This window comes from Salvelinus namaycush, chromosome 23, assembly GCF_016432855.1.
Source record: "Salvelinus namaycush isolate Seneca chromosome 23, SaNama_1.0, whole genome shotgun sequence".
NCBI classification, from domain to species: domain Eukaryota; kingdom Metazoa; phylum Chordata; class Actinopteri; order Salmoniformes; family Salmonidae; genus Salvelinus; species Salvelinus namaycush.
The window spans coordinates 23,643,083-23,776,812 of record NC_052329.1 but is presented as its reverse complement, the minus strand read 5'-3'; the positions used below and the strand labels follow the sequence as shown (position 1 = coordinate 23,776,812).

At 41.6% G+C, this 133,730-nt stretch overlaps 3 protein-coding genes and 1 long non-coding RNA gene across 4 annotated transcripts; 2 read left to right on the top strand and 2 right to left on the bottom strand.

Moving 5' to 3' along the window:
- Positions 1 to 12,759: 12,759 nt before the first annotated feature.
- Positions 12,760 to 19,425, bottom strand: LOC120018864. The gene is made up of 3 exons (XR_005472269.1): positions 19,407 to 19,425; positions 13,059 to 13,177; positions 12,760 to 12,965 (listed from the first exon to the last, which is right to left on the bottom strand). It is a non-coding gene; the product is annotated as an uncharacterized LOC120018864 (long non-coding RNA).
- A 13,896-nt stretch (positions 19,426 to 33,321) lies between these two features.
- flot2b (flotillin 2b) lies at positions 33,322 to 69,158 on the top strand. Its single transcript, XM_038961281.1, has 11 exons — positions 33,322 to 33,528; positions 39,168 to 39,249; positions 42,340 to 42,430; positions 45,845 to 45,968; positions 59,267 to 59,385; positions 59,900 to 60,013; positions 60,545 to 60,664; positions 61,000 to 61,214; positions 61,875 to 62,058; positions 67,500 to 67,649; positions 67,959 to 69,158. The coding sequence occupies exons 1-11, from the start codon at positions 33,480 to 33,482 to the stop codon at positions 67,995 to 67,997; spliced, it is 1,287 nt and encodes a 428-aa protein (XP_038817209.1). The 5' UTR covers positions 33,322 to 33,479; the 3' UTR covers positions 67,998 to 69,158.
- A 1,596-nt stretch (positions 69,159 to 70,754) lies between these two features.
- Positions 70,755 to 75,641, top strand: LOC120018209 (protein FAM222B-like). The gene is made up of 3 exons (XM_038961280.1): positions 70,755 to 70,798; positions 72,884 to 73,014; positions 73,191 to 75,641. The coding sequence occupies exons 2-3, from the start codon at positions 72,930 to 72,932 to the stop codon at positions 75,365 to 75,367; spliced, it is 2,262 nt and encodes a 753-aa protein (XP_038817208.1). The 5' UTR covers positions 70,755 to 70,798; positions 72,884 to 72,929; the 3' UTR covers positions 75,368 to 75,641.
- Positions 75,642 to 105,940: 30,299 nt separating this feature from the next.
- On the bottom strand, positions 105,941 to 117,106 carry LOC120018760 (P2X purinoceptor 5-like). The gene is made up of 13 exons (XM_038961965.1): positions 117,046 to 117,106; positions 116,633 to 116,796; positions 116,235 to 116,385; positions 114,201 to 114,272; positions 114,002 to 114,077; positions 113,800 to 113,896; positions 110,070 to 110,165; positions 109,733 to 109,874; positions 109,398 to 109,528; positions 109,089 to 109,182; positions 108,916 to 108,981; positions 106,305 to 106,390; positions 105,941 to 106,191 (listed from the first exon to the last, which is right to left on the bottom strand). The coding sequence occupies exons 2-13, from the start codon at positions 116,779 to 116,781 to the stop codon at positions 106,083 to 106,085; spliced, it is 1,269 nt and encodes a 422-aa protein (XP_038817893.1). The 5' UTR covers positions 116,782 to 116,796; positions 117,046 to 117,106; the 3' UTR covers positions 105,941 to 106,082.
- Positions 117,107 to 133,730: the final 16,624 nt, after the last annotated feature.

Sequence of the window (133,730 nt, the reverse complement as noted above, 5' to 3'; positions counted from 1 at the left end):
GAGCTATTCTCGTCCTCTAGACTGTGGATGGTTGAGTTACTGTTGAAATATGCTTTACTTAATATCACAGCATTAAAATCCATGAGTATAAGCAGAAGTAGGTCACCCAGATAGCTGGGAGGAATCAAGGAGTCTCGTAACTGAGCAGCTAACTGAGAGACACACCATCTCTGATCTATGTAGGCGCTCAGAGAAGAGGGAGCGAGAGGGCGAAAGGGAGAGAGAAGGAGGGGGGTAGAGCAGGAGGGAGACAGAGAGTGGGAGAGAGACTGGGGGAGATGGGGGAGGGAGAGAGGGAGAGAGGGAGGGGGAAGAGAGTCTGAGGGACAGTGACAGAAGAATGGGAGAATGGAAAGAAAGAGAGGATAGAAATTCAAAAAGGGCAGAGAGAGAGATAAGAGAGGAGGTGCAGATAGAAGGATCTGAGAGGAGAGAGAGAGAGAGAGAGAGAGCGAGAGAGAGAGAGAGAGAGAGAGAGAGAGAGAGAGAGAGAGAGAGAGAGAGAGAGAGAGAGAGAGGAGGTACAGATAGAAGGGTCAGAGATAGAGAGAGAGAGAGAGAGAGAGAGGGAGAGAGAGAGAGATAGAGAGAGGTGCAGATAGAAGGGTCTGAGAGAGAGAGAGAGAGAGAGAGAGAGAGAGAGAGAGAGAGAGAGAGAGGAGGTACAGATAGAAGGGTCTGAGAGAGACAGAGAGAGAGAGATAGGAGGTACAGATAGAAGGGTCTGAGAGAGAGAGAGAGAGAGAGAGAGAGAGAGAGAGAGAGAGAGAGAGAGAGAGAGAGAGGAGAGAGGAGGTACAGATAGAAGGGTCTGAGAGAGAGAGAGAGAGAGAGAGAGAGAGAGAGAGAGAGAGAGAGAGAGAGAGAGAGAGAGAGAGAGAGAGAGAGAGAGAGAGAGAGAGAGAGAGAGAGAGAGAGGAGGTACAGATAGAAGGGTCTGAGAGAGAGAGAGAGAGGGAGAGAGAGAGAGAGAGATGGTACAGATAGAAGGGTCTGAGAGAGAGAGAGAGAGAGAGGAGGTACAGATAGAAGGGTCTGAGAGAGAGAGAGAGAGAGAGAGAGAGAGAGAGAGAGAGAGAGAGAGATAGAGAGAGAGAGAGAGAGAGAGAGAGAGAGAGAGAGAGAGAGAGAGAGAGAGAGAGAGGGGAGGTACAGATAGAAGGGTCTGAGAGAGAGAGAGAGAGAGAGAGAGAGAGAGAGAGAGAGAGAGAGAGAGAGAGAGAGAGAGAGAGAGAGAAGGTACAGATAGAAGGGTCTGAGAGAGAGAGAGAGAGAGAGAGAGAGAGAGAGAGAGAGAGAGAGAGAGAGAGAGAGAGAGAGAGAGAGAGAGAGAGAGAGAGAGAGAGAGAGAGAGAGAGAGAGAGAGAGAGAGAGGAGGTACAGATAGAAGGGTCTGAGAGAGAGGGGAGAAAGAGAGAGAGATCCTGAAGGATACATAAGAACCCAACAGAAAGAAGGGGGCAGCATAGATTGAGGAACAAAGGGGGATTTAGAGAGACTACTCAATATTTATTGAGTGGGTTGATGAAAACAATCTCAAGCACTCTTGTCACCCCCGTCAATCCAAGATACTGGATAATAATTTATCGTCTGACTTTAAAAAGACAGAAGGAACTAAGGCTAAATGTCATTTTGAGCAATGACATCATCATATGCCTCGTAAAACCCACTTGAATTTTAGTAATTCTACATGAATGGACTGATATTCTTTTACAACTACAGTAGGCCTACTTTAATCCAAGTGGGTTTTAAGATCACAATGACTTGTTCATCTTAAAGGCATCTTATTCTCTTATCCTCTAGATACAATCTATTTTTTCTGTGTTCTTCCTGATTTCAGGCCCTTTGCTGGTCATTACAGTTCAGGCTGAGGTTGATGAATCAAAGCCCCTTGATAATCTATTCTACAGCATCTTTCAGCAAGAGATAATGTTTTGTCTGTTGTTAGAAATCTAAAGGCACTATGTATCCTCTGATGACAGATTTGTTGACTATTATAGAACATCCACTAAAAGGTTCTTGATGCAAAATCCAAACAGAGTCAATGTTGTATAAAAACATACAGAGGGTTGTGTACAGTAAATATGTCTAAAAGTATAGGTATACATGTACATATTTACACACTAAATATTATTTTATTTTCACTCCATTCATTAGCAGCGACGTTTCAGCCTGAAGCCTTTGTTAAAGGTAGAAAATGCCAACTGGTTTACTTTAGTTTAAATGCAAAAAAATCTGACCATGTATATAATACACAATGATCTTAGAGACGGGACATGAGAACAGGATGATTTTGCTATCACCAACGCCCAAAAGCCAAACAACGCTACAAGCTCTCACAGTCTCACGTCAGAATTAGACATTCTACCATGTTTCTCAAACTTCGAACTTCAAAGTTGTTCCAAACGTCAAATTTAGTGGTGTTTAAGGGTACGTTTAGGCATTAACTCCACAGTTTTAATGTTAGGCTTAAGTTTAGGCATTAACTCAGAATTCTTAAGGTTAGGCATTAACTCTGAATGGTTAAGGTAAAGGCAAAGGTTAAGGTTAACTCCTTAGCAAAACTGCCCCTAGTGGCCGGTTTCCACATCATCACCCGACGTCCTCAGACATGGATGGATGTCGAATACTGACTTGTATCACGGGTGACCTGCCTGAACAACAAGCATCTAAATGATAAAACAGGAAGTGCCATTGTTGGGCAGGGAACTGAAACGCATTGAAAATGGATTACGCATACACATACACAAGCGCTCAGGGAACTGTGGTGAAAGTGAAGTACAAAGTCTTGGAGATAATCAGAAGTGTGAGGAGGGGGCTGGAGGGAGGCTAGCTCCATTGCTGGGAGGGATTGCATGAGATTATCCTATAATTAGTGTAGAAATCTGAAACTTTGTTGACTCATCGTCACACAAGTCTACAAGTCTGATGTGGTAACACTTCAGTATTGTAGAGTTGGTCCTCAACATACTCTATTCTCCCCAATTCGCAGAATGTTCAGAGTATGATGCCATACTGTCTCTGGGTGGATCTCACTGGATCATCTCAGTGAGTGAATGGGTTGGATTTGTAGTCACTGCATAAGAATAAAAGGCGCAACTCTTCATGTTAAACATACACTGGAAACACGTAATGACGTTTTGGTCAACCATAACCTTAATTGGAATTGGAAGGGGATCTGTGTATTCTACAGTAGAGGTCTAACCAAAAAGCCCAGTTCCATCTCGTACCAATCGCCTGCTCATTTATGCAATGATAAATGTATCAGTCCCATGGGAGGGTATGTCTCTAAGCACGGATCCAAACACACAATTCAGTGAGGTTTAGTTGGCTTTGGCGGATACAGAGACAAATTGACCTTCACGTTGGATTGAGCTAAATCTTTTCCCCAGTGAATGGGGCCTCGGAGGACCTCAGTACTTCTCCGTGGAGCTCAGAGTGTCACGTTCTGACCTTAGTTCCTTTGTTTTGTCTTTTGTTTTAGTTGGTCAGAGCGTGAGTTGGGTGGGTAATCTATGTTTTCTATTTCTGTGTTGGTTTTCTGTGTTTGGCCTGATATGGTTCTCAATCAGAGGCAGCTGTCAATCGTTGTCCCTGATTGGGAACCATATTTAGGTAGCCTGTTTTCTGTTGGGTTTTGTGGGTGGTTGTCTTCAGTCTTTGTGTGTCTGCACCAGATAGAACTGTTTCGGTTTTCACTTTTGTTGTTTTGTATTTTGAAGTGTTCTGTTTTTTGAATTTTATTAAATTAAGATGAACACTAACCACGCTGCGCTTTGGTCCTCTCCTTCCACCGACGAAAGCCGTTACACAGAGCCAGAAACACTATGCAGTTTTGTTTGGCCGTCTAGAGAAGCATTCAATACTCAGCCTCCTTCCTCTGCCTCCCAGTCATGGTTAATTCATTCCTTACATAGTTCACAGAAGACAGATTCAGGTAATTAAATTGAATGATTTTGTAAAGAGGGTCATTACTGTACGATCTCATTCTCCCACCAAAATACACACACAAGCACACCAGTCTGCAGCTCAATGCAGCACAGCATCTGCTGTTAAATTGTGCGTCAGCCAGTCATGTCCCCATCCTGTCACTGTCACTCTGAGCAGACGCTAAGCCACCCTCTTCCCCATTCATGTGCTGCCAGGGCCTGGAGTGTGTATGTGTGTACAACTCTGCTCCCATGCTTCCATTGGCTGGCTGGGTTGAAACTCTGCAAGCTGTCAACTCCAACTGATGTCAGTACAGTCACATGCTGTACACAAACCATCACAGACATACACTCTTGCTATCTAGAACTTAAAACATCTCTTCAGCTGTCCCCATAGGAGAACCCTTTGAAGAGCCCTTTTAGGTTGGCACAGCGGTCTAAGGCACTGCATCTCAGTGCTAGAGGTGTCACTACAGACCCTGGTTCAATTCCAGGCTGTATCACAATCTGTCGTGATTGGGATTTCCATAGGGCGTTGCACAATTGGCCCAGCGTTGTCCGGGTTAGGGTTTGGCCGTGGTATGCCATCATTGTAAATAAAAATGTGTTCTTAACTGACTTGCCTAGTTAAATAAAGGTTAATATAACATGTAAAAAAGTTCCAGGTAGAAACCTTAACACAGAAGGTTCTACATGGAACCCAAAATAGTTCTACCTGGAACCAAAAACGGTTGTACCTGGAACCAAAAAGGGTTCTCCTATGGGGAGACAGCTGAAGATCCCTTCTGGAACCTTTTTTCTAAGACTGTACAGTGGGGCAAAAAAGTATTTAGTCAGCCACCAATTGTGCAAGTTCTCCCACTTAAAAAGATGAGAGAGGCCTGTAATTTTCATCATAGGTACACTTCAACTATGACAGACAAAATGAGAAAAAAAATCAAGAAAATCACGTTGTAGAATTTTTTATGAATTTATTTGCAAATTATGGTGGAAAATAAGTATTTGGTCACCTACAAACAAGCAAGATTTCTGGCTCTCACAGACCTGTAACTTCTTCTTTAAGAGGCTCCTCTGTCCTCCACTCGTTACCTGTATTAATGGCACCTCTTTGAACTTGTTATCAGTATAAAAGACACCTGTCCACAACCTCAAACAGTCACACTCCAAACTCCACTATGGCCAAGACCAAAGAGCTGTCAAAGGACACCAGAAACAAAATTGTAGACCTGCACCAGGCTGGGAAGACTGAATCTGCAATAGGTAAGCAGCTTGGTTTGAAGAAATCAACTGTGGGAGCAATTATTAGGAAATGGAAGACATACAAGACCACTGATAATCTCCCTCGATCTGGGTCTCCACGCAAGATCTCACCCCGTGGGGTCAAAATGATCACAAGAACGGTGAGCAAAAATCCCAGAACCACACGGGGGGACCTAGTGAATGACCTGCAGAGAGCTGGGACCAAAGTAACAAAGCCTACCATCAGTAACACACTACGCCGCCAGGGACTCAAATCCTGCAGTGCCAGACGTGTCCCCCTGCTTAAGCCAGTACATGTCCAGGCCCGTCTGAAGTTTGCTAGAGAGCATTTGGATGATCCAGAAGAAGATTGGGAGAATGTCATATGGTCAGATGAAACCAAAATAGAACTTTTTTGGTAAAAACTCAACTCGTCGTGTTTGGAGGACAAAGAATGCTGAGTTGCATCCAAAGAACACCATACCTACTGTGAAGCATGGGGGTGGAAACATCATGCTTTGGGGCTGTTTTTCTGCAAAGGGACCAGGACGACTGATCCGTGTAAAGGAAAGAATGAATGGGGCCATGTATCGTGAGATTTTGAGTGAAAACCTCCTTCCATCAGCAAGGGTATTGAAGATGAAACGTGGCTGGGTCTTTCAGCATGACAATGATCCCAAACACACCGCCCAGGCAACGAAGGAGTGGCTTCGTAAGAAGCATTTCAAGGTCCTGGAGTGGCCTAGCCAGTCTCCAGATCTCAACCCCATAGAAAATCTTTGGAGGGAGTTGAAAGTCCGTGTTGCCCAGCAACAGCCCCAAAACATCACTGCTCTAGAGGAGATCTGCATGGAGGAATGGGCCAAAATACCAGCAACAGTGTGTGAAAACCTTGTGAAGACTTACAGAAAACGTTTGACCTCTGTCATTGCCAACAAAGGGTATATAACAAAGTATTGAGATAAACTTTTGTTATTGACCAAATACTTATTTTCCACCATCATTTGCAAATAAATTCATTACAAATCCTACAATGTGATTTTCTGGATTTTTTTTTCTCATTTTGTCTGTCATAGTTGAAGTGTACCTATGATGAAAATTACAGGCCTCTCTCATCTTTTTAAGTGGGAGAACTTGCACAATTGGTGGCTGACTAAATACTTTTTTGCCCCACTGTATAGTGGCAGTGGTCCACTAATTTCTGTGTCCTTTCATATGATATTCTATGTATTTTAACAGTTGAGCGGGCAGAGATCTTGTTCAGATAGACTTTCAAAGACAAATGGGGGAAACAGCAGGGGGTTCTGTTGGGCCTGTGTGTGTGGGGCTACGGATGTACTTTCTTCACTCATATAGCCTGCCCTAGTTACTGCCATGCCTGAAGGCTTCAACGTAATGAGAGCCAATGATGCTCTTAGAAGTCTGTTCCCATGCAGCAGTCTGGAGTAGCCTGAGTATTAGAGAGGAAAGATATCTATGGGCCATGCTGGGGTACTATTTTACTAGATGCATTAGTCTGTGAGTGGACTATAAACTGCAGCATTGAGGACAACAGACAGGACATTTACTGTGGTTGTATGGATGGTAACTGTAAAATGTGTGTGGTGTGTTTTAGATTGTGTGTTTCACCATTTTTTCACTTCAGAACATATCAGTTTGAATTACAAGCTAGGACATTCAAACAGTGGGAACGAGTTAGAAGTTGCATCAACACAACTATTTCAGTATCTCTAAATGTGCTGATTTACAACGCAAATCCCATGAATCGATCCCACAGCTCTCAGACTGTGCACTGCAAATAAATAAATAATGACATCTCTAAAAGGTAATTTTCCACAGCGACAGACACGCCATTCTCCCTCCCTCCAGGAAATACATGCAAGTGCCTGTGTAATCCTGATGATGGCGGACAGGCCCATAATTGCAGTGTTGCACTTGATAATTGCTGCCATTGCACAACTGGTCGTTAATGCAACATTGGCTTCCATCTCTCTCTCTCGCCCTCTCTCTCTCAGTAGTTGTGAGTGAAAGTAATTACGGTGAATCTTTATCCAAGAGCTCCTGCTCCTCTCTCTGTCTCTGTGAGAGACGGCAGGCAAGGCAACCAAACCAACTGTGAATGCCGCACATTAGACGAGTCGCAGACACAAGGTTGTGGGCTTTAACAAACAGGAGAAAAAAGCCAGATCAGACTCTGCTTCTTCTCTCCTCTCTCCAGAGCGCTGGGATTCTTTTAACGACTCGCCTGGAGGACATATGTTCAAAGGGAGAGGAGAAGTTTGGGATTAATGTGGAGCAGACAGGCAGGCTGTCGCTGGTGCCATGCATATTCTGATCTACCAATTCCACTGACTGGCAGATTAACTATTGAGTTGGATTAGGTAGGAAAAATGACAAGCATTTAGACTTAATTAGCCAGAATATTTCACATTATTTTCACACTATCTGGGACTACTGTCGCTAACTGTAGACTAGGAGCAACAAATTCAGCATTTTGACGTGCATCCTCTGACTTCTAGTCCCAGAGATGCATTTTGCATCATATGATGTCAAATACATCATACAGGCTATATTTCTGTATTTTGAAAGTTATACATTTTAAACTTTCTTGCTGACATGCAAAAGATTTTGGGACAATATCAACAATGGACTAATGAAACAAATGCCAAAAACATACTACTACTACTACCAGAAAGTATAAAATGAGCTCATTGGAATTATCCATTAGTTGCAAGAATGATGATGATGCTGATGATAATGATGATGGCCTACACCTGTCTATGAAAAACTATGTGGTACAGTATTCCATGAAACACTGTCAATAGCAAGCTGTTATAGATTTGGACCACAGGGTGGCACACAAAAAATATGATATGGCATGGCACTCAGCAGACTCAGCTCAACTTCAGTAGGCCTAGAGCTGACATTTTACATGAATAATAATTAGGCACCCAAAAGCCCCATTATCAGAGCAGGATGTGTTTGAAAATGTCTATTATACGGTACTGCCGATTCCCTAAATAAAGGTCACTGGCACCGGTTGAGAGCAGTTCACATAGAATTGCCTTTCCAGACGTAGATCTTTAGTTGGGTGAACTATTTATTGCAGAATGTAAGATAATTTAGTTTACAATTAAAATAAGTGTCTTCAAAATGGAAGGCAGTTAGCCTGGGTACCAGTCTCTTTAACTAATCCACTCCCTGTACTCCATGTCATGTGCCAAAGACTCTTTGGCAATGAGAAGGAGTGGCAAGGAGTGAAATATTAGCTAAAGAGACTGGTACTCCGACGAGAAGGCTGTCGGGAGTAGGCAAGATCAGGTGGGACCATTCTAGCCAATGAGAGGGGAGATACGCATTTGAACAACAAGCACAACTCAGATATATATATTTTTTAATTAAGCGTATTAAATAACACTGATTGGCCAGAAGGTGGCGCTATAACAAGAGATTGAAAATGCTAACTTTGAAATGTCACAACCCTCACCGCGTTTGACCAAAAATCACGAAATTCTGTATGTAGGTCCCTCTCCTTACAAAGAACAAATTTTCTTCAGTGACCCATAAGGTCTGCCATGATGGATTTTCCACCATTTAGAATTTTGTGAAAAACACTTACAACGCTACTCTTCTGGAACCAAATGACCCATCTGCACAAAACTTGATATGTGGCATTTATGGACAAAGCCTCTCAACGCTATATTTTCCAGACTAGTACCTAAAACAATATGGCCGCTATTGACCAATAAACATTCACGTGGGCGTGGTCTGGCAGATAAACGCATATAAATCATTCAAGGATATCCGTATTGTCAGTGGTGTAAATTAAGTAAAAATACTTTGAAGTACTACTTAAGTTGTTTTTTGGGGTATCTGTGCTTTACTTTACAATTTATATTTTTGACTACTTTTACTTTTACTCCACTACATTCCTAAAGAAAATAATGTACTTATTACTCCTTACATTTTCCCTGACACAAAAGTACTCGTTACATTTAGAATGTTCAAGCAGGGCAGAATTATGGCACCTATAAATATAACGCTTTGTCATCCATACTGCCTCTGATCTGGCGGACTCACAAAACACAACTACGGTGTTTGTAAATTATGTCTGAGTGTTGGAGTGTGCCCCTTTCTGTCCGTAATGAAAAATAATATGAAAATAGTGCCGTCCAGTTTCCTTAATATAAGGAATTTGATGTATAGCATTTACTTTTACTTCATACTTTTACTCAAGTATGACAATTTAGTACTTTTTATACCACTACATTTAAAACCAGATACTTTTAGACTTTTACTGAAGTAGTATTTTACTGGGTAACTTTCACTTTTACTTGAGTCATTTTCTGTTAATGGTATCTTTACTTTTACTCAAGTATGACAATTGAGTACTTTTTCCACCACTGCGTATTGTAACAACATATACTGTCAAGACTTAACATATGCAAGAACATTCATATCGACCTCAAGGTGGCGCTATAATGGGCACATGTTTATATCTCTTGATCTGTTTGACTTAGAGTGATGGAATTTGGCATAGATGCTCCGGGATATTTTGTATTTATTAAGGATCCCTAACTAACCCACACGATATCTAGACACCACTAGCCCGATTTTGTCGAAACTTGGGTGAATGATGAATCTTGCCATAGAGATCCGGCATTTACAAAATTAGTAGTCAACTGTACATACGTTAGTCACACGTGATATCTCAGTCACCATTTTGATACACTGATTGGCCCAAGAGGGCCAGCGTAGGCCGTCATTGTAAATAATCATTTGTTATTAACTGACTTGGCCTAGTTAAATAAAGGTTAAATAAAAATATCCATGCAGCATCACAGCACCATGCACATTCAGAAAAGCACCCCTCAGCCTCAGACGATGCCCTTCTGGAGGCATGCAGTCATAGAATCATTATACCCTAATGTAGGACTATTTGCCTACTAGCCAAATAAAGTGCAGAGCATGCATGATCCGTGCAACTCGTCATTCCAACATATTTGGAACATTTAATTCATCCTTCATTCAGTTCAGTCAGTCAGTATGTCATCCATTCAGGCATTTGTCTGAGTTGCAATAGGAACTAAATCAAAGAGAATAAAAATGTCATATCCATTTGTTTAATGAATTCAAAATTATCTAAATTCTCCAAAGTTCTTAAGCCTATCACTTTAATAATTCAATGCTTAATTTAGGCCTATCCAAATAATAAATAGGCCTTCAACTTGTAGGCATTGCAATTTAGGCTATAATCTTGGGTACTGGTGTCTTGCGGAACAATTTTAGAACTCTATTTGTATTTTATAACCGTTTTTATTATAGGGCTCCCCTTAAAAGAGACCCTAGCTAACAGGTCTCTAAATATAGCCTCTAAATACATTTTTAACAAAATAATTGAAGAAGCACTGGCTGATAGGGAAAACAGATCTGGTAATAAGAAAAGGCTATAGATAGTCTTGACCCTTTGGGACCCCTTGGCTATTTCGCTCAGGGACAGGTTATAGCCAAGACTTATTCAATATTTTGTTGTCTCATTAATTGATATGGATATAGCCTCTGCGTGATGGGGTTGTGCAACGCAAATGGCTATAACAAGTCTACATACAGAGCGGAATTCACTAATACAACCGTCAAAATGCCTAATATAAGGCCTTCCCAAATTCTGGAAAAAGTGTGATTTATTAGGTTACATGATCACAACAGTAGCCCCACGCGTCTATAAAAATAAAATATGCAATTATGTGGCCATTAAATAACACACAACAGAATGGCATATTTAGATAGCGGAATAGGCATAGCCTAAATCATATTTACTTTACCGAGGTAAAGACAGTTTCAGGTTGGATATTCGACGGATATTCGCCTGTAGTTTTCCTTACGTCGACCAACAGCAGTTAGGGACCGTCAACATAGTGACAAATCAAATTTTTCAAATTTCAATAGCTCTTTAACCATTACTCCAAACACTTTCAAAACTGGTTGTAGTGAACCCGATGGCATAGACGCACATTGCACACCCTTGAGTTTGTCCATTTTTATCTTACATGGTTTTACATTAATTCTTCAAAATGTTGCATTTTAATAGCTCCTTGGTCATGTGACCTAGTGACTTCAAACAAGGTTCAGAATGTCCACTCAGTGGCCCTACACATTGACACCCTTTAGTTTGTCCATTTTCATCTCACAAGATTCTAAAATAATTTTTCAAAATGTAGAATTTCAATAGCTCCAAGGTCATGTGATCTGGTGACTTCAAACAAGGTTCAGAATGTCCACTCAGTGGGCACACCCTTTAGTTTGTCCATTTTCATCTCACATGGTTTTCCATAAATTTTTCTAAATGTAGAATTTCAATAGCTCCACTCAGTGGCCCTACACATTGCACACCCTTTAGTTTGTCCATTTTCATCTCACAAGATTCTAAAATAATTTTTCAAAATGTAGAATTTCAATAGCTCCAAGATCATGTGATCTGGTGACTTCAAACAAGTTTCAGAATGTCCACTCAGTGGGCACACCCTTTAGTTTGTCCATTTTCATCTCATATGGTTTTCCATTAATTTTTCAAAATGTAGAATTTCAATAGCTCCTTGGTCATGTGACTTAGTGACTTCAAACAAGGTTCAGAATGTCCACTGACTACCCTTCTATATTGCACACCCTTTAGTTTGTCCATTTTCATCTCACATGGTTTTACACAAATTTTTCAAAATGTAGAATTTCAATAGCTTCTTGGTCATGTGACCTAATGTCCGCTGACTACCCTTCTATATTGCACACTCTTGTTTGTGTACTGTAAAATCATGCGGTGTAACGTACATTTTTCATAGTTTCAAATTTGCAATAGCTCCTTGGTCATGTCAATTACACACCTAAGAAGCATACAGTGGATATACACCCATATTGCATAACCTCTAGTCATGTATCTTCTATATTGTTGCACATTAATATTAGTTTGACAATTAGGGGGTTCACTCCAGTGTTGTGTTTACTCTTTTCTTTAATATTTATCTACAATAATTGGTAGTTCTAAGTACTTATTTCCCCTGTTTTTTATTTTTCCACAGTATTTAACAGTGGCACACAATAGGAGAGAGACAGATAATATCTACTTTCGTCGTTAATATCAACTATAAAGGAAAAGGGCAAAGTACGAGAGTCATGCTATTAATTGTCCAAAGCAGGGATGGAGTGAGCTGGTGAGGTAGGCTGCAGTGGGTTTGCTGGTCAATACATATACTGAACATGTAACCACAGTAATGGTGGCCAGTAAATCAATGAATACAAATGTAATATTGACAAATTAAAAAGAAATTGTAGACCTTTAATCTTTTCCAACATGTCAACAGACACTTAACTTCAATTAAGTATGAAACATTTCACAGTGTTAACTTTCTCTTTATCCCTGGTGTATGTACATTTCAGAGCCTCTTCAGTGTGGATAGGTTATAGCATACATTTTCAACAACAGACTGCACTTCCAGTTTGTGTTCTTTACTCAGTTGAACTCTTGTCTTCATTCCTAGGCACAGCACATGGAACCTCAGTTGGCATGCAAAACATTCAATCAAAACAAAGCGTAACATGTTATAAATAATATCAAATATCAATGCAGTATGATGAATGACAAATTAGCCATCCATTGTGTTATATCATAAATTGTCTTACATGCCGTCACTGTTGTCAAAAGATTATAAACATGTTAAATAAAGTTACTAACCCAGTCAGTCTTTGGGCCACATCCAGGTTCTTTATCAGTGGCACACATGAAGCAGTTGTTGGCTTTGTTGAACTCTGAAATCATAGGCATGAACTGAACATATGGCTGTCCCACACAACTACAATAAAATAAAGAATTTACGTTTACTTTGAGGTAAATGTCATTACCAGACATTTTTAGTATGTCCTCAGCCATTTCTTTTCGCAGTTGCTCCATGTGTTTTTGAAATTTCCATATCAATTTGGGAGGGGATGTTGGGGAAGTTCTGTGCAACTTCCTTGGCCATCTACACCAAAAAATAAAATAGTTTTTGACCTAATTGTCACATAACAGCTAACCATTCATTATTGAAAATATAACTATCAAGCCTGCATTATAAAGACCCCACAGCTGAAGGTGTCCTGCTGCATGGTGTGAGTTATTTCCCCTCCTTTACACTTTATGTCCGCCCAGTCGTCTTTTCCATGGCAGGATCTTCTCATTTTGCAGTATTCTCTTTATGTAAAAATAATGGAATTATGATTAGTTATAGGCAAATGAATACACAAGCCAAATTTGTATGCTGTTTTCCTTATCACTATAATCTAGTAGTAATTTATTAGTAGAGTTAATTTCCTTTATGCCCCATTCTACACACAGCCTAAATTATAGGCACTGAACCATTTACAGGACAATAAAAGTAGCATATAGGATCCAACCCTATCACAGAATGAATAAATGTACAGTCGTGGCTAAAAGTTTTGAGAATGACACAAATATTAATTTTCACAAAGTCTGCTGCCTCAGTTTGTATGATGGCAATTTGCATATACTCCAGAATGTTATGAAGAGTGATCAGATGAATTGCAATTAATTGCAAAGTCCCTCTTTGCCATGCAAATGAACTGAATCCCCCAAAAACATTTCCATGGCATTTCAGCCCTGCCACAAAAGGACCAGCTGACATGTCAGTGATTCTCTCGTTAACACAGGTGTGAGTGTTGACGAGGACAAGGCTGGAGATCACTCTGTCATGCTGATTGAGTTCGAATAACAGACTGGAAGCTTCAAAAGGAGGGTGGTGCGTGGAATCATTGTTCTTCCTCTGTCAATCATGGTTACCTGCAAGGAAACACGTGCCATCATCATTGCTTTGCACAAAAAGGGCTTCACAGGCAAGGATATTGCTGCCAGTAAGATTGCACCTAAATCAACCATTTATCGTATCATCAAGAACTTCAAGGAGAGCGGTTCAATTGTTGTGAAGAAGGCTTCAGGGCGCCAAAGAAAGTCCAGCAAGCGCCAGGGCCGTCTCCTAAAGTTGATTCAGCTGTGGGATCGGGGCACCACCAGTACAGAGCTTGCTCAGGAATGGCAGCAGGCAGGTGTGAGTGCATCTGCACGCACAGTGAGGCAAAGACTTTTGGAGGATGGCCTGGTGTCAAGAAAGGCAGCAAAGAAGCCACTTCTCTCCAGGAAGAACATCAGGGACAGACTGATATTCTGCAAAAGGTACAGGGATTGGACTGCTGAGGACCAGGGTAAAGTCATTTTCTCTGATGAATCCCCTTTCCGATTGTTTGGGGCATCCGGAAAAAAGCTTGTCCGGAGAAGACAAGGTGAGTGCTACCATTAGTCCTGTGTCATGCCAACAGTAAAGCATCCTGAGACCAGTCATGTGTGGGGTTGCTTCTCAGCCAAGGGAGTGGGCTCGCTCACAATTTTGCCTAAGAACACAGCCATGAATAAAGAATGGTACCAACATATCCTCCGAGAGCAACTTCTCCCAACCATCCAGGAACAGTTTGGTGATGAACAATGTCTTTTCCAGCATGATGGAGCACCTTGCCATAAGGCAAAAGTGATAACTAAGTGGCTCGGGGAACAAAACATCAATATTTTGGGGCCATGGCCAGGAAACTCCCCAGACCTTAATCCCATTGAGAATTTGTGGTCAATCCTCAAGAGGCTGGTGGACAAACAAAAACCCACAAATTCTGACAAACTCCAAGCATTGATTATGCAAGAATGGGCTGCCATCAGTCAGGATGTGGCCCAGAAGTTAATTGACAGCATGCCAGGGCGGATTGCAGAGGTCTTGAAAAAGAAGGGTCAACACTGCAAATATTGACTCTTTGCATCAACTTCATGTAATTGTCAATAAAAGCCTTTGACACTTATGAAATGCTTGTAATTATACTTCAGTATTCCACAGTAACATCTGACAAAAATATCTAATGACACTGAAGCAGCAAACTTTGTGGAAATTAATATTTGTGTCATTCTCAAAACGTTTGGCCACGACTGTAGAGCGTTTGTAGACTTTAAGAAAAAAATATTAAGTGACAGTTTCATCAGTACGTGCTTAAAGAAAGTCATAAGACAAAGATCACAGATGACAGTGCCCACAAAATCTATGACAATAGATAACGAATTGTAAGCACCAAAGTGTGTTTGTCAAAATAATATCTGAAAATGTCAGTTTGTTAATGGGATTTGTCTGTTAATTGAATGATTAGAATATTCCACCCTGAAACATATAATTGTATGGAATTGATTAGAATGTATAAAATCATAATCAATAAATGTGTAGTCCTGGTCATAATTAGTGTAAAACAATATAGCTAATGTTTATGTCTTTATGGTATTTCAAACACAGACTGTCTGAGCAAAATTCGACGCCGACCTGACTAGAGATTTGGGAGAGAACGGGGAGTACGTCTCAGGGTTTCCCTAATCTCTGTCGGCTGGGTAGTGAGACAGTATGTGCGTAGGATACCTTCTGTTAGTGTGAATGTGTGTGCGTAGCAGGACATTGTGTGCTAATGTTAGTGTGAATGTGTGTCGGAACAATTAATTGTTTTGTATTCTTGACTTTAGAACGTTCCCGTGAATAAACCTTATTGACTATTTTAGCTGGGCCTCTGTCTGCTTCATTTCAATCAGTATCTTACAAATCCTGATCTAGCAGACTGAGTAGTAACATTGAGAACATAATTCTCTTAACACAGTTGTTGAACATAATACTTCAATTTGCAAAAGCAATTTATGATATATACAGTTGAGGAATATTCCATGTACCAACACTACATGTAGGACGGACATTAGACATTCCCACATACAGTATTTTTGTATTTTTGTATTTCACCTTTATTCAACCAGGTAAGCCAGTTGAGAACAAGTTCTCATTTACAACTGCGACCTGGCCAAGATAAAGCAAAGCAGTGTGACACAAACAACAACACAGAGTTACACATGGAATAAACAAATGTACAGTCAATAACACAATACAAAAGTCTATATACAGTGTGTGCAAATTAAGTAAGATTAGGTAGGTAAGGCAATAAATAGGCCGTAGTGGCGAAATAATTACAATTTCGCAAATAAACACAGTTTGGGTATAGAGTGTCTCCCCCTTTGAAGAGGGAGATGACCGCGGCAGCTTTCCAATCTTTGGGGATCTCAGACAATATGAAAGAGAGGTTGAACAGGCTAGTAATAGGGGTTGCAACAATTGCGGCGGATGATTTAAAAAGAGAGGGCCCAGATTGTCTAGCCCAGCTGATTTGTAGGGGTCCAGATTTGCAGCTCTTTCAGAACATCAGCTATTTGGATTTGGGTGAAGGAGAAATGGGGGAGGTTTGGGCAAGTTGCTGTGGGGGTTGCAGAGCTGTTGACCGGGGTAGGGGTAGCCAGGTGGAAACCAAGCCCAGCCTTAGAAAAATGCTTATTGAAATTCTCGATAATCGTAGATTTATCAACGGTGACAGTGTTTCCTAGCCTCAGTGCAGTGGGCAGCTGGGAGGAGGTGCTCTTATTATCCATGGACTTTACAGTGTCCCAGAACTGTTTGGAGTTTGTGCTACAGGATGCAAATTTCTGTTTGAAAAAGCTAGCCTTTGCTTTCCTTACTGCCTGTGTATATTGGTTCCTAACTTTCCTGAAAAGTTGCATATCGCGGGGGCTATTCGATGCTAATGCAGTACTCCACAGGATGTTTTTGTGCTGGTCAAGGGCAGTCAGGTCTGGAGTGAACCAAGGGCTATATCTGTTCCTGGTTCTACATTTTTTGAATGGGGCATGCTTATTTAAGATGGTGAGGAAAGCACTTTTAAAGAATAACCAGGCATCCTCTACTGACGGAATGAGGTCAATATCTCTCCAGGATACCCGTGCCAGGTTGATTAGAAAGGCCTGCTCGCTGAAGTGTTTTAGGGAGCGTTTGACTGTGATGAGGGGTGGTCGTTTGACCGCGGACCCATTACTGACGCAGGCAATGAGGCAGTGATCGCTGAGATCCTGGTTGAAGACAGCAGAGGTGTATTTAGAGGACAGGTTGGTCAGGATGATATCTATGAGGGTGCCCGAGTTTACGGATTTGGGGTTGTACCTGGTAGGTTCCATGATAATTTGGGTGAGATTGAGGGCATCTAGCTTAGATTGTAGTACGGCCGAGGTGTTAAGCATGTCCCAGTTTAGGTCACCTAACATTACAAACTCTGAAGATAAATGGGGGGCAATTAATTCACATATGGTGTCCAGGGTGCAGCTGGGGGCTGAGGGGGGTCTGTAACAAGCGGCAACAGTGAGAGACTTATTTCTGGAAAGGTGGATTTTTAAAAGTAGAAGCTCGAACTGTTTGGGCACAGACCTGGATAGCATGACAGAACTCTGCAGGCTGTCTCTGCAGTAGATTGCAACTCCACCCCCTTTGGCAGTTCCGTCTTGGCGGAAAATGTATACACATACAGAGGCATTTTTCAGCTATGATTTTACCACTCAGAATCCAGAATGGATATGACAATGGGGCCAGCACAGGATGTAATACACGCTTACAACAATCTACTTTTTGTTCTTCTTGACTTCTTATCTGGTAAACTGCTACTATGTGTCAAGAAAAGAGCCCCAATTAGGGGTTAGTGTACTCCAGTAAAAAAGGGCTGGATTAGATTAAAAACTATTTCCCTGTGTCCCCGTTCATAGGGGCATGAGAGACTAGTCAGTGGTAGAATTGAGTTGGCACTTTATTGGCCCAAACACCCATAGACCCACAAGGTTGAGGATACTAATGGACAGTAATTAGTCATATTTTGTTTGTTGTTACATTGATGCATTTTGTCTTCTAACTGTCCAAGAATAGGATCCAAAGTGTTAGGAAATATTTGTTCCCATAAATACAAAGGAGGATGTCTCTCCTCATACCTCTGGCACTTTAGTCAGACTGCCAGACTGTGCACCACAGAGCTAATCAGGAGAGAAAACATACAGGTCAAAGGTGCCAATTGAAACTCTCTCTTTACAGAGAACCCCTGTGGTTCAAGTCTGCTCTGCGCATGTCTGAAAGTGACAGAGCCAGCATCCAAGAGAGTTTTTCACAGTATGTCATAAAAAACTATTACACTTAAGGGCCTCCCGGGTGGCGCAGTGGTCTAGGGCACTGCATCGCAGTGCTAACTGCGCCACCAGAGTCTCTGGGTTCGCGCCCAGGCTCTGTCGCAGCCGGCCGCGACCGGGAGGTCCGTGGGGCGACGCACAATTGGCATAGCGTCGTCCGGGTTAGGGAGGGTTTGGCCGGTAGGGATATCCTTGTCTCATCGCGCTCCAGCGACTCCTGTGGCGGGCCGGGCGCAGTGCGTGCTAACCAAGGGGGCCAGGTACACGGTGTTTCCTCCGACACATTGGTGCGGCTGGCTTCCGGGTTGGAGGCGCGCTGTGTTAAGAAGCAGTGCGGCTTGGTTGGGTTGTGCTTCGGAGGACGCATGGCTTTCGACCTTCGTCTCTCCCGAGCCCGTACTGGAGTTGTAGCGATGAGACAAGATAGTAATTACTAGCGATTGGATACCACGAAAATTGGGGAGAAAATGGGATAAAAATTATTTTAAAAAAATAAAATAAAAAAATAAAATAAAAACTATTACACTTATGAATGTATGTAAAATGCTAATATGTATTAGATCCAGTACAATGGAATAACTAAGACCTGAATTTGAATGCAGCGTGTTCCGATTCCTCCTTCTCTTTCTGTCAAGCAGGGTCAACCAAAAACACTTGGCCTGATGGTTCATGCAGATACTGGGGAAGCAATATAGAAATGTATTGACCCCTTAAATTATTTTACTATTAAATTACCCATATCACAACCCTCATACCTCTTCACAAAAATGTACCTAAATCAATTTTGGAAAAATAATTTTACTCAAAAAGACGTAGGAATTTATTTTCCCAGTTAGAAATAGTAGGCCATGCATCAAATAACTATTTTCATCAGAAAAACGAACCCTCAAATGCACTATTGCATTTTGTAAGTTGTCTGCAGGTGGCTTGTTGTGAATGCACTCAAATATCAAGTCATTATCAGGTTATGTAAACTGCGTTCTAATACTCAACGTAGAAGGATTTGTCTTAATGTACAGTGTATGAAAGTGATGCTATAAAAAGGATTCTTTCACGTTATCAAGCTCACTGTGACTGACAAATCACTGCCTATTACTGTGATTAAAAAGAGCATATGAAACCCTGTTTTTCATGAGGCCTACCTGTGCGCCTTCCTTTAAGAACCTCTGTTTGAACACCTCCCCTGTCCTTGATCCATTCCACATACAGCCATTTGCGGATCATTTCAGTGTCCATGTGAAAGATAGTTATTGCGAGGATGGAACATTTGTTGACTTAAAAGTTTTTTTAAACACCCATGTAAAATGAAAGGCCTGCAAAGCTTACAGGTTTAAGTCTAATAGCATGAGATGAAAGTATACAAACATCAGTGTGTGTAACGCTCGTCAAAAGAAGTGGACCAAGGTGCAGCGTGGTACGTGTTCATGATACTTTATTTACTCAGAACACCCAAACAAAACAAGAAAAGAATAACGAACGTCACGTTCTGAAGGCTTCTCAGAGCTAACAAAAAAACAACATCCCACAACCTAAGGTGGCAAAACAGGCTGCCTAAGTATGATTCCCAATAAGAGACAACGATAAACAGCTGTCCCTGATTGAGAACCATACCCGGCCAAAACATAGAAACACAAAAAATAGAATGCTCACCCCACATCACACCCTGACCTAACCAAATAGAGAAATAAAACGGCTCTCTAAGGTCAGGGCGTGACAGTGTGCAATGTGTAGGCCCACTGAGTAGACATTCTGAACCTTGTTTGAAGTCATTAGGTCACATGTCCAAGGAGCTATTGAAATTCTAAATTTTGAAAAATTCATGGAAAACCATGTGGAATAGAAATGGACAGACTAAAGGGTGTGCAATGTGTAGGCCCACTGAGTGGATATTCTGAACCTTGTTTGAAGTAACTAGGTCACATGACCAAGGAGCTATTGAAATTTTAAATTTTGAAAAATTTATGGAAAACCATGTGATGGAAATGGACAAACTAAAGGGTGTACAATGTGTAGGCCTACTGAGTGGACATGCTGAACCTTGTTTGAAGTCACTAGGTCACATGACCAAGGAGCTATTGAAATTCTACATTTTGAAAAATTCATGTAAGACCATGTGAGATGGAAATGGACAAACTACAGGGTGTGCAATATAGAAGGGTAGTCAGTGGACATTCTGAACCTTGTTTGAAGTCACTAAGTCACATGACCAAGGAGCTATTGAAATTCTAAATGTTGAAAAATTTATGGAAAACCATGTGAGATGAAAATGGACAAACTAAAGGGTGTGCAATGTGTAGGCCCACTGAGTGGACATTCTGAACCTTGTTTGAAGTCACTAGGTCACATGACCAAGGAGCTATTGAAATTCTAAATTTAGACAAATTAATGTAAGACCATGTGAGATGGAAATGGACAAACTAAAGGGGGTGCAATATAGAAGGGTAGTCAGTGGACATACTGAACCTTGTTTTAAGTCATTAGGTCACATGACCAAGGAGCTATTGAAATTCTACATTTTGAAAAATGTATGGAAAACCATGTGAGATGAAAATGGACAAACTAAAGGGTGTGCAATGTGTAGGCCTACTGAGTGGAAATTCTGAACCTTGTTTGAAGTCACTAGATCACATGACCAAGGAGCTATTGACATTTTACATTTTGAAAAATTTATGGAAAACCATGTGATGAAAATGGACAAACTAAAGGGTGTACAATGTGTAGGCCTACTGAGTGGACATTCTGAACCTTGTTTGAAGTCACTAGGTCACATGACCAAGGAGCTATTGAAATTCTACATTTTGAAAAATTCATGTAAAACCATGTGAGATGAAAATGGAAAAACTAAAGGGTGTGCAATATAGAAGGGTAGTCAGTGGACATTCTGAACCTTGTTTGAAGTCATTAGGTCACATTACCAAGGAGCTATTGAAATTCTACATTTTGATACATTTATGGAAAACCATATGAGATGAAAATGGACAGACTAAAGGGTGTGCAATGTCTAGGCCCACTGAGTGGACATTCTGAACCTTGTTTGAAGTCACTAGATCACATGACCAAGGAGCTATTGACATTTTACATTTTGAAAAATGTATGGAAAACCATGTGATGAAAATGGACAAACTAAAGGGTGTACAATGTGTAGGCCTACTGAGTGGACATTCTGAACCTTGTTTGAAGTCATTAGGTCACATGACCAAGGAGCTATTGAAATTCTAATTTTTGAAAACTTCATGGAAAACCATGTGAAATAAAAATGGACAAACTAAAGGGTGTTCAATGTGTATGCCCACTGAGTGGACATTCTGAACCTTGTTTGAAGTCACTAAGTCACATGACCAAGGAGCTATTGAAATTCTAAATTTTGAAAAATGTATGGAAAACCATGTGAGATGAAAATGGACAAACTAAAGGGTGTGAAATGTGTAGGCCTACTGAGTGGACATTTTGAACCTTGTTTGAAGTCACTAGGTCACATTACCAAGGAGCTATAGAAATTCTACATTTTGAAAAATTCATGTAAAACCATGTGAGATAAAAATGGACAAACTAAAGGGTGTTCAATGTGTAGGCCCACTGAGTGGACATTCTGAACCTTGTTTGAAGTCACTAAGTCACATGACCAAGGAGCTATTGAAATTCTACATTTTGAAAAATTAATGGAAAACCATATGAGATGAAAATGGACAAACTAAAGGGTGTGAAATGTGTAGGCCTACTGAGTGGACATTTTGAACCTTGTTTGAAGTCACTAGGTCACATTACCAAGGAGCTATTGAAATTCTACATTTTGAAAAATTCATGTAAAACCATGTGAGATGAAAATGGACAAACTACAGGGTGTGCAATATAGAAGGGTAGTCAGTGGACATTCTGAACCTTATTTGAAGTCATTAGGTCACATGACCAAGGAGCTATTGAAATTCTAAATTTTGAAAACTTCATGGAAAACCATGTGAAATAAAAATGGACAAACTAAAGGGTGTTCAATGTGTATGCCCACTGAGTGGACATTCTGAACCTTGTTTGAAGTCACTAAGTAACATGAACAAGGAGCTATTGAAATTCTACATTTTGAAAAATTCATGTAAAACCATGTGAGATGAAAATGGACAAACTAAAGGGTGTGCAATGTGTAGGCCTACTGAGTGGACATTTTTAACCTTGTTTGAAGTCACTAGGTCACATTACCAAGGAGCTATAGAAATTCTACATTTTGAAAAATTCATGTAAAACCATGTGAGATAAAAATGGACAAACTAAAGGGTGTTCAATGTGTAGGCCCACTGAGTGGACATTCTGAACCTTGTTTGAAGTCACATGACCAAGGAGCTATTGAAATTCTACATTTTAAAAAATTAATGGAAAACCATATGAGATGAAAATGGACAAACTAAAGGGTGTGAAATGTGTAGGCCTACTGAGTGGACATTTTGAACCTTGTTTGAAGTCACTAGGTCACATTACCAAGGAGCTATTGAAATTCTACATTTTGAAAAATTCATGTAAAACCATGTGAGATGAAAATGGACAAACTACAGGGTGTGCAATATAGAAGGGTAGTCAGTGGACATTCTGAACCTTATTTGAAGTCATTAGGTCACATGACCAAGGAGCTATTGAAATTCTAAATTTTGAAAACTTCATGGAAAACCATGTGAAATAAAAATGGACAAACCTAAAGGGTGTTCAATGTGTATGCCCACTGAGTGGACATTCTGAACCTTGTTTGAAGTCACTAAGTAACATGACCAAGGAGCTATTGAAATTCTAAATTTTGAAAAATTTATGGAAAACCATGTGAGATGAAAATGGACAAACTAAAGGGTGTGAAATGTGTAGGCCTACTGAGTGGACATTTTGAACCTTGTTTGAAGTCACTAGGTCACATTACCAAGGAGCTATTGAAATTCTACATTTTGAAAAATTCATGTAAAACCATGTGAGATGAAAATGGACAAACTAAAGGGTGTGCAATGTGTAGGCCTACTGAGTGGACATTTTTAACCTTGTTTGAAGTCACTAGGTCACATTACCAAGGAGCTATTGAAATTCTACATTTTGAAAAATTCATGTAAAACCATGTGAGATGAAAATGGACAAACTAAAGGGTGTGCAATGTGTAGGCCCACTGAGTGGACATTCTGAACCTTGTTTGAAGTCACTAGGTCACATGACCAAGGAGCTATTGAAATTCTAAATTTAGACAAATTAATGTAAGACCATGTGAGATGAAAATGGACAAACTAAAGGGTGTGCAATATAGAAGGGTAGTCAGTGGACATTCTGAACCTTGTTTGAAGTCACTAGGTCACATGACCAAGGAGCTATTGAAATTCTACATTTTGAAAAATTCATGGAAAACCATGTGAGATAGAAATGGACAGACTAAAGGGTGTGCAATGTCTAGGCCCACTGAGTGGACATTCTGAACCTTGTTTGAAGTCACTAGGTCACATGACCAAGGAGCTATTGAAATTCTACATTTTGAAAAATTTATGGAAAACCATATGAGATAAAAATGGACAAACTAAAGGGTGTTCAATGTGTATGCCCACTGAGTGGACATTCTGAACCTTGTTTGAAGTCACTAAGTCACATGACCAAGGAGCTATTGAAATTCTAAATTTTGAAAAATGTATGGAAAACCATGTGATGAAAATGGACAAACTAAAGGGTGTACAATGTGTAGGCCTACTGAGTGGACATTCTGAACCTTGTTTGACATCACTAGGTCACATGACCAAGGAGCTATTGAAATTCTACATTTTGAAAAATTCATGTAAAACCATGTGAGATGAAAATGGACAAACTACAGGGTGTGCAATATAGAAGGGTAGTCAGTGGACATTCTGAACCTTGTTTGAAGTCATTAGGTCACATGACCAAGGAGCTATTGAAATTCTAAATTTTGAAAACTTCATGGAAAACCATGTGAAATAAAAATGGACAAACTAAAGGGTGTTCAATGTGTATGCCCACTGAGTGGACATTCTGAACCTTGTTTGAAGTCACTAAGTCACATTACCAAGGAGCTATTGAAATTCTACATTTTGAAAAATTCATGTAAAACCATGTGAGATGAAAATGGACAAACTAAAGGGTGTGCAATGTGTAGGCCCACTGAGTGGACATTCTGAACCTTGTTTGAAGTCATTAGGTCACATGACCAAGGAGCTATTGAAATTTTACATTTTGAAAAATTAATGGAAAACCATATGAGATAAAAATTGACAAACTAAAGGGTGTTCAATGTGTATGCCCACTGAGTGGACATTCTGAACCTTGTTTGAAGTCACTAGGTCACATGACCAAGGAGCTATTGAAATTCTACATTTCTAAAAATGTATGGAAAACCATGTGAGATAGAAATGGACAGACTAAAGGGTGTGCAATGTCTAGGCCCACTGAGTGGACATTCTGAACCTTGTTTGAAGTCACTAAGTAACATGAACAAGGAGCTATTGAAATTCTAAATTTTGAAAAATTTATGGAAAACCATGTGAGATGAAAATGGACAAACTAAAGGGTGTGAAATGTGTAGGCCTACTGAGTGGACATTTTGAACCTTGTTTGAAGTCACTAGGTCACATTACCAAGGAGCTATTGAAATTCTACATTTTGAAAAATTCATGTAAAACCATGTGAGATGAAAATGGACAAACTAAAGGGTGTGCAATGTGTAGGCCTACTGAGTGGACATTTTTAACCTTGTTTGAAGTCACTAGGTCACATTACCAAGGAGCTATTGAAATTCTACATTTTGAAAAATTCATGTAAAACCATGTGAGATGAAAATGGACAAACTAAAGGGTGTGCAATGTGTAGGCCCACTGAGTGGACATTCTGAACCTTGTTTGAAGTCACTAGGTCACATGACCAAGGAGCTATTGAAATTCTAAATTTAGACAAATTAATGTAAGACCATGTGAGATGAAAATGGACAAACTAAAGGGTGTGCAATATAGAAGGGTAGTCAGTGGACATTCTGAACCTTGTTTGAAGTCACTAGGTCACATGACCAAGGAGCTATTGAAATTCTACATTTTGAAAAATTCATGGAAAACCATGTGAGATAGAAATGGACAGACTAAAGGGTGTGCAATGTCTAGGCCCACTGAGTGGACATTCTGAACCTTGTTTGAAGTCACTAGGTCACATGACCAAGGAGCTATTGAAATTCTACATTTTGAAAAATGTATGGAAAACCATGTGATGAAAATGGACAAACTAAAGGGTGTACAATGTGTAGGCCTACTGAGTGGACATTCTGAACCTTGTTTGACATCACTAGGTCACATGACCAAGGAGCTATTGAAATTCTACATTTTGAAAAATTCATGTAAAACCATGTGAGATGAAAATGGACAAACTACAGGGTGTGCAATATAGAAGGGTAGTCAGTGGACATTCTGAACCTTGTTTGAAGTCATTAGGTCACATGACCAAGGAGCTATTGAAATTTTACATTTTGAAAAATTAATGGAAAACCATATGAGATAAAAAATGGACAAGCTAAAGGGTGTTCAATGTGTATGCCCACTGAGTGGACATTCTGAACCTTGTTTGAAGTCACTAAGTCACATGACCAAGGAGCTATTGAAATTCTACATTTTGAAAAATTCATGTAAAACCATGTGAGATGAAAATGGACAAACTAAAGGGTGTGCAATATAGAAGGGTAGTCAGTGGACATACTGAACCTTGTTTGAAGTCACTAGGTCACATGACCAAGGAGCTATTGAAATTCTACATTTTGAAAAATTCATGTAAAACCATGTGAGATGAAAATGGACAAACTACAGGGTGTGCAATATAGAAGGGTAGTCAGTGGACATTCTGAACCTTGTTTGAAGTCATTAGGTCACATGACCAAGGAGCTATTGAAATTCTACATTTCTAAAAATGTATGGAAAACCATGTGAGATAGAAATGGACAGACTAAAGGGTGTGCAATGTCTAGGCCCACTGAGTGGACATTCTGAACCTTGTTTGAAGTCACTAGGTCACATGACCAAGGAGCTATTGAAATTCTACATTTTGAAAAATTCATGTAAAACCATGTGAGATGAAAATGGACAAACTACAGGGTGTGCAATATAGAAGGGTAGTCAGTGGACATTCTGAACCTTGTTTGAAGTCATTAGGTCACATGACCAAGGAGCTATTGAAATTCTACATTTTGAAAAATTAATGGAAAACCATGTGAGATAAAAATGGACAAACTAAAGGCTGTTCAATGTGTATGCCCACTGAGTGGACTTTCTGAACCTTGTTTGAAGTCACCAAGTCACATTAACAAAGAGCTATTGAAATTCTACATTTTGAAAAATTCATGTAAAACCATGTGAGATGAAAATGGACAAACTAAAGGGTGTGCAATGTGTAGGCCCACTGAGTGGACATTCTGAACCTTGTTTGAAGTCACTAGGTCACATGACCAAGGAGCTATTGAAATTCTACATTTTGAAAAATTCATGTAAAACCATGTGAGATGAAAATGGACAAACTAAAGGGTGTGCAATATAGAAGGGTAGTCAGTGGACATACTGAACCTTGTTTGAAGTCACTAGGTCACATGACCAAGGAGCTATTGAAATTCTACATTTTGAAAAATTCATGTAAAACCATGTGAGATGAAAATGGACAAACTACAGGGTGTGCAATATAGAAGGGTAGTCAGTGGACATTCTGAACCTTGTTTGAAGTCATTAGGTCACATGACCAAGGAGCTATTGAAATTCTAAATTTTGAAAACTTCATGGAAAACCATGTGAAATAAAAATGGACAAACTAAAGGGTGTTCAATGTGTATGCCCACTGAGTGGACATTCTGAACCTTGTTTGAAGTCACTAAGTCACATGACCAAGGAGCTATTGAAATTCTAAATTTTGAAAAATTAATGGAAAACCATGTGAGATGAAAATGGACAAACTAAAGGGTGTGAAATGTGTAGGCCTACTGAGTGGACATTTTGAACCTTGTTTGAAGTCACTAGGTCACATTACCAAGGAGCTATTGAAATTCTACATTTTGAAAAATTCATGTAAAACCATGTGAGATGAAAATGGACAAACTAAAGGGTGTGCAATGTGTAGGCCCACTGAGTGGACATTCTGAAACTTGTTTGAAGTCATTAGGTCACATGACCAAGGAGCTATTGAAATTCTACATTTTGAAAAATTAATGGAAAACCATGTGAGATAAAAATGGACAAACTAAAGGCTGTTCAATGTGTATGCCCACTGAGTGGACTTTCTGAACCTTGTTTGAAGTCACCAAGTCACATTAACAAAGAGCTATTGAAATTCTACATTTTGAAAAATTCATGTAAAACCATGTGAGATGAAAATGGACAAACTAAAGGGTGTGCAATATAGAAGAGTAGTCAGTGGACATTCTGAACCTTGTTTGAAGTAAGAATGTTACATGACCAAGGAGCTATTGAAATTTGAAGGTATAAAAAGTTTGTACTTTGTTCACACTCCCTAACTAATTCAACTATGAATACAAGACGCTGCAGACATGTTTATTAGCTATGGAAAGCAAATGAATGTCTAAATCATGAAAATAATGTCCTGTGCAATGTTGTGCGCAATTATTCCAACATCAGTATTTGGAGTATGTGGCTCAAGTGGTTTGAAAGCTATTGAGGTTTGAAAGCGCGAATATCCATCGAATATCGAACTTGAAACTGTCTTTACCTCTGTATTTACTTTCTATTTGGCAGCTCAGGCGGTTATTCTAGACAAGGCTCTTCTGTGTCTTTATCCTTCTCACACAAGTAATTTGCTGAAGCCTTCAGGGCTCTCGAGTGGCGCAGCGGTCTAAGGCACTGCATCCCAGTGCTAGTAGGCATCTAAAAACACCCTGGTTCAAATCCAGGGTGTATCACAACCGGCCATGATTGGGAGTCCCATAGGGCGGTGCACAATTAGCCCAGGTTTGGTCGGTGTAGGCCGTCGTTGTAAATAAGAATTTGTTCTTAACTGACTTGCCTAGTTAAAAAATGTTGTTTAAAAAAAATATACTACAGTACATCATCTACTGGTATAATGTTGTTGTTGAATGCTGTTCTAAAACAAGCTCTAGACTTTTATTTTGGAAATGAAACCGGAAGCTGCCAAGCAACTTTAACATCTGGGCTAACTTCGACTAGCTCCATCCGGTTCATATATTTAGCAGATTCCACATTATTGACAAAAGTTTGCACACATTAAAAAATATCTATAACCGAGTAAAGTGAGACGTAAAGTTAGAATTTAACGTGTAAATGTTCATTCATAGTCGTAACATAGGGTTTACAGATCTATTTTAACATTTACGTTTCATTTTATGTTTCACTGTATTGGATCACTCCAATATATTGGTATCACTCCACGGCAGAAGGATACATCCGAGGTGAGGATTTACAGATTTACTCACGTGTACACCTGTGTCACGGCTGGGGTCCGCCCCTATATTTAGACCCCATGGCCGCGACACAAGTTGTCTTCATTTTCTCGCGGACGTCTGTATGGTTTGTGGTACAAACTTATGAAAGTTCGCTTTGTAAGTCACTGGTAAGTGTAATATCTTGCGTGGAAGTATACTCACTGACTGTTTGTAGCCTGGAGCAGCTGGCCACATGGCCAGCCCCTCCTCTTGAGTGCTCCACTCGCTGCACAGGGTTGATCTGTATCTTCCTCCTGTGGTTTTTCGTACTTGAGTTTTGTTAGCGTTACACTACGACTCTGTGTGCATCCATTAGTATGGTGGCTCTTGCTGCCACAAACTGTAATTTACCTTACACAACTTGCCAACTGGCTTGTTCCATGTGTGTGTTGTGAATTGCTTTAACCGCACCTTAGGTGCGGGTTTTCTGCTAATTAACCTGCAGGTATTTTTTCTTGTTCTTTCCCCTGCAGAGTGAAATAATATTGTGGTGGGCTTTCCACTACGTTGAGACATTAACTTTGGAGTTCCTTAACTGAATTACTCCATCATATGGTGCTGTTTTACTGCTTGGATATTAAACCGGCTAGGTAACATAGCAGTTGGCGTAACCAAAAAACAGATAAAACAAATCCATTACCTGGTTGCTGTTTTTTTGTCTGCCTGCTTTTCCCACACGGGTCTTCCATGTTTTTTGCAGAGGTACTGGGTAATTTATCTCTCACCGGGTTCCTATTCCTCCAAGCAGGTCACGACATAAGCTCTCCCAGGGCGTCGGACCCCTGCTCCGTTGCCTTGTTGGCTTGGCTGAGCTTATGGATTCACTTTGTGAGAGGTGATGGTGGCATCCCCCTGGGGATCCGCATACCTTGTGTATGCACTGCCTGGGTTTGAGCCACGCGGAGAGGGTGGTAGAGCGCCCTACCGGATGCCTGTTCTGTGTGGTGTTCTCAGAACGCCTGCGCCTGGCGCGATTGAAGGCTATGCGCAAGTGGGTTGGCCAGGCTCTGGCTCAGGCTGGGGACGAGCTCCCTCCCTCAGGAGTGGTGCGCCCGCGAGCTATTAGTCCCTCTACTGGCCCCAGTACCCCTCCCAGGAAGCTTGGCCGGAGCCACCGCCGGCAGAGCCCATCTGCTGCTAGTCCTGGACGGGGACAGGAGTCGGACAGCTGGGACCACCTTGAACGGAGGGCACATGCCCTGCGTCAGGAGGTTGATAGCTTTGATGGCGACGACAGCTGTTCCCTGTTGGCCAGTGATAGGCAGTTCCTGGGGGACGATGCTGGCACTGTTCACCACCGTGAGCGGGGCTACCAGACTGACATGCCATCAGAAGCCGGCAGCAGGGCTTCATCGCCCCCAGTTCCCCTGGGTGTTGTCCATAATGCTTGAAAGGGCTACCAACTCCAATTCCACGGTGGCTGACCCCCTGAAGAAAACCCTGCGGCTGGAAATCTCCTAACTCCTGGACAATGGTGTCATCCGCAGGATCGAAACATCAGAACGGCTAGGTGGGTTCTACTTATTTTGTGGTTCCAAAAAGAGACAGAGGGTTTCGATGGTTCTGGACCTCCGCAACCTCAATGAGTACTTGAAGGTACTGAGGTTCCACATACTGTCCCCAGCCCACATTTTACAGGCCGTGTCCAGGGACCCTGTGGTTTGTGACGCTGGACCTGAGGGATGTGTACTTCCATGTTCCTGTTCACCCAGCTCATTGGCAGTACCTCCGATTCACTTTCGAAGCGACGGCTTACGAATTCATGGTTCTTCCCTTCGGCCTCTCCTTGGCACCCCGCACTTTCACAAAGTGCATGGACACTGTCCTGGCACCTCTCACGTCCTGAGGATTGTTGATCCTCAATTACCTGGACGATTGGCTGATTTGTGCCCCGACAGACAGACAGAAACATGCTCCTGACCCACATCGGCGGGCTGAGCATTATTGTAAACAACAAGAAGAGTTGTCTGATGCCCACCCAGAGGGTGGCCTTCATTGGCATGGAACTGGAATCAGTCCTCATGAGAGCACGCCTGCCCACCAGAAGGGTTCAGGCGATCTTATCTTGCCTTGACCACCTTCGGCAGGGGTGGGTGGTATCTGCCCTGACAATGCATGTTGGGCTTGCTGACCACGGCCTCGTTGCTGATTCCCCTGGGCCTGCTCCATCTCCGGCCTCTTCAACAGTGGTTCAACTCCCACCGGCTGCACCCAAAGCGCCACCGTCACCGCCAGCTGTGGGTGATCGCACAGTGCCTCAGGGCATTGTTGAGGTGGCGCTGTCGCTCCTTTCTCTCAGGGGATGGAGGAGATGCTGAGGATGTGCCGCCGGGAGCTGGTCAGCACAGACGCCTTCCAGATCGGCTGGGGGGATGTGACCAAGGGCAGGTTGGCCAGAGGCTGTTTGCTACCTCCTTGGAGCGGCAGGCACATCAATACATTAGAGCTCCGAGCTGTACTGCTATCCCTGCGGTCATTCCTTCCACATCCGAAGGGAAGATATGTCCTGGTGAGAACGGTAGTGGGTTACATCAACCATCAGGGTGGACTGAGGTCCCACCACCTCCATCTTATGGCACAGGAGCTTCTTCTCTGGGCTCAGGGACGTCTAGAGTCTCTACGCGCAGCGCACGTACCTGGCATCCTGAATGTGGCAGCGAATATGCTCTTGAGGGAGGGACCACCACCTTGGGACTGGAGCCTACATCCCCAGGGGGTGCAGCACCTGTAGGCCAAGTTTGGGAGGGCGCAGGTGGACCTGTTTGCAATGCACACTGGACATCTGGGCTTGGATGCTCTGGCTCACCATTGGCCAGGGCTGGAGCTTTACACATTCCTCCCTTTTCCCCTGATCCAGGCTGTGCTGGACAGGACCAGGATGCTGGTATCCCCATACTGGCCCAGACGACCCTGGTTCAGCCTTCTCCTGTCCCTGTTGTCTGGGACACCTTGGCAACTGCACCTGAGACCCGCCCTGCTGTCTCAGACCGGGGTAACTCTGTGGCATCCGAGACCACACCGCCTCAGTCTGTGGGCTTGGCCGCTGAACGGCACCAATGGTCCATGTTAGGACTACAGGAGGGCATAATGAACACCATGCAGAGCGCAAAGGTACTGGCTACAGTTGCACTGGCGGTTGTTCGGCTCTTGGTGCACTGGTATTGAGGTTGTGCACGAGTCATGCGGGGTGCAGTATGTCCTTCAATACCTGCAGTCTCGCTTGGATGAGGGCTTGGCAGCCTCTACACCGAGAAGGTATTTGGCGGCTATATCGGCCTGCCATGTGGGGTGGATGGACAGGCCAGTGGGGCATCATCCCTTGGTCTCCAGGTTTATGAAGGGGGTTTGTCGCCTAGGACCCGCTCAATGACAAGCTGGGATCTGGATGTGGTCTTGGCAGCTTGGGCAAAGCCGCCTTTCGAACCGCTGGAGTCTGCCTCCCTGAAACACCTCTCTATGAAGGTGGCTTTTTTGGTATAATTTACTTCCATGAAGAGGGTGGGTGAGCTCCATGCTCTTTTGGTAAGTTCTGAGTGCTACCGGATGGACCCTGGTGGGAGGAGTATATCTCTCCGTCCCAACCGTTCATTCCTCCCGATGGTTCTGTCAGACAGGCATGTGAACATCTCTTTTATCCTGTCTGTTTACAACCCCCGGCAGTGGCGGGGGAGTCTGGGACTCCCTCCGACATGCTGTGCCCTGTGCGGGCACTGGCTGCCTATGAGGAGCGGACACGGTCAGTGAGAACAACAGACCAGCTCTTTGTCTGCTATGGTAAGAGAGTCCTGGGGGATGGGCCATCAAAGCAAAGGCTCTCTCGCTGGATCGTGGAAACGATTATGACAGCATACCGCTTGGCTGGCAGGCCAGTGCTGGGATCTGTGGTGGCACATTCAACACGAGGTGTGGCTGCTTCCTGGGCTCTACTGAGAGGAGTGCCCCTCACTGATAAATGTGGAACCTCCCTCTGCGGTTGGTTCAGCGGTCCTGGACGTTGCCTCCCTTTCCGGGGACTGTGCCGAGACCCCCCCTTCCACATGGAAGGTTACATATGTAACCACGGTTATGTGAGCTATATGGATCACTCCAATCCTCTACGGTACTAGAGGCGCTTCAAAAATGATGTAGAGAACGTGTGTCGCGGCCATTGGGTCTATATATAGGGGCAGACCCCATCCATGACACAGGTGTACACGGGAGTAAATCTGTAAATCCTCACCTCGGATGTATCCCTCCAGCGCAGATTGATACCAATATATTTGACTGATCCATATAGCTCATATAACCGTGATTACATACGTAACCTTCATTTCACGCATGGCTTTTCTTACGATCCTAATAATTTACGTATGGATTTTGTTACAATCCTAACGATATGTATGTTCAACCTTTTGGCAAGTATCTGGCTCCATATGTGTGCATCGTTGATACAGACAGGCAGGGAGAAACGTTAGTCAGATAGACAGTAGATGCTCGCTACTACCATTGGTTATTACCGAAGACAGTACAGTTTAGAAAATGCTACTACCTAGCGGCTACGAGTACACACTGCATGGGAAGGGAGGGAGCCCCTGAAGTGGGCAGGGCAAACGTTAGCTGCTAGCTAGGCTACGTCACAGTCTTGACTTGAGGCGAGGGCTTGCAGGAGATTGAATAGGAAGGTGGCAGAGACGCTGTGAATATTTACTTTTTTTAAAAATCGATTTAACCACACGACCAAAGTATATTACAATACAGAAGGGTTTCACGCATATTTGTGAGGATATATCGCCGGAACAAGATGGGTAGCTGCCTTACAGTTGGACCAAATGAAGCCGTGGTTGTTTCTGGTAGGTGTCCTCCCTGCATGCTAGCTAGCCAACTAAATGCGTAATTGTTATTAATGTATGATTATTTTGTTAACCTGTTCGTTTACCAAGTGTTTTCCGTTCATGTATAGCTAACTTTAGCTAGTTAATGAAACGGTAATTGCGTTGCTTTTGCTCGATGGATAAACATAAATCATGTCGCTTCACTAACGTTAGCTAGTTGTTACTAGCCCTTGATAATGTCTCTAAGTTATATTACATTACACATGAAGATACATTGGACGAAGGCGTCTTCTGTGGGGGAGTTTTATCTGTAGGGACAAGTTTTATTGTCTGGGTAGTTTTGTTTGGAGCACCGCTGTCTGAACATTAACACACATTGCTTGCAGTATGATTTGTGAAGCATAAGGACCTTATCTTTCATATCAGAGAAACCATCCTCAAAAAAACAAAATGTTACATTGATACACACCTTTTTATAGGGTTAGTCTTCCCACACAGCTATATTTCCGTGTTTACTGTTTACTGAAGACAGAGGGACCACCTGTACTAATTAGCTATCTAGCATGCGCCGAACACCTGTGTGTAACCGAAGAAGGCCACCATAAACGTGTTGCCGGCTGCAACATACAACTGTAATAAAGTCTGCAACTGTAATAAAGCCAGTTAAAACAGTATACGTTAATTGTGTATTATGTTTCTAGAACCGTATCACAATTGAGAATCGATAGATGGAGTGTTTGGCTGCCAGGGCCAGTCTACCTCTGAAAATAACATACTCAGCAAAAATAATAACGTCTCACTGTCAACTGCGTTTATTTTCCAGCAAACTTAAAATGTGTAAATATTTGTATGAACATGACAAGATTCAACAACTGAGACATAAACTGAACAAGTTCCACAGACATGTGACGAACAGAAATGGAAAAATGTGTCCCTGAACAAAAGTAAGTCAGTATCTGGTGTGGCCAACAGCTGCATTAATTACTGCAGTGCATCTCCTCCTCATGGCCTGCACCAGATTTGCCAGTTCTTGCTGTGAGATGTTACCCCACTCTTCCACCAAGGCACCTGCAAGTTCCCGGACATTTCTGGTGGGAATGGCCCTAGCCCTCACCCTCCGATCCAACAGGTCCCAGACGTGCTCAATGGGATTGAGATCCGGGCTCTTTGCTGGCCATGGCAGAACACTGACATTCCTTGTCTTGCAGGAAATCACGCACAGAACGAGCAGTATGGCTGGTGGCATTGTCATGCTGGAGGGTCATGTCAGGATGAGCCTACAGGAAAGGTACCACATGAGGGAGGATGTTTTCCTTGTAACATATAGTGTTGAGATTGCCTACCATGACAGACCCTCCATCTCCAAATCGATCTCACTCCAGAGTACAGGCTTCAGTGTAATGCTCATTCCTTTGACGATAAACGCAAATCCGACCATCACCCCTGGTGAGACACAACCGGGACTCGTCAGTGAAGAGCACTTATTGCCAGTCCTGTCTGGTCCAGCGACGGTGTGTTTATGCCCATAGGCGACATTGTTGCCGGTGATGTCTGGTGAGGACCTGCCTTACAACAGGCCTACAAGCTCTGTCCAGCCTCTCTCAGCCTATTGCGGACAGTCTGAGCACTAATGGAGGGATTGTGCATTCCTGGTGTAACTCGGGCAGTTGTTGTTGCCATCCTGTACCTGTCCCGCATGTGTGATTTTCGGATGTACCGATCCTGTGCAGGTGGTGTTACACGTGGTCTGCCACTGCAATGACAATCAGCTGTCTGTCCTGTCTCCCTGTAGCGCTGTCTTAGTCGTCTCACAGTACGGACATTGCAATTTATTGCCCTGGCCACATCTGCAGTCCTCATACCTCCTTGCAGCATGCCTAAGGCATGTTCACGCAGATGAGCAGGGACCCTGGGCATCTTTCTTTTGGTGTTTTTCAGAGTCAGTAGAAATTCCTCTTTTAGTGTCCTAAGTTTTCAGAACTGTGACCTTAATTGCCTACCGTCTGTAAGCTGTTAGTGTCTTAACGACCATTCCACAGGTGCATGTTCATTAATTGTTTATGGTTCATTGAACAAGCATGGGAAACAGTGTTTGTTGAACCCCTTACAATGAAGATCTGTGAAGTTATTTGGATTTTTGTGAATTATCTTTGAAAGACAGGATCCTGAAAAAGGGATGTTTCTTTTTTTGCAGAGTTTATAAGGCCCTTGGACCTTAAGAAGTAACAGTAAAGTTAGGCTCCTTAAGAGTACATCTTGGGCTATGTTGTTACCAGCTGGTTAACCAACCTGGTGTCAGAGCATTTCGTATTGTTCTGTACGTAAATATGAGATACCATTTAGTATGATATGTTTCGTATGGTAAAGTGGAGACTCCTCATGGGAGGAAGGGGAGGACCATCCTCAGTGAATTTCATAAAAACAAAAATATTGAAACATTTAAAGTTGTCCTTTTTTAGATAAAACTTTTGCAAATAATTGATTAAAACACACTGTTTTGCAATGAAGGTCTAAAGTAGCCTCAGCAGCACTCTCTAGGGTCACACCAAGCTGTAGCTGGAGGACAGCTAGCCTCTGTCCTCTGGGCGCATTGACTTCAATAAAAAATCCAGCAGGCTCTTGGTTCTCACCCCCTTCCATAGACTCACACAGTAATTATGACAACTTCTGGAGGACGTCCTCCAGAAGTTATCAGAGCTCTTGCAGCATGAACTGACATGTTGTCCACCCAATCAAAGGATCTGAGAATTAATCTAGTACTGAAAGTATAAACTAAAGCTAGCTAGCACAGCATAAAATGTGGTGAGTAGTTGACTCGGAGAGAAAGACAATTGTTAAACAGTTTTGAACATGTATTTCTTCCAAAATTTAAGGAGACGCAAGAGCGCTAGCTATATTTGGTTGATTTTTTTTTAAATGTTCATTTAGCTAGCTGAATGCCATCAGCTAGTTTAGCCTATTCAAACACCTGGCTCAAACAGAGAGGGATGTTATGTTAGCTAGCTGGCTATGGCTATCCAAAATTGGAACTCTTAACAAGTCAAGGTAAGCTTTTGGTTTAATAAATGTATTGCCCCCGGGGCCTGCCGTTGTAACTGTTAAACTGCGTTCTGACTGTACACTACTGCATGATTGTAGCGGGTTTACTAACCCATTAGTTCCAGTAGCTATGTTGACTGTGAGGTGACAATGATATAGGCTCTGCGTAGTGGTTAGCAGTCATGATATGGTTTGGCTTGAAAGGTTTTTTCGCCCGGTCACAGACAGCTTATCTGTGGTGCACTTAAGTCCACAAGCGAAGGGAAAAGGTGAGAGGAGGAGAGCGAGTATATGGTTGCGAGATGGAATGATATATATAAAGGAGCAAAGTGATCATGCTCTTTTTATATGGCTGCTATGAAAGTGAACTGTGTTTGCGTGTGATCAGGGGTGTATTCATTCCAATTCTGTTGAAAAATGCTTCTTAAACGAAAGCAAAAGGAATGGGGATAAACATACTTGAATTTGTCCAATGAACTAAGTTGCCAATTTTGGACTAGTGATTACACCGTAGATCAGCTAGATGCAGGCAAGAATGTGCAAGGAGGTATTGAATGTGTCACTGTCTGTCACCTTGATTACTCAATTCTCTCGACCTGTGCACCTAGATTGTAGGTTGTAGCAACCTCATGGTGGGTACAGGGGAAATTTTAGTATCATGCAGTAGCCTAAACCTATCAATGTTACATTGAGCTGGGTGAATGGAATACGAATGAGTCATCCAATATGCTGTAATAGAAATGTCCATGCTCATAAAAAAATAAATAATAATCATCCTCATCTTAAGCGGCACCGACCGCCACTGGTATGGTATGTATTAATTTGTGGATGTCCATCACCCAATTCATGATATGTTACGAATTACAATTTGTATTATATGTTACGAATTTGCAAAATATATTGTTATACAATACATTATGATTTTGAAAAACGTACAATATGTTAATAATTCTAGCTAGGTGGCTAACTTTAGCTCGGCTATGGGTTAGCTCGGCTAGCTCGGCTGAGCAGCTAACCGATCGCTGCAGCTGTACATAGTCCATCTGTAAACAGCCCACTCAATTTACCTACCTCATCCCCTTACTGTTTTTATTTATTTACTTTTCTGCTCTTTTGCACACCAGTATCTCTACTTGCACATGATCATCTGATGATTTATCACTCCAGTGTTAATCTGCTAAATTGTAATTATTCGCTCCTATGGCCTATTTATTGCCTACCTCCTCATGCCTTTTGCACACAATGTATATAGACTTTTAGACTTTTCCTACTGTGTTATTGACTTGTTTATTGTTTACTCCATGTGTAACTCTGTGTTGTCTGTTCACACTGCTATGCTTTATCTTGGCCAGGTCGCAGTTGTAAATGAGAACTTGTTCTCAACTAGCCTACCTGGTTAAATAAAGGTGAAAAAAATAAATAAATAAAAGGGTTAAGATTAGTAGTTAGGTTAAAGGGTCAGGGTTAACTAAAAGGGTTAATGTTAGGGTTAGCTAACATGCTAAGAGGTTGCAAAGTAGCTAAATGTATTAAGTAGTTAAAGTTGCTAATTAGCTAACATGCTCATGTTGTCAGTGATGAGATTTGAACTCGCAACAATAAATCGCAAACAATTCACACAATGAAGTTATGAAACAATGAATGTGCACAAGTTGGCTGGAGAGTGCGCATTCTGGAGAGAAGTGCGTTGTGCATTGTCAATCTGACGTCTGCATTGGCCATGCAGCATTTACGGTGATATGGCCTCAGCATAAGTCAGGGTATTCATACTTCTTGCACTTCACATAGCAGTGCAGAGCTGTTGTCAAGTAAGTGAATGTGTGTTTATACAAGATCTACCGCCCCCACCTACCAATAACCAATCATGTCAATGTGGAGCTATACAGAGCCCTCCGCATTGTTACAACATTTGGGAGGAGCATTGCAATACTGTACAGAGCTCGAGTTGGACTCTGCATTCCTCTGGAGAATCCGCAATTGTGTCAGACCCTCGATATGGAGCCTCCGCCCACATTTTCGGATCAAGCGTAAATTGGCTTTTAGTCTAGGCCCCCGCAATGGATTAGTTCACTGAGATCGGCACACAAATATGTGTTTTAGTCAAGCAGTAACACACAATCTCGGTCGAACAAACAGCCTAACGACCAAACACTCGACCAGTCGACTAATTGGGGTCAGCCCTAAGCTAAATGATACCGACACTTGTATATTTTGATTGGTTTTGTTACTACATCCTTAGCTATATACACTGTAATAGGATCCTCACTTAGCTTCCAAGGCCAAGGGAAAAAACGAATACATTCTAAAAGCTTTAACAAGAGCAAGGTATTGCGTATTTCTGAGCTTGCAGGGAAATTATACACAAGGCTAGGTAATCATGTAGGCTACCCTTATAGAAGTTTATGAGTAGCCTATACCTAAACATTTTACCTTTGGCCCTGTAGTAACATAGCTAGTGCAGGGCAGCGAGACAAAGGACTTGTTGTGCTAACAACCTAAGAAGGTCTCGGACAAGTGTGTCAACTGAGTATCAATAATGAATGCTGATGAATGATGAATTCTTTCCCCAATGGAAATCTTGTGCCACTGACTCACGCCTTGTCTGTTTCATTTTTCAGGTGCCTGTTGTGGCTCAGATGAGAAGACCTACATGGTGGGGGGCTGGGCCTGGGCCTGGTGGCTCATCACTGACATTCAAAGGTGAGACCATTGATGATGGCATAGACTGATAGATGAAGACAATTCTATCAGCAGTTATGGGTTGTTTTGCTAATGGTCTGGAGGAGGCTTGTTTTATTTCTTCAATGGCTAAATAATCCTACACGTTTCCATACAAATACTAAACTGGATAAAAGGGCTTCCTGAGGTTTAGAAACCCACTATTATTTATGAACACGGCTCCAACAGGTTATCCAACATTTTAGATTTCCACAATGATAGCCTATAATTCACTAATCACACCCATCTGCGGCCTGACAATCAGCCAGGAGGCGTGCGTGAAAGACTATTTTATTCTGTGCCACACTTTACTTACTGACCTACATTGTGTTAATGAGTTCTGGATGTTTCAAATGGAAACACTGCAAAGGACACTTAGCCTCACCTTCTTAAACTACAGTACACATTAGAGGTCGACCGATTATGATTTTTCAACGCCGATACCGATTTATTGGAGGACAAAAAAAGCCGATACAGATTAATCTGGCGATTTAAAAAAAAAAAAAAAAAAAAAAAAAAAAAGAGAGAAAATATATATATATATCTCTCATACACACACACATTTTTGTAATAATGACAATTGCAACAATACTGAATAAACAATGAACACTTTTATTTCAACTTAATATAATACATAAATAAAATCAATTTAGTCTCAAATAACATGAGAACATATGTTAAAACGAACCACCAGCTTTCATGGGTCTTCAATATTCCCAGTTAAGAAGTTTTGGGTTGTAGTGCAGAAAGCAGAGCTTGTCTGCATGGTCCCCTGTCAGTCTGCTCCTCCGCGAAACACAGACCTTATTTGAAGTAGATCAAGACATTCTCTATGGAAGACATGAACGGTAAAATAACGAAGGAACCCCTTTCAAGTTCAGCCGCAAGTTATTACAGGAATTATAACGCGTCGACTATTTCTCTCTAAACCATATACCTTTGGCTAATCCGGAAACTATCACCTCGAAAACAAAACGTTTATTCCGTTCTGTATTTTATCTAACGGGTAGCATCCATGAGTCTAAATATTCCTGTTACATTGCACAACCTTCAATGTTATGTCATAATTACGTAAAATTCGGGCAAATTAGTTCGCAAAGAGCCAGGCGGCCCAAACTGTTGCATATACCCTGACTCTGCGTGCAATGAACGCAAGAGAAATGACACATTGGTTCACCTGGTTAATATTGCCTGCTAACCTGGATTTTTTTTAGCTAAATATGCAGGTTTAAAAATATATACTTGTGTATTGATTTTAAGAAAGGCATTGATGTTTATGGTTAAGTACACATTGGAGCAATGACAGTCATTGATTGATTGTTTTTTATAAGATAAGTTTAATGCTAGCTAGCAATTTACCTTAGCTTACTGCATTCGCGTAACAGGCCGGCTCCTCTTGGAGTGCAATGTAATCAGGTGTTAGAGCATTGGACTAGTTAACTGTAAGGTTGCAAGATTGGATCCCCCGAGCTGACAAGGTTAAAAATCTGTCGTTCTGCCCCTGAACGATGCAGAACGTTCCTAGGCCGTCATTGAAAATAAGAATGTGTTCTTAACTGACTTGCCTAGTTAAAGGTGTAAAAAAAAAAAAATTGGCAAATCGGCCCCCGAAAATACCGATTTCCGATTGTTATGAAAACTTGAAATCGGCCCTGATCGACCTCTAGTGCACATTCACTCTTCTGCCTTCTTTCCCGTGTGTCACTTGGCACAATTCTTACCCTTTTTCACTGTAGGTTAGCTGCTGTCCTCTGTTTATTAACTTCTTACGTCTGAAATCCCGAAAACGGGATCGATATGACAACAGCCAGTGAAAGTGCAGGGCGCCAAATTCAAACAGAAATCTCATAATTAAAATTCCTCAAACATACAAGTATTTTACACCATTTTAAAGATAAACTTGTTGTTAATCCCACCACAGTGTTCGATTTCAAAAAGGCTTTACGACGAAAGCACACAACGATTATGTTCTAGTCATACATCAAACGATGTATAGAATCAATCTTTAGGATGTTAACATAAATCTTCAATAATGTTTCAACCAGAGAATTCCTTTGTCTTTAGAAATGTAATGGAACGCAGCTAACTCTCACGGGCGCACGCGAGACTGAGCTCATGGCACTCTGCCAGATCTCTGGTTGAAACAGCTCTCATTCTCTCCCCCTTCACAGTAGAAGCCTCAAACAAGGTTCTAAAGACTGTTGACATCTAGTGTAAGCCTTAGGAAGTGCAATCGGACCAAATTTACACTATCTTGGATAGGCAAAGAGTTGAAAAACGACAAACCTCAGATTTCCCACTTCCTGGTTGGATTTTCTTCTCAGGTTTTTGCCTGCCATATGAGTTCTGTTATACTCAGACATCATTCAAACCGCTTTAGAAGCTTCAGAGTGTTTTCTATCCAAATCTACTAATAATATGCATATCTTAGCTTCTGGGCCTGAGTAGCAGGCAGTTTACTCTGGGCACCTTATTCATCCAAGCTACTCAATACTGCCCCCCAGCCATAAGAAGTTAACTGACTGTAAGGCATTATCCCCTGGGTTTACATGAAAGCATGCAATGTTTAGGTTCTCTTCAGGTTACATTTGTCAGGTTTGCTCAATAGCCAGTAACTAGTCTCTAGTCGTTTTGGCCGTGTGTCAAGGAAGTGTGTGGCAATAGAGGTAATAAATCTCCAGAAACAATAAACGTTCCACTATAGAAATATTCCATGGCTGAAATGTCGCCGTTGTGAAACTACTCATGTGACTTCCCAATAATATTTATTCAATGATGAGATAAGATATTTCAGCTGAGCCTCAATTATCCCATTACTTCTGCTACAGATGTTTTGTCAGTGACAACATTGTCCCATAATACTGATACAGAGCTTTTTTTCTCCTCTGCCTGTTAACTTCAGGATTGGTGGGTCCTTGCATCCATAGCTCTATGAATTTGAGTGGTTGCATTTCTACAGCCCCATCGCATACCTTTTTACCCAAACAGTGGGAAGAGAACGTGTTATTCTTTGAACTGCAGATTACCCCTTTAAGGTCTGCATTACTTAAAATACTGTTTTTCCTCAAACAGGATTACACTGGAGATTATGACACTCCAACCTAAGTGTGAGGATGTTGAGACTGCTGAAGGGGTCGCCATCACTGTCACTGGGGTGGCACAGGTAAATAATACAATGCTGGAAAGAGACCAGTTACCACCATGACATGCCTCCGTCGTTTGTCTCACAAAATGCGTTGTCAGTGAAAACAGTGACAACGTATAATTTTGTCAATTGTATCGAATTGACAACATTGAATTGGAAAATACCGTTGAAGTCGGATGTTTACATACACTTAGGTTGGAGTCATTGAAACTCGTTTTTCAACCACCCCACAAATTTCTTGTTAACAAACTATAGTTTTGGCAAGTCGGTTAGGACATCTACTTTGTGCATGACACAAGTAATTTTTCCAACAATTGTTTACAGACAGATTATTTCACTTATAATTCACTGTATCAAATTCCAGTGGGTCAGAAGTTTACATACACTAAGTTGACTGTGCCTTTAAACAGCTTGGAAAATTCCAGAAAATGATGTCATGGCTTTAGAAGCTTCTGACAGGCTAATTGACATAATTTGAGTCAATTGGAGGTGTACCTTTGGATGTATTTCAAGGTCAAACTCGGTGCCTCTTTGCTTGACATCATGGGAAAATCTAAAGAAATCAGCCAAGACCTCAGAAAAAAAATTGTAGACCTCCACAAGTCTGGTTCATCCTTGGGAACAATTTCCAAACACCTGAAGGTACCACGTTCATCTGTACAAACAATAGTACGCAAGTATAAACACTATGGGACCACACAGCCGTCATACCGCTCAGGATGGAGACGTATTCTGTCTCCTAGAGATGAACGTGCTTTGGTGCGAAAAGTGCAAATCAATCCCAGAACAACAGCAAAGGACCTTGTGAAGATGCTGGAGGAAATGGGTACAAAAGTATCCACAGTAAAACGAGTACTATATCGACATAACTTGAAAGGCCGCTCAGCAAGGAAGAAGCCACTGCTCCAAAACCGCCATAAAAAAGCGAGACTACGGTTTGCAACTGCACATGGGGACAAAGATCGTACTTTTTGGAGAAATGTTCTCTGGTCTGATGAAACAAAAATAGAGCTGTTTGGCCATAACGACCATCGTTATGTTTAGAGGAAAAAGGCGGAGGCTTGCAAGCCGAAGAACACCATCCCAACCGTGAAGCACGGGGGTGGCAGCATCATGTTGTAGGGGTGCTTTGCTGCAGGAGGGACTGGTGCACTTCACAAAATAAATGGCGTCATGAGGGAGGGAAAGTATGTGGATATATTGAAGCAACATCTCAAGACATCATTCAGGAAGTTAAAGCTTGGTCGCAAATGGGTCTTCCAAATGGACAATGACCCCAAGCATACTTCCAAAGTTGTGACAAAATGGCTTAAGGACAACAAAGTCAAGGTATTGGAGTGGCCATCACAAAGCCCTGACCTCAATCCTATAGAAAAAGTGTGTGCGAGCAAGGAGGCCTACAAACCTGACTCAGTTACACCATCTCTGTCAGGAGGAATGGGCCAAAATTCACCCAACTTATTGTGGGAAGCTTGTGGAAGGCTACCCGTAACGTTTGACCCAAGTTAAACAATTTAAAGGCAATGCTACCAAATACTAATTGAGTGTGTGTAAACTTCTGACCCACGGGGAATGTGATGAAAGAAATAAAAGCTGAAATAAATCATTCTCTCTACTATTATTCTGACATTTCACATTCTTAAAATAAAGTTTTGATCCTAACTGACCTAAGACAAGACATTTTTACCAGGTTTAAATTTCAGGAATTGTGAAAAAACGAGTTTAAATGTGTTAGGCTAAGGTGTATGTAAACTTACGACTTCAACTGTTTGTCTTATTAAATCAATAACAGTTAAAGTTATAAATATCTCATTGTGGCATACCAGTTTACAACTGCTGCAGTAGCTACTCCATGTACTGTAAGCTCTTTTCATGTAAACCAAGGACTAAATCCTTGTGTAAACTAACTTATAGCCATAGATCAAGTTAAAACCTGTTTGGGCTGCAGCCCGACACCGGTACACTTATGACAACATCCAGCTCAAGTGCAGGGCGCGAAATTCAAAATATATATTTTTTAAATATTTAACTTTCACACATTAACAAGTCCAAGACACCAGATGAAAGGTGCACATCTTGTGAATCAAGCCAACATGTCCGATTTTTAAAATGTTTTACAGGGAAGACACTATGTAAATCTATTAGCTAACCACGTTAGCAAAAGACACCACTATTCTTACTCCATCAGTTTTTGACTCCATCAGTAGCTATCACAAATTCGGCCAAATAAAGATATAAATAGCCACTAACCAAGAAACAACCTCATCAGATGACAGTCTGATAACATATTTATTGTATAGCATATGTTTTGTTCGAAAAATTTGCATATTTCAGGTATAAATCATAGTTTACATTTCAGCTACAATCAGAAATTGCACCGAAAGCAGCCATAATATTTACAGACACCAACGTCAAATACCTAATTACTCATCATAAAACATTTCTGAAAAATACATAGTGTACAGTAAATGAAAGACAGGCATCTTGTGATGCCAGACAATATTTCCGATTTATTAAGTGTTTTACAGCGAAAACAAAATGTAGCGTTATATTAGCTTAGCTTAGCACAATAGAAACACTTGGGCGCCGGCGACTACGACAGATATATGAAATAACATCATAAATTGGGTCTTACTTTTGCTGATCTTTCATCAGAATGTTGAACAAGGTGTCCTTTGTCCAGATGAGTCGTTGTTTGGATTCAGAATGGCAACTTTCTCTCTCCATTTAGCAAGCGCGCCAGCCGGGTTGCACGGATCTCTCCATGTAAACAAACGGAAGAGAACGGAACACGGTAAAACTCCCGAAAAAATTTCAATAATCTGATGAAACTATATTGAAAAAACATACGTTACGATGATATGGTGACATGTATCAAATAAAATCAAAGCCGGAAATAATATTCGCCTATAACGTCAGCAAAACAAAAGGCAACCCCACTGTCCAAATTGCGTCCTTCAGAGTACCGGAAATTGGGTGCACGTCATTCCAAGAGGGTTTATTCCATCCCAGATCGAGATAATCACCTCCTTTCTTCTCTCACAGCCTTCTTGACACCCAGAGGAAGGTGTATGAAGTGTACGTAGACTCTTACGTTCATTGCCCATTTATAGGCAGGAAGAGGAAGAGAGCCTCGGTTTCAGACTTTGAACTTCCGGGTCAGGAAAAGTGCTGCAGAATGAGTTCTGTTTCACTCAGAGAAATAATTCAAACGGTTTTAGAAACTAGAGAGTGTTTTCTATCCAATAGTAATAATAATATGCATATTGTACGAGCAAGAATTGAGTACGACGCCGTTTGAAATGGACACATTTTATCAGGCTACTCAATTCTGCCCCTTGCAGCCATAACAGGTTAAAGCACAGTGATTCATATTTGCGCATGCAACCAGGCCACAGTCTGTCTTTCTAACCCTCTCCATCTTTTCTCCAGATCAAAGTGATGACAGATCATGATCTTTTGGCAATTGCTTGCGAGCAGTTTTTGGGCAAATCCGTCCCCGAAATCAAAGGAGTGGTTTTGCAAACCTTGGAGGGACATTTACGCTCAATTCTAGGTAAGGAGAATCTTTCCAAAGTGAAAATGATCTTTGTCTGTTATGGTCATCTGTTGATTTCAGCTTTGTTCTCTGTTAGCTGATGTAAATCAGTGGCTAAACCTCATAATACAATAGGTGGGTCTAATCCTGGATGTTGATTGGTTAAAACTGCATTCTAGCCTGTGTTTATTCCACAAGTGACCACCGGCTAAATGTATGACGTTGAAATGCCTATTTACTCTGTTCCATCTCACATCAGCCCAGCCAGGCAATTTATACATTTGATATCCACTATAAAAAGCATCTAGACATTATCTCCAATTTCTTTTAGACTAGCATATATTCTCAACAGTGGAGATTTGTATAAACCTTGCTGTCTGTCTCCGACATTTGCAACATTGTTTCAATATTGAAATTCGTTCTCCAGCTGTTCCATAGTAATGAAGGTGTTGGGACGAGAATAATGGGCAGGCAGCTTTTCTCAGCCAGTCGAAATCATGAATCAACTGCCATCATTTTTATTGATATACAGGTATACAAAGAAATGTCAATAGAAAACGGGGGGAAAAGTTTAGCTAGTTTGCTGTCTTTCCAGCTTCAGTTTAAAGTAATTGTGTTAGCTGTGGTGTTGGCTAGCTTCTTTGAACAGCAGTGTCCTGGCGAGAGAGCACATTTTGTATGCCAGGCGAAATCGAACATCATTAGCTCATTGTTATGGATGCATCCAAATAAATGTCACTAGAAAACAGCTTCGACAAACGCAAATGCAGCTACTTTGCTGTTATTCTGGCTGAACTGTTTGACGTGACTAAGTTAGCCGTAGTTGGCTAGCTAGCAAGCAAGGTATAAGAATGTTGCCAGCCAGTATGGCATTGGAACATTTAGAACGAACGACTGGGTTGCGTCTATAGATACAGAACAAAAGTACTTGACTGGGTCACGTCTCTGGCAACCAAACCGACAAACGACCAGCCGGCTTGGGTAGCAACCTTAGATATCTGTCGGGACTGTATCTTGTGGAAGGATGAAACACTGGCTTCTCAGGCATTATCACTTAAGCGTTCCACACACGTTAACTTCTCTAGGATAGGGGGCAGCATTTTCACATTTGGATGAAAAGCATACCCAAATTCAACTGCCAGCTACTCATCCCCAGAAGATAAGATATGCATATTATTAGTAGATTTGGATAGAAAACACTCTGAAGTTTATAAAACTGTTTGAATCATGTCTGTGAGTATAACAGAACTTATTTAGCGAAACCCTGCTAAATAAGGTAAAGGTAAAGAATCCTTAACTGGAATAGTGCCAAAAGCAAGTCTTATGGCTATAGGTTTTGAGGAGCTGGCTGCTAAAGAACTCCCAAAAGGTTCACCGATATGCGCCTCATACTCACTCAGATTGCTGCTAACAGTGATCCGCCAGAAAAAAATGGAAACTTCCTTCCATAGACATCAATTCTGCCTTTTTGCAGGGAACAGCGCCGTCAAGGGACACATCCGACCTCGCCTGAAGCTAAGCGCGAAGGAACACTGTGGAAATTTAAAAAGTGTGTGTATTGCTTGGCAGATGCATCGCTCTACTGCTACAACAAATTCAAGACAATGCTAAGTACAGGTGGAAAAATGTCACCAGTGGATCCAGCACTCTTCTATTGGCTTGATCAAGACTGCAATGTGACTGGAGTACTTGCCTGTCATGTTGATGACTTCATCTGGGGTGGCTCACAGACCTTTGCTACAACTGTGATTCCATACCTCAAAGCTGTTATCCAGGTCGGCCACAAAGGAGCAGCTGCTGACTGTCTGACTAAAAAGGGAGCATCCGGTCTTGTGCTCCTAAAGGCAATCAGTAATGGAAAGTGGCAGCTTGAGTAATACAATTAAAAACTTTGTCACACAACCCATTTGTAATGGGTAACTTAAATAATACTTGGTACATTTAATTTTGTTGTTGATGTTTTGTCTTTAAAGAAAATTGGGAGATTGTTAAGTTCATGTTTTAAGTATCCCTATATTTCTGTTATTACAGTGCTATCATTATTAGTGTGCCTGCGCAGGAGTCTCATTGTTGATGAACCTGGCCTGAGGGGAATGGAAACCATGTATTGTGCTAATACGGTTGAGTAAATGTTGTTAAACTGGAACCTTGTCATTTTGAGTTAGCGTCCCACATATCCCAGAGAATTTAACGTCCCACTTGGCCAAAAGCCAGTAAAAATGCAGAGCGCCAAATAAAAAAAAATAAAAAACTATAAAAATCAAACTTTCATTAAATCACACATGAAAGACACCAAATTAAAGCTACACTTGTGAATCCAGCCAACATGTCTGATTTCCGACTTAGCTCATGGCGTTCTGCCAGACCCCTGACTCAAACAGCTCTTATTCGCTCCCCCTTCACAGTAGAAGCCTGAAACAAGGTTCTAAAGACTGTTGACATCTAGTGGAAGCCGTAGGAAGTGCAATCGGACCAAATTTGACACTGTATATTGGATAGGCAAAGACTTGAAAACCTACAAACCTCAGATTTCCCACTTCCTGGTTGGAATTTTTTCTCTTTTTTTCCTGCCATATGAGGTCTGTTATACTCACAGACTTCATTCAAACAGTTTTAGAAGCTTCAGAGTGTTTTCTATCCAAATCTACTAATAATATGCATATCTTAGCTTCTGGACCTGAGTAGCAGGCAGTTTACTCTGGGCACCTTATTCACCCAAGCTACTCAATACTGCCCCCCAGCCATAAAAAGTTAACAATACTTTGTTTTTCCTTTGTGTTCATGTTCTCTGTGAGTGTCAGAATCTCCTAGCGCTTTGTGTTCGTCAGAATCTCATTTTTACATGCACTCTGACTTCTTTGTCTAAAATGTTTACACAATCGTGGCCTGAGGTAGTAAGTTCAAGGGTCACTGGTTGTTTAAACATCACTGCCGTGTCATTTTTTATGTCTAGTACAGCCTCTGCCTTCTTGAGGGAAGCTTTGCTTAATAGTAAGGGGATATCTGTAGTGACCACCTCTGTTTCAATATGACACTTAATCTGACCAATTGTTCCTGGTATCTTAACTGTCGGTAGAATGGACGATTCTCCCATCTCCAAATTTGAAAGCTCTGTTGCTTGGTGTGTCAATCATATTGTTTTCTTCTTTTATATTTAGTTCACTGACATAGCTATCAAGCCATTTTGCACCACACACTGTGCATGTACATGCAGTATCAATCACAGCAGATCCTATGGATTCAACTATAAAGATCTCAGTATCCGAAGCAGATTGGTTTGAAAACAGTGTAATGTTACACTGCTCTATCTCTGTTTACTTTTTCCTCTGTTAGTGTAACTTGTTAATTTTTATGACAGTCATTAACCCAATGGTAAGTGCTTTGACAAATAGCACATTTGGATCTCCTTCCATCTGTCCAGTGGATTTGTGCCGAGCAATGGCGCCCTCGTCAGGTTGTCTTGAGAACGTGACTTTTTGGCGCCTTTTCTCTGCTGACCAGTGTAATATGCTGCTTCACTCACTTGCATTCCGTCTGTTATTAGCGCCACAGACGTCTTTCCACCCAAAATTATTTTTAGTGCCGACTTCATTGACGCAAAAGTCAGCACAGTACAAGCAGTCAAAGCCAACTGTTTCTCCCTACCATCCAGACAGGCAGTATCTAGCAACTTGAAAACTAACACTCCATCTGGGAGAACCATCTCCCGGAGGGGGGAGGCCAAGATGGCGGCTTGAACAGACGCTTTTTTTTACCGAGCTCCGCACCAATGTTCAGAAAGATTGTGAAAAAACAAGTTTACAGTCATTACTATTACTGTTTTTATTTGTTCAAGATATAAGAACTTTCCTGTGACTGGAATAAGAATTTGATAATTTATTTCGGCATGTCCATGTGAAATCGTGACAAAAAAAGAAAGAAGCTAACTGTTCTATTGCTAATCAACAAGAGAGAAACGTGCTTATAGACAACTGCCATAACTACGCTTGCCCTATGGATACTATCATGCTTTCGAATGCTGTTGAAGATGACAAATTCCCCTCTTTACCTGTTACTCCGTGCAAAACTCCAACCTCCAAAAAAAACAGACTCTGACATCGTGGCTACCCACTCCTTACTCATCAACTCCAGGTCTGACGCCATTGAGAAAATGGTAGGCGCGAACACCGTGGTTATCGAAGGCTTGAAAATGACTGGAGTTTGCATGTGGTGAAAATGAGTGGCAAAAGTTGAAAAAAGTGTGGAAAAGAATAACAATGTATACCATACTGCCCTCCCAAGCAAAAAGGCAGTAACTGCTCATTTGGTCAAATGAGTTAATGTCATTTTTGTTACATTAAATGCATGCTTAATCATGTGGACAAGTATCCTGCCTCTCTTGTTTTGTGTTTTGGAGAAAATGGGGGTCGTATTAGCAGTAACTGCAAAAAGTTAATGTGAAACCAAGGTAAATGGCAGTAACTGAACTTACTGCCTTTTAGCTTGGTTTCAACCTGCCCTTGGCTGCAGTTACTGCGTTTTACCTTGGTATCATATCATTATATTCTGATAGTTATGCAATCGAACCTGTATGACACTGACAGCTACAAACACATACATTGCTAATCTAGGGATACAACACCATGGCACAGCATTCCCGGGGGAAAATGATGGTTGAACTTGCTCTGAAACACCGACATCCAGACACTGGTAAGAACTAGCTAGCTAAGTAGATCTGAGATCAAAATTAATTAGCTAGCTAGCAAGCTAAACTAGCTAGCGAGCATAGATTAACAATGCTACCTGTTCTCATAAGAGGAGATCTGCAATTGATACAAACTTAAATCTATTAGCCGTATAATGAATTATATTCTGAAATTTAATCTGATGGTTTCTTTGAATCAGTACACCATATACACTATTTCTAGCCAGTGACAGCCACCTAGCTAAAACTGACACGCCCCTACCAAAACGTCAAAACCAACCTAGCTAGCATTAGCATGAAGCAATAGATTTGTGCTACATGTTCCCATAAGAGACGATCAGCAGTTTATACTAGCTTCAATCTATTATACCTAGAATTAATATAATCCCTAGTTGTATTGTGACATTCCATGGGTTATTTGAATCCGTAACGTTACACCACACACACGATCTCTAGCCAGCTGACAATCAGTTGGACGTGCACCCCATACTGAATTGTCAAAAGCCATGCACACTCGTTTCTGGTTTTCTTTTACATTCCAGTATTGCGTGACTGTACCGGTAAGGAAAGTTAAAATCCCAAATTGTATCCATCACCTTTGTTGGTGGCATATGTAATTAGTACAACAAGCTTTGACATGCCAAATGTGTGCTCAATGTGTCTGCTTCAGTGCCATCATTACATGAATGCAGAAAAAACAGTTTTGCATGACTTCCACCAATCCCTGTTGTCTAGATAATAAGTATCTATGCGGATCAAAGTTGCCACGTAAGGGTGCATTAGGACAGTATAACCACGTCAATACTAGGTTTTATTCCTGTCAATGTCCATCCATGCAATTTTTTTGTATTTGTAAATCAAAATAAATTTAAGAGCCTTTTTGGGAGTTATGACAGTGAAAATTATGTTTACACAAGATAAAATCAACATTGATTCTATCCTATATTATAGAATAACTGAAAAGGATTATGATCAAATGTTTGCACACCACAAAATGTCAGTATTAATTATTATCATGACAGAATAGAATCATTTGGATGCATGTCCCTGATTTATTTGCTCTATTTATTTCAGTTGAGTTTGAGGGCCACATTCCAACAAAGATTCCTGATCTACCCCCTTTAACTGAAGTCAGTGTCAACACTATTTGAAGAAATAGAGAACCAGTGGGTGGTCTATGACTCCTTCGACATCAGTCTATCAGATGAGACATCAATTGCCGATGATGAAGATTATCATCCACCTTCAGCCTATCAAACAAGAAATCCAAGATTCCACCAATGGGTAAGCCATGTGGTCCCAAATGCAATTGGCAATGTACTCAAAATATTTCAGAGGGTAGGCGAAAGGAAATATGGGGAAAGTATTGGGGAGATGAAGTATAAGGAGAAGAGGACATTGCTGTTCCACCATGTGGGAGATCCATCTAAGAAAAATATCACTGTTGGTGCTGACAGTCGACGCAGCAGGTCGTTTCTGTACCATCTTCCAAACCAGAGCGGTTCTGCACAACAGGTGTGCAAAGTGTTTTTTTTCTGACAACATTGGGCTACCACCCCAAAAATGACAGGCTGATTGTCATGATGATGGGCAAGTCAGTCACCACCAAACTGATTCCAGGGGAAAGAAAGGATCAGAGAGGAAAGAAAGCTTCAGTGAGCAAATTGAACATGAATCCATTCCTGCAGCACATTGAGCCCTTCCATCCCCAAATCAGCCACTACATTCGCCACCATTGGAAAGAAGTCTCAAAGGAAGAAGAAAACAATCTCAGTGGTATGGCATGAAGGAACAGATGGTCGGAAGGCAGAGGAGATTGTCATCTTACGTAACAGCACTGGAGAGGGAGAGATGTCAAGCATGCGGTGGATAACTGTACTTCTCAAAACAAAAACTGGTGCCTCCTATCATCACTGGTGAGTGTTGTCAATGCTGACTCAACTTTGATGGAGGACATCACCCTCAAGTTCTTCGAGCCAGGACCACCTTCATGAGTGCAGACAGTTTCCAACATGGCGTGGAACAGGAAATGAAAGCTCGACCTGGAGGTGTTGTGTACGACTTCGGGGACTTCCTCTATGTGGTCGCTACTTCCAATGCAGGCAAGGTGGAGGTGGTCGAAATGAAAAAGGAAAACATCCTGGCATGGAAAGCTGGTAATTCCATCGTCAAGCTGAAGAAGGCAGCAGCACCAAAGCTGGCAGATATGTCTGAGATCCAGTTGAGGCGTGGATCCAGGAGCCTCTTCTACAAAGTCTCCCATGAAGAAAAGGACTTCAGAGCTTGACTTCATCATGAAGAAAGTCACTCTAGAGACACCCTCGTCACTACGTACACAGAGTCCAAGAAGATGGACATAATCACCAAGCTGTGTCCTCTGATGCCTGCAAATCGAAGGCAGTTCTGGAATGCCTTGGCTGTGAACAGCATTGCTGAGGATGAGGAGTGATATGGAAGAGCACTGAAGAAGTTTTACTTACATTTCATTTTTAAGTAACGTTTAATTTAACTATTCAGCATTTTATCAATTGAAGCTAAATGTCATTTGGGTCCTCTTATGAATATGAACATGTAAATATGTTTACAATGTCGTCTTAAAGCTGTTATTTATTCATTCAAGTGTCATTTGAAAAAATACATTTATTTTTTATTAGCAAACTCATGGTCCTTTTTTAAATAATTTGTATTACCCTACATCATACTTCTATCATGTTCCATCATTATATATTTAAAGACAGGTAATCATTTCATGTAATTCAAACAATTGCAGTGCTGCTTTTCACATTTATTCTTATACCAAGACATGGGATACTTGTCAAACACAGTATGTAATGTGACTGATGCAGAACCTACATCTCTATGTAAATGCAACGGGTATCTTAGTGGAAGACACACAAAGGATGCCGTTTCAACTCTGTTACACTGTCAGTAATTACACTGCTCTTGTATTAATAGTATAAATTAATACAAGAGCAGTGTAATTACTGACAGTGTAGAAGTACAAGTATAGTAAACTAACAAATGAAAATGGCAGATACTGCTCTTTGCTTTGGTATTACCCTGCAATTTATAACGTATCATGTCACGGAAGAAGGCAGTAACTGCCGTTTAAGGGTCAGAGGTCAGGGTCAACATTAATAAAACATTTACTCATAGTAATGCAACAGATCATTACATCTCCAATAATCACCCTATAATTCATTTGGCTGGACAATTTAAAAAGACTTTGAAGCCATTTTTCTCAGTTCCATTCTATGAGCAGTTACTGCCTTTTTGCTTGGGAGGGCAGCATAGATGTCTCACTGATCTGGAACAATACACAAGAAGATGGAACCTGAGACTCTGAGGTGGAGAATGAGGATGTGCGAGGAGAGGCCATCCGCATCTGCCAAGAAGTTATGCCTGCAGGGAAGAATAAAGTTGGTGATACCATCGACGTTGTCCATCGCCTCGGCAAGAAACAACAGCAAAACGATTCAAGACCAAGGGGTATCATCCTCTTCACTGCCAGATTCTACAGGGATGCTGTCTGGAAAGCTGCTAGGAAGAATGCCTTCCTTCAGAACCATGGTATGCTTTTTGCCGAAAAACTCAGCCCGGAGGACATAGAAAGAAGGAACAAATTGTGGCCAACGATCAAGAAAGCACGAAATGAGGGAAATGCTGCTTACTTCGTCGGAGGACGAGGCTTCATCAACGGTTCAGAAATCCATATTCCTCCCTAAAATCTCGCCAGAAGGAACAGATTGATGGTTTTGACCAAGGTATTCTCATTTTCCTTGTATTGTTTAACTTTACCTAACAAGCATCAGGTGACTATTTTTTGGAATACTCAGGTACTTCAATTTATTAGTTTGTTCTTGTATGACCAGAAGGCCTATTTTGTTTACAAACTTACAAAGACTGAAAGTTGTATTTATTTTTTATGGATACAGTAACTAAGATACTGTTTTAAAGGGCGTACAGGTCTGCTCTGACTTTACAGTTATTGTTCTATTTAGTTATTAATACTTATTTCCAAGTGAAAAAGGTCTTAGGAACATGTATATGTAAAACATTTTTTATTAAATTGTTTTATGATCAGTTTTCATATGCACTTAAAATACACTGCTCAAAAAAATAAAGGGAACACTTAAACAACACAATGTAACTCCAAGTCAATCACACTTCTGTGAAATCAAACTGTCCACTTAGGAAGCAACACTGATTGACAATAAATTTCACATGCTGTTGTACAAATGGAATAGACAACAGGTGGAAATTATAGGCAATTAGCAAGACACCCCCAATAAAGGAGTGGTTCTGCAGGTGGTGACCACAGACCACTTCTCAGTTCCTATGCTTCCTGGCTGATGTTTTGGTCACTTTTGAATGCTGGCGGTGCTTTCACTCTAGTGGTAGCATGAGACGGAGTCTACAACCCACACAAGTGGCTCAGGTAGTGCAGCTCATCCAGGATGGCACATCAATGCGAGCTGTGGCAAGAAGGTTTGCTGTGTCTGTCAGCGTAGTGTCCAGAGCATGGAGGCGCTACCAGGAGACAGGCCAGTACATCAGGAGACGTGAAGGAGGCCGTAGGAGGGCAACAACCCAGCAGCAGGACCGCTACCTCCGCCTTTGTGCAAGGAGGAGCAGGAGGAGCACTGCCAGAGCCCTGCAAAATGACCTCCAGCAGGCCACAAATGTGCATGTGTCTGCTCAAACGGTCAGAAACAGACTCCATGAGGGTGGTAATGAGGGCCCGACGTCCACAGGTGGGGGTTGTGCTTACAGCCCAACACCGTGCAGGACGTTTGGCATTTGCCAGAGAACACCAAGATTGGCAAATTCGACACTGGCGCCCTGTGCTCTTCACAGATGAAAGCAGGTTCACACTGAGCACGTGACAGAGTCTGGAGACGCCGTGGAGAACGTTCTGCTGCCTGCAACATCCTCCAGCATGACCGGTTTGGCGGTAGGTCAGTCATGGTGTGGGGTGGCATTTCTTTGGGGGGACGCACAGCCCTCCATGTGCTCGCCAGAGGTAGCCTGACTGCCATTAGGTACCGAGATGAGATCCTCAGACCCCTTGTGAGACCATATGCTGGTGCGGTTGGCCCTGGGTTCCTCCTAATGCAAGACAATGCTAGACCTCATGTGGCTGGAGTGTGTCAGCAGTTCCTGCAAGAGGAAGGCATTGATGCTATGGACTGGCCCCCCCGTTCCCCAGACCTGAATCCAATTGAGCACATCTGGGACATCATGTCTCGCTCCATCCACCAACGCCACGTTGCACCACAGACTGTCCAGGAGTTGGCGGATGCTTTAGTCCAGGTCTGGGAGGAGATCCCTCAGGAGACCATCCGCCACCTCATCAGGAGCATGCCCAGGCGTTGTAGGGAGGTCATACAGGCACGTGGAGGCCACACACACTACTGAGCCTCATTTTGACTTGTTTTAAGGACATTACATCAAAGTTGGATCAGCCTGTAGTGTGGTTTTCCACTTTAATTTTGAGTGTGACTCCAAATCCAGACCTCCATGGGTTGATAAATTTGATTTCCATTGATTTCCATTCCATTTGATTTCCATTACTTAAAAATCATACAATGTGATGTTCTGGATTTTTGTTTTAGATTCCGTCTCTCACAGTTGAAGTGTACCTATGATAAAAAATTACAGACCTCTACATGCTTTGTAAGTAGGAAAACCTGCAAAATCGGCAGTGTATCAAATACTTGTTCTCCCCACTGTAAGTTCCCATACCGTCATCCTCCTTCAAATCCTCAACGGATATTTCCAGTGTATCTCTCGCTCTTCCTTCGAGCGATAATGCCACCGCAAGTGCTTGCTTTTTCTTGTCCAGATTAGTAACCCGTGTCCAGATTCCTAGTTCATTTTTCCAACTTTCAATCGACCTCAACGGATATTACAACGCGAGGTGGCACGTTGTCGTTATTAGTCATCCTCTGCTACCAATGTTAACACACAAAATAGCACAATACATGTTTGCCATTGCACTCAGGCTAGGTTAATCAACAATGAGACTCCTGCGTAGGCACACTAATAACAGAGTGATAGCACCGTAATAACAGAGATATAGGGATACTTAAAACACGAACTTAACAACACACACATGGTTTTTGCTAATGGGTAGTTTTTCAACAACAAATTGCTGATAGGTAGCTTTTCAAAGAGTCTGTTCAAGCTTTGTACTAAATATAGCCTGTCCAAATTCAAATAATTTTTCCAAATGTAAATGTAATGAGAGCCTGAATGTTTGAAAGGGTAAAGTACTTAAGTAAAAATACTTTAAAGTACTACTTAAGTCCTTTTTTGGGGGGTATCTGTACTTTTACTTCACTACATTCCTTAAGAAAATATTTCACTTTTTACTCCATTTTCCTTGACACCCAAAAGTACATTACATTCGTTACATTTTGAATGCTTAGCAGGACAGGAAAATAGTCTAATTGGGAGCCGGCACGCATATCAGAAGAGCCGAATCTATTTATAGAAATATATAAAAAATTAAGATATGAATAATCAAAAGATTTAAATGAATAGAATTAAGTAATTCAAAGAACGAAAAAATAATATAGGCCTAAATGCTCAAGCGCACATACATTCGTTCTGACTGTCTGGTCCGACTAACAGCCTCACCTGTTGTTCCTGTCAATCAGACACGCAGTGTCAACCAATGAACCAAAGATGCGTGAGGGAGGGCCAAACCAACTCACTCAGTCACATACTTAGCAGTCGAGGAGAGAAAACAACAGCTGGAAAATGAGTCGGAAGCACAGTAGCATTTAGATACATTTTAATAATGTAGACAATTTTAGAGCACAGTGTAGAATTTGCCAAAACAAAATCTCATAAAGCCGGTTCTACGCACAACCTACACCGGCATATGCGAACTGTGCACCTGATTTCCAGCCATTTTCGATGGTGGAGGACAGAGGTTTTAGAAATTATAGCAGTAGTCTAAATCCAATGTACACAATTCCAAGCAGGAAAATTTGTTCAAAATCACTTATTCCACAACTGTACGAGAGCACACAGGCTTCAGTGCAGGAAAGAGTCCAAAAAGCTACTGCACTGACTGCTGGACGTCAAGGGTAACCACTTCTTACATGTCGTTTACTTGCACTTCATTGAATATTTTTTGTCTTCTGGACTGCTTTGAGTTCAGCGACAGACACACCTCAGAGAACTTGGCAGAGGAACTGTTGAGAGTGGCCAGAGAATGGCAAGTAGATGGAAAAGTGGTCTGTTTTGTTAGCGACAATGCAGCTAACATATCCAAAGCCGTTAAAATGGACCCATCATCCATGTCTTGCCCACACAATCAACCTGATTGTAAGAGATGCTCTGAAGGTGATGAAGCCCACTGTGGACAAAGTGAAAGCAACTGCGGACTACTTCCACAGAAGCACAGTAGGTGCTGAAAAACTAAAGTCTACACAATTCCAGATGGGGAGGCCTGATTTGAGGCCTAAACAAGACTGCACTACATGGTGGAATTCAACATTTTATATGTTGAAGCGGTTTCTTGAGTCAAAGGATGCCATCATCTGGCCATTGTCAATGCACCTGTTTGTTACATTTATATGCACTTTGTTTATATACATTAAAAAAGTTATCTCAAATGCACATGTGTAATAGCATCCTTCTTTTTTACATTTTAAATTTGTGGGATGCTGCAGTTTTGCAAATTGTTATTTATTTTTCTTTGATATGGTGGAATTTTCTATTATACTATTCAGATTGTGTTCATTTTGAATGGTTAGAATTATATGCACTTTGTTTATATACATTAAAAATGTATACTTTAAATGCAAATGTTTAATAGCATTATTTTCCATAACAAACCAATGCATTTTTAAATACATTGTGGTTAAGGTAGAGTATGATTTAATTTAATTAGACTTGTTTTAACACCAATCATAGTCATAGTATCTCAAACTGTTTGACTTGAAAAAATACAAAACATATATTTTTTTAAAGAGCCATTTGGGAGCCAAAAGAGCCAGCTCTTTTTGGTGAGCTGAGCCGAGCCGAACGAGCCGGCTCACTGAAAAGAGCCGGAATGCCCATCACTAGTAAATGATGTCTGAATGTTGGAGTGTGCCCTTGGCTTTCTGTAAATAAAAAAAAATAAAAAAATGGTGCCACCCAGTTTGCTTAATTTAAGCAATTTTTAATTATTTATACTTTTACTTTTGATATTTAAGTATATTTTAAACCAAATACTTAGACTTTTACTCAAGTAGAATTTTACTGGGTGACTTTTACTGAGTCATTTTCGATTAAGGTATCTTTACTTTTACTCAAGTATGGCAGTTGGGTACTTTTTCCACCACTGGTAACTTCTAAAACATGAAATCCAAGAATATATAGACTGCACTATTGAAAAGTAAACATTATATGTTCTGTATTATGAGATTTTTATCATGTTTTACTATATGATGATGATGACTTTATAGATCTGTGCTTTTAACAATGCATTTTGTCTTTGTAAATACCCATGAATTTCAGTGATTATTTGACTACCATGTGGGATAGCTTTAATAAAGTTGTCAGTAAGTGAAGTGGGTCTATATTCAGTGTTGTAGAGACACTGACGGGCTCTGCTGCTCTCCCCTCTCCACAGGCACACTGACAGTGGAGCAAATCTACCAGGACAGGGACAAGTTTGCCCAGCTGGTGAGGGAGGTGGCAGCTCCCGACGTGGGCAGGATGGGCATCGAGATCCTCAGCTTCACTATCAAGGTGAGTCTGTTGGGGGTGCCATGAAGAGTGGAGGATAAAGGCAGTTAAACACACCTTTTTTTATATTTCAAATGTTGTTTTTTTGCTTTTGCTGTGTTTATCGTGTGACTTTTTAAAATTTTAATTATTTTGCATTCCATGTGTATTGGTGCTTGTTTTCCTATGGAATTTAATGGATGATGTTGATTGGGAGGCGACTCCAATTAACTAGTCTTCACCGTTGTTGATTATGATTAATTGTGGACTGGTAGTAGTTCTAATAGCTGTGAATTAGCCTAGACTGTCACAGTCCCCATCAGTGAGATCCACTTTGAATTATCAGCTCCTCACTGCAAGGGCTACAATCAATTAGATGTTATCACATGTTGTTGGACATTTTATTGACGTTTTTGTTCCCTCAAGTGTCTCAGGTTGTGTGTTGTAATGTGTGTGTGTGTGTGTGTGTGTGTGTGTGTGTGTGTGTGTGTGTGTGTGTGTGTGTGTGTGTGTGTGTGTGTGTGTGTGTGTGTTGTAGGATGTCTATGATAAACTGGACTACCTGAGCTCCCTGGGGAAAACTCAGACAGCAGCAGTTCAGAGGGATGCAGACATCGGTGTGGCAGAGGCAGAAAGGGATGCTGGGATAAGAGTAAGATTCAATGAACTTGATTAATTCCAGAGGGCAGTGTAATGAGTGCGTGCTGGTGGCAGGGAAGTCAGGCGCAGGAGAGTGAACTTGGTTTAAACGGAGCAGTTTAATAAATGCTAAAAAACACTGAAAACCAATATATAAAACCAATATATACAAAAATAATATAAAAAGGGTACAAAACCCGCCGCACACCAGAACATGACTTGCACAAACAAAACAACAAACAATCAGGGTTAAATACACAACATGTAATTGATGGGATTGAAACCAGGTGTGATGGAAGACAAGACAAAACCAATGAAAAATGGATCAGTGATGGCTAGAAGGTCGGTGACGTCGACCGCCGAACACCGCCCGAACAAGGAGAGGGACCAACTTCGGCAGAAGTTGTGACAGGCTGGGGGCCTGTTTGTCTGTATTAATATACATTCTTTTAATTTGAGAGGTTTGTAAGCTCATTTTATTAATTTCCCCTTTTCCTCTCACCCTCTCTCTCATGTATATTATTCTCTCTCACTCTCTCGCCAGGAAGCGGAGTGCAAGAAAGAGATGATGGATGTCAAGTTCCTGGCCGACACCAAGATGGCCGACTCCAAACGAGAACTTGAACTGCAGAAGGCTGCTTTCAACCAAGAAGTCAACACCAAGGTCTGCATGAACTCCATGCTCCACTCTTGAATGCCAGTTAAATAAGTACAGTGTGGTAGAAATTCCAGTCTACTAAATGATTCTATGATGTTGGTCCATCCGAGTCTAAATTATCATTAGGCGTTAGTAATTTAGTAAATGCGACATCTTACGTGATCAGAGAGCCTGGAATGAACATTGAATATAGCCCTAAGCAGCCAAATGCTCCATCCAGCCAACCTTAACATTAAAACTCCTCTTTCAACATAGACGGCCAAGTCAATATCCTGTCTCTCTGTCTATGTGCTTCAACATGGACGTCATGGTCATGTAACTCTCTGTCCCTGTGTCTCCAGAAAGCGGAAGCTCAGCTGGCCTATGAGCTGCAGGCAGCTAAAGAACAGCAGAAGATCAGGCGGGAGGAGATAGAGATTGAGGTGGTTCAGAGGAAGAAGCAGATCACCATTGAGGAGAAGGAGATTGTCCGCACAGAGATGGAGCTCATCGCCATGGTGAAGAGGCCTGCCGAGGCAGAGGCATACAAGATGCAGCAGCTGGCTGAGGGACAGAAGTAGGAACACCTTTTATATTATATCAGAACATATTTTTTTACATTTTAGTCATTTAGCAGACGCTCTTATCCAGAGCGACTTACAGTAGAGTGCATACATTTTATTACATTTTACATACTGAGACAAGGATATCCCTACCGGCCAAACCCTCCCTAACCCGGACGACGCTATGCCAATTGTGCGTCGCCCCACGGACCTCCCGGTTGCGGCCGGCTGCGACAGAGCCTGGGCGCGAACCCAGCCCAGCCTGGGCGCGAACCCAGAGACTCTGGTGGCGCAGCTAGCACTGCGATGCAGTGCCCTAGACCACTGCGCCACCCGGGAGATATCCACAGTCCACAGTCTATTTCCACAGTATATTTCCCATTATACGTTTACCTAGCTGTAACATACAAACTATGTCCTTCACTAGGGATTCACTCAACTTTTGTGCATTGTCTTCTAATCGCAAAAACATTTTCTCATCAGTCTGGAATGCTTCAACACATATAGATTGGTAGCACTTCATTTAACAGTGCAAAAATGTCCCGGTATTTACAAAGTGATCAGGTTAAATGGTAATTACACAATAATAGCATATGAATTACATACAAATTGTTTGTTTCAGAAATCAATCTTGTTTCCAATTTGTTCTGATACGAGTGTGTTGTGTTTTTCAGGATGAAGAAGGTTCTGACGGCCCAGGCGGAGGCAGAGAAGATCCGGAGGATAGGCGAGGCAGAGGCCTGCTCCATAGAGGCTATAGGGAAGGCTGAGGCTGAGAAGATGAGGCTGAAGGCTGAGGCCTACCAGCAGTATGGAGAGGCAGCCAAGACTGCTCTGGTCCTGGAGGCCCTTCCCAAGGTAACACACTATGGAATTAAGTCACATAAGTCATATTGTTTTTAAATGCAGTGTATCTACACGTGTGTTTGAATTGTTTCGATTTAATCAGATTAAATCACTACTGCCTTGACGAGACCTTCATACAGATGTATTCATATTGAGGTAGTAATATGTAGATTTACTGTAGACACCAGTGTTGTAGTACTCAAGACCAGTCTCAAAACCATATATTGAGTATCTCTGTCTTGTCTTGGTGTCAGATCGGTCTTGACTCGGTCTCGGACAGTGAGTGTCTGTTTGCATCATAAACATGGATGGGCCTGGGTGAACAGAGGCCCACCCACTGGGGAGCCAGGCCCTGACAGGCCCACCCAATAAGCTTGATGTGGTTTAAGCATTGTTGTGGACTGTCTTTTTTTCTATTTAAAAAAAAAAGGTGTGATTTTGAGAGTGAAATTCTGAAAAATCTATAGCAAAACTCATTAAAAAACACAGGATTTTTCACATAGCGTGCCTTTCCTTCACTGGGCGGGCCGTTTGGGAACTTTTTTGGCAAAATTAGAGTATACCCACTTCTCCAGGCACTACTACACCACTGCATAGGGCTGATGGAAAGACAGCAGTCACACACAGCATGATGTTAAAGGATAAGCAGTTCATAAACTCAGACATAAGCCAGCAGGTCCCAATCATAAGAATACAAAAACAATGCCATTAAGTATTTCCCAATCGAAATGTGTAACTATTACTTCCCATTGCATAATACATTTCACATTTAGCACACAAAGTAACCAGTGACATAAAGTTTAAAGTGGAACTGAGTGTTTTAACTACTTTGCAGATATAAAACAGACAATCATGATATTAGTCCAAAATATCAAATTCTCAGTTTTATGCTACAAAACCAACTACATACGAGGTTTTAAAAATGCTATATTTGACTCAACTTCCCATGACGTACACTAAGGCATTGTTGGCAGAATAGATGGATGCAGTTCAATGCATGATTAATATAATTCACCAATACATGTCTTGTTAGTACAAAAAATATTGTTATCTGGTTGTAAATCACAGCTGGCCTGGTACATTGTTTGCTGCCTCCATTCGGACAAATGTAACTAAGGCTAGGAATGTCAATACAATCAAACTAGCAAGGGCAATGATCAAAAGTGAGTCATAATGTGGCTAATAGGCTAGCATATCTATTTATGTAGCAAGCTAAAAGCACAGAGCCTAATGTTAGCTAGCTAGCGGCTAGGAGGATGTTATGCCATTGGAGTGGGAGTGACTGACTTTTTCCCCTCATAATTTTTCAGTGGCTATACACAGCTAGAGATGCAGGTGTCATTTGGTTAGCTAGCAAAAACTTGAACGACTGTTATCCAGTTAGTATATCTCTTGATTTGGCAAATTCACTCTGGTTGTTTACTCCGATTTCAGAGCACTCTGGTCTGAGTGTGCCAGAGCACAGAACAACTGATATGACTGATATTTTACTGATATGTCAGTAAAAGTAGGCAAAAAAGTAATAGTTAGTCAAGAACACTCAATAGGACTGTACAGTTCCCAGATGTAAGAGGACTCCTGTGGTGTTTACGTATTTGCAGAAATCCATTCAGATGTATTTTGGCTTTTGGTGAATGCTTTCTAATGATCTAAAGTCGCGCTGTTGCAACTGCCTGTAAACACACAGTCCAGTTCAAAGTGAATGAAGACAGGCCCTTGTGATGGCTTGTTTGTATGAAGGCCTACAGTAGCTCTGATTGGCTATAGCGCACTGGTCTGTGTAGACTCCGGTTCTGGACAAGACAGATGTTTTTATTCAGTTTTATCTACTGCAGTGTCTATTAATAGTCCAAACGCAAGTCCTCTTTCCCACTCTATAATACTATAGAATTTTCACAACTGCCTTAGTATACGTAATTCCCAAACATTCTAAGAATTCATGAAAACGTGAAAATGATCATATCTAAGTGGTCGCTTGTCATAAAAATAAAAAAAAGTTTAATTCTTTCTGGGGGTGTATATGAACAAATTTTCATAAGATTTCATGTTGCTAAAATGCTTTCAGTTCCACTTTAAATGCAACACGGTTTCACACATGTTATTTTCAAAGGGATGGCTAACCGCAAGTGCGCTGCAATAAAAAACACAGTTCGAATCACCAGATGATGATGATTTGAAACGTAACTTCTTCTTGAAGTTCTTGAAGAACTTCTTCTTCTATTATTGAAAAGGGAGAAGCTAACAAATTAGCAACATCCTTTTTGATAACACCTGCTGCAGCCGCTGCAAACTAGCCGACTTTTGAAATGGCGCCGGAGGGGATGGCTGCTGTTTTACGTGCTCCTAACCAACCGTGCTATTTTGTTCGTTTTTTGTAACTTTAAAAAAACAACGTATTGTCTACATAGTGTTGCTGCTACCGTCTCTTATGACCGAAAATAACTTCTGGACATCAGAACAGCGATTACTCACCTCGAACTGGATAAAGATTTGAGCGAGTCCGACGCAAAGATATACTGATTTCTCGGGAACGGGCACAAATCCCCGTCATTTGCGTGAAGAAAAGACGGAAAAAAAGGGGGTGGAGATCGGGCTGCCTTCTGAGAATTCATAGGCGAGTGAGTTGCCATCTGTTTTATTGGCCAACGTGCAATCATTGAAAAACAAAATGGATCTACGATCAAGATTATCCTACCAACAGGACATTAAAACTGTAATATCTTATGTTTCACTGAGTTGTGGCTGAACGACGACATGGATAAAGCTGGCGGGATTTTCCATGCATCGGCAGGACAGAGAAGCTACGCTTGGTAAGACTAGGGGCGGGGGTGTGTGTCTATTTGTCAAAAACAACTGGTGTGCGATGTCTAATATTTAAAAAGTCTCAAGGTATTGCTCACCTGAGGTAGAGTACCTTATGATAAGCTGTAGACCACACTATCTACCAAGAGAGTTCTCATCTGTATTATTCGTTGCCGTCTATTTACCACCACAAACCGATGCTGGCACTAAGACCGCACTCAACGAGCTGTATAAGGCCATAAGCAAACAAGAAAATGCTTATCCAGAAATGGCGCTCCTAGTGGCCGGTAACCTTAATGCAGGCAAACTTAAATCTGTTTTACCTCATTTTTACCAGCATGTGCAATGTCTAATATGCAACCAGACGGGAAAAAAACTCTACGCCACCTTTACTCCACACACTCATACAAAGCTCTCCCTCAATTTGGCGAATTTGACCATAATTCTATCCTCCTGATTCCAGCTTACAAGCAAAAACTAAAGCAGGGAGTACCAGTGACTCGCTTTAAAAAGGTCAACATTCACAAAGCCGCGGGACCAGACGAAATACCAGGACGTGTACTCAAAGCAGGGCCAAGCTTCCTGCCATCCAGGACCTATATACTAGGTGGTATCAGAGGAAAGACCCAAAAATTGTTGTCAAAGTCTCCAGTCACCCAAGTCATAGACTGTTCTCTCTGCTACCGCACGGTAAGCAGTACCGGAGCACCAAGTCTAAGACCAAAAGGCTCCTTAACAGCTTCTACCCCCAAGCCATAGACTGCAATAATCAACAATTAATCAAATGGCCACCCGGACTGTTTCTTCCCTAAATAGTTATTGCATAGTTTGGAGCTGTGTTTTGGGTCATTATCCTGTTGTAGGAGGAAATTGGCTCCATTTAAGCGCTGTCCACAGGGTATGGCATGGCGTTGCAAAATGTAGTGATAGCCTTCCTTCTTCAAGATCCCTTTTACCCTTTGCAAATCTCCCACTTTACCACCACCAAAGCACCCCCAGAACATCACATTGTCTCCACCGTGCTTGGCAGATGGCGTCAAGCGCTCCTCCAGCATCTTTTCTGCGTCTCACGAATGTTCTTCTTTGTGATCTGAACACCTCAAACTCAGATTAATCTGTCCATAACACTTTTTGGTTACTGGCCCAACGCTCTAACCACTAGGCTACCTGCCGCCATATCTGATCAATTTGATGTTATTTTAATGGACAAAAAAAATGCTCTCTTTTCAAAAACGGACATTTCTAAGTGACCCCAAACTTTAGAACTGTAGTGTACATGTACAAATTACCTTGACTAACCTGTACCCCCACACATTGACTTGGTACCAGGGTACCCCCTGTATATAACCTCGTTATTGTAACTTTGTTTATTATTTTTTTACTTTCGTTTATTTGGTAAATATTTTCTTAACTCTTTCTTGAACTGCACTGTTGGTTAAGGGCTTGTAAGTAAGCTTTTCACAGTAAGGTCTACACCTGTTGTATTCTGCGCATGTGACAAATAGCTTTTGTTCAAATCAAACTTCATCTAGCTAGACCGTGGGAAAACTACTGCTCACTATTGAGCAGTGACCAGTTGGCCTGCAAGGCAGAAGTTTCCATATGATTTTGTAAAAACAGTCCTACCCATTAAGTCAAAATGTTATTGGTTGATTCCACTGTCACTCCAAAATGTTGTCCTAATACAGTTGAATCCCAGACACCTTTATTTAGCTTATGATGGCCTATCCAATGGCTGATTTTTAGCTAGCTAGATTTAGCTCCCTAGAGATCAGCGAAGTTAAATCCTGATTGGATCTTTTTTTCCCTTCAGTGTTAACCCTTTCCAACAAAAACTGAAGAGATTCAATCAGAACATCATTGAAGATAGTAATATAATTATCATTATTGTATTATAATCATTATTTTATAAATCCTTAGCCCTTCTCTGAAGGCGTAGAAGGCTCATTGTTCCCCACTGTGTTTGGGTTAGTAATAATTTGTAGAGTCGCTATATTTTCCATCAGCATGCATTTTTTCACTATTCTGAATGTCTAAAGAATCCATATTTTCTGAAATATGAACACAGAAATACTGGATATTTTTAACTCTTATTATGGTGGTGATTTGACAAAATTAAAATCATGGTTTTGAATTGGACATTTTTCTGGTCTCAGTCTTGACTCGGTCTCGGACCCCTTGTCCCTCTCCCGGTCTCGGTCTTGACTCTGACTCGATTTGCTCCGGTCTTGGTCTTGAATCAGTCTCGCTTTAGGTGGTCTTGAACACAACATTGGTAGACACACTCATTAACATGCCCCCAGATAAACCTAGTCACATTTGATACTAATACAGCAGTAATAAACAGTTAATCTCGTCACTGTAATAATGACAAGCCAGTGTTTGACTTTTATTCGTTTGTTTCTTTATGACTGGACAAAGTACAGTAGTATCAGTCATAACCAACCAGTAGTTATCTACAGTAGCTTTGTCAGCCAGTGTTAGAGGTGGTAGTACAAGTGGCAGATTACACCATTTTAAAGTGACTCACAAGTGATTTGTTCAACCGGCGGTTTACATCAGTTGATGTAATATGGCATCATATACCTTAAACGTGTCTTGTGATGTGAACACAATAAAAAAAACATCTCAATGTGCCCGTGTCCTCCTAGATTGCAGCCAAGGTGGCGGCACCGCTGGCCAGGACCAATGAGATAGTCATCCTGAGCGGGGAGGGCAACCGTGTGACTGGGGAAGTGAATCGCCTCCTGGCTGAACTTCCAGTGTCCGTCAACGCCCTCACTGGAATTGACCTATCAAAGGTAATTAGGGTGTGGTCTATGGTAAAAATTGTAGAAGAAACATATATTAGTGTGTCTATAGAAATAGAATTACACTCATTATTGCTGCCAGATGGTCCACCTATCATGGAACGTTGACTTGAATAGAGTGTTAATGTCTGTTCTAGTAATTCTAATTCTATGAATTAGCTAATATGTTGCATAGGATCCTATTGGTGCTGTTGGATTTTCCAGCCTACATGTAATTTTTCAGAAATATGTAAATTAAACCTTAGAATACGATATCTTTTTCTAGCCTAAATTGAATAGTTTTTGTTTTCTATTCAACAGATCCCACTACTGCAGAAGATGACCTATGCTCAGGCCTGAAAACAATCTCTCTCTTCTACTCCGATATCTGTTTTATGCACTCCCATAGACTGCCTTCAATACACTTGAAATTATTATATATATATATATATATATATATATATATATATATATATATATATATATATATATATATATATATATATATATAAAAAAAAAATTATGAAGTGGATTTTTTTTAACCTCTGGTGCCTTAATTTCTACAGGACCAGAATATCTGCATGTACTGCTGCTCCTTTATATACTCTATGTATCTTTGAGTTCACTACTTTTTCAATCATGGAAGCCTTTTACAATAAGTAGATCACATGGGATGCATTGTTATCATTTAGCATGAACTGAGCCTTTTTTTGTTTAACTCATATACCTCTCTAGTCTCTACCTTACCATGTAATTTCAGTGAACAGTTAGCTGTTAAGAAGAGCAACCTCAGTGATTTTCTTCCAAAGGTGTACTCACCTTGCCAATTATACACTTCATGATTACTGAGTCATTATCCATTCTTGCTATCACGTGATTATTGTATAGGTTATGGAAGTTACTGTACTCTAATGTATATAACTTTTCATTTAACTGATTTAATTTGTATCCTTTATGATGAGTTATGGGTTTTCGCAATCAGGTGATAAGTTGTATGAAGTGCTACATAAAATAAGGTGCTCACTGCTTACTATCCTCAAATTTATTTAGGCTTCTACTTAGTCAAAGCTCTGAGTAACTGGGAATTCTTCCCACTCAATAAGCAATCATGTGTTTTCATTTAGTTGTATGTTGTAAACAATACGTGTAGTACATTATTCCTAACACACTTTCATTTATAGCAACAATAATGGCCTTTTTTACTAATCACAGAAACCTGATTGCCAGACCTTTATTTCTTTGGCTACGATGCATCTTTCTGAATTGGCTCAAAGTAAGTTGAAGTACTGAATTGACTTCAAGTTTGAGGGAGAGATTATGAACTTTATGAATGCTATGATCCAGGGTAATTTATTGAGAGAACTCCGACCTGGAGAAGGTTCAGTATGTGAAATATTGAAGGGTTTTTGAGTCCAAGAAGAAGTAAAATGGCGTTACTCATAGCCAAATACTAGTCATTGCACCTTATCATTTTTTATTATACACGAGTTAAAAAAATAAATAATAATGTTTAAGAAGTGATTTTGTTCATTCTGTTGATTTCTTAATTTCATGTTTCATTTGATTAGTGTGACTTGACTATAACATTGACAGACACTTATTTTTTGGGGGGGTAGCAGTTTTATACAGTAATATAAGTCAATGTTAAGCCATGTAAGACAGCCCTTCAGGTTCTGTGCACAATGTAATCTTTGCTAAAGATAACTTTGTATATCATACACTTGTGTCAGAGAAAGATATCACTACTGTTCAGACAATGCTATTCAATGTATTTAGTAATTTATCTTGCTTTTAATTAAATATAATTGTGAAAATGGGTATATGTGCTGTTACACTATTGTCATTCCACATTACCTCCATGTTTATGATCTGTTTGTTGAGCTCATTCCAAGACGGATAATCACAATCTGATTATATTGGCTTTTTTTGTGGAGGTAGACTAACTTTCTGCTTGTTTAGTATCACTATTTACGTTGTAATCTTAAACAAGGTGGAGAGTAGCCCTTTGTACAAGGATAGGGAAATGGCAGATCTTGTTCATTTTTAATATATGTGGATGCCATCATCACTGATTTGGTGACTTGCACTATTTAACATAAGATCATGGGAAATGGTAAACCAAGATGGGAAAAGTCCAGCTATCATGTAACTAGACAGATTCTAATTTGCTCAGTGCTTTTTTTGTAAAGAATATCAGTGCTCAAACAATGTTCAATTGGAAAAATGCTGTCCTTTTCCCCCTCCCAGACATATCGTAACATTCTTTGTAATAAGTCAAATGAAAGTTACTACTATGAAGGACTGTTAAACTGTTATGTTTATTTTTTGCTGCCCTCATTGATTTGACTCATTGCAGCCAATGTAATTTTTCTAATACTGTGAAAATGTGTCAATTGTGTAGCAGCTGTCATTTTGATTTTTGAGTTACATTGTGGCTTCACGTCCAAATGCATTGTTCTGGCTAAGCATACAATTTGTAGACAAACCACTAAAGATATTGTATGTTTGATCAAGAGGTCATTTGGAAATGTGCTTTTGTCATTTTTGTGTGAAAATCATCACTTTACTGTTGTGTCAAATGTAGAGATATTCATTCACAGTGCATGTACTTATGCCACCAGTTTTGTGGTAATGTAGATGTTTTTTCTCAACAGGACACAAGTGATCCTACATATTTGTGAATGTTATTCATCTGAAACATTATATAAAATTACTATATTTGTCTTCATCTGTCATTCTAATAAAATTACAACAAATAGTTGTGCTGTTTTTCTAATGGCAATGTAATAATTCAATAGACAACAGGGTGGGTGTACAGCATAGGTATTGATATATGGTCTGGGGTGAACAGTACGATCAAAGCCAGCTGACACATTCATGGCATGTAAAACTAGTTAGTAAAGTATTGCATTCTAGCAAGACTAACTTGAGCCAAGGCCTGTCATTCATTCAATCAATCCTTATCATACATCGTTTTTAAAACCTCCTGCATGAAGAATCTCAGCACTTCCATCTCTTGTCAGATCACCAAGGAATATTAGTCAGGCATTCAGTATGCACACCTAAAATATGCGGAATAAAGGTCCTAGAACTCCGGATGCCTAATGCGCATGCCTTCTCAAAGTTTCTGTTGCAGAAAGCAAGCAGCAGAAAAAGCATCGGTGAGCTAACATCATAACCAAAATATCGATGTTCGATCATCTCGCAAAAATGTTTCGCAAATACCTTTCTCTTGATTTCGCGGGGGAGTATGTATTTTGCGCATTATGACTTTCCAGCGTTTCGTTTTGCAAAATGTTTACTTCAGTAGCTATCAGACGCCGGTTATGATAGCTGGCTAACGTTAGCTAGTTAACCTAGCTGATCGCTAGCAGCACAAAGAAGTGTTCAATGCTTTGTGGTGCTATGACTCGAGGTATTTAACACTAGCTTGTTTGCTTGCTATATTGCTTGCTTTTTTATCAACTGACTAACTTAGATGGTTAACTTCTCGTGTAACAGTACGTTAGCCTAAGCAACGTTACTGATTAGAACTACAATGCCTGTGTTATGTAGTTTGTTTGAAAAAAATAAGTACTTTTTGGCACGCTAATATTGTGTAGCTAAATAGTTAGCGCTCATTTACATTTTAAGTGGTCCATTGACTACTAGACGACAAAGCTGCTCAACGATGACACCAGCTAGTTAGTATTTAAGGTCTGTTCATAACTAGTTATATTAATGTCCTCGCATTCTAGATCAGAGAAGCCCTACCCAGCCCAGAGCCAACGTTGAATGACTGTTATTGATATTTACGCAATGATGCAATAACATTTATGGTAGACCTAGTCATCAGACTGTCTGAGTATATTTATTGTAACTAGTAGTTCCATCCTTTTCAAGAACTGGTCAGCTGGACACTAATCAGCTACAGTGTAAGACTGCATTCTTGAGTCATTGGGACTTCTGGGTTCTGACACATTTAGCTTTGTTCCAGAACTGAAAGGTGTTCCAGGTGACATTAAAGAACCATTACATACTTAAAAACACAGCTGTTCTGCATCGCTTAGTATTGTAAAGCATTTACATTATAGTCATTTAGCAGACTCTCTTATCCAGAGTGACTTACAGTAGTGAGTGCATACATTTTCATACTGGTCCCCCACTATTGGCCCAGCGTCGTTAGGGTTTGGCCGGGGTAGGCCGTCATTGTAAGTAAAAAATTTGTTCTTAACTGACTTGTTAGATAAATAGGAATTGAACCCACAACCCTGGGGTTGCAAGTGCCATGCTCTACCAACTGAGCTACACATGCGCACTAGACCTGAGCTCATTTTCCCTGGCTAAACAAGCATTTCAGTACACCTGCAATAACATCTAAATATGTGTGTGACCAATAAAATGTAATTTAAACTAGCTGGCTAGCTGAACTATGCTAGTTTTTAACCTCATTGCCAAACTTCATATGCTGTACTCTCAACTTAAACTCCTTTGCTAGTTATACAATCATGTAACTAAGTCATTTGCTGGAAAGAAACTTAAATTGTATTTTGTTAAAGTCATGACTGTTTCCAGATACGTCGTAAGATGACATCATTGCTACTTAACTCGGATCCAAGTTCAGTTTTGAGATCCACCATCTTCATTGGCACAGGGTTAGCTGGAAGTATCTGACTGGTCTTGGAACAGTGACAACAGGCAGCCTCTCCCCGCTTTGCTTGATAGGATATGTAGTGATTTTGCCAACACAGCCAGATATGTACAAGGTCTTGTACCCTTAACCTTTTTTCAACTGACTATTGTAGTTGTTGATTACTCATTAATAATGTCGAGTTAATTGACAAGAAAACTTGAGAAAATATCAACTCTACATATCGCAATGCCTAAATTACCTCTGGAGACTAAGGGTCTGTGGAGCTCCTCTTCCTCCTCACCACTCTATGGGCCCTGGTCAGGAGTAGTACACTATATAGGGTGTAATTTGGGATGCAGACACAGAGATTGGAGGAGCCAGCTTGAGGTTCTCTAGCCAGTAGCCATCATGCAGTATGTCCTGCTGTGCCCTGGGAAAGGAGAAAAGGCGTCTCCATCTAAAGCCCCCCTGCTCTGTCTGTCTAGCGGCAGGTAGGGTGTTTGCTGTAAAAGGCTGAGGCACAAATGCGGGCTGATTACCGACTGACTGCCATTTTAGAAAGGTTACAATGTACAGGAAATAAATAGCCTTATGGCTGAGTCATTTTACATGGTCAATGTGGCGTCTCTCTCAGCATGGTGAGGAGAGTGTTTCCCATGTTGCATTAGTGGAAGTGTGACATGCTGGCCTGTCTGCCAGCATCATCAGGTGACCCTACAACCCGATTTCTCTCCCACACGCAGATGAACACTGGACTTCAGCAATGTAAGTGTTTTTATCTGATAGAATTGAATACTATAGTTTTATAGAAATCTGAAATCAGTTTCCTATTCATATTTCTACTTAATGAGTTGTAAATCCTGTCCAGTCACTAGTTGAATGAAGAAACTTTGGTTGTGTAAAAATTCCTTGTTCTGTCTCTGTCCTTCTTTCCATCCTAGGGGACACTACACAGAAGATGAGATCTGCCAACTATCCAACCCCAGCAGAATTGGATGCCTTTGCTAAGAAAGTCGCCAGCAAGCCTCTGACCATAAAGATCTTCCCCAACAGTGTCAAAGTACCTCAGAGAAAGCACATCCGCCGCACAGTGAACGGGTTGGACACGTCCAGCTCCAGCCAGCGCCACAGCCCCTACCCGTCTCAGGTCAGCAGCACCAGAGCGGGCCTCTTGGCCGTCCTCCGCACTTCGACCGGCAAAAGCGCCCTCAAAGACACAGACGGCAGCCGAGCCCATCTGCTTCCCAAAGCAGCCATGAACCTCCACAGCGGGTCGTACGTCGCTCAAAGCTCTTTAAATCTCCCCGAGCCTGTCCCCCACCTCCAGGGCATGTCTCAAACCCAACACCAGGCATTGAAACAGAAACAGGGCCTCTCCCACCCACATCCACAGCATGCTGTACAGCAGCACAACATGGCTCACCATGTGACTTCACAGCCACAGAATATGCCTCAACCTCGCCCTAAAACTTTACAGCAACAGAACATGGCCCACCCTCAAACTTTACAGCGGCAACAAACCTTGTCCCAGCTGCAAACTGTACAGCAGCAACAGCAGAATCTGGCGCACCCCCAGAATATCCAGCGGCAGCAAAGTTTGCCTCACACGCAGACTTTACGACAGCAAAATCAGACTCGGCCACAAACCTTACAGCAGCAGCATCTTCTTCATCCTCAGACGCTGCAGCACCAGACTCATCCTCACCAACAAGCTTTAGTACAGCAGGCTGTGGCTCAGGCTCAAGGTCTCCGGCACCTGCCTGACTTAGCCCACGCCCAGCCTCCACCTAGTCTGCAACATTCCCAGGGCCTGCAGCACTCCCAGAGCCAGTCACAGCCTCTCACCCAGGGCCTCCGGCACCAGCCTGACGTAGCCCAGTCCCAGCCTCCACCCAGTCTGCAACATTCCCAGGGCCTCCCCCCATCTCAGCAGCTCCCCCAGGCCTCCGGTGCCGGCCCTGGCCCTCCCTCTGCTTCCAATGCCCTGCAGCCCCAGCCAGGCCCCCCCTACGGCCCCAGGAAGCTGCCAGACGCAGACGTCCCGCCAAACGTAACTGTATCTACCTCCACCATCCCGCTATCCATGGCGGCCGGCCTGCACCACAACCGGCCGGGCACAGACCTGAGCAGCATCGTGCACCAGATCAACCAGTTCTGCCAGGCTCGGGCCGGAATGGGTGCCACCTCGGTGTGCGAGGGCCAGATTGCCAACCCCAGCCCCATCAGCCGTAACCTTCTCATCAATGCCAGCTCCAGGGTCAACACACCCCACAATCTGGACTTCCTTCCCTCCTGCCTGCTGGGCCCCACAGAGAAGGCCCCTGGAGAGTCCCAGGGCCCTGCTGGTGGCCTACAGCCCAACATGGCTGTCATGAATAGGATGCCACCTGCTTTCCACACTGACATAAAGCAGCAGTTACAGCAGCAGCAATTACAGCAGTTACAACAGGTTCACCAGCAGCAACAACATAATCAGTTACAGCAGCTCCAACAGGTCCATCAGCAGCAACAACTACAACATCAGTTACAGCAGCAACGCTCCTGGAACCAGCACCAGCTGGCTCACATGCAGCACCTGCCCGAGGGAGCCAACCCCAGGAGAGAAATCCCCTCTGGGCCTGTCTTCCCTGCCAAGACCCTCAACTATCCCCACGTGCTGCTGGCTTCGCAGCCACAAGCCTTCTACCTTAAACACCCATCAGACAAGACAACCCCCTCGCCCTCCGTAACCGGCCCACCGGGTGGCACCATGCCCAGCTACACCAACGGGTGCTACCTGCAGGCTCCATGGGGCAGTGTCCTACAAGCAGGCAAAAGTGATGGTCTAGGCCCTCTGGATTTGGCCTTCCAGGGGGGCCCGTCAGGGGCCTCCATAGACTGCAGCACACCAGGATCACAGTACCGACCAGGAGCCAGACCCGGGTTCCCAGGTTCGGGTCAGACCAAGCTGATGAAGCAGAACGTGTCTGATTACCTGGCTGGGGATTTCCAGACGTTCCAGCATAACCCAGGTGCCATGGGGAAGATGCACAGGCCCCCCATGGGTAGAGCTCCAGCCCAGGGCCCAGAGCTAGGCAACGGTAGAAATATCCCCGCTCACCACCCAGGCTATAGATAGATGGATAGCAGTCTTCACCTCACCAGTTGTGTGTCATGGTTGGTGAATGATTCAAGATTGTAATCAGGTGTCCACATGTTGTAGAGTTCTTGCAAGTGATCAATTGAATGTTCTCCCTAGTCGGTTGCTCCTGCTCTCAATGTTCAATCGCTGACTTATGTTTTAAAAGTAGGTCCTCAGCCCTTAAAGGTATCTGTTAAACCTTAGTGCCAGATGAAGGGTTTTTGATTGTTATTCCAATGATGAAGAATACTTACTCATACCACAACATGGACATCTGCTTCTTGTAGTATTTTCTGGAATACTCTATTGTGATCTAGGACTAAGTAGAGAACCTAGTAGGGCTACTTCCTTTCCACATAATAATTACCAGTTATGCCCAGGTTGTCATGGAACCAACCATGCCCTTTTACAACATTAGTGGCCTTAAAGCTGCCAATGCAGTGGCTGAAAATGGGTTGTTATTTCCTGGCCTATGTTTACATTTGAATGGGTATTTTTGTATGCTAATATGAATCAGGTTCATGTCTGAGTATATTCTTACTTCAATCTCTCCCCATATAGAGTAAGGTACTGCTACAACCATTTTGTCCCGTCCTCTTGTGTGTGATAAGACCTTAAGACGGAGTACTTTTGAAGTCGTTTTTAGTGTTTTTTATTATCCCTACCTTGTTCTGTTCCTTAAATTAAATTGTCTTTACTTGAATTTCTCCAGTGACGTTTTCAGTATGAGGGCTTGGAGAATCGAAATGTCATGCTAAACATTTACAAAAGGAACAAAACATCCCTTTGGGAAAAACATTAATTGTCTTTTGAATAATGTGAACCCAGTAGGATCAATCCCCTGATCTTGAAAGGAATTGTCTGTGTGTGCATAGATCAAATTGATCACTTGCAAGTGTGCAAGTACAACCGAACATACCAGAGGGTTAAAATATTTATTTGTTTCACCACTATACTACTGTAAACAAGTGAATGGATTCCTTGTGGATCTTTACCTGTCTGTGGGGGTTCTGGTAAGCTGAGGAGTATCCTATGAAGCAGGTTTGAAGAGTTAGCGAGGTAACTTTGGTCAACTGAGTCTTAATGAAAAGTTTGACATTCGACTAGCCATGTGCAACGTGCAGTTACAAGCCTGCTAGAATTAGTGGCAGGTGTACGAGCAATATCCACTGTCGTAGTACGGCTGAAGACAGCTGGAATGTGACGCTAACAGAAGCTGGTTCGCTTCAGAAAACTGAGTAGATCTAGCTTGCTTATTGGGATACCCCTCTTCCTTCACTTGCTAGCCTAACCCTAACTGTGTATTGTCTCTGTACTACCTAGAAAGGAGAACCGAGGTTCAGTCCAGTTATTTTAAATGCAGGTTACCTCCTCATGCTAGTAGATGGGTCTAGCCATAGAGATATATTTACTTGTAAGTAATGATATTTCTATGGGTCTAGCATGCTGCGTTTTTCCTCAGTTTAATTTGGGTAACGGCTTACTCTTTCCTCCTCCCTGATAACTCTTGGGGGAAAAGCCTTAAATGTTATATTAGTTACCCTCTACCTTAAATGTTGACTTCTTACACCATGCCGGATTTCCTCAAACAGTGCATGGCGTAGCATCCTATATCGAAAATAGTTATGATATTAGCAATTGTTTCTGCATATGTTTTCATTTAAGGCCACTGTTAAATTGCTAAGTAAAAGTCATCCTTTTAAAGGATAATAAGTATGAATAGTGTTAAGCAGAGTTTCATAGGTTTGTGTGTGTGGCACTGGGCTGTAACTATGGTTTTTGGACTACGTTTCTTTAGTTGTTTCTACATGACAAATACACTACACTAATTTAGTTCTTAGCTAATTTATTTATTTGAACACTGCATCGTGAAGCCATAGGTTTTTCCACATGGGTGCCATAGGTAACGCATATGATCAGACACAAAACAATGCAAACTGATGTCTCACAACTAGCTGCATTCAGTAAGCGATGGAAAGGTTAAGTCATAGAGGTAATTTTATTTATAGGGGTTATGTAGCCTTAAAGGCGCTACACTTTTTTTCCCCCTTTTTTTTTTTTTTTTTACATTGTCATTCAGAAAATTGCCATAATATATCTGCAGTACTAGGGGAATGATAGTGTTTCACAGTATTACTTTCCTGCCCGCCAGAGCGGCATCTGTTGTCAAAATGGGAAATCTGTTTTGACTTTGTCTGTGTGGAAATCGGGTCAAGCAGCCAATGGAAAAATTGCTCTAATTTCCTGGTTGCTAAAATTCTACACGGTTCGCTCATTTTCAGTTTGTGAGAAAAACAAGCACTGAATAGTGGAGGGAATTATTGTACCATCTAAATTGCTGTGAAATATCTTTTTAATAACAAAAACGTTTTTTACAACTGAAGCTGACGGACCAAAACCGAAAGTAAAAGGCTCAAGCGCAACCATGTTGCGGGGGAGATGGTACATTTGTTTTGAATGCAGCCTAGTGCTGTTGCAATTCTCCTAGCGTCCACATAGGGGAGACATTCTGTGTAGCACCTTTAATGTTATGGATTGAGCTTTCTTCCCTGAGGGCAGTAGCTAGATTCTGTTTGGCTCTTACTGTTGTGTTCCTGATGTGCCTGGCCCTTGAAGCTGCTATTGAATTATAATCTGAACACACAATAGTGTGTGTGTGTGTGTATAGTAATGATGTATGGGTTGTACTATTGGAATAAAGGTTCCTATTTATGTGTTGTCATGGATTTTTGAAATGCGAGATTGTAAATCTGTGTAGTGGAAATGGACCAACTGTTGCTGCAGTGAACCAAGCAATGTACCTGTTGTTCCATTTGACCTGATTTACCTGTTCTATAATGTTGTACAGCCATGTTACAGCCTGAGAAAGTCAGGTTTAGTTACACTTTCTATATTAAGCCCAGCGGAGACATTTCATATGAAATAGTATGTGTGTTTGAGTGGGTGTGTGCGAGAGAAAGGGTGTGAAGCCTAGATACTTGCGCACACACGTGTGTACACTACACAGTGGTGCACATCTATCCATTTTGGGGGGGACCAAGCTTCTAACTGTAACTACTGATACTGGACAGAAGTCCATGCTTACGTGCCACAATGATTCCAGACACTGTTGGGAGTCTGAACGGTTGCTGCTGAATCACTGACCAAAGTCACCAAGCCTTCCCCTCAACCATGGCCCAAAGCCTAGTTACATTATGTCTGAAATGGCACCCTGTTCACTACATAGTGTACGACTTGACCTAGGGTCATAGTCAAAAGTAGTGCACTATTTCGAAAGTAGTGTGCCATTTTGGATGCTAACATTCTTTAGCCATGTTGGTTTGTATTAGTTTTAAAGAATCATGCTATTTTAAGGTTGTGACAAAAGAGTGGTCTGCTGCCCTCTAGACAGTTGTAGGAACGGCATGTGGGACTGTGATGTATTAATGGTGCTGGTGAGTGTTTTTGCTCCACATAAGTGGAAATATGGCAGTGGTTGTGTTATTCCAGTTTACCTATCCTTGAACTATGCTTTTCACCAACATTCCGCCCTAACCAAAATAAAGTTTGCGTTTGCAAAACTGATTCCTTTTATTTCCAGTTTATTTTATTTGTAACAGCAAGGCTTGAGATGTCTATGAAACAGGGAATTTTCAAAGGATATAAAAACATTTCTAATAGTCATTCTACTTCTATGTCAATACATGGATGGAATGAGGTTAAACACTTCCAATTGTTTATAATTCCTAAACATTGATTATACATTTTTTATGGATTTGTTGACAGTCTAGAAATAATATCCAATAGTCATATGGTTGGTGTGCTAATGTAAGATTTGACAGACACCAATGCAAACATGTCCGAAAACACAGTCTAGGGTGTGTGAGGTTAGGTAGGATGAACTCAAGACTTCAGAGCTCATGGATGTGGAGCTGCGGCGAGTGGACAAGCGAAACCTTTTCAGGATAGAGCCATCTCCCTGCAAGTTTGAATAAAGGATTTGAGCAGATGAGGAATAACCTCTGTTAGCTCTACAGATCTGTTTGTCACCATACCTGTTATGGCGTTGTCTGATGGCACACGAGGGTGTGGTCTGATTATGTCACAGTTACCAGGATCCTCCTTGACTATACCCAGGTCTGTGTGTCATTTTTCCCAATTCACTTCCTCAACTCTAAACATGTATAAAAATACTTAAGGTCACACCTGCAACAATAGAACAACTGTAGCCATTGCCTAATTAAGTGATAATGCCAGAGAAGCTGGTGGTTGGAGGATATATTGGCATGGTTTTTGTTACCAGCAAACCGTGCCAATATATCCAAACACCAGCTTCAAATAATGACTGACATATTTTCATTAACTTTATTTGTATTAATTTATTCATACTATTTCATCCTACCATAAGATATAGTCCGGTTGCCTATCTATGGACAGGACCCAGTCGTTTGTTCTGAATGTTCCATTGTCATACTGGCAACGTTCTTATCCCTTGCTAGCTAGCTAGCCAACTATGGCTAACTTAGTCATGTTCAAAAGTACAGCCAGAATAACAGCAAAGTAGCTGCATTAGAATTTGTATAAGCTGTTTTCTTGTGTTGATAATTGGATATGGAGAAGGGTGAGCCGGTCAAGGATCGATTCAGACAAGGTGATAAATTGTATGACAAGCGACAGTTTAATTATGAGTAAAGATATCTGGTACAAGCGTATACGGTCTCGTTCCTTCGGCTCATAGAGAACCTCCAGAAAAAGCCCAGATAACAGAATGCATAGACATTTTATACAACACAGAAAGTAGGTTGAGTCTGGAAGTTCTGGTCCTTTGGTTGGTTCTGGACAGGTTGTTGTCTTCTCAGATTGGTCCTGATGAGCTGGGCGTCATCCTTCTGAGTCTTATAGCAAAAGTTCTTTGTTACCAAATGTTCAGCTAAAACAGGAGATTTTGTGTGTGCGTAGTCAGCCCCCTGTCCTTGGGTATGCGTGTGTGTGTCTTATTATCTCGTGAAATGCGGACCCAAGCACCCTTTTCTTATCAGTTTTTATGAAAGGTTTACGTCAGCCCTCTGTCCTTGGGTGTGTGAGAAACCCTGCTTAGAAAGAAGTTAGTTATAACAATGTAATAGCAATATGCTTGTGTTATTTTAAATGGTATTTATTACAAATCCCCCTCTTCACGTCTCATAAGAGACGTGACTAAAGCTAGGACAAAAGCTATAAATGGCAAAATTAGAGTAAACTTTATCAGAAGATAAAGTTTTGATTCCCTCTCTTCACGTCTCACAAGAGACGTGACATAAACTAGGTAAGAGTAAGAAAAGCAAAAGTAAACAACCAGGGAAACTTTCTCAGAGAGAAAGTTTTAATTCCCTCTCTTCACGTCTCAAAAGAGACGTGACAAAAATAGCTAAGACAAGCAGAGACAGGGAACTTTTTCAGAAGGAAAAAGTTTTGATTCCCTCTCTTCACGTCTCAAAAGAGACGTGACATAAAAAGCTAGATCATGTTAAACCCTCAGGTCCATCCCTCTATACAACCTGTACCAGGTGGGCTCGTCGCCACCCGGGAACTTCAAACCTTCACAACAGGGAGGACAAACATCACTTTTTATTCATTCGACAACATCAACTACAGCGAACCAAGGGTCCCCCTCTGTCAGGCCCACTCTCCTGCGGAAGCTTGATTTCGTATCAGCCTCTCCAACTGGAGCATCAAGCAGCGGCATCATACCATAGGCCCTTTCCACATCTGTAACATACTTCTTCAAACAAGGTATGATACAGGCAGCACAGAAATGAAAAACAACAACTAGTGTCAGAAATCCAGTAATCATCACTGCAGTGCACTTACCAAACCAACCACCCAGCCAAGGGACCAGTCCACTCTCCTCCACACCTGCAAGACCCCTCACCTCCACCGATAACCTTGCCAACCCACTCAGAGCTTTTGAAATGCTCCCATCCGGACTAGTATTGTTAGGGACAAACGTCTAACACTGTTCCAAACATTTTACATACACCTCCCTGGTCGGCCAGAATCATGTCCAGTGCTAGTCTATTTTGTCTACTGGTTTGAGAGGTAGCATCCAATTGTTCAGCCATCCCTGTAAGTGCTGTGTGGGTGTATTTAACAAATCATTATTAATTATAGTAGATATAATTGACCCAGGCATTTTGTTTAGCATCAACAATAGCTGGGCCAATGATGGGCATCAGATGCCACAGGCCATCATTCCTGTTTAATGTCTGGAATTCGTGGGGGACCCCTATTGGGACCCCCAACAGGTTGGTGTGAATGTTATCTGTACCCTCGGACCAAGGAGCGTCACGTTTCTGCCGTCTCCTGGGTTGGTCCCAAGCCTCTGTCATGTGCAGCTCCCAAAAGTTGGTTAGCTGTAACCTCAATAATAGGCAATGGTGTTTATCAGACTGGCCAAAACACATGTTCCCTGATAATCTCCTTTGAAAATGGGGTCAACCGCCTGGCAGGTCCACACATCCACCATACATCAGCAACACCTCTAATTAATAGTGACATTAGTGATGCAGGCAGCAGTAGGGAACCTCCCATAGTCTATACCTCTACCTGTACCAGTGTTACAGCTGTAATATCCCCCATATGCCTTAACCCCCCATGGTGTCTTCTGGGGATGGACTTCTGGGAACACAAGACTCAGAGTTTTACACAGGGTTGAATTTGGCTTAAACTTTCCAATATGCACATCCAACCTTCCCCCTTACTTAGGGCAAATGGGTGAGCAGCCAGAATAGGTCTGGCATGTCCACATACGACACAGTCCTTTTTATTAAGTGTTTTGTAGGTCAACCACATATTCTCCCTTCCCTCATAACCAGTTTCAGTCCCCAATTGGTCACTATCTGAGATGTCTTTTACATTTATTACCTATACCAGATTGTAGAGTTCAGGTGATGGCGTGGGACTTGGTCTTGAAGTGGTGGAGGAGGCCGGCTGAACCTGGTCTGTTGGAACTGGTGGTGGTTCTGGCAGTACTGTGATGGTAACATCCCCATCGTATCCTAAACAGACAGCTCAGGACTACAAGCAGTCCTGTAAAGCCCCATCCTCTCCCAGAGAACACATCATCAGCCAGAGATCAAGCAACACTTTCACTTCTATGAACAAACACAGTGAGGAAAGGTCGGGGGCAGGGAATTCTTCATTAAGGAGTTGATCCCCGAACTCTATTAGTAACGGTTCTTCTCCTTAACTCTGTGATCATTCGGCAGTGTCAGTGTGTCTCACCCTCCAAGTGCGATATGCCCCCAGGTCGAGTGAATCACCTTCTCCTTTAATTCACCTGCAATGCATAAAATCTTGGACATACAGGTTTGGTTAACAAACAGTTTCTCATTTGTTCTATCCGATTATATATTTAACTTCTATGTCTATTTTTTAGCTAGAATTTTTAATTTTTAATTAGTTTATTATCCAATAGGCCCCATCCTATCCTAGACCACAATGTACCCCTCCCCCGTTTGATACCTGGCTCTGGCCAGGTATCAACCTTACCTACTCTAAATAATGACTTTTCCACATGTCCAATTGTCCCTTGGGTTTGGGTGTCCATTCTATCCTTTACTAATTATCTGTCAAGTGACTTATCTACTTTAAAATGTATCTGTGCTGCTTATATGTGTTAACCCTTTCTCTCCTATCTTATTTCACAGTCTACCTTGCTCATTTCCTGGTCCACCCTCCCCACTCTACTCTCAAACCTTCAAGGTCTCAACAGTGCGGGGTAGACCCATCTGTCTGCCTTTTTCTAATAATAGTCAATAACAACTATGTGTTTTTTTTGCAATATTAACTAAGTGTCTCACTGTTTTGACTTTATCTATCCCAAATGGATTTAAAAATAACAACATGTCTTATAGTGTCAATCTCTAAAGTCCTTACATAACCTTAATAAACCTATCTCTATCTTCTTATGGCCAAAACAAATGCTAACCATATAAATTCCTTTCTTTACTAATAAGCTCTCTATCACTTTTATTTCCATGCCCTATAGGCTTAAAATATCTCCTGTTCAAACCAATTCAATAACAGCCCATTCAAAACCGTCATAGCCAATGTTTAAAAACAGAATCCTGACTCCTCTGTGGTTAAAACTACAATTATGGTCAAGAGTTATAAACTCTATTATATCAATTTACCTCAAAACTAGTATTCCCAAATGACCACAATTTCATTATTCTCACTACATCCCCCCGTGATTGATCAAGTCACAGGAAAATGCAACGAAAAGAGGTCAAAAAGGTTACACCTACATTCGTGTTCCATACCATATCTAGACATACCAAAAGAACCCTTTATCTTAACAAAGTCCCTTGTCTAAATAAAACTCAGAAAGTAAAACACCTAATATTATCTTGTCTCTCGGAACACGGAAAACCCCTTAACCCAAAACGTTTACCACAAAAACAAAACCTAATAATTATGATAATACCCTTAAATCATTCGTTTTAAATTTCCCCGATGTTTCATGTACTAACCATACAACTGTGATAAACGTACACTGTCCCTTTAAAAACTCTCATGCCAGCCATACCAGGTTGCGAGTCGTTCTTTGTTCCCCATAATGAAAACAGATCACGTTTAGAATACGTTTACTTATTGTTCGAATTCTCTGGTGATACCAAAAATGACTGTCTTATTCATGCCTCTAGGCAAAACATCTAGTTACTCCAACTAAGTTTAGCAGCAAAACTATCGTATAAGTAAAATCAACTTCTCAACTTTCTCCATTCCAAAGTGTAAACTTACCATATACTTCGCTAAATTTATATCGCATGTCAGCCAATCCATAACAATAATATCATTAGTCTGTAAATTTAACCTAAATAAGTTATTAAATGTATTCTCTCTACTCCGAATTGGTTCTAAGTTTTTTCTGTCACCAGCATTCAAACAGGCTCCCGTTTGCTGGGAGACCGTTGAGTGCTGCAATACTGCCATCTTCTGTCCATTCTCTGTACAGCTCTCCACCCCCAACTATTCTAAGAGTTATGAGTGTGTGGAGGAATATCACAAATAAGGGGCCAGATATCCCTAATCTCGCCCAGGGAGGGAGATATCCCTCTAACTGGGAGAGATTCCTTTTTCAGGGGAGGCGAAGTTTGATGCCGCATCACCTGAGTCAGGAGTGTCTTAATTTGGAATCGAATTTAGGCCGCTCAAATCGACTCTGACTTCTGTAAGGAATTGGAGCTAGAGTGCAATGTGTGAGGTGGTGCCAAGGTGCGCCTGATTTACCTTTGACCTGAACTGAGTGTGAAGTAACCTCCTTCACTTCGTACAGTTCAGTCCACCTGGGTTCCAGCCACTTTCTCTTGTGGACTTTAATCCCCACCCAGTCACCATTTTACATTCAGTGGTGGCGTGCCTCCTGGCAGCTCCCCCTCTCGGACCTTGTGAATCTGTTTGGAGAGAGCTGCAGAAAGTTCCGTCAGTTTTTTCACATAATCAGTCATACCTATCTGGTGTACATCAAGAGCGGGCATATGACCTCCCTCTCTTGGTGGTCCTTTCCTTCTTAAACAAATGACTTTTATTCTTTTCTACCTCCCTGTCTCTAGCTTCCTGCACTGCCTCTCTCAGTCCGCCTTCCATCGTACTCAGTTGGACCCTGCTTGGCGGCCCCCCTCCTAGATAACCTACCTGTGTCTATCTCAACTTCAATCCCTCCCAAACCTTCTTTATAGTCTTCCACTGTTCCTTTCCCCCTTACCTGTCCTGTATTTTCTGATCTAGAAAATCATTGAATTTTAGCTTTGGAGTATTTGGGGTCGTCATATTGTCATGTATTTTATATTTTAACTTTTATCTCTATATTTTAAAACATCTGATTAAATTTCATCACTATATTTAGACTATCTGAATATACTTAGCCCGTCACTGGTAAATACCCGTGATGAATTCTTGGAGACACGTACTCTGTCTTATCTCAGAGCTCCTCCCTCGTATATTCAGAATTTTTATACATATATTATTTGATTTATACGGCGTTGTGGAATGCGCAACCAACAGATTATATCAGCACATTAAAACACATCATTTAGACATTCATTCAATATAGTCAATATTTATCACTTAAAATACTTCACATTAATCAGTATACTTTCAACACTTACACATTACATTAGAGATCTCTCAAACACTCTGAACCTATTCCTTACCGATCTCAGTCGGACCGGTCTCAGCCGGACTTATTGAATAGCTATCACTTATCACTACACAATTCAAACCTACTCCTTACCGGTCTCCGCCTGGACTATTGAGTAGGTCTTATCACAACACAAATTAAGTTTATTCCTTACCGACCTCAGTCGGACCGGTCTCAGCCGGACTTAGAATAGTTACCACTTTATCATTTACCACTGTTCACTTTAACTACATCCTTCACCGAACGAATATTCGGGCTTTTGGATGAGGCTTATACACTTTAAGACTATCGGAATCCTATTTTTAACTAGCAATGTTCATCATTAAACAACATCCATTAAACAGTTGACATTTACACATCCGACCCTATTTGTACATGGAGCGTTTGTCATTAAACAATACACATTAATCAGTTGACATTTACACATCCGACCCTATTGGTACATGGAGCGTTTGTCATTAAACAATACACATTAATCAGTTGACATTTACACATCCGACCCTATTGGTACATGGAGCGTTTGTCATTAAACAATACACATTAATCAGTTGACATTTACACATCCGACCCTATTGGTACATGGAGCGTTTGTCATTAAACAATACACAGTATTCTATTCCTTACCGGACTCTGCCGGACCGGTCGCCGCCGGACTATCGGAATAGATTTCCCTACCGAATCTAATCGGACCGGTCGCCGCCGGACTTAGGACTAAGACTTCCTTACCGGTCTCTGCCGGACTATCGGATAAGTCTATTTCTTTTAACTTTAACTATTCCTTACCGGACTCTGCCGGACCGGTCGCCGCCGGACTATCGGAATATCGTTCCTTACCGGACTCAGCCGGACCGGTCGCCGCCGGACTATCGGAACCCTAACACAATTTTATCCCTTACCGGACTCAGCCGGACCGGTCGCCGCCGGACTATCGGAACAAAATTATGGCCACATATGTTTACTTCACTGTCCTTCACATGTCATCTATACACATAAATTTAAACAAGAATTCTTACCCAGACTCGGTACCACTGATCGAAATTTGGAAGAACTATACGACAATATGCAAAGTTTGATTTAACAGGTCTTGCTTACCTTGTTTATGGTCGACCAGAAGATCAGTTTCCCGAGTTGAGCAGAACTGTCGTCCTCCCCCCCAAAAGATTTCACCTGTCCTCCGTGAACCGTCCTTTCACCAACTCGCCCTCTCCCACCCAAATCAACCACTCTGGACCGGGTCTCTAGACAACCATCCTCTGCTTACCAAGTTTCTGTTGATAATTGGATATGGAGAAGGGTGAGCCGGTCAAGGATCGATTCAGACAAGGTGATAAATTGTATGACAAGCGACAGTTTAATTATGAGTAAAGATATCTGGTACAAGCGTATACGGTCTCGTTCCTTCGGCTCATAGAGAACCTCCAGAAAAAGCCCAGATAACAGAATGCATAGACATTTTATACAACACAGAAAGTAGGTTGAGTCTGGAAGTTCTGGTCCTTTGGTTGGTTCTGGACAGGTTGTTGTCTTCTCAGATTGGTCCTGATGAGCTGGGCGTCATCCTTCTGAGTCTTATAGCAAAAGTTCTTTGTTACCAAATGTTCAGCTAAAACAGGAGATTTTGTGTGTGCGTAGTCAGCCCCCTGTCCTTGGGTATGCGTGTGTGTGTCTTATTATCTCGTGAAATGCGGACCCAAGCACCCTTTTCTTATCAGTTTTTATGAAAGGTTTACGTCAGCCCTCTGTCCTTGGGTGTGTGAGAAACCCTGCTTAGAAAGAAGTTAGTTATAACAATGTAATAGCAATATGCTTGTGTTATTTTAAATGGTATTTATTACACTTGACATTTATTTGGAAACATCCATGACAATGAACAAATGAGACCCGATTTCACCTGGCCCAGAAAATGTGCTCAGGACACTGTTGTTCAGAGGAGCTAGCCAACAACACAGCTAACACAATCACTTCAAACTGAAGCTGGAAAGACTGCAAACTAGCTGCACTTCGTTTCGTTTGACATCTTTTCAATGGACATTTCTTTGTATATATCCATAAAAATTATGCCAGCTGATTCATGATTTCGATTGCCTGAGAGACGCTGCCTGTCTGTCTCGTCCCGACTCGTTTATAACTATGGGACAGATGGAGATCGAATTTGAATATTGAAACAATGTTGCAAATGTCGGAGAGACAGATAGCAAAGTTTATACACATCTCCCCTGTTTAAATGAAATGTTAGTCTAAAAGAAATTGAGATCATGTCGAGATGCTTTTTATAGTGGAGATCAAGTTTAACAGTTGCTGGGCTGATGAGACAGTGGATTGCGCAGTCAGATGGAACAGAGTAAATAGGCAAGATGGAACAGAGTAAATAGGCATTTTAACGTCATAGATTTGTGTGGTAATTTGTGGGATAGACACCAGCTGGAATGCGATTTTAACCAATCAGCGTTCAGGATTAGACCCACCTTGTTGTATAATCTCACATACAGTACCGGTCAAAAATTTGGACACCTACTTATTCCAGGGTATTTCTTTATTTGTACTATTTTCTACATTGTAGAATAATAGTGAAGACATCAAAACTATGAAATAACACATACGGAATCATGTAGTAACCAAAAAAGTGTTAAAAAATCTAAATATATTTGATATTCTTCAAAGTAGCCCTCCTTTGCCTTGATGACAGCCTTGCACAATTTTGGCATTCTCCCAACCAGCTTCATGAGGTATTCACCTGGAATCCATTTAAATTAACAGGTGTGCCTTGTTAAAAGATTTCCTTCTTAATGCGTGTGAGCCAATCTGCTATGTTGTGACAAGGTACTGGTGGTATACAGAATATATATATTTTTACCTTTATTTAGCTAGGCAAGTCAGTTAACCTGTTAAGGCTAGGGGGTGCTGTTGTCACTATTTATGGAAATCGTGTAATTTTTGAAACGGCTTCCTACAAACTTCTTGATCGTACAATATGCATATTATTATTATTATTGGATAGAAAACAGTCTATAGTTTCTATAGCCGTTGAAATTTTGTCTCTAAGTGGAACAGAACTCATTCTACAGCAATTTCCCTGACATGGAGTCAGATTTCACACATTTTGGCCCCTGTTCTGGAGTCAGTTTTAAGGCCACTGTTATTCCTATTAGTATACGGACACTGCTTACGTCTTCCCCTGGATGCCTTTACGTGATGACGCTTTGAATGGTATCGATTGCCCAATCACAGCCACTATAAATGAAAAAATCCTGTAGGTAGGACCTCTTTTCTAGGTGCGTCATGCGCGCGGAGGATACCGACCTACTGTTTTTCCTAGCATTAGTGTAGCCTGTTATATTTCTCCGGTCATATTTTTACTCGTTATAGGAGTTAAAAACATCATAAGGTAGTTAATTTAAAGCGTTTTATAGCAATTTATATCCGTTTAGTGCGATTTTGGGACATTTATTTCTGAGCCACTGTGAATCTCTGGGCACCGTTCCAGTTCATGCCGAACGCAATGTGCGTTTCTGCATGGCAAGAGGACAGCTTTCGACCAAAAGACGATTAGACCCAAGAAAGGATTCTTTGCCCAAGATTCTGATGGAAGAACAGCTCAAAGTAGGAACAATTTATTATGATAAATCGTGTTTCTGTCGAAAAATGTTAGTGGCTTAGGACGCCATCTTTTTTGACGTAGCTTCGCTTGGCGCAAACTGTATTGAAAAGTAAGGATAATTTAAAAAATGTAATTCCGCGATTGTATTAAGAATTAAATTGTCTATCAATCGCTGTCCACCCTATATTTTTTAGTCACGTTTATGAGTATTTATGTATACGACTAGATCACTGTCTAATATGGCGCACGGCATTTTCTGACCAGCTCGGCTACTTTTCTCATTGTATAACCACGATTTTGGTGGCTAAATATCCACATTTTCGAACAAACTGTATATGTATGTTGTAATATGATGTTACAGGAGTGTCATCTGAAGAATTCTGAGAAGGTTAGTGAAAAAATTAATATCTTTTGGCGATGTTGACGTTATCGCGCTCTTTGGCTAGAATCAATGCTGGGGTAACGTTTGCATATGTGGTATGCTAATATAACGATTTATTGTGTTTTCGCTGTAAGACACTTAGAAAATCTGAAATATTGTCTGTATTCACAGGATCTGTGTCTTTCGATTAGTGTATGCTGTGTATTTTTACGAAATGTTTTATGATTAGAAATTAGGTAAGACACGTTGCTCTATCTATTTATTCTAGTCGATTTGTGACGGTGGGTGCAATTGTAAACTGTGATATCTACCTGAAATATTCACATTTTTCTAACAAAACCTATCCTATACCATAAATATGTTATCAGACTGTCATCTGAGGAGGTTTTTTCTTGGTTAGTGGCTATCAATATCTTAGTTTAGCCGAATTGGTGATAGCTAGTGGTGTTGGTGGACAAAGAAAAAATGGTCTCTTTTGCTAAGGTGTTTACCTAATAGATTTACATATTGTGTCTTCCCTGTAAAACATTTTAAAAATCGGACATGTTGGCTGGATTCACACGATCTGTATCTTTCATTAGCTGTATTGGACTTGTTAATGTGTGAAAGTTAAATATTTTAAAAAAATATTTTTTTTGAATTTCGCGCCCTGGCTTTTCAGTGGGGGGGGGGGGGCGGCACCCCAGTCCTAGACAGGTTAAGAACAAATTCTTATTTTCAATGACAGCCTAGGAACAGTGGCCTAGGAACTGCCTTGTTCAGGGGCAGAACGACAGATTTTTACCTTGTCGGTTCAGGGATTTGATCTCACAACCTTTCGGTTACTAGTCCAACGCTCTAACCACTAGGCTACCTGCCACCCTAATCCACTGTTTCATCAGCCCAGCAATAGATAGCCCTATTTGGTAAAAGACCAAGTCCATATTATGGCAAGAACAGCTCAAATAAGCAAAGAAAAACGACAGTCTATCATTAAGACATGAAGGTCAGTCAATGCGGAAAATTTCAATAACTTTTTAACGTTTCTTCAAGTGCAATCGCAAAAACCATCAAGCGCTATGATGAAACTGGCTCTCACGAGGACAGGAAAGCAAGACCCAGAGTTACCTCTGCTGCAGACGATACGTTCATTAGAGTTACCAGCCTCAGAAATTGCAGCCCAAATAAATGCTTCACGGAGTTCAAGTAACAGGCACATGTTCAGAGGAATGAATCAGGCCTTCATGGTCGAATTGCTGCAAAGAACCCACTACTAAAGGACACAAATAATAAGAAGAGACTTGCTTGGGCCAAGAAAGACGAGCAATTGACATTAGACCGGTGGAAATCTGTCCTTTGGTCTGATGAGTCCAAATTTGAGATTTTTGGTTCTAACCGCTGTGTCTTTGTGAGACACAGAGTAGGTGAGCAGATGATCTCCGCATATGTGGTTCCCACCGTGAGGCATGGAGGACGAGGTGTGATGGTGTGGGGGTGCTTTGCTGGTGAAACTGTCAGGGATTTATTTAGAATTCAAGGCACACTAACTATCATGGCTACCACAGCATTCTGCAGCGATACGCTATCCCATCTGGTTTGCGATTAGTGGGACTATCATCTGTTTTTCAACAGGACAATGACCCAGCACATCTCCAGGCTGTGTAAGGGCTATCTGACCAAGAAGGAGAGTGATGGAGTGCTGCATCAGATGGCCTGGCCTCCACAATCACCCGACCTCAACCCAATTGAGATGGTTCGGGATGAGTTGGACCGCAGAGTGAAGGAAAAGCAGCCAACAAGTGCTCAGCATATGTGGGAACTTCTTCAAGACTGTTGGAAAAGCGTTCTAGGTGAAGCTGGTTGAGAGAATTCCAAGAGTGTGCAAAGCTGTCAGGAAGGCAAAGGGTGGCTACTTTGAAGAATCTCAAATATAAAATGTATTTTTATTTTTATAAAATTATTTTGGTTACTACATGATTCCATATGTGTTATTTCATAGTTTTGATGTCTTCACTATTATCCTACAATGTAGAAAATAGTACAAATAAAGAAAAACCTTTGAATGAGTAGGTGTGTCCAAACTTTGACTTGTATAACCAGGTGTCGTATTCTCGCGAGGCTATCCTTTGTCCTACTATAGGAAGGTACTCAAGGGACCGGTTTCCCGGACAAAGATTAAGTCTAGTTCTAGAGTAAAAATAATGCGTAATGGAGAATCTCCATTGAAATAGCTTTTTAGTCCAGGACTAGGCTTAATTTCTGGCCTGGAAATCAGCCCAAGGAGGTTTATCTGAAAAACATTCTACTTTCATCTCCGGCCAACGATCCTTTCTTCTGCACCTCTCCTGAGCACAGCTTCTCTTTCAGACACATGGGCAGGTAGCTCTCCAGGTCCAGGATAGTACAGGCTCTCTGTGGACACACACACACCCAATCCAGACTTCTAAGCAAGTCACTTGCTTACACACAAGCACATACATGTAATGTATTTTTATACACTCATTATCGTCAGCCATTTTCTTTTTAGAATCACTTTCAGACTGACTCGTCAGTGGGTTTGTTACCTGTAGTTGCCAGATGCTTTTGCTCTCTGGAAATCTTTTCCACTGTCTTTCCCATGAGAGTGATAAGCATGGTGGGCGTAGGTGAGCACAATGTAGGATATGAGTAGAATGTAAAACACCTGTAAGGCCGATGATAAAGAATGATGATTCAGGGGCACTACGACGACTTCAGTATAAGACGCAAAGGTTAAATTCAATCAGAGTACTACACAACTTACTCGGGACAAAAATAAAATAACACATAAAATGAGCACATGCCCTGCTCTTTACCCCAGAGCCAGAAAATCTAATAAAAGTCTCACTATCAAAATAAAGGTCTCACAATACAGATCTCATGTACACACCTCTTTGTACTGGACCTGCTCCATGAACTCCAGGTCTCCTATGCCAATGGTGAACTTGAAGTTCCATTATGGCGTCATGACTATGAGTATCACAATGGATCAGATCAGGTTGGCAATAGCTGACAATAACCAGACCTTCTCTCACTGTAAATTAAGCAGGAGAGGACTATCTCTCTACCCTCCAATATTGGCTATTGGAATGTCCCTTTGTCTCCAGAGACATTTGCCCACCCAAAACTCTAACGTCCAAAAAGTGGATAATGGAACAATAATTCTAACATAAAGAATGTGGGGAATGGTCAGTGGGGAGATGTAGAAAACTAATGTCATATTGTTTTTCATTTTGTGATGTCATTAAAAACTGTATGGACGAAATACTGTAACTTGGAAAGGATACCCCCTTTATCTGTCAAATGTCCATCCAATATGTTGTGCATATGATATGAACAATGATGAAAGTATTGTTGTTAAGATATGACTGTGATTTTAGGAGTCATAAGAGATAACTTATCATATCCTTTACACATTAAGTAGCTACACCCCGAGTGAGGTCAGAAGAGCGTGTCAGATGAACAGAGCCATCCCCTAAGGCCAGAGTGCATAAAAAGCTTTGGTAACGAAATTAACATTAGACCAGAAATGCGTGGAGGGGAAGGTACATGTCTGAAATGGTTGGAACTTTGAACTTCAACATGAGGTGAAGAATTAAACTCACCTTTCTTTGAACCAGGAAAGACAGGGAGCTGCAGCCCATGTCTGAAGTGGTCTAAATCCTGACTATCAACACGAGGAGGAAGAGGCGACAAACTCCCCTCTCAGACAATCACTGATACAGCTGATTAGCTGTCCTGAGTCAAATATCTCAAACTCTTCAAACCATCCCATCCTACTACGAGTCTCAAGTCACCGTACGCTACTCTCATCACCCCACTGGAACCATCGGCACAGCTGGCTTATCTTCAAATAAGCAGCTTCAGAAGCGAATGGAAGAGTGAACTCTGTAGTTCTGTTCAGGACTACACGACGAACAAAGGCACTCACAAGTAAATACATTCATGATTTTTTATTCCAAACGGGCGGTGGTTTGTGTGCAAAGTATAAGTCTCTCTCTCTCGTTGGGTAAAATGCCATATTGTGTCAGTCCGCTAGGGACCTTTGTCTCATGTAGTAAGTGTGTGTGTGTATTCTGTGTTATTATTTAGTTAGCTAGTAAATAAATAATTAAACCAATTTGTGTAGTACTGAATAATGAGCAAGGCTGGGGTTTTTGCAGATCCAAGAAGGTTACGATTGTTTAGAATGATGATATAAGAGGTAATAATTAATAAGATGACTGTTTATCAGTGTAATAGGTAAAGACCTTAGAGTTTAATTCGGGAGATGGTAACTCTAAACAACCTCTTCCGTGATGCCTCAAATCCTAATGAGTTAATTGTTACATGATTAATTTAATCGGGTAACAATTAAACATAGTTAGTGGATTAAATAAATAACAGTCATCAGATTAATGAAAGTAAAGTCATGACAGTGGTAAACTGAAGGTTGTTGAAGGTTGGTTTCTTGTAGGCTTTAACCACCAACTCCCAGACTACGTGGACATGATGGGGTGTATTTCTGGCCAGTGTCCAATTCCCATGAGTTTTGACAAATGAGGACTCCTCTATCAGGGTCACAACAGCTACACATGGAAAAGATTCAAAATGTTGCTGTGGGGAAACAATATGTTAAATGGAGAAAATCGATATACCTGCAGAAAAAACAACAATAAAGCAAAAGATCATCTGAGATGAGAGAGAGAGAAAGCGTTCACTTAAAATCTACAAATTAATTGTTAATGAACCTCTTCAAAGCTTCCGGCCTAAACTCTAAAATGTTGCATCATGATGTTTGGAGCCTTTGGAGCAGTAGAGGAGGTTGATCCAGGCAAGGGCCAGAGAGAGCACCAGGGGCCCCACATATGCCCTACACCCACAGCTTTACAACACTACACACACCGTGAGGAGAACTCCCCACAGGAAACAATGGGAGAACAGAGAACATCACTTGGCATCTTCTTCTGTGCTAAGCATTAGAAATAGAGTTGGTGCCATTTACATTACATTTTAATCATTAGGAAATGCTCTTATCCAGAGTCACTTACACTTAGTGCATTCATTTTGTAATGCTTATAAATCACACATTCTCACCCCTCTCCAGAAGACGTAGACTGCTCCTATGACACTGATGAGCTCACCAACGAATTGCAGGTAGTCAAGTGGTGTATCCTCAACAGGAAATGGAGGTTTGCAAATGTCAGCCTAAGAGATAATTTGGTGAAACCATTGAAGTCTTTGATAAATACAGTATTTGGCAAAGAAAACGCAAAATGAAATTGTGTATCTGTGAGAAAATAAATGTTATAGAAAAAATATTGTCATGGGTTAGTTTTTTGGGGAATCTTTGGTCAGTAAGATACTCACCTGTCCTTCCTTTCTGTAGGAGCACACAGTGGTGAAGATGCCCAGGTATACCATGTAAATCACACTTCACAGAGAAGTCTGTGAAGAGTCTGTCCCCAGAATGTCAAGACGATTCTAGGGCAAACGGGTGGACATTTTTAAAAAGTCACACTGAGGACACTGAGAACACACTGTATATGGGTTGTTCCATGAAAGTGTTTTTTCCTTCCGTTTGATATTTTAAATGGACATTGTGCACCAAAATTGAATTGTAAAAGCCTGTTATATTAAATTAGGTGCCATTTAATATACTGTAGACCAAAATGTTTTATGCGTTTTGACATCTCCCTCCGTCAACCATGTGTCACTTCTAGGAAGATTTTAACCCACTCAATCACAAAATGTATCCAAGTTTCACCATTATTGTAAAGCCCAAGTTATTTTGTTGCTTTGAAAAAGTATTTTCTGAAGATTATTATTTATTTAATGTGATTAGTGATTTATTTATGTCTGTCCCTCATTTTAAGGTCAACCCTGTTACATACACTGAAGGGCGCCTCTGGAGGCTCCGGGCTGGAAGGCGACTCTGGAGGCTCCGGGCTGGAGGGCAACTCTGGAGGCTCCGGGCTGGAGGGCGACTCTGGAGGCTCCGGGCTGGAGGGCGACTCTGGAGGCTCCGGGCGACTCTGGAGGCTCCGGGCCATGTCTCACCCCTGGCGGCTTCTTGCCATGGATCATCACTGGAGGCTTCTTGCCATGGATCATCACTGGAGGCTTCGTGCCATGGATCACCACTGGAGGCTTTGTGCCATGATCACCACTGGAGGCTTCGTGCCATGGATCATCACTGGAGGCTTCGTGCCATGAATCATCACTGGAGGCTTCGTGCCATGGATCACCACTGGAGGCTTCGTGCCATGGATCACAACTGGAGGCTTCTTGCCATGGATCATCACTGGAGGCTTTGTGCCATGGATCATAACTGGAGGCTTCTTGCGATGGATCATCACTGGAGGCTTCATTACCATGGATCACCACTGGAGGCTTCGTGCCATGGATCACCACTGGAGACTTCTTGCCATGGATCATCACTGGAGTGGAGAGACACACAGGAGGCCTGGCTCTGGGAGCAGACACAGGACTCACCAGGCTGGGGAGACATGCAGGAGGATTAGTTCTTAACACAGGCACAGGACTCACCAGGCTGGGGAGACATGCAGGAGGCCTTGTCCTTGGCCGAGGTACCGGATACACTGGGCCGTGGAGGCGCACTGGCGGTCCCGAGCGCAGAGCTAGCACAACTCGTCCTGGCTGGATACCCCCTGTTGCCCGGCAAGTGCGGGGAGCTAGAACAGGCCGCACTGGGTTGTGCTGGCGAACCGGGGACACAGTGCGTAGGGCTGGCGCAGGATAACCCGAGCCGAGGAGACGCACTGGAGACCAGATGCGCTGAGCCGGCACCATCCCTCCTGGCTCGATGCCCACTCTAGCCCGGCCGATGCGAGGAGCTGCGATGTAGCGTACCGGGCTGTGAACGTGCACTGGAGACACCGTGTGCTCCACCGCATAACACGGTGCCTGACCAGTACGACGCTCCACCCGGTAAGCACGGGGAGTGTGCTCAGGTCTACAATCTGACTGAGCCAAACTCCTCGTGTGCCAAACTCCTCAGGACGGCGATGTTCTCTCGTCTGTCCCCAGGGTCCCTTGCCTTCCAGGATTTCCTCCCATGTCCAACTCTCCAGGTAACCAAGCTGCTTGGTCCTCTTTTGGTGGGCAGTTCTGTCACGCTCGTCTGATGAAGAATGAGGAGTGGACCAAAGCGCAGCGTCGTATGTGTTCATGATTTTTATTTAACTCAGAACACTACGAACAAAAATAACAAAGAGACAAACGAACAGTTCTGTAAGGTAACCAAACTAAACAGAAAACAACTACCCACAAAAACCATGTGGGAAAAAGGTACCTAAGTATGGTTCTCAATCAGAGACAACGATAGACAGCTGCCTCTGATTGAGAACCACACCGGCCAAACAACAAAGAAATACAAAACATAGAAAATGAACATAGAATGCCCACCCAAATCACACACTGACCAAACCAAAATAGAGACATAAAAAGCTCTCTACGGTCAGGGCGTGACATAAATCATAGAGTAAAAGCAGGTGAGCTGGTTCTACTCTTTTTGGAGAACTGAGCGGTGGAGAACTGAGCGGAGAACTGGTGGAGAACTGAGCGGGTCGAAAATAACACTTCAACCCTGTTACCCATACATAGATAGACAGGCTAGAATTGTTTTAACAATGTCATTTTTTTATGAAGCTTGCATTCAATTGCCACTCCCTGTTGCACATAGTAAGCTTCCACTCCCCCTTTCACAAGGGGATTTATGTCTGATTTAGGAAGAAATCGTCAACCCTGCTACAGTCAAGCTTGTTACTTTATTTGGCACTTAATATGCTCTTACTATAGTTTATTTTTTATTTAACCTCTTGAGATATGAAGAATATATATATTAAGTTGAACATTTATTTGCTCTTTATGTTCAAATTAGGTGAAATATTTTTATTTTTTTACCATGTTACACTTCTCAAAAGGCACCGAATTGGTAGAATGAATTCAACTTAAAAAGCTAATATTTACATGTCAAAAGGATTTCACTTGATTATTAGTAGAGCAAGTTTATCCAGACGAGGGCCAGAGAAAGAACCTGTGGCCTCACATTGGTTCTGTTTAGTAGCTCTGTTTTCTGGGTGTTGTCTGCAGTGGCCACCAACGCGTGCAGGACTGTGTTCCCCTGGGAGTCTTTGTCTGTTATGGGTTGTCTATGAGGAAGGACACCATGTCCAGTTGGTTGGTGCAGGCAGCCAGAGACAGAGGAAGCATACCTGTGGGGTTTATTATTGTTTTTTTATTTCACTTTTATTTAACCAGGTAGGCCAGTTGAGAACAAGTTCTCATTTACAACTGCAACCTGGCCAAGATAAAGCAAAGCAGTGCGACAAAAACAACAACACAGAGTTACACATAAACAAACGTACAGTCAATAACACAAAATAAAAATCTATGTATAGTGTGTGCAAATGTAGTAGAGTAGGGAGGTAAGGCAATAAATAGGCCATAGAGGCGAAATAATTACAATTTAGCATTAACACTGGAGTGATAGATGTGCAGATGATGATGTGCAGGTAGAGATTCTGGGGTGCAAAAGAGCAAGAGGATAAATAACAATATGGGGATGAGGTAGTTGGGTGTGCTTTACAGATTGGCTGTGTACAGGTACAGTGATCGGTAAGCTGCTCTGACAGCTGATGCCTAAAGTTAGAGAGGGAGATATAAGACTCCAGCTTCAGTGATTTTTGCAATTCGTTCCAGTCATTGGCAGCAGAGAACTGGATGGATAGGCGGCCAAAGGAGGTGTTGGATTTCGGGATGACCAGTGAGATATACCTGCTGGAGCGCGTGCTACGGGTGGGTGTTGCTATGGTGACCAGTGAGCTGAGATAAGGCGGGGCTTTACCTAGCATAGACTTATGTATGACCTTGAGCCAGTGGGTTTGGCGACAAATATGTGGTGAGGGCCAGCCAACGAGAGCATACAGATCACAGTGGTGGGTAGTATATGGGGCTTGGTGACAAAACAGATGGCACTGTGATAGATTACATCCAGTTTGCTGAGTAGCGTGTTGGAGGCTATTTTGTAAATGACATCGCCGAAGTCAGGGATCGGTAGGGTAGTCAGTTTTACGAGAGTATGTTTGGCAGCATGAGTGAAGGAGGCTTTGTTGCGAAATAGGAAGCCGATTCTAGACTTCATTTTGGATTGGCGATGCTTAATGTGAGTCTGGAAGGAGAGTTTACAGTCTAACCAGACACCTAGGTATTTGTAGTTGTCCACATATTCTAAGTCAGAACCATCCAGAGTAGTGATGCTAGTCGGGCGGGAGGGTGCGGGCAGCAATCAGTTGAAGAGTATGCACTTAGTTTTACTGGCATTTAAAATCAGTTGGAGGCCACGGAAGGAGTGTTGTATGGCATTGAAGCTCATTTGGAATGTTTGTTAGCACAGTGTCCAAAGAAGGGCCAGATGTATACAGAATGGTGTCGTCTGCGTAGAGGTGGATCAGAGAATCACAAGAAGCAAGAGCGACATCATTGATATACACAGAGAAAAGAGTCGGCCCGAGAATTTAACCCTGTGGCATCCCCAAAGAGACTGTCAGAGGTCCAGACAACAGGCCCTCCGATTTGACACACTGAACTCTATCTGAGAAGTAGTTGGTGAACCAGGCGAGGCAGTCATTTGAGAAACCAAGGCTATTGAGTCTGCCGATAAGAATGCGGTGATTGACAGAGTCGAAAGCCTTGGCCAGGTCGATGAAGACAGCTGCACAGTACTGTCTTTTATCGATGGCGGTTATGATATCGTTTTGGACCTTGAGCATGGCTGAGGTGCACCCATGACCAGCTCTGAAACCAGATTGCGTAGTGGAGAAGGTACGGTGGGATTCGAAATGGTCGGTGATCTGTTTGTTAACTTGGCTTTCGAAGATTTTAGAAAGGCAGGGCAGGATGGATATAGGTCTATAACAGTTTGGGTCTAGAGTGTCTCCTCCTTTGAAGAGGGCATGACCGCGGCAGCTTTCCAATCTTTGGGGATACGATACGAAGGAGAGGTTGAATAGGCTAGTAATAGGGGTTGCAACAATTTCGGGTGATAATTTTAGAAGAGGGTCCAGATTGTCTAGCCCAGCTGATTTGTAAGGATCCTGATTTTGCAGCTCTTTCAGAACATCAGCTGTCTGGATTTGGGTGAAAGAGAAGCGGAGGGGGGGGCTTGGGCAAGTTGCTGCAAGGGGTGCTGAGATGTTGGCTGGGGTAAGGATAGCCAGGTGGAGAGCATGGCCAGCCGTAGAAAAATGCTTATTGAAATTATCGATAATCGTAGATTTATTGGTGGTGACAGTGTTTCCTATCCTCAATGCAGTGGGCAGCTGGGAGGAGGTGCTCTTATTCTCCATGGACTTTACAGTGTCCCAAAACTTTTTGGAATTAGTGCTACAGGATGCAAATTTCTGTTTGAAAAAGCTAGCCTTAGCTTTCCTAACTGACTGTGTATATTGGTTCCTGACTTCCCTAAAAAGTTGCATATCGCGGGGGCTATTCGATGCAGAATGCCACAGGATGTTTTTGTGCTGGTCACGGGCAGTCAGGTCTGGGGTGAAACAAGGGCTATATCTGTTCTTAGTTCTACATTTTTTGATTGGGGCATGCTTATTAAGATGGTGAGGAAAGCACTTTTAAAGAGCAACCAGGCATCCTCTACTGACGGGATGAGGTCAATATCGTTCCAGGATACCCAGGCCAGGTCGATTAGAAAGGCCTGCTCGCTGAAATGTTTTAGGGAGCGTTTGACAGTGATGAGGGGTGGTCGTTTGACCGCGGACCCATTACGCACGCAGGCAATGAGGCAGTGATCGCTGAGATCCTGGTAGAAGACAGCAGAGGTTTATTTAGAGGGCAAGTTGGTCAGGATAATATCTATGAGGTTGCCTATGTTTACGGATTTAGGGTTGTACCTGGTAGGATCCTTGATAATTTGTCTGAGATTGAGGGCATCTAGTTTAGATTGTAGGATGGCCGGGGTGTTAAGCATGTCCCAGTTTAGGTCACCTAACAGTACGAACTGAAGATAGATGGGGGGAAATCAATTCACATATGGTGTCCAGGGCACAGCTAGGGGGTCTATAAGAAGCGGCAACGGTGAGAGACTTGTTTCTGGAAAGGTGGATTTTTAAAAGTAGAAGCTCGAATTGTTTGGGCACAGACCTGGATAGTATGACAGAACTCTGCAGGCTATCTCTGTAGTAGATTTCAACTCCTCCCCTTTTTGCAGTTCTATCTTGTCAGAAAATGTTATAGTTAGAGATGGAAATTTCAGGATTTTTGGTGGCCTTTCTAAGCCAGGATTCAGACACGGCTAGGACATCCGAGTTGGCGGAGTGTGCTAAAGCAGTGAATAAAACAAACTTAGGGAGGAGGCTTCTAATGTTAACATGCATGAAACCAAGGCTTTTACAGTTACAGAAGTCAACAAATGAGAGCGCCTGGGGAATGGGAGTGGAGCTAGGGGCTGCAGGGCCTGGGTTAACCTCTACATCACCATAGGAACAGAGGAGGAGTAGGATAAGGGTATGGCTAAAGGCTATAAGAACTGTTTGTCTAGTACGTTCAGAACAGAAAGCAAAAGGAGCAGATTTCTGGGCGCGGAAGAATAGATTCAAGGCATAATGTACAGACAAGGGTATGGTAGGATGTGAGTACAGTGGAGGTAAACCTAGGCATTGAGTGACGATGAGAGAGGTTTTGTCTCTAGAGGCACCATTTAATCCAGGTGAGGTTACTGCATTTGTGGGGGGTGGAACAAAAGGGCTAGCTAAGGCATATTAAGCAGGGCTGGAGGCTCTACAGTGAAATAAGATCAGTCGTGATGGATCGGCGGGGCTCCGTGTCGTCAGTAATAGGGTCCAGGCCAATTGGCAGAATAGGTATTGTAGCCCAAGAATTGGCTGATGGAGCTCTTCGGCTAGCTTGGAGATGGGCCTAGCTCGAGGCTAGCTCCAGCCTAACTGGTGCTTGCTTCGGTACAGAGACGTTAGCCAGGAGTAGCCACTCCGATAGCAGCTAGTTAGCTGCGATGATCCGGTGTAAAGGTTCAGAGCTTGCGGTAGGAATCCGGAGATGTGGTAGAGAAAAAGCAGTCCGATATGCTCTGGGTTGATATCGCACTGTGCAGACTGGCAGGAATTGACCGGGCTGAGGCTGGCTGATGTCCGAGTTAACGGTGATGACCGCTAGCAGTGGCTAACTGACTACTAGCTAGTAGCTAGTTAGCTGGCTAGCTTCTGATGGGGGTTCCAGTTCTAAAGTGTAAAAAAATAGCAGATCCGTACCACTTTGGGTGAGGCGGGTTGTTCAGTCCGTAGATGTAAATTGAGATAAAAAATATATACTAAATATATACAAAGAAAACTATATATACATGGGACGGGGCGGGACAAGACAAAACAGACGTACGACTGCTACGCCATCTTGGAACCGAAATCGGGTAGAGCGAAAGTACCGACATGAGTAGGGATAGTGTTTGTGATTCAAAAAACTTGCTGTGTCTCAAACTAAACTAAAACCGAAGCAAATAAAGGTTTACTTATTACTTAGTACTAACCAAAATAGAATCCCAGCCTTCTATGGAGCTGGAAGAAGTCTCCACTGGCTTTGGCCTGAACATCTGTTATTTTCTGTACCAGCAACTCCCCAAAGTCAAAGCTCTTTCTCTCTATGGCCACATGCAGGGCTGTCTGATCTACAGAGAAATGCCAATCAATCAAGCAATCAATAAATCAGTTATGAACAATATATACCAGCCGTATTTAATGGGTAGTTCTAGCATTTGCCCTTGAGCATTGTTAGATTTCTGACCAAGAATGAAAATGAGACACTTTCTCTCTCTGTCTCACATTTGAACTCTGGGTCAGTGAGATGTTTATTGGTAACTTCAAGATGCTGTAGTAGCCCATTTAGTTTGATTTCGTCTCCTTTTGAAGCTGCCGCAAACAAACGTTCCATGTCAAATGTCTTGGTTTCCTCCAAATTCTGGTCTTTAGTTAATATCAGAAGTCCATCTGTATTTTTTCTGAAATACAGTATATAGCACCAAAATTACACATGTTATAAACAGCTTTGCTTTGAATCCTTAATTAGAGCAGATGAGCCTATTGAATTAATAACATTACAGCAGGATGCATTTCTGGAATGTTTCGACTGTTCTTGTCTATTAATGTTCTGTATTGTGTAACACTTCAAGTTTTGTGTGGCCCAGGAAGAGTTGCTGCTGCTTTTGCAACAGCTAATGGGGATCCTAATAAAATGCCAAAAATACCAAAAAAGTCCTCCACAGGCAGCGTTGGCTGAAACACGCTTTGACTTTTGAGTGTAATGTAATTGAATAGGGTGATCTACTCTGATTAGTATATACATGTGCACTGTAAAATAATTATTGAGGTGATCAGTAAATTGTACTTGAAAATATAATTATTTTGACATCTTTACTTGAATATAATTAGTACTTTACTCTACTTCACTTGTTCAATCAACACCCCCCCCCCCCCCAAAAAAAAATGAATTCAACATAAGATAAATGTATAATCTAAACAACTATTTGTGTGTAAAAACGACGAGGAAAATTGTGTTTAACTTACTCAATTTTCATAATATTTTCAATCTACTTAAGAATTTGAAGTTCTTCCAACAACTTGCCATGTGGCTCTGTTTTCAAAGAATTGTGGGTAATTGTGTTTAAAAAAAATACTTTTACTCAATGTTGTATGCATGTTTGAAGACCGAAAAGAACATTTCTATATTAGTATCAAACTGTTTGTTATGCTATGAGGTGCAATGGATCATGATGAATGGATATCAAAACCGTCCAGAAAATGTACTTTCAATAATGAGACCATCCATTCTCACCTATGTGAGAATGCTGTTCATTGACTACAGCTCAGTATTCAACACCATAGTGCCCACGAAGCTCATCACTAAGCTAAGGACCCTGGGACTAAACACCTCCCTCTGCAACTGGATCCTGGACTTCCTGACGGGCCGCCCCAGGTGGTAAGGGTAAGAAACAACACGTCTGCTACGCTGATCCTCAACACTGGGGCCCCTCAAGGGTTAGTACTTAGTCCCCTCCTGTACTCCCTGTTCACCCATGACTGCATGGCCAAACACGACTCCAACACCATCATTAAGTTTGCTGACGACACAACAGTGGTAGGCCTGATGACCGACAACGATGAGACGGCCTATAGGGAGGAGGTCAGAGGCCTGGCAGCGTGGTGCCAGGACAACAACCGCTCCCTCAATGTGAGCAAGACAAAGGAGCTGATCGTGGACTACAGGAAAACATCAACGGGTCTGTAGTGGAGCGGGTTGAGAGTTTCAAGTTCCTTGGTGTCCACATCACCAATGAATTATCATGATCCAAACACACCAAGGCAGTCATGAAGAGGGCACGACAACACCTTTTCCCCCTCAGGAGACTGAAAAGATTCGGCATGGGTCCCCAGATCCAAAGTTATACAGATGCACCATTGAGAGCATCCTGACCGGTTGCATCACCGCCTGGTATGGCAACTGCTCAGCATCTGACCGTAAGGCGCTACAGAGAGTAGTGCGTACGGCCCAGTACATCACTGGGGCCAAGCTTCCTGCCATCATCAAGGACCTATATAATAGGCGGTGTCAGAGGAAAGCCCAAAAATGGTCAGAGACTTCAGTCACCCAAGTCTAGGACCAAAAGGCTACTTAACAGCTTCTACCCCCAAGCCATAAGACTGCTTAACAATTAATCAAATGGCCATCGGACTATTTACATTGACACCCCCCCCCCCCCCCCCCCCCCCTAATTGTTTTGTAAACTGCTGCTACTCACTGTTTATTATCTATGCATAGTCACTTCACCCCTACCTACATGTACAAATTACCTCAACTAACCTGTACCCCCACACATTGACTCGGTACCGGTACCCCCTGTATATAGCCTTGTTATTGTTATTGTTATTTTATTCTGTAACTTTTTATAATTTTTTACTTTAGTTTATTTGGTAAAAGTTGTCTTAACTCTTTTTTAACTGCACTGTTGGTTAAGGGCTTGTAAGTAAGCATTTCACGGTAAGGTCTACACTTGTTGTATTCGGCGCATGTGACAAATATAGTTTGATTTGATTAGTTAGCACCTGCGCACCACTCTTGACAGAGTCATAAACATCAAGCTACAATGCTTGCAGCTTAACCCCCAGTTAGTGCTAGTGGAATGAGCACTGTGCTCAACAATTCCTGCTAAAGTGGATAAAAATGTAAAGTGATCAAATACATAAAGCCATGTTTAACACTAAGACCTGATCAATGAAAGTAACTAAACAGAAAGATTAACAGTTCTAGATTTAATCAAATTAAGTTGAATCTTAGACATTTTTTATACAGGACTTAACTTTTAGTGTTTCACAAACAGTAAAATATAAAGTATATAATACTTAAAAATACATCAATACAGCAAATAGTTGCATAATATTTTTTAAAGTATGTTTTTGTATCCAACTGGCCGCCTTTTTGTCTTCTTTTTGGATTACCTGCCATTTAGACGCCTAACTTCCACTGACCTTATCACAACATTGTCACATTGTTAAAGAGATGTTAAGTTAATTACTTATTATGTTGCTCTTGTGTATGAGTCTGTAAGAAATGAGTACCAAAATGTAGCACCTCTCTTCAAGAGGGCACATCAACTTATGTGGTAGACTCCTTATCAGGACTTGTCTCGCTGATAAGTGGTTGGTCCAGTTCATTTGGGTGTTCATTGGGGTCTAGTCCTTTGGGTGTGGTACACTGTTGTTAGGCTTGGGGTTAGATAAAGGGGAGGAAGATGTTGTCTGTCCTGCTCCTCCCACTCACTCACTAGACAAGATGGATGGCATTGCTGTTGTTCTGGAAAAATAAAATAAAAAATAAAACATTAAAGTTCATCCTATCCTAATTTAAATAGCTTAGTATTGATACCTGAAATGTTACGTGAATATCTTAATCTAACACTATATCTTCATATGTAGTCTATTGATATGCCATCATCGTTAACTAATTCAGCTAAAATAATGATATCTGAGATTTGAACTCACCCAGAAAGTATGTCTTAAGGTGTTACCTCACAAGTGATCAGTGACCAGACAAGACAGTAAAAAATACCAGTTTGCTCATTCACTCATTTCTTGTCTAGTCTTGATTCTAGATAGATAGAGTAAGCATGCATGGCAAAACTGTCAAGTTCATTAGCATATGATACTTTATGGTGTTATATACTGAACCTTTGTATGTACAGTACCAGTCAAAAATGTGGACACACCTACTCATTCAAAGGTTTTTCTTTATTTTGACTATTTTCTACATTGTAAAATAATAGTGAAGACATCAGAACTATGAAATAACACATATGCAATCATGTAGTAACCAAAAAAGTGTTAAACAAATCAAAATGTATTTTATATTTGAGGTTCTTCAAAGTAGCCACCCTTTGCATTGATGACAGCTTTGCACAATCTTGGCATTCTCTCAACCAGCTTCTTTAGGTACGGCTAAGTGAGCTGCTGTCATGATTAAACCTCTGGTGATAGGTCAGTGAGCTGCTGCCATAGTGTTAAAGCACAGTTGATACGTCAGTGACCAGTTGTTCTTCTGGGGTTTGTTTTGTATCCTCTTTAGAACCGTTATATTGTTCTGTGATGTCAGAAAGGTTTCTGTCTTTCCTGTAGAAGGGGGAGTGTGAATGAACATTACATTTTATAACAAGAGTCTCTTAATCTCTGTTACCAGGAAAAAAAATTGTAACTCAGGCAAATATTTATTGTAAATGCCATACTTCTTGACGTTTTCAAACTTCCAGTCCTTATAGAACTCCCTCTTTTTCATCAGGTATAGAAGAATCCAGTCACAGAGCCAGGTCCCCTGCAACAAAACGAGGCCCATGAACATATATAATATAAAACAATAAAATATAGAGAATATACTATATACCTGTATTACAGAGGAGGCTGGTGGGAGGAGCTAGAGGAGGACGGGGTCATTGGTGTTACGTCCGTCTTTAGAATGAGACCAAGGTGCAGCGTGGTAGGCGTACATTTTTTCTTTATTCAAAATGACACCGAAAAACAACAAAATAAGAAAACGAACGTAAAGCTATATGCAGTGCAGAAAGCAACTACACACAAACAGATCCCACAACTCAAGGTGGGAAAAAGGGCTGCCTAAGTATGATCCCCAATCAGAGACAACGATAGACAGCTGCCTCTGATTGGGAACCATACCCGGCCAACAAAGAAATAGACAAACTAGAATGCCCACCCAAATCACACCCTGACTTAACCAAATAGAGAAATAAAAAGGCTCTCTAAGGTCGGGGCATGACAGTACACCCCCCCCCCCCCCCCCCCCCCCCCCCAAAGGTGCGGACACCGGCCGCAAAACCTGACTCTATAGGGGGGGGTCCAGGTGGGCATCTATCCTCGGTGGCGGCTCCGGTTCGGGACGTAGCCCCCGCTCCGCACGCTGATCTCTCCGCTTCCGTGGAACCGGACGTGGATCGTCGCCGAAGACTCCGGACCGTGAATCGTTGCCGGAGGAACCGGACCGTGGATCATCGCCGGAGGCTCTGGACTGGGAACCCCCGCTGGAGGCTCTGGACTGCAGACCGCCGCTGGAGGCTCTGGACTGCAGACCGCCGCTGGAGGCTCTGGACTGCAGACCGCCGCTGGAGGCTCTGGACTGCAGATCGTCGCTGGAGGCTCTGGACTGTGGACTGTCTCAGGAGGTTCCGGACCGTGGACCGTCACTGCAGGCTTCGTGCCATGGATCATCACTGGAGGCTTCGGGCCATGGATCATCACTGGAGGCTTTGGGCCATGGATCATCACTGGAGGCTTCGGGCCATGGATCATCACTGGAGGCTTCGGGCCATGGATCATCACTGCAGGCTTCGGGCCATGGATCATCACTGGAGGCGTCGGGCCATGGATCATCACTGCAGGCTTTGTGCCATGGATCATCACTGGAGGCTTCGGGCCATGGATCATCACTGAAGGCTTTGGGCCATGGATCATCACTGGCTTTGTGCGTGGAGCAGGCACAGGACGTACTAGGCTGGAGACACGCACTGGAGGCCGGGTGCATGGAGCTGGCACAGGATATACTGGACCGTGGAGGTGCACTGGAGGACTGGAGCGTAGAACTGGCACAACTCGTCCTGGCTGGATGCTCACTTTAGCCCGGCAAGTGCGGGGCGCTGACACAGGACGCACTGGGCTGTGCAGGCGCACTGGAGATACCCTGCGTAGAGTTGGCACAACCCGTCCTGGCTGGATGCTCACTTTAGCCCGGGAAGTGCGGGGCACTGGCACAGGACGCACTGGGCTGTGAAGGCGCACTGGCGACACAGTGCGTAGAGCCGGCGCAGGATATCCTGGACCGAGGAGGCGTACTGGAGAACAGGAGCGCTGAGCTGGCACAACCCGTCCTGGCTGTTTGCTCAATTTTGCACGGTAAGTGCAAGGAGCTGGCACAGAACGCACCGGGCTGTGCATGCGCACTGGAGACACATTGCGTATCTCCGCAAAACATGGTGCCTGAACGGTCACACGCTCCTTAAAGCGAGTGCGGGGAGTTGGCTCTGGTCTGAAACCTGGCTCCGCCAACCACCCCGTGTGCAGCCCCCCCCCAAAATTTGGGGCTGCCTCTCGTGCTTGCGTCATATCCTTGATTCCTGGTTTCGTCGCCGTTCCTCTCTCCATGCCTCCACCTGCTCCCATGGAAGGCGATCCTTTCCGGCCTGGATCTCCTCCCACGTCCAGGATCCTTTACCGTCTAATATATCCTCCCACGTCCAGGATGTCTGCTCCTCCTGGCCACGCTGCTTGGTCCTTTGGTGGTGGGATCTTCTGTTACGTCCGTCGTTAGAATGAGACCAAGGTGCAGCGTGGTAGGCGTACATTTTTTCTTTATTCAAAATGACACCGAAAAACAACAAAATAAGAAAACGAATGTAAAGCTATATGCAGTGCAGAAAGCAACAACACACAAACAAGATCCCACAACTGAAGGTGGGAAAAAGAGCTGCCTAAGTATGATCCCCAATCAGAGACAACAATAGACAGCTGCCTCTGATTGGGAACCATACCCGGCCAACAAAGAAATAGACAAACTAGAATGCCCACCCAAATCACACCCTGACCTAACCAAATAGAGAAATAAAAAGTCTCTCTAAGGTCAGGGCGTGACAATTGGAATGACTGTAATGGAATAAATGGAACGTCTACCATTCCATTTCTACCATTCCAGACATTACAGACCACCAGCCTCTTCTGTGAAATTGATAAGTATTGTCTCAATACGAATGTCATCTTTTTTTTAAAACAAGTTAATCTGAAAGTATTGTTTTGACTGTACAGGTATGTGCAGGTCTGTTGAATAATACTTACACCACCAATACAAGCTAGTCCTGAGCCTATATTGATAACGGTGGGAATGATACAGAACTTTCCAGCCTGTAGTAGAAAATAGAAGAAAGTAACAATATGGGAATCAAAACATCAGGAAACAAAATAGATGCATTCATCCTGAAAAGCCATATAATAAGACATATTTCTCATACCTTTCCATGCACCATGATGTTGATGCGTATGCCATACACTTTGAATTGTGTTCGGTAGACTTCTCCAGACTCATTTTTGTAATACCGAGCATGTCTGTTATGAGAGTACCAAAAATGTGGAAGATTGAAGTAGGACTTCAAATTAAGTATTATTTGTCAACTTCTTGTGTGTGTGTTCATGTGTGTGTGAGTGTGCGTGTGCGTGTGCGTGTGCGTGTGCGTGTGCGTGTGCGTGTGCGTGTGTGTGTGTGTGTGTGTGTGTGTGTGTGTGTGTGTGTGTGTGTGTGTGTGCGCGCAAATGTGTGTCACCTGAAGTTGAATCCTGTGGACTCTCTGGACCCATTAATGTCAATGCGAGTAAAGTTGTACCGGGGCTTGCATTCTGAGTGATCTCTGTCAAGGTCACACTTCCACTTAATCAGAATTCCAATTGAACCACCCTGGAGAGAGAGAGAGAGTATTGATAGCGAAATGCTCTATTTACATGATTTATGTATTTTGTTGGTGGCTTACTCTTTGATGGTATGCACATCTTACAGAGTCTACATTTAACTGCTTAAAGTAATTGAAAAAAACATCCTCATCCTTATCAACGTCATCATCAATAACAACAACAAATACACTTTTCAATTGTGAAAACTGACCCTCAAAACCATGTCCTGAAAGCTGTGTCCAGTCTGGTAAACAATGTCTCCCAGGCGAAATATGGGGCAGTAGGGTTCAAGGAGCTCATCATAGTGACATTTCTTCAGATGGTATTTGTCAGCTGTGTCCTGAACATTGGCCCTGTTAATTGGGTGAAACATTTTAAAGATAAATGTTTTCATATCAAATTGCAGAAAGTAAACACTCTGAAATACTTCATATTAACCGAGTAAAAGACTCCAGCTCTAGTTTATACATTTAAACATTTGAAGAAAACTCTGGCAGAAATCCATCGGTCTGTCTATTTTGTATGTGTTTTTAACATAGATAACTTACTTTGAGAAACTGAATTTGGGAAATCGGATGAAATTCTTTATGAAGATGGTGAAGTTCTCAGCTTCTCTTAAAATAGACATGCGTTTATGTCCATCCCTGAAGACATGAAAGGGAAGGAAGATTACTACTGTGTACACATGCTCATGTGTGTGTGTGTGTGTGTGTGTGTGTGTGTGTGTGTGTGTGTGTGTGTGTGTGTGTGTGTGTGTGTGTGTGTGTGTGTGTGTGTATGTGTGTATGTGTGTATGTATGTATGTATGTATGTATGTGCGTGTGTGCGTGCGTGTATGTGCCTGTGTGTGTGTAGGATACGGACCCTTGTTAAGGTAAGGGGTGGCGGTTGGGTGAGGGGTGGAAGAGGATACGAACCGGATTAGAGTAAGGCTAGGTGGTAGGGGGAAGGGTTAGATATCTCTAAATTGGATAGAACAAGAAAAAGAAAATAAATAAACTGTAATTGTATATTTAAAAATAAAATGTATGTATAAAATAACATATTGTAATGTGTGATTGGAGTCAGTTGTGCACGGCTATGTCGGGGATAGTGGAATATGTTGGGTCAGTTTCAACCTTGGAGCATTTTGGACATGGGGGTGTCTGTGGTCCATTTGGCCTCTTCCACAGCTTCCTTCAATAATGGGCTATGGATGGATCTGTTGATGAACTTCTGACCAATGATTGACTGAATCCAGATATGTTGTGGGTGTAATGATTACTGATTTACTTTGGTAGTCTGTAGGCCATTGTTATTGCTATGTTTTGGATTGTCAGTAGCCAATTCATCTGCTGTGGTGAGGCTGTTATCCAGGCTGGTAGGGCGTATTTAAAGAAAGATCGGATGTAGCTGATATAGACTTTAAACACTGTCTGAGGTGATTTTCTATATTTTCTTCCGCACATGGTTTTTAAGTGGTTGAGTCTTTTTCGTCCCTCTCTCTTTATGTTCGCGATATGTGTTGTCCAGTGCATGTTCTTCTGAAAGGTGACGCCAAGGAATTTAGCCACTTTTTCTAAATGTATTAATTTGCCATAAAGCTTGAGTTCAATGGGTTTCTTTGTTTTTTGGATGGTGCTTCTTGTAAAGAGGACACATTAAGTCTTTTGTGGGTTTCAACTTTACGCACCACATGTTAGACCATGTCTCTAACTCTTGAATAGACTGCTCAAGTTTTTTGGCAGCAAGTTGAGGACATTTGGAGCTGGACCAGTAGCAGAGGTTGTCAGCAAACTGTGAAACTTGACCTATGGTGGATGGAGGTTAATAGATGTCTAATATATATAGCAGGAATGCCATAGGACTGCTCCCTTTGGGACACCTGCTTCAGGGGTAAATGGTGGGGATATTGCTGTGGAAGCCTTTACTTTATTTGTGCGGTTGTGGAGGAAGCTGGTGTTGATGTTTTTGATGGAAGGTGGTAGTTTAAGATTGGAGTCTGCAAGTCGATAGCACAACTCATTATGCCACATCTTGTCGAATGCCTTTTCTATATCTAAGAAGACGGCCAGGGTAAAAAATGTTTTCTTTAAATTTTGGAGAATTTCTTCTGAAAGTCTTATCTGTAGTTGATCTTGTTTTTTTGACGCCAGCCTGATGGACTCCAAGAAGGCCCATTTCCTCAGTGTGGCTGCTCAGTCTTTGGATGAGTACTCTCTCAAACAGCTTTCTAACATGGCTGAGGAGGCTGACTGGTCTGTAGCTTGTGATGTTGTATGGGTCTTTATCAGGTTTGTGAATCATTATAACAACTGCAGATTTCCAAGGCAGGAGGAAGTGGCCGTGGGTGAGACATGAGGTGCAAGAGGTTGCAAGAGGTTGGAAAGGTGGTGTAGGTATTCATTGGGTGCTTGTTTATTGATGGTGCTGTCAATGTTTTCTACCCCAGATGTTTCGATTATTTTTTAAATTCAGATGGATCTTAGTTTCTTCGATAGTGACGGATCGGGGTGGATTTTTCTATTTATTTAAACTTTATTTAACTAGGCAAGTCAGTTAAGAACACATTCTTATTTACAATGACGGCCTACCAAAAGGCAAAAGGCCTCCTGCGGGGACGGGGGCTGGGATTAATAATAAAAATATAGGACAAAATACACATCATGACGAGAGACACCACAACACTACATAAAGAGAGACCTAAGACAACAACATATCATGGCAGAAACACATCACACACAGCATGGTAACAACACCACATGACAACAACATTGTAGCAACACAACATGGCAGCAGCACAATATGGTAGCAGCACAAAACATGGTACAAACATTATTGGGCACAGACAACAGCACAAAGGCAAGGATGTAGAGATAACAATACATCATACAAAGCAGCCACAACTGTCAGTAAGAGTGTCCATGATTGAGTCTTTGAATGACGAGATGGAGATAAAACTATCCAGTTTGAGTGTTTTTACAGCTCATCCCAGTCGCTAGCTGCAGCGAACTGAAAAGAGGAGCGACCCAGGGATGTGTGTGTTTTGGGGACATTTAACAGAATGTGACTGGCAGAACGGGTGTTGTATGTGGAGGATGAGGGCTGCAGTATGTACTGTATCTCAGATAGGGGGGAAAGAGGCCTAAGAGGGTTTTATAAATAAGCATCAACCAGTGGGGCTTCAACGGGTATCCAGAGATGACCAGTTTACAAAGGAGTATAGAGTGCAGTGATGTGTCCTATAAGGAGCATTGGTGGCAAATCTGATGGCCGAATGGTAAAGAACATCTAGTCGCTCGAGAGCACCCTTACCTGCCAATCTATAAATTATGTCTCCGTCATCTAGCATGGGTAGGATGGTCATCTGAATCAGGGTTAGTTTGGCAGCTGGGGTGAAAGAGGAACGATTACGATAGAAGAAACCAAGTCTAGATTTAACTTTAGCCTGCAGATTTGATATGTGCTAAGAGAAGGACAGTGGTGACTACCTCAAGCTCTAAACCCTCAGGTAGTAATCACACCAGTGGGAGAGGGGCATTCTTCTTACCAAACCACATGACCTTTGTTCTGGAGGTGTTAAGAATAATGTTAAGGGCAGAGAAAGCTTGGTGGACACTAAGAAAGCTTTGTTGTAGAGCGTTTAAGGGGCCAGCTGAGTATAAGACTTTATCATCTGCATATAAATTAATGAGAGAGCTTCCTACTGCCTGAGCTATGTTGTTGATGTAAATTGAGAAAAGCATGGGGCCTAGGATCGAGCCTACTGGTCTACTGGTGTCGGGAGAGAGGTAAGTGTCAGGTGTGAGGTAAATATTGTTTTCTGTACTTCTCTATCAACAATGTTTTCCATTCTTGGTCAAAGTGAGGGTCATTGCGGCAAGAGTGGACATTGTGTAGGTGTTTTCTGAATACTATTGCTTTTGCTTTGTTATCTTCTATTTGGTCTTGGGACTTCAACACAGGTATGATATTGTTAGTTTTGTCTCCGTTAATAGTTTTGGATTTTGCTGCTTCTGCAAGGCCTTAACCACAGGCTTCAATCTGCGGTGAACCAATGGGAATATTTGCATTCTCTCGAGGGGGGGTGACAATCAGACTCGAGTTGCTCCGTTTTTTCCCCTTTGTTACACTCCAGTGATTATCGGCAATGCTCCTATGAAGCCCTCGGTGACACTCCAAAACAAAACTTAAGGGAAATTACACAAAATACACACATGAAAAAGACTGAGAGCAAGCCATTTCCTGGTAGAATGCAAAATATTTTCATTAGATTTTGTCATATCATGACACACTTACTGTGATTGGTGGTAACTCTCAATGGGGCACCAGCTATATATCTCACACGTACCACTGGATTTCCCGTTGTCTCTCAAGCAGCGGCCTGTCCTAAATCCTACAGAAAATTATATTTTATGTTTGTGAAGAGTAAAGGAGATAGTATATATAATTTCTTGTTTCAATTTGTTTCAATTCAATTTGAGTCTTCAAAAATTGCTACCATGGCCAGCTTTCACTGACTCTCCCTTTGCACAGTCTTTATCTCCCTTACAGTGGCCATCCGGCACATCAGGGCTCTGTGAAACAATACCAAACCAAATGGTATGGTTTAACAAATACAGACCAAATACAGTATATATTGGACTTTTAAAGGGTGATTAAAGGTGACAACACAAAGCAATGAAAGGGAATTCCCTTACCTCAGCACAGTTGCCCAACTTCTGGTTAGGTGTCTCTATAAAATTGGTAACAATGAAAAAAACTGCTTCACCCTATAGGAAAAAATTAAAGAGTGTTAAACAAGCCTGGTATCAACTGATAAGTGTCAGTGTGGCACGCATTTGCAGAAGAATATAGATCACGAGACACGACACATAAGTCAATACATTATATTCAAAGCGAAAAGATATGCATCAATGTATTGATGCATTAATCAATGCATTGCATTCAAGGCAAGAAAAGTTAGTGATAAAGCTGCAATGGTTATATTGGTGAAATACTCTGCCTGCCTGCCTGTCTGTCTGTCCGAGTCTTTCATCAATATACCCATTGCAGCTTTATCACCAACTTTTTTGCCTTGAATGCAATGTATTGACTTATCTGTGTGTCAATCTACTTAACGCACATACACCTACACCTCTCTCTACTCTCTCCCACCTCCACAGACAGGATATTGAAGCATAGATATGCATCTGGGTATAAGTGAATACATTGCATTCAAGGCAAAACAAATAATTGGGGATCCACATAATTGGATAATTGGGGGAAAACTCAAACTCTGTGAGTGGATAAGTCTGTATGTCTGTCTGAGTCTTTTACCCCCATTGCAGCTTTATCACCAACTTTATTGCTTTGAATGCAGTGTATTTATGTATGCATCAATATCCTATCTGGAGAGGTGGGAAAGAGGAGAGTGAGGAGGGAGAGGGAGATAAATGAGAAGAGGGGGAGTGAGGGAAATAAGGACAGAGAGAGAATGGATACGGGAGGAGGCAGAGAGAGAGAAGTAGGTGACTGCAGGAGAGGGGAGAGAGAGGGAGATGGTGAAGGAGGGAGGGAGGAGGGAGGGAGGAGGAGAGAGAAAGAGGGAGAGAGAAGAAGGGAGAGGGGGAGAGGGTGGAGGGGGTGAAAGAAGGGTGAAGGAGAGAGAAGAGAAGAGAAGGAGGGGGATAAAGAGGAGGTAGAGAGAGACAGAGGCAGGCAAAGAGCGGGATACAGAAGGAAGGTGGGAGAGAGAGAGAGAAGAGAGAGATGGAGATTAGAGAATAGAGAGAGAGGGAAACATGCCTGTCTGTGAGTTTATATGTCTGTCTGTCTGTGTTCCTGTCTGAGTATTTTTTATCAATTTTACCCATTGCAGCTTTACCAACTTTTTTTCCTTGAATGCAATGTTTTGACTTACAGTATCTTTGTTCATCAATCTACTTGAAACTTATACAGTATATTCATCAATGAATATATTTTGGCAAAATTATACCAGACTGACGCTTATCAAAAATATAATGCTGGGTGGAAGGATCTGCATGATAGCTAAAAATCTTAAGCTTCATAACTTCGTTTCAAGAAGATCTAAATGCATATTCTCATGAAATTAATTGAGATAAAATATTGGCATGCAGATGCTGTATAGACGTTTCACCATTCATGATTAACAGTGAGAAAAATGGAGGGTGACCACAAAAATGTGTGCATAAAGACAAACACATTCAACAGATGTGATACAGAGTTTTTTCTCTGACGATGAGAGTGACGGGGGTGGAACGGGGCGGTTACCATTGGAAACGCAGCCTCAGCTTTTATTATATTTTAGCAATAAGGCCCAAGGAGGTGAGATATATGGCCAATATACCATGACTAAGGGCTGTTCTTAAGCACACTGCAACGCAGAGTGCCTGAATGCAGCCATTAGCAGTGGTATGTTGGCTACATACCACAAACCCCCGAAGTGCGTTATTGCTATTATAATGGCCATAAACTAAAACCCCCCCGAGGTGCCTTATTGCTATTATAAACTGGTTACCAATGTATTTAGAACAGTAAAAATAAATATTTTGTCATACCCGTGGTATACGGTCTGATATACAGTACCAAGGCTTTCAGCCAAGCTGCATTCAGGGCTCAAACCACCCAGTTTATAATTATATTTATTCTAGCAGTCAAGCACAGTGGATGAGATAGAAATAAGACCAAACATTAACATCAAAAGACTTAAATGGGATTGTAGTTAGTCTGACCTGGGGTGGAATGACATAGTCCACAGGCTCCCACACCATCTGTCCGGACTCTGCGGTGTTGGTGACCGCCACTCCCTTCAGTTTGGTAATCACAGCACTCTGGATAGATTCCTCCTTGGCCTGGTAGGACTTCTTGCTCAGGAATACATACCTGTGTAGACCAGGAGGACAATATAGCTATCTCAATGAGGATCAAAAACATCTGCTTGAGCTTAGAAAATGTGGAGGTTACTAGGGGTTAAAAATATTGATTGTAATATATTTTACACGTTACGTTTATGTGAACTAACAAATATATGGACTAGATTGTATTTTATTAATAACATTTAATATGCCCTTAGATCATTATAAGGGCATACATCTTGAAAATGTGGAAATTAATTTGTTGAGTTCCTTACCCAACAAGGTATCCAATGATGGATAATTGTATAACTCTGTACAAAGTGCCGACTCTCTTGCTTTCTGCAATGATGAATTTTCCAGTCTTGTAGTTAAGACAGGAAAGAACATTTGAAATAATTTTGCTTTTACAGCTATTGGAAGCCATTCCCCGGCCGTGATACTGTAAATTTGAAGACAACAGTCGGTTATACAGCCACTGCAACCCTTGAACCCACAGAAGCCATCACAGTCCAGTACTTGTTCATGGGTGCCAAAATGATCAGAGAAAAATGAACTACATTGGGAAACGTTCTGATGTTGATTTCATAGTATTTTCAGTGTGCTAGTGTAACACTCATTATATTGAAAATATACATTAAAACTCACAAAAAAATATATAGTGAAATGAGATTATAGTTTAGTTTCTTACCCTGGTCTCCGAGATTATTTAAATCTGGAATCAAATTAAAATCTTGTCTCTACCCATCAGCTTTCATACTAAAAACAATGTAATGATGACATCATTTCCTTAGGTCATATATCTATTCAGCCAATGAGTTTCAAGGGGCATGGCTTTTAAATCTTCTGAAGAGACAGCTTGTGATGGGGGGAGGGAATTAACAGCACACTGTAGAGCAGCATGATTTAAAAGAAATGAGTGGCAGATGTAAGAAACAAGAAGTCACAGGATGTAGAGGTTCACAGGTGCAAGTTGTCGCAACATTTTTCCACAGCCTGTGATGTTCTGTACACAGTACACTTTCTGTCCAAAAATGATGCAGAAAAATTAATCAATGCTTTTGTCACTTCTAGGTTAGACTACTGCAATGCTCTACTTTCCGGCTATCCGGATAAAGCACTAAATAAACTTCAGTTAGTGCTAAACACGGCTGCTAGAATCTTGACTAGAATCCAAAAATGTGATCATATTACTCCAGTGCTAGCCTTTCTACACTGGCTTCCTATTAAGGCAAGGGCTGATTTCAAGGTTTTACTGCTAACCTACAAAGCATTACATGGGCTTGCTCCTACCAATCTTTCCGATTTGGTCCTGCCGTACATACCTACACGTACGCTACGGTCACAAGACGCAGGCCTCCTAACTGTCCCTAGAATTTCTAAGCAAACAGCTAGAGGCAGGACTTTCTCCTATAGAGCTCCATTTTTATGGAATGGTCTGCCTACCGATGTGAGAGACGCAGACTCGGTCTCAACCTTTAAGTCTTTATTGAAGACTCAACTCTTCAGTAGGTCCTATGATTGAGTGTAGTCTGGCCCAGGAGTGTGAAGGTGAACGGAAAGGCACTGGAGCAAAGAACCGCCCTTGCTGTCTGCCTGGCCGGTTCCCCTCTCTCCACTGGGATTCTCTGCCTCTAACCCTATTACAGGGGCTGAGTCACTGGCTTACTGGTGCTCTTCCATGCCGTCCCTAGGAGGGGTGCGTCACTTGAGTGGGTTGAGTCACTAACGTGATCTTCCTGTCTGGGTTGGCGCCCCCCCTTGGGTTGTGTTGTGGCGGAGATCTTTGTGGGCTATACTCAGCCTTGTCTCAGGATGGTAAGTTGGAGGTTGAAGATATCCCTCTAGTGGTGTGGGGGCTGTGCTTTGGCAAAGTGGGTGGGGTTATATCCTGCCTGTTGGGCCCTGTCCGGGGGTATCGTCGAATGGGGCCACAGTGTCCTCCGACCCCTCCTGTCTCAGCCTCCAGTATATATGCTGCAGTAGTTTATGTGTCGGTGGGCTAGGGTCAGTCTGTTATATCTGGAGTACTTCTCCTGTCTTATCCAGTGTCCTGTGTGAATTTAAGTATGCTCTCTCTAATTCTCTCTCTCTTTCTCTCTCTCTTTCTTTCTTTCTTTCTTTCTTTCTCTCTCTCTCTTTGAGGACCTGAGCCCTAGGACCATGCCTCAGGACTACCTAGCCTGATGACTCCTTGCTGTCCCCAGTCCACCTGACCGTGCTGCTCCAGTTCCAACTCTTCTGCCTGCGGCTATGGAACCCTTGACCTGTTCACCGGACGTGCTACCTGTCCCAGACCTGCTGTTTTCAACTCTCTAGAGACAGCAGGAGCGGTAGAGATACTCTGAATGATCGGCTATGAAAAGCCAACTGACATTTACTCCTGAGGTGCCCACCTGTTGCACCCTCGACAACCACTGTGATTATTATTATTTGACCCTGCTGGTCATCTATGAACATTTGAACATCTTGGCCATGTTCTGTTATAATCTCCACCCAGCATAGCCAGAAGAGGACTGGCCAGCCCTCATAGCCTGGTTCCTCTCTAGGTTTCTTCCTAGGTTCTGGCCTTTCTAGGGAGTTTTTCCTAGCCACCGTGCTTCTACACCTGCATTGCTTGCTGTTTTAGGCTGGGTTTCTGTACAGCACTTTGAGATATCAGCTGATGTAAGAAGGGCTTTATGAATACATTTGATTTGATTTGATACACATTGGAATGTAACTGATTTCCACTTTTGCATGAGACCAACATTTTGAAAGGCAGGGATGCTTTTGTTGTTGGTTTTAGAGATGTTTTTTTAGATGAAATCCCAAAACATTCTCTTTTGCTCAGAGTATTATTTATGTCACCTCCCCTGTCTGATATCTTGACTTTCTCTATGCCACAAAATCTAAAGGTAGAAATGTCATGTTTTTGGTCATTAAAATGTACTGCGACTGGATAATCCCTGTCCTTTCTCCTGATTGAACTTTCATGTTCACTAATTCTCTGTTTGAGAAAACCAGGTCACATTACAGTAGATTTCGAGAGTGTCACGCTCTGACCATAGTAAGCTGTTTATTCTGTGTTGGTTGGGTCATTTTGAAGAATATTAACAATGAAAATTAAAGTCTATTTTTCAGTAAAAGCCTGAAGTGGTCTAGATATATTGACAAAATTATTTGCATATGGGGAGGAACAGGAGAAGAGCTATCAGACATTATGGGGGGAATTAACAGCACACTGTAGAGCAGCGTGATTTAAAAGAAATGAGTGGCAGATGTAAGAAACAAGAAGTCACAGGATGTAGAGGTTCACAGGTGCAAGTTGTTGCACCATTTTTCCACAGCCCATGATGTTCTGTACAAAACAACAGTACACACTGGAATGTAACTGATTTCCACTTTTGCATGAGACCAACGTTTTGAAAGGCAGGGATGCTTTTGTTGTTGGTTTTAGAGATGGAATGGAGGGGAAACATGTGTCAGAACAGTAAGCCTATGTGTGGTTTTCAATCTGAGGCATAGATGTCAAAGCTGTCAACGGTTTGCAAGATGTCAAAAGTTTGAAGTAAAGTATGTAACTTCACTCCACCACAAGGTTTCCTGTCAGGTAGGTTATTTCCGTTTTGAATATAGTGAAGAAAAGCCTTGCTCTAACTAACCACCCTCTATGTTCTCACTCATCAGGCTCAAAATAAAAAAATACACTTTAGCAGCAGCTCAGACTTTATTTAACATTTTACAAAGCATGTTGAAATTTATAACAGGAAAATCATGTTTCACTTTACAGATTCTTTTTTTAAATTGAATATTTTTATTTAGTTCTTTGGAGCAAACATTTTAAAACAAAATGCTGAGGCAATTCACACCTATGTAAACATAAATATACAGTAGACATATGAGTAATATTTTATAGTAAACCTTACAGTGTAAGTCAATTATCTCCATATGTAGAAATATACAATATGTAACAAAATAATTAACCAATTCAAAACAGAGTGGCTCATGAATCACATGGCTTTGTTATATTTCAAAGTTCTCATAATACAAAATTCAAAAGACACTCGCAAATCTGAGATATCTTTGTTGCAGGTGCATGGTAACAGTTGAATAACATGAGAAAAAATAATTAACCTGCACACTGCTCTTGCTATTATGACTGCTCTATATTTAAGCAATATGGCATGAGGGGGTGTGGTATATGGCCAATAAACCACGGCTAAGGGCTGTTCTTATGCATGACGCAACGTGCATAAGAACAGCCCTTAGCCCGTGGAAGTGCCTTATTGCTATTATAAATTGGTTACGAACGCTATTAGAGCAGTAAAAATAAATGTCTACCACGACTTTCAGCCAATCAGCATTCAGAGCTCAAACCACCCAGTTTATGTAAGGCCTTCGTCAGAATTTTTGTGAGTGTTTATAATTTGCACCAAATATAAAAATGTATAAGTATTCTAATAAAGTGTGTACATAAAACGCATAAAAACAAGTTTGTAAAACCACAATGAGGACATCGACCTATCAAGTAAGTTTTCATACAGTGCAAGAAAAAACATCAGAGTTATCTGAAGTGGTGGCAATAATTAATGTTCACATTTACAACATAACATGCATGGGCATTTCATCATTAAGACCTTTAGGGAATAATGTCTGGAGGGTTAAAATCCCAAAACATTTATGAATACATTTGATTTGATACACACTGGAATGTAACTGATTTCCACTTTGCATGAGACCAACGTTTTGAAAGGCAGGGATGCTTTTGTTGTTGGTTTTAGAGATGTTTTTTTAGATAAAATCCCAAAACATTCTCTTTTGCTCAGAGTATTATTTATGTCACCTCCCCTTTCTGATATCTTGACTTTCTCTATGCCACAAAATCTAAAAGGTAGAAATGTCATGTTTTTGGTCATTAAAATGTACTGCGACTGGATAATCCCTGTCCTTTCTCCTGATTGAACTTTCATATTCGCTAATTCTCTGTTTGAGAGAACCAGGTCACATTACAGTAGATGTCGAGAGTCTATATAACAGCATTCCCCATATGGGGGCTGTCAGCCCTATCTCACAATTTGAGAAACCGAGATACTAACAAATACCCACTTAAAAACTTGCTGAATATGTTTTGACGTGTAACTATTTCAGGTTTGATGATGAATACTACCTCCAAGCGAATGGAACATCAATGGGCTCCACATTCGCTCCAAGCTATGCTAACTTTTATGTGGGTCATTTTGAAGAACATTAACAATGAAAATTAAAGTCTATTTTTCAATAAAATCCTGAAGTAGTATCGATATATTGACAAAAAAATTTGCAAATGGGGAGGAACGGGAGAAGAGCTGTCAGACATTATGGCAATACTTAATGACATTGACCCCAATCTCAAATTCACTATTGAATGTGTCACTAAATTTGTACATAAACTTATACATGTGGATTAAGAAATCAAATGGAACCCTGTTTACAACTCTGTACAGAAAAGAAATGGACAGAAATACTCTATTACAGAGGGACAGCTTCCACCCCGAGCCATTAAAAAGAGGACTTCCAATAAGCCAGTTTTTTAAACTGCGCCATATATGCCACTCCACAGAGGACTATTTAGAAAAAGCAATGGAGATGCGCAATAGGTTTCTAAGAAGAGGCTAACACGAGAATAACACCTAAAAAAAAACACTAGAGCTAAAGTACACTCTGTAATGTTCACCACCACATGTTTTTTGATTGATTTAACCTTTATTTAAGTAGGCAAGTCAGTTAAAAGTGAGAATGTTGTTCATTGACTACAGCTCAGCGTTCAGCACCACAGTGCCCACAAAGCTCATCACTAAGCTAAGGACCCTGGGACTAAACACCTCCCTTTGTAACTGGATCCTGGACTTCCTGACGGGCCGCCCCAGGTGGTAAGGGTAGGCAACAACACGTCTGCTACGCTGATCCTCAACACTGGGGCCCCTCAGGGGTGTGTACTTAGTCTTCAGTCACCCAAGTCATAGACCTTTTTCTCTACTACCGCACGGCAAGCGGTACCAGAGCGTCAAGTCTAGGATCAAAAGGCTCCTCTACCCCCAAGTCATAAGACTGCTGAAAAATTAATAAAATGGCCACTGGATTATTTACATTGACACCCCCCATTTGTTTTTTTTATAATGCTGCTACTTGCTGTTTACTATCTATGCATAGTCATCTCACCCCTACCTACATGTACAAATTACCTCGACTAACCTGTACCCTGCACATTGACTCTGTACCGGTACCCCCTGTATATTACCTCGTTATTTTAATTTTATTGTGTCACTTTTTATTATTTTTACTTCAGTTTATTTGGTAAATATTTTCTTAACTCTTTCTTGAACTGCACTGTTGGTTAAGGGCTTGTAAGTAAGCATTTCATGGTAAGGTCTACACTTGTTGTATTCGGATGCATTTGACAAACAAAGTTTGATTTGATTTGATTTAAGAACAAATTCTTATTTACAATGACGGCCTACCCCGGCCAAACCCTAACCCGGACGACACTGTGCCAATTGTGCTCTGCCCTATGGGACTCCCAATCACGGCTGGTTGTGATACAGCCTGGAATATACTTTGAATTCGCGCAAAGTGGGAGATGCTGTCAAGAAACACTTTCATGTTTATCATCGGACCCAGTTTTGCCAGCTGAATTTAAGAACCCACCCCTTATTGTATACAGGAGAGGTCGCAAATTGGTCCATGACAACTGCCAATTTACCCCTCTTCCGATTGGTTACTACTGGTCTGGATAAATCAATCAGATTTTTATTTTCACTCAATCTCTGTTTGGGTATTGGTTAGCCTACAATTAGGGTGTAGAAATATTAGGATTATTTTGCTCATCACTCGCAGTCACTTAGTAGCCTAGACCTACTCCCGACCGGTTATGTTGTACAGGGCCATAATAGGCTACTATGAAATACCATTTTGTTTTTCTTGGAATAGTAACACCATAATATTATTCAATTTAATTAAGCACATTTTCTAACAGTATAAACAGCACAACAAATACTATAATAATTTCAAAACTAATTATAATTACACTAGCAAAAAACGGTTTAACGTATCTAGTACAGACAATATTAAAAACAGCAAAATGCATTTGTGAATTGAATCACTTTAGCCGACATGTTGCGGTTTATTCATTGGAACTTTAAATGTATTAATGGATGTTTGAGAGGCATGTCACTTTTCCCATTTCTTTGCATAGCCCAACAAATGCAGTGTTTTCTAACCACATCTGGATGGATCCATAACGATTTACTATGGGGAAAAATATCGCTGGATTACAGAAATATTGGAATAAAGTAGACTAATGACGGCAACAAATTGTTGCTTACTGAAACACCCAAAGTCATCCAATTGTTATGATAGGATTTGAAGCAATAGCCTACCCGCATGTGGTCAACTACTTCAGCACTGTTCACGCTGCTTTGAGACAAGCATGGGGACTGGTTTTGATAAATCAATCAGATTTTTATTTTAGCTGAATCTCCATTTCGTATTGGTTAGCCTACAATTTGGGTGTGTAAATGTTAGGATTATTTTGCTCTTCACTCGCAGTCACTTAGTAGCCGAGGCCTACTCTCGACCGGTCACGTTGTACAGTGCCATGAAGCTAAAATGCTTGACTGTATTTAAAGACATGGATGACTTGTGTGCTGTGTGATGACATGCACAAACAAATTAATTCAATATATACTGTATATTGAAGTAGGCCTTTATGGCAATAAGTAAGTTATGCTAAAACAGCTACAGTAAACAGGACTTTTAGGCCTACAGCGCCATGTCATTTCAATAACTTAGCTTCTCAAAAATGCCCTCATGGTCAAACTAGCATTGATGGTAACAATGGCTGACAATAAAATAATATGACGTTGTGCACTCTAATGTGCCATACAATTACGCAGCACGCCACAAGCTGTGCTGCAGTATGGCGCAACTTTTAAAGGAAGAACCACTGTATAAATACAGAGGTTGTGCACAGTGCACAGTGCTACAATATGAGTGTGAATATTTCTGCCACCCACATACAGGAAAACGGTTCCAAATAAGTTACATTATTACGTGCTCCACCACCCATGTTATCTGCATGATTGAACGTCCATGTGGGCTGTATTATGTAGGTAAAACCTCTCGTTCTCTCAAACAGAGAATAGCCTTCATTTCTCAGAACAAGAATAGACTGACGAGTTTCAGAAGGAAGGTCTTTGCTTCTGGTCATTTTGAGCCTGTAATCGAACTCACAAATGTTGATGCTCCAGATACTCAACTAGTCTAAAGAAGACCAGTTGTATTGCTTCTTTAATCAGAACAACCGTTTTCAGCTGTGCTAACATAATTGCAAAAGGGTTTTCTAATGATCAATTAGCCTTTTAAAATGATAAACTTGGATTAGCTAACACAATGTGCCATTGGAACACAGGAGTGATGGTTGCTGAAAATGGGCCTCTGTATGCCTATGTAGATATTCCATTAAAAATCAGACGTTACCAGCTACAATAGTCATTTTCAACATTAACAATATCTACACTGTATTTCTGATCAATTTTATGTTATTTTAATGGACAAAAAATTAGCTTTTCTTTCAAAAACAAGGACATTTCTAAGTGACCCCAAACTTTTGAAAGATAGTGTAGGTAAATTAATAAATAGAATGTTTTGAACTATCTATTCTATTCTGTTATTTAAATTGGACATCTCTATTATTGAACGTTTAGCCCACCGATTGCATAAATTTCAATTCCAGTGCTTTGAATCGGTCTTCAACAAATCCCAAAGTGGCATTAGCTGTAATCTTATCAGATTTACCCTGTAATGATTGATGAAGGATGGTCATAACAAAGTATTTTGGGACATAAAAATCATAAAATTTGCCTTGATGACAGCTTTGCACACTCTTGGCATTCTCTCAACCAGCTTCATGAGGTAGTCACCTGGAATGCATTTCAATTAACAGGTGGGCCTACTTAAAAGTTAATTTGTGGAATTTCTTTCCTTCTTAATGCATTTGAGCCATTCAGTTATGTTGTGCCAAGGTAGGGGTGGTATACAGAAGATAGTCCTATTTGGTAAAAGACCAAGCCAATATTATGGCAAGAACAGCTCAAATAAGCCAAGAGAAATGACAGTCCATCATTAATTTAAGACGTGAAGGTCAGACAATCAGGAACACTTCAGGAACTTTGAAAGTTTCTTCAAGTGCAGTTGCAAAAACCATCAAGCAGTATAATGAAACTGGTTCTCTTGAGGACTGCCACAGGAATGGAAAACCCAGAGTTCCCTCTGCTACAGAATACGTGCATTACAGTTACCAGCCTCAGCAGTAACAGACACATCTCAACAAACTGTTCAGAGGATACTGCGTGAAACAGGACTTCATGTTCGAATTGCTGCAAAGAAACCACTACTAAAGGACACCAATAAGAAGAAGAGATTTGCTTGGGCCAAGAAACACGAGCAATGAACATTAGACCAGTGGAAATCTGTCCTTTGGTCTGGTGAGTCCAAATTTAAGATTTTTGGTTGCAACTGCTGTGTCTTTGTGAGATGCAGAGTAGGTGAATGGATGATCTCCACGTGTGTGGTTCACACCGTGAAGCATGAAGGAGGAGGTGTGATGGTGTGGGGGTGCTTTGCTGGTGACACTCTGTGAATTATTTTGAATTCAAGGTATACTTAACGAGTATGGCTACCGCAGCATTCTGCAGCGATACGCCATACCATCTGGTTTGCGCTTAGTGGGACTATCATTTGTTTTTCAACAGAACAATGACCCAACACACCTCCAGGATGTGTAAGGGCTATTTGATCAAGAAGGAGAGTGATGGAGTTTTGCATCAGGTAACCTGTCCTCCACAATCACCCGACCTCAACCCAATTGAGATGGTTTGGGATGAGTTGGACCGCAGAGTGAAGGAAAAGCAGCCAACAAGTGCTCATCATATGTGTGAACTCCTTCAAGACTGTTGGAAAAGCATTCCAGGTGAAGCTGATTGAGAGAATGCCAAGAGTATGCAAAGCTTTCACCAAGGCAAAGGGTGGGTGCTTTGAAGAATATAAAATATATTTAAATTTGTTTAACACTTTTTTGGTTACTACATGATTCCATATGTGTTATTTCATTGTTTTGATGTCTCTACTATTATTCTACAATGTAGAAAATAGTTAAAATTAAGAAAAACCCTTGAATGAGTAGGTGTGTCCAAACCTTTGACTGGTACTGTATGTGTTGCCATAGTTACCCTACTAAACCCTTCTTTTGCCCTAACCAACTCTGGTATGACCAACTGATCTGCCCCCAGAACTATACATTTGTCCGATTCACAACAACATTTTCTTTGCGGTCTGTAACGGTAACTTTGAGTCTGGTGGAAAAGATAAGTCTCTTCATTTTTTGCTGTGCCATGTAGGCCTGTATGCCTGTCAACGGCAGGCATACAGGCTTACATGTACCACAATGCAAACTCCACAATGATCAATTATGTTCAACAATGATCACCACAATGATCATATAACACAATGTAAACACACAATGATCAATTAAGAAACATTTAAGAGTAATACACGTGCTTAAATTAAACAAATAAGTTATGAAATATTCAAACAATAAATGAACAATTTTGAAATGAAATGAAATCATACATGGTCATGAAGACTAAAATTGTAACTTTAAAGTAGGACAAAAGTAAAACATACAATTAAAGTACTGTAGATTATAAAAGAGGTTAACAGCAATTACTAAAAATAGCAAACTATGTATGCTAAATTACAAAATATACAGTGATAAAGAAAATTGATAAAACAAACTACCCTGCAGTGAATAACACATGAATAGGTCTACAGAGGAAGCCTATATGCTGTCACTCATGAGGTAGAGTTGAATTTCATAAGGAGTTAGCAAGAGAGCAGAAACAGAATGGCACCCAGGCTATCAGCACTCTCAGAAGGAACCCGGAAACATCCGGTTTTCAGGGGAAACGGAAGCGAGCCCACTTTTGAACGTGCGCCTCGCTGTTTACCGTCCCCGGTGAAACATATAGCAGATGCCTATAGATAGTGCCTGTCTTTCCTCGAGATGAAGTTCTTGCCACAAAGTCGACAGAGACCACATACCAATTTTGTTGGTGTCATCTTTGTCGGAGATTCCATTATTGCTAGATAACGCTAGCTAATATCTGGCTAGCAGCAAGCTGTGGCACGTGCTATCTTACTCTCAGAATTGTTTTCCATCCGGAATATTAACAAGGCAACACTTCATTTTAATTCCTCCACATTTACTGCACTCTTAGAAAAAAAGGTGCAAGCTTAAACCTAACAGGGAACCCTCTTACAACCCTTTGAATAATCCTTTTTTGTTCTACATTGAACCCAAAAGGGTTCTGCCCGGAACCAAAAAAGATTCTACCTGGATTCAAAATGAGTGTGGTTTTGTTGAACAGTGCAGAAGAGAACCACTCTGACAGTTTATCTCTCTCCTCATGACCAGAATGTGTGGGATCCCGCTCAGGCGTTTCTTTTACGCCGGCTTCTTTAGGTATGGCTAAGAGAGCTGCTGTCATGATTAAACCACAGGGGATAGGTCAGTGAGCTGCTGTCATAATTAAACATCCGGTGATAGGTCACTGAGCTGCTGCCATGGTGTTAAACCTCAGGTGATTGGTCAGTGAGCTGCTGCTCTTCTGGGGTTTGTTTTGTATCCTCTGTAGTACCGTTATAGTGTTTTGTGATGTTAGGGGGGTTGCTGTCTTTCCTGTAAAAAGTGAAAGAACATGACATTTTATAACAAGTCTCTTAATCTCTGTTACCAGGAAAAAAAATTGTAATTCAGGCAAATATTTATTGTAAATGCCATACTTCTTGACATTTTCAAACTTCCAGTCCTTATAGAACTCCCTCTTTTTCATCAGGTATAAAATAATCCAGCCACAGAGCCAGGTCCCCTGCAACAAAATGAGGCCCATGAACATATACAAAATAAAAAATTATATTATACAATAAAATATACAGAATATACTATATACCTGTATTGCAGAGGAGGCTGGTGGGAGGAGCTAGAGGAGGACGGGCTCATTGGAATGGCTGTAATGGAATACATGGAATGGATACCATTCCATTTCTTCCATTCCAGCCATTACAAGGAGCCTGTCCTCCTATAGCTCCTCCCACCAGCCTCTTCTGTGGAATTGATAAGTATAGTCTCGACACAACATGTAATCTTTTCAAAAAACAAGTTGGTCTGAAATGTTGTTTTGACTGTACAGGTATGTACAGATCTGTTGAATAATACTTACACCACCAATACAAGCTAGTCCTGAGCCTGCATTGATAACAGTGGGGATGTTGTACGTGGAATGAGGAGGAGCTCGGTTTTGTTTGTTCGAAAAGTTTGTTGTTTTAAAGTATATTGGAAGGTTCTTGGTAGCTACCTAGCTTCTTATTTGGATCCCGCGACGCAGTTGGCATCAGTTGCAGGGACTGCTTGTTTCTTTCCAGTAATCCTGCCAACCAAGGATGCGTCTGAGGAGCTATTTGGCATTGCAGCTAGCTTAGCTGCTAGCTAGCTGGACATCAAGCTAGCGAGGTGTTCTTAAACGCAGGCCACGACGTGGTTAGCCATTGTGGCTGGGACCGCTGATTGTCCCGGGTTTGTGGCTGTCTAGATCCCTGCTGTTTGTTGTTTTCAATTTTCCCCGTGACCTGCCCTGTCTGGAACTGCAAGGAGTAACAGCCTAACATACGTTGCTAGCTACCATGACAAAGACCAAAGCCGGCGGCTGGAGTACCGTTGAGGACAGTGCCAGTGGTGTCTCTCTATCACACGAGAAAGATCTTTTAAACAAACAAGAAGACACCTACAAGCAGTTGTACTACAATAAGAAAATAGCTTTAAGTGTTTTGTCCAAATACTCGTGGATTCTACTAATAAAAGAATGGACGACCTGACCAGAGGACAAAGTGAGGGAAATTATCTCTGAGAAATTGATGATGGACCACAGGAAGATTGAGGTGACGCATGCCCACGGGACTGGAAAACCCACAACCGGCCCAGGTGATAGGCCCAGGCCAATAGCGGTCAAGTCCCTGAGGTTCAAGGACAAGGTAGCTGTTCTGGAAAGAGCCAAGAACTTCAGAGGAACCTATATCTTCCTCAACGAGGACTATCCTGAAGCTGTGCGCCAGAAGAGGAAAGAACTGATCCCTGCCATGAAAGCTGCCAGAGTGCGTGGGGACATTGAGTACATCCGCTGCAACAGGCTCATTGCCCACCCTCCCTCCCAGAAGCCTGGAAGGGATGAGAGAGCCAAGCCTATGGGTTCGTAGCCTCAACCCCACAGCACACACACACACACCAATTGATTCATGGACTGCTGAATGTATATTTTTTTCTCTTGCTTTGTCTGCTCTTTTCAATATTATGTATATCTCTGATAAGCTACCCAGGAAAGGGCTGAAAGTAGCCCATATTAATATATGTAGCCTTAGAAATAAGGTTCATGAAATCAATAATTTGCTAACATCAGATAACATTCATATATTAGCCATTTCTGAGACTCACTTAGATAATTCATTTGATGATACATCAGTAGCAATACAAGGATACAACATTTCTAGAAGAGACAGAAATGCTTATGTGGGAGGTGTTGCTGTATTTATTCAGAGCCATATCCCTGTAATGCTTAGAGAAGATCTTATGTCAAGTGTTATTGAAGTGTTGTGGTTGCAGGTTCACTTGGCACATCTAAAGCCTTTTCTTTTGGACTGTTGCTATAGGCCACCAAGTGCTAACAGTCAGTATCTAAATAATATGTGTGAAATGCTTGATAGTGTATGTGATGTAAACAGAGAGGTCTACTTTCTTGGGGACCTGAATATTGACTGGTTTTCATCAAGCTGTACGCTCAAGAGGAAGCTTCTTACTGTAACCAGTGCCTGTAATCTGGTACAGGTTATTAATCAACCTACCAGGGTGTTTACAAACACTACAGGAACAAGATCATCCACACGTATCGATCACATTTTTACTATTGCTGTAGAACTTTGTTCTAAAGCTATATCTGTACCCATTAGATGCAGTGATCACAATATAGTGGTTATATACAAGTAAGCTAAAGTTCCAACAGCTGGGTCTAAAATAGTGTATAAGAGATCATACAAAAGATTTTGCTGTGACTCTTTATATGGATGATGTTAAAAAATATTTGTTGGTCTGATGTGATTAATGAAGAGCATCCAGACACTGCACTTGAGGAATTTATGAAATTGCTTCTTCCAATTATTGATAAACATGCACCTGTTAAGAAACTGACTGTTAGAACTGTTAAGGCTCCATGGATTGATGAGGAATTGAAAAACTGTATGGTTGAAAGAGATGGGGCAAAAGGAGTGGCTAATAACTCTGTCTGCACATCTGACTGGCTTACTTACTGCAGTGAGCAATTATATTAATGCATAAAAAAAACAAATAATGAATGAAAGCAGTGCAAGTATGATTTTTGTAAAGTTAGTGTGGGAGAGGTGGAAAAATGATTGTTAGCAAAAATGATTGGTAGCTGACTCTATAGCCACTCCGATCTGTCATATTTTTCATCTGAGCCTAGAGGAAAGTCTATGTCCTCAGGTCTGGAGGGAAGCCAAAGTAATTCCTCTACCCAAGAGTGGTAAAGCGGCCTTTACTGGTTCTAACAGCAGACCTATAAGCTTGTTGCCAGCTCTTAGCAAACTATTGGAAAAAATTGTGTTTGACCAAGTACAATGCTATTTCTCTGTAAATAAATGAACAACAGACGTTCAGCATGGTTATAGAGAAGGGCACTCAACATGTACTGCACTGACACAAATGACTGATGATTGGTTGAAAGAAATTGATAAATGGAAGATTGTGGGAGCTGTACTGTTAGATTTCAGTGCAGCCTTTGATATTATTGACCATAACCTGTTGTTGATAAAACGTATGCATTATGGCTTTTCAACCTCTGCCATATCGTAGATTCAGAGCTATCTATCTAATAGAACTCAAAGGGTTTTCTTTAATGGAAGTGTCTCTAATGTCAAACATGTAAAGTGTGGTGTACCGCAGGGCAGCTCTCTAGGCCCTCTACTCTTCTATTTTGACCAATGACCTGCCACTGGCATTAAACAAAGCATGTGTGTCCATGTATGCTGATGATTCAACCATATACGCATCAGCAACCACAGCTAATGAAGTCACTGAAACCCTTAACAAAGAGTTGCAGACTGTTTTGGAATGGGTGGCCAGTAATGAACTAGTCCTGAACACCTCTAAAACTAAGAGCATTGTATTTGGTACAAATCATTCATTATTAAGTACTAGACCTCAGCTGAATCTGGTAATGAATGCTGTGGCTGTTGAACAAGTTGAGGAGACTAAATTACTTGGCGTTACCTTAGACTGTAAACTGTCATAGTCAAAACATATAGATTCAATGGTTGTAAAGATGGAGAGAGGTCTAGCCATAATAAAGAGATGCTCTGCTTTTTTGACACCACACTCCAAAAGTAAGTTCTGCAGGCTCTAGTTTTGTCTAATCTTGATTATTGTCCAGTCGTGTGATCCAGTGCTGCAAGGAAAGACCTAGTTAAGCTGCAGCTGGCCCAGAACAGAGTGGCACGTTTTGCTCTTAATTGTAATCAGAGGGCTGATATAAATACTATGCTCGCCAGTCTCTCTTGGCTAAGATTTGAGGAGAGACTGACTGCATCACTTCTTCTTTTTATAAGAAACATTCATGTGTTGAAAATCCCAAAATGTTTGCATAGCCAAATTACACACAGCTCTGACACACACACTTATCCCACCAGACATGCCACCAGGGGTCTTTTCATAGTCCCCAAATCCAGAACAGATTCAAGAAAACGTATAGTATTATGTAGAGCCCTTATTGCATGGAACTTCCTTCCATCTCATATTGCTCAAATAAACAGCAATCCTGGCTTCAAAAAACAGCACAACACCTCTCCCCTGTTTGACCTAGATAGTTTGTGTGAATGCTTTGATATGTAGGCTACGTGTGCCTTTTTAAAATTGTATGTAGTTCTGTCCTTGAGCTCTTCTTGTCTAATGATGTTCTGTATTATGTCATTCTGTATTATGTTTCATGTTTTGTGTGGACCCCAGGAAGAGTAGCTGCTGCTTTTGCAACAGCTAATGGGGATCCTAATAAATACCAAATACCAAATACAAAACGTTCCAGTCTGTCGTAGAAAATAGAAGAAATTAACAATAAGGGAATCCAAACATCAGGAAACAAAATATATGCATTTCCAATTTTGGTAAAAGTGCAGGGAATTGACTTAAGCATTTATAGTTTTATTGGCAAGGGTTATTGGATTTCCTCCGTCCTGGTAATACATTTTGAAACAAAACCTATTCCCTGTTAAATAGAACCATTGAAGTGTTGAACATGTAGAGATTTGTTTTTAAACTTAAGGCTATAATTTATTGTACTCCCAATGGAGTTTTTGTGGATATACCAAACGTTGACGTTCTAAACCAATTTGTGAATTGGCCAAATGGAAAATGTTGGTGTTTTCCTGTCTACGCCATCTCAGGCGCCAGACTTATTATGGACAAAGAGCGCCATCTACAGTGGACTGATGGACAGTGCCAGGCCAATTATAGTGAAAGTTATAATCAGAAAGAAACCTAGTATCGAGAGCTACCTTGGAAAGTTAGCTCCCTCCAAAGTTTATATTTTCCCTTCTGAAATTGGCCGATGTATTTCATAATTACACGTTAATCTTAAAATAGAGAGTAACCTTGTTAGGGTAGACTACAGCGAAAACTATGCCTTCTAATAAGGAGAAAATGATCATGTTTGGTTTGTTTTGTTTTCTAAACCTTACGATACGTGACAAAGACAATGATAAAGAGAGTTGATGTAAAATCCAATGAGTGGTGACCGTATGTGAATGGTAATATGTTGTTAGTGGTTTTTGGATAGCACTCTAATAATGCCATATTTTAGTAAATTGAAGAAGCTGAGGTTTCAATACAAGGTTAAATGATGAATAGAGTGATTTAGCCTTCAGACTGACAAAATAGATAACCCATGAGTGAAAGTGAATAGTACTCACTGAACTCAAACAGGCTGTAAAGGACAAAATGTGACATTTGGAGCAGAGGTATGAATAGTCCTAATATATTTGTTAAACAACAGGTTTATATTTTGACTAAATCAATGCAACAGGTTAAAATGATAAGATGGGTGTCAGGGCTCTGGGGATCGTTTACTTCAGAAGGTCTTTGTTCTGCTCAACGGGACACTATCATCTGATGTGTTTTACATTTATCCTACGGTTTGCAAGCACCCACACACAACACACCTATTATGAATATTTGTTAGTGGTGTT

What these genes read in the sequence shown, in the direction of transcription:
- flot2b (XM_038961281.1), top strand. Translation starts at nt 33,480, where the DNA reads ATGGGTAGCTGCCTTACAGTTGGACCAAATGAAGCCGTGGTTGTTTCT. An exon ending in CTGTCACTGGGGTGGCACAG is followed by an intron (nt 42,431 to 45,844) that starts GTAAATAATACA and finishes TCTTTTCTCCAG; the next exon opens with ATCAAAGTGATGACAGATCA. An exon ending in TCCTGGAGGCCCTTCCCAAG is followed by an intron (nt 62,059 to 67,499) that starts GTAACACACTAT and finishes GTGTCCTCCTAG; the next exon opens with ATTGCAGCCAAGGTGGCGGC.
- LOC120018209 (XM_038961280.1), top strand. Translation starts at nt 72,930, where the DNA reads ATGCTGGCCTGTCTGCCAGCATCATCAGGTGACCCTACAACCCGATTT. An exon ending in GAACACTGGACTTCAGCAAT is followed by an intron (nt 73,015 to 73,190) that starts GTAAGTGTTTTT and finishes TTTCCATCCTAG; the next exon opens with GGGACACTACACAGAAGATG.
- LOC120018760 (XM_038961965.1), bottom strand. Translation starts at nt 116,781, where the DNA reads ATGGCTTCCAATAGCTGTAAAAGCAAAATTATTTCAAATGTTCTTTCC. An exon ending in ACTATGTCATTCCACCCCAG is followed by an intron (nt 114,273 to 116,234) that starts GTCAGACTAACT and finishes TTTTTCCTATAG; the next exon opens with GGTGAAGCAGTTTTTTTCAT. An exon ending in AAGTTTGAAAACGTCAAGAA is followed by an intron (nt 106,192 to 106,304) that starts GTATGGCATTTA and finishes CCCCTTCTACAG; the next exon opens with GAAAGACAGAAACCTTTCTG.